The 121,896-nt window shown below is 46.1% G+C and overlaps 1 protein-coding gene across 1 annotated transcript; it reads right to left on the reverse strand.

Annotated features, from left to right (window-relative positions):
- Positions 1 to 65,152: 65,152 nt before the first annotated feature.
- Positions 65,153 to 116,112, reverse strand: LOC144798237 (uncharacterized). The gene is made up of 5 exons (XM_078668984.1): positions 115,910 to 116,112; positions 109,442 to 109,687; positions 76,123 to 76,250; positions 72,552 to 72,621; positions 65,153 to 65,470 (listed from the first exon to the last, which is right to left on the reverse strand). The coding sequence occupies exons 1-5, from the start codon at positions 116,030 to 116,032 to the stop codon at positions 65,315 to 65,317; spliced, it is 723 nt and encodes a 240-aa protein (XP_078525110.1). The 5' UTR covers positions 116,033 to 116,112; the 3' UTR covers positions 65,153 to 65,314.
- Between the last annotated feature and the right edge of the window lie 5,784 nt (positions 116,113 to 121,896).

Genomic DNA, 121,896 nt, shown 5'->3' on the forward strand with positions numbered 1-121,896 from the left:
TCAGCCGTCTGGGACTTGTAGTCCTATATTTCTAATAGTAGGGAAAGTGAACCCTGTGAGTAGCAGCATGCACATAATAACATCAGGGCTGCACTAACTCACCCCAACCAACCACGCCACCCCCGCACACCAGTGGATAAATGGCGCCACCTGCTGTCTGTGGCACGCAGACGCCGCAAGCACCAATCAGAAACCAGGCACCTCCACCTAACACCCCTCCACCAGACTCACAACTGCCACGAGCAATGGCTGTAGTCACCTGGGCAGTAAAACAATATAATAAACAGCCGAGCCTATCAAACCCTGAAATTCTGCCCGCGGAGCACGCCTTTGCACCTGGCATTCAACAGAGCGACTGGGTGAGGCAGAAGGGGGATGCAACAGAAGTCCAGTCTGTTTACTACTGCTCAGCTTTGAGAATGCAGGTTATGCGCTGTGTCTGTAAGCTGCTAGTGAATCTCTGTGGCCGCAGCGCCACCTACAGGCTCCGGGTGTCCTGACACTGAATGTCCTCCTATGTCCTTCAACTTGCGACCTGGCTGCGGTTTACGGAGCTGAACGTGAGTTTTTGTTGGTAGAAGATGCTTTTTGCAGAAACATGAAGATGTTATATTACTTCTGTACAAAGGCGAACTCCATTAGAAAGCGCACGTGCGACACGCCTGGAGCAGGCAGCTCTCTTGGTAGGAGAGGAGGCTTGTTTGACCATGGCAGGCTGTCTCTTATTTAATTAGAAAGGGTGAATAAAAGAGTCTCCTCTGATGTAACCTCAACTTTTTGAAGCAGAGACAAGTGCACTGTGCCCCTCACACTGGCTGGGGTGGTAGGAATGGTATGGCCCGGAGGGGGCGCAGCTCAGAGCACTGAATGCCCTGCTCATGACTTTTGAAAGAGGTAGATCGGCCCGAAAGTATTGGGTTACTTTACATGAGCACCAGTTACATTACACAAGGACACATTCATTTTTTTACAGGCACAGGGAGATTAAGTGATTTTAGCAACACAAAAAGATGAGGGACGGAATGCTGAACCTTGTCAAATAGTCACCCCCAGTACAGAGATCTGGGCCTAAATCCATCGAATTTTTGTTCCCCACGCCATTCCAGTTTGGACCCAGCCATATGCAAATCAGTCTTGACCCTGCTCCTCATTGGAACAGTCCAGCCCGAACTGCCAAGCTATGTCTTCCCTGGACCAGAAACAAGCATCCTGTGACCGGTTTCGGGGCATCACCCCTCATCAGCCAGGCTAGCTTGAATCCAGTAGCACTGTGAGCACAGGACCCACGCCTGGGCATACCCTTCCCACTTGGGGTGCCTGTAGCAACAAAAAAAGAAAGCTCAATGCGAATCTCCACAAATCCCATCTCAGGAGCTCCTGTTCTTTGGAGCACTTTTCAATATGAAGTTGGGAAATGTGTTTCTTCCACCGCTACGTCAACACCGTCTCAGGTCTCATCTTGGGACTCTCCTGGCAGCTCAGTCAGCTTCAGAAAAGGACTGGTTGAGAGTTCAGGGCAGCGTCGGATAGGCAATGCGGGCACTCGGGCAATGCCCGAGGGACCGGTGTCCGAGCTCCAGCTGTGGGCTGCTTTTCTGAGCAGCCTGGGGCTGATTTGGGCGGTTTCTGAGTTGTTCCATGCCGACAGCGGCCCAGTGGGTTCCCGAGTGGCCTTTCTGGAGGCAGATGGGCATCCATAACCTCCCTTTTATCAACGGCAGAGGTGTCACTCCCTTTCTCTCGCTTGGTCGGCCCATTAATGTATGCAGATTGAGCGAGGGGGCAGAGGGCCTGAGCAAAAGTGGTCCCTTGCCTTTCAGGTGAGTTTCACCGGTGTAAACGTATCCGTGCATTTTTTTAAAGCCCACCCCCTACCTTTTTTTATAAAATGTTGCAGAAGCAGTGTTTTGCAGAAAGGCAATATGCAAAGGTGGGCCACTTTTTTTTGCGTGCCCGCGCCCATTTTTAATCTCAATCCAACCCTGGTTCAGGGGGCATGCGCACCGCCCTGTTTATAGTTCCCTGGGCTCGCAGGCAGCTCTTCAAGGTAACTTACTATCTTGTAGCACACAGGAACCCGAGGTCCCAGGATTACAACGCAGTGGTTCCTGTGTCTGCCTTGCAGCGTCAGTGGTGGCTGCAGCTTAGCGAAAGGGGTGCCCTTGGGCCCACCGTTACACTGTTCCCTGACACCTGATGGAAGCCCTAGGAGTTGGGGGGCCATGTTCAAGGCTCTTTTTTCCCAGGGATTTTGGTCACCTGCAGAAAGCTGGATGACTTCGACTGGAAGGAACTAGCGGCACTATTCAAAGCTCTTCTGCACTTGGCCACTCTTCTCAAGGGGAAGTTTATTCAGATCACGAAGCACAATCAAGTGGCCCAAGTCTATCTAAATAATTTGAGGGCGACTCACTCTCCTCTTCTGGCACTCCTGGTGGATCATATAGGGACCTGGACAGTGGACAGTCTGTTGGGTTTGACTGCTGTTAATCTGCCAGAGAGGAAGAATGGGTGTACGGACCAGCTGAGTCGCCAGATCCCTTCCTCGGTGTCCATGTCCCTGACACCTCTGATTTTTCAGGAGATTTTGGAGAGGTTTGAGATTCCATGGCTTGACCTTTTTGCTTCTTCACAGGATGCCCTTCTTCTGAAATCTTGCTCCCTTATTCCTTGCCGGGAGGATGGATGCAATGAATTTCCCCTGGCCGCAGACTCTTCTTTCCCCCCTTTTCCCCTCTCAGCAGGGTTTTGGAAAAGTTCAGGGGGGAGAGGGTGATGGTAATATTGGTAGATCAATTTTGGAGTCCGCACCCATGGCTCCCCTTTCTGTACCGTCTGGCCGTTGCTCCCCCTTGGAGGTTTCCAGTGGCCCCTTCTCCACTCTGATGTCCCCATATGTCCCACAGTTCCATCAGGCAGCTGGCTTTGGGCATTTGGAAATTGAAAGGAGGATGCTAGTCACTTTGGATTGTTCCTCTGAGGTGGCTATCTCCATCTAGAATTTAAAAATCTCAGCACTCTTCATATCTATGAGAGGCACTGGAATAATTTCTCTGTCTGGTTTTCTTTGCGGGGGGCTCTCCCAGACTCTTGTGAGGTTGGTTTGATTCTAGAGTTCTTGCGTTGCGGGATGTGTTTCTGTTGGGGCTCTCTGTTTTGATCTGCATAGTCAGTGGGCTTATATCAAGGCTATCAGAACCCCTGCTCTCCTCCCGTAGCCTCAAACCTTCTTTGTAGTTTCTACCTCAAGGGACCAGTGGTATTTTCCCCTGTTCCTCCTTCGGATCTGCCACTTGCCCTTAATGCATTGCAGAGTTCTCCCTTTTAGCCACTTTCCATGGTGTCACTGGAATTTCTTACCCTTAAGGTTTGTTTTCTGGCTGTGATCTTCTCAGATCGGCATCTGGGGGAGATTGGGGCATTGCTTTCTCACTCTCCCTATTTGAGGTTTTCTCCTGATCAGGTGGCCCTTCGCCCTGTCCCGGCGTTCCTTCTCCTTTTCATTTGGCTCAGGATATTGTGCTCCCTGCCTTTTTTTCCTTCCCCGTCCTCAGAGGTTCTGCTTCATTCTCTAAATCTTACAAGGGCTCTTGCTATTTATCTGAAGAGAACTGCCTCTATTCATAAGGTGGATTTTTTAGGTTACGCTTGGGTAGGTAAGGAGGGGTCATCACTCTGCGACAGCAACTCGTTCTTGCTGGGTCAGGTCTGATTTTTCCTTTGCCTATCTGCACTCAGGGGTTTCCCTTCCTCCTGTTGTTCAGGGGCACTCAACCAGGGGAGTCGCTTCCTCATGGGCATCTTTTAAGGGTGCCTCATTGAGGGGCATTTGTGCAGCAGATACATGCTCTTCCCCTCATACCTTTATCTCACATTATAAATTGAGGATGGAATGGGAGAGCTTTTTTCTGGGGATTTTGGTTCATCTGTTCTTACTTCAGTTCACTGATTTGCATTTGAGCGAAATACATTTTTCTTGGCATCTTTGTGAGTTTTCATCCAGTGCTTTGGTAAAGGTCAGGACTGTGACGAGGAGGACGGAGAAGGAAGGTAATGACTCAATTACTTAACGCTAATCTTCACTACTCCGAGATATAGTCTTACTTGTCACAGTCCTGAATCCCTCCCTCCCTTGGGAGTTGGAGGACGAACAAATGAGAAAACGGTGTGACCCGTACATGTCTGTGGGCCTGGTTTGGGTCTCGTTTGGGTTTCTCAAGTGATATTGTTTCTTTTTTTGGTCTTAACAATTTGTTGGGGTTGCCACACCCTTATAGGTCACGTGACAGGTACTTCCTGTCGGATCACGATTGCGGGTAAGGATTTTTTAAAATGGGTTAATGCTGTGCCTCGAACACAGAGTGCTCCAAGGTCAGGATTGTGACGAGGAAGATTATGACTCGGAGTAATGAAGATTACCAGTTAGTAACCAAGTCAATAATTATAAACTGGAACTAGCTGGGGTGACGCTTACAATGTTGTCAACAGTGAGCATTCAGCTCACTGAGCCATCCTGAAGAATGGTGACGCCGGGCTTCACCATGTAGTGGTGGGAAACAATACTGTTTGTAAAAGTAGTTTCTACAAGTTGTGCTTCACCCTCACTCTTCCATTTCTTACTTTATGAATCTTTATGTATTACTTTTATTCCGAAGAGCAAATACGCATTGGAGCTGGAAGGGCGAGATTTTGATCGATACCTTATCACTATTGACCTAAACCTCGATCTGGTCGACTGAACCTTTGTTGCCTGTCTTTGAGGAAGAAAGTGCATCCATTACCAAGCTAGTTCACCCAATAAAGGACTTCGCTCCCAAAGATCACAAACAACTTCTAGCTTTCAAAAGTTTATTGTAAGGATAGGATAAGCTGCAAGTACAGGCATCTCAGAATGAGATTCACGAGATACACAGGTCCAACTACATACATGTGCTCTCTGAAAGCCCTCAGACGAGCAACGGAAATTACTAACACAAGTTCTAAGAATAATAAAGCTATCAGCATTGACGCATATCTCTCCTTCATTTAAGTTGGAGGAAAACGCACAGGTTAGGCTGTCCCTACCCTGCTCTAGATGGTATCCCTACTTAACCAAATCCCAACCTAACAAAGGTGTCAGCAGTGAATGACCCCCAAGGGAAGTCACTCACTCTAAGTCTCTTGGTGAAAACCTATAGTTCTCCAGTCATGACCCCTCTCTGCCTACCCATCCGCTCTCTAAAGGGTCCTCAGGTATCTGCTCTAACTCCACCCAAGGGTGCTGTCCCTAATACAAAACAGTCAACAACATTTGAGACGCCCCTTGTGAGACGCCCCTCACGTGGTGTAGCTTCTGGCTTTTTCCATGCTGCTTTGTATTGGGCCTCATACGTTGGAGTTGACCTTGCTTCTCAGACTCTTCTCCGGCCCGCTGATACCCCTTAAACATTCCGGAACCCTCCTCCATGTCTGGGCCGTCTACTGAACAGACCTCTATTCATTTTATTTATAATTGGATTCCCCCTTTTCTCTTGCAGACAGACATCTGCAGCCAAGATCCCAACTCTCATAGACTTCCAAAAAGGTTCGCAACATTTCTTGGCCCAGACATGTACGTGTAAATCAATGTTAAAACATTTCAGGCCTACAGCATTTCTCATAATAATTATAGCATTCAACTTCTTCATTAATTAAAGCATGTTAATACTCTTATTCTATTATTCAGTATACACATCTATAAATCATGGCCCATTAATGCAATGACCAAAACATTAGTACAATCTATGTCGTGAAAAGAAACACCTTCCCTTTTAGCTCTGGCCCTGAGGCCTACCACATTCTGCGTTTAACCACATGCCATCTTACATTTTAACAGCTACACGACATGGATTCAGGAATAATCACATCTAATAAAATCATATAGTGTCACACATTTCTGTATTAGTTCCACTTCTACTTAAATCTCTACATTAGCTATACATTCAGAATATAATTGCAGATATTACTAGCACTCATGGCATTTCTCCTCATGATTTGTGCTTACTACGAGTAAGTGTGATGCACTCATACATTTAGGTCAGTTTGCGCTCTCTCAGTTCCCCCCTTTGATGACCTCTCGGGGTCATCACTAACATTTAAACTGCAGTTATTGGTAGCATAACTTGTCTCTGCGCTTCCAGAGCCCTCAGACTCCTGTACTGATTATCTTGTATGGCAGCCAATCTCTGCAGCTGCTCTCTTTGGGCCCTTTCTGACCTTTTTGCTCTATACCATTTGAATACCCTCACCAATCCCCACACTATGATCCCACAGATCAATATTATGATGATAGGTTTCAGTATATACCACACAAAGCTTTTGCCTAAGGTGGAAATCCACCCTCCAACTTTACTCATTCCGTGGCCCACCGTTTCCCAGACATTTTCTCTACTCAAGTCTTCGATCTCCTTGTGAATATCAGTTATGTTCCTAATAACTTTCTCAAGGGGCTTTGAATTGTCTGGAATGTAAGTACAACATTCCTGGACCTTCAAAGCCTTACAGACTCCGCCCTCTTTTGCTAGTAGGACATCTAACGCAAGACGGTTCTGAAGAACCATAGCCCTTATCGATTGCATCTCTCCTTCTACCAGCATTAAGGACTGAGCAGTGCTGGCAGACAACCTGTCGACGACTGTTGCCAGTCGTCTAATTTTAACATCATTAAGGATTAGACCCAAAAGAGGGAACATAGCTCCAAAAACATCTCCAACCATTTCTGCATCTCCTATATCCCTCCTTCCCCTCGATGATGTCTTGCCCTCAATGATCTCTAAGTCTTGTGCATGATATATTTTGGGGAAGACAATTGCTAGGTAACATGATCCATACCAGTTGTCAGGTAGTCTCACGTAGGCATTTCTTCCACATACAAAATACACATTTGGAATCACTTGCATTCCCTTCAGGAAATCTTTAGTATAGTACTCTATATTGAAAGCATGTTCACAGTCGACTTCTCCCACGTATACATTTTCATAATACGTTTTGGCTCGGTGAAGACATAGCTTTCCTCTCTGCGTCTTATCTAAAGCTATTGGACCACTACTACCCTTTCTCTTGTGTGCCTTCTCTTCCTCGGTCCAATCTGTTTTCCATTGTCCTGATTTTTTCAAAATCTTTTGTCTCCTGTAACGATCATCCACCTGCCCTATGAACTTCTTCTCGACTTCTGACACTTTGCATGTCAGGTTATTTCTACGGGCATGTGAAGTATCTAAGGTAATCCAAGGAATGAAGAACTTGGCCAATCTGTCTTCACTCTTCCAGTAGTCCCATTTGTTCATCTGCTTATAATTTGGGACTTCTGGCAACACTGAATCATAGTTGGAGAAATAGTATTCAAAACTATCTCTCTCATAAAATATACTAAGCAATAAGCTACATGTAATGCCATATGTCAGCGGGAGGTGATGATATCTAATGCCTTCATCTACAGACGCCGGCAACTGCATGCAGACGTAACAGTCCTTAACCTCCATGGCATCCACGTATTCATATAAGAGTTTAGCATAAGCATTTGACCTAAAGTCTCCTTGGGACTCATCTACGTGTAACCTGCGGGCTTCTGCAGCTAATAACGCTTTCTCTTGAGTGTTTTCCCTTTTCTCACCAGCAACAGTAGGTGTAAGCGTTTCTACAGATTTCACATCAGTTACCTTTGCCTCTTCCTCATGTCCCTTTACATAAGAAATTGTTACCACTAAAGCTATCAATATTATCACTCCTACTATTAGTGTACCTATTATACATTTAGCTCTGCGGTTCTGGGTGCCGGCTTCCATTTCGTCAGACAATATGGCTCTCTCTTATCTTAGCAAAAAGTTCTTTTCTTCTCGTTCCTTTACAGTCTCTTTTTAATCCTTTTGTCTTTAGAATCCACACAACTGGAAGCTGACAACCTTCTTCGCAAAAGTCCTTTAACAGTTCAATAAAGACAACCCTAGCCCTTCTCCATCAACTCAAGGGAAGTTCCCTAAAATTCTCTGCTTCCTGGGCGCTAGGTAATCTTCTTTTTCTGCTCGCTTTATTTACAAAGTCCTTTAACAGTCTACTATCAGGTTTGTGCCTGCAGCTTCGATAGCAAAGTTCAGTATTTCCAAACGAAGATTGTGCTCTTCATGTGCTGTTATCGTTGTACCAAAGTCGGGGAATTGCAATTCTGAGAGAAACATGTGTTTTAACTTGCTGAGGCGGGGAGGTCTGGGGAGCATGAATGTTAGTGACCCTTCTTGTTCGACTCCGGGTACCAACAGTCGTATTTCCACGGTGACGATGGGCTCAGAACTGGACACCACCACCGCTCGGATCCTCCCTGTCTCCTGTTTCACAGACATTTGTCGCCAGATATGTCCACTCAGGTGTGGAGTATCTTCTGTTAGGCACACGCACTCTTCTTGACCTTCTTCGGTCCGGTGCTTCAGCGCCCTGAGCACCTTCTTCCGGGTCTGAGTCTTCTGATATCGGAGGAAGGGTTACCTCTGGAGTTGACCTCAGGCTAGAGCTCCTTCTTTGCGGCCAATTAGCTTCTCCACGTGCCCTTCTACTCCTTCTCCTTCTTGTCTGTTCTCGCTCTCTGTCAGACCTGTCAGTGTCTGACTCGTACTCCCAGCTACTTTCTCCTTCTGTAGCGTCGTCTGTTTCGCTGTTGTACTGACCGTCCTCAGCTTGGTCAGACTCGTTCCCTGCTTCCGCTGGCACCTCTACAGCTTGGCTAGCCCCCTCTATGGCTTCTCGGTCCTCTGCTGGACGTCTATCCGAGAGAGGAGCTGTTTCTTCCCGAGGTGCTGGAACCCTTCGCGTATGTGACGCGTGGATCCAATTGGGCAGGCCTCCCACCTTCACAGCCGTGTTCGTGATCAGGATGATCTGGAAGGGCCCACGCCAACGAATATCCAAGCAGCTTCTTCTCACATGTTTTTTCACCAGGACCCAGTCCCCAGGATACAGGTCATGACACGGGCCCTGGCACGATGGAACCTCGGCAGCCTGCACCTGAAGGGACACAGAACGAATGGCGTCAGACAGCCCCTTACAATAGTCCAGGATCATATCATCTGTGATATTTAACAGTGCAGTAGTTGGGACAGATGGCAGCCTCATTGCTCTCCCCATTAACACCTCATGCGGTGACAACCCCGTTCTTCTGTCTGGGGTACTACGAAGGCTCATGAGAACCAATGGCAGGGCGTCAGGCCAACTCAGGGTCGTTGAGGAACAAACTTTTGCTATTCTGGCCTTGATCGTGCCATTGATCTGCTCCACAATTCCTGAGGCTTCTGGTCGGTAACTGCAATGCAACTTCTGATCGATATTCAGAGCTGCACAAATCATTTTCACAAGCTCGCTGTTAAAATGCGTTCCCCTATCTGATTCCAAAAAGGCCGGCACCCCGAAGCGCGGAATGAGTTCCCTAAGCAGTAACTTGGCCACTGTGAGGGTGTCGCACCTACGTGTAGGGTATGCCTCAACCCATCTGGAGAATACACAAACAACCACCAGGACATAGCGGAGGCGGTTGCACCTCGGCATTTCAATGAAATCTATCTGCATTCGATTGAATGGACCTCCAGACCTTCCTATGTGACTCAGTGCAACTGGTGTTCTTTTCCCTACGTTCAGCTGCTGACAGGTCACACAACGCTGGCACACTGCTTCTGCTGCTATTCTAAACTTAGGATTGTACCAAGTCTGTCTAAACACTCTCAGCATAGCATCTCTCCCTAAGTGTACGGGACCATGTATGAGTCTGGCCATTGGACTCACCATCTCATTGGGCAACACTGCTCTGCCGTCTGCTGAGACCCAAAAATGGGACTCACCCATTACACATCCTGCCTTTTCCCATGTTTCTTTTTCAGAATCAGGAGCATTTTCTTGCATGTTTGACAGTTCATCCCAAGTATCAACAGTTTCCAGTATCATGGCTAATTCAGTCCTTACATTTATTCCACCCACTTCCACCTCTGTGAAAGAGTACCCTTGCTCCGCGCAATACCGCGCAACTTCATCAGCATATCTATTGCCCTTCGAAACGAAGTCCTCATTTCTGGTATGTGCGGTGCACTTTACAACTGCTATACCTGCTGGGCATTGCAACGCCTCTAACAACAGGCGCACAAACTCTCCATTGCGAATGGGAGAGCCTGAAGAGGTCATGAACCCTCTTTGAGACCATAACTGCCCGTAATCATGAACCACCCCATAACCATATTGGCTGTCGGTGTATATGGTGACTCGAATTTGATTGCTTGCCAAGCAAGCACGTGTCAAGGCAATAATCTCGGCTACCTGAGCGGAGTGTACTCCTTCCAGGCACCCAGCTTCCACAACTCCAGTAATTGTACAAACAGCATAAGCTGCTCTCAACTGCCCAACTTCGTCTCTTACACATGAGCCATCGACAAAGAAAATTTCGTCTGGGTCGGTCAGTGGCTCATCTACGATGTCGGGTCTGGGTTTGGTGCATAGTTCAGTCACATCGAGGCAGTCATGGTCTGTACATTCATCATCATCCTCGATATCATTTGGGAGTGGCATCAAGGTGGCAGGGTTCAAAACAGAGCATCTCTTGAGGGTCACATTCTCTGCAGCAAGAATAACTTGCTCATAGCGCGTGAGCCTGCTGTTGGTCAGATGCTGTGTTTTGGTCCTGGTCATCAACAGTTCAACAGAATGGGGCACGCACACCTCTAACGGGTGCCCCATGACGATATTTTCACATCTCTCAATGCTGACACCCGTTGCAGCAACGGATTTGAGACATCCGGGCAACGCTGCGGCTACTGGGTCTAAAGTAGCCGAGAAATAAGCAACTGGTCTACGGGCATTCCCATGGATTTGGACTAACACAGACAACGCGCAACCTTCTCTCTCACAACAGTAAAGCAAAAATGGTTTATTGTAATCAGGCATTCCCAATGCCGGAGCACGACACAGGTCCTCTCGCAGCTGTAGGAATGCCATCAAACAGTCTTTGTCCCATGGTACCGGGTCGCTCACCTCCTTGTGCGTCAGTTTTTGCAAGGGCTTTGCTTTCAGTGAAAAGTTCGCGATCCACTGTCGGCAATAACCCACCATCCCTAGGAACATCCTGACCTCTCTCTGTGTCTTAGGCGCATTCATTTTCATGATCGCCTCTATCCTGTCTGGTGACACCTTTCGTTTGCCTTTCTCTATTCTGTGTCCCAAGTACTGCACTTCTGTCAGGCAGTACTGCAATTTTCCCGGGGACACCTTGTGCCCATTGGCAGCTAGGTGATTTAACAAAGCAATAGAGTCCTCCCTGCAAGCTTCTTCTGTGTCTGACGCCACGAGGAGGTCGTCTATGTACTGGACCAGAACTGACTTCTGGGGCAGCACTAGACTTTCAAGATTTTTCTTCAAAAGCTGGTTAAAGATCGATGGGCTCTCTGTATACCCCTGAGGAATGCGACACCATGTTAGGACGCGATTTTCCAGCTTAAATGCGAAAAGAAAATGGCTTTCTTCGTCCAGAGGGATCGAAAAGAAAGCCTGACAAAGATCGATCACAGTGAACCACTCAGCTTGGAATGGAATCTGAAACAGTATCACTGATGGATTCGGTACCACTGGACAACACGAAACGACTATGTTATTAATCTTTCGAAGGTCCTGTACTATCCGGAATTTCCCATTTGGTTTCTGCAGACCCATAATCGGGGAGTTGCATGGACTACCCACGATTTCTTTCAGTATTCCCTGTTTAATCATGGACTCGATCACGGGTTTTATGCCTGCAATCGTTTCTGGAGTCAATTTATATTGGGGTGTTCTTGGGAACTCAGCATGCGGTTTCACTACAATTTTCACTGGGTCCACCCCTTTGACCAATCCTATCTCTTCCCCAGTGAAATCCCATACTTCTGGTGCCACTGTCTCTCTCAAGTCCCAGGGGAGCTCATCTACTGTCAAAGTAGGGTACAGCTCCACGCATATTCTTGAGTTTGCAACTTTGAAGTCTGCGTCATCATCATTGGTCAATACCTCCACTCCCTGAGGTGTACAGTATATTGTACAATTCAATTTACACAACAGGTCTCTGCCTAGCAGACACACAGGACTTGAATCACAAACCACAAACTGGTGCTCATCGCTGTACTTCCCTATTTTCACCTGTACCGGTTCTGTCAATTGGCTGGTTATTCTCCTGTTTGCGACCCCCACCACTTGTATGGTCTCTCCAGACATAGGCAGGTCTGGAACTGCAGCTGATCTGATCGTGGATCTAGTGGCTCCTGTGTCCACCAGAAATGTCGTGGGGCACCCTGCTACTTCTGCTTCAACATAGGGTCCCCTCTGGTCCACCTCCAAGGCTGCCCCGAGGGTGCAGTCTTCTCTTTCCACTCTCTGTCCGGTTAATGGGTCCACATAATAGCACTCTTCTCCTTCTACAAACAGGGGCATCTGTCTATAGGTCTTACCCATAGTCCCTACTCGAGGAGGTTGCGGGAACTGGGCTCGGGGAGGAGCCCCCCCCCCTTTGAGCACCTTTCCCTGGTATGGCGTCACCCCTCTTGTAGGCGCGCTCTGGACCTCTTCCTCCTCTATCTCTTGTTCTCCTATCTCTACATTGTAGGGACACTCGCGTTTCCAATGCCCCACCTCGTTACACTGGTGGCACCTAGTCGTTTTCTTCAAGGCAGCTATGTCTAATCTGGGTCTAAAGGTGGAACTCTCCTCATTGCCCTTGTTCTGACTGTACTGCTTCTTTCCTCCTGTACCTGTTCCTTGCTGCTGTTGCTGCTGTCCCCCCTTTCCTGCTGCCTGCATCTGTACCACCATCAACTTTTCTTTTAGTTTCTTAGCCTTGGAGTCTATCTCATCACAGCAGTACCTGGCATACCTCAGTATTTCGTCTAGGGGTTTACTTTGCCAACAAATCGAGTGTTGCTGAATCATTAAACTAATATCCGGTCTCAGTCCCAGGACGAACTTGGACACGAATTGCCCTATGTCTTTTGGATCCATTACATCCAAGCCGCTATACTGTTTAAACGCCTTCAGCAATCTCTCGTAATATTCGTGGACGGTCTCTTTGGGTTCCTGTCTGGTTCGGTCTATTCTGACCCAATCTATGTCTTGCATTGGCACTTTCTCTTTCAGCCAAGTCATCACTCTCTCGAATTTTGCCATCACAATCTCGGACGGCCCATTAGTCTTAACATCTCTCTCTGGCTCCGTTGTGGGCCACTCAGCACTAACCTTGCATGCTGTCCACAGATCTCCTGGTACTACAATGTCAAACAGCGTGTTCAGATCTATCCATAGGACCTTTGAGATTTTTACAAATCTCTCGACTTGCTTGTACCACTCCACTGGGTTTTCCCGCAATTTGGGGAAGGAGGTGGTAAAAGCAGCTAAATCTCCCCTACTCCAAGGGACATGCACATAGTTCCCATTTGCGACTTCACGCAAAGGGTAAGCTTCTATTCCCTGCAGTCCTGGTGTCATACCAAGCGTGCTTCTCCTGGCGGTCCCTTTCTTGGACCACCTCTCTTCCCACTTATCTAGAGCCCTCCATGTCCTTATTCCAGTGATCAGTTCCCTTATGTGCGTTTTCAGCCCAATCGTTCTCCTCTCATCTAGGTCTCGATCTGTGTAATGTAGCCTGTGGTTACCCTGTAATGCTTTGGTTCTTGACAGGTCCACCATATATTTGCCTGCTAGTTCGACTAACTTCTCATGGATTGCTCTCGCTTTTCGAGTGATGTCCTTTGCCATATACAGTATTTCATCCTGTTCATACATTTCCATTCTTTCTAAAGGCAGGGTACCATCTATCATGTCATCCAGGTCTGACCTTAAGCTGGCGACATCGAGTCTCTTGGCTTTTATCTCAGCTCGCAATATGTCTTTCGAAGGGGGCTCACTAGTCTCCCTACCATCCCAACTTCGAGCTCTACGTTTGGGCTCGGGAGAGTTAATGAGTGCCTTCCCTTGCTCCCATCTCTCCAGGTCCCATGCTCGACCATCCGATCTTGGAAGGTGATGGAACACGGGCCTGTTACCCCCACTCTTGCTCTGCCCACTCTCTTCTTCTCCTCTCCTTTCACCGTACGCCTCTCTGTTATTTTCCCTCTGGTCGCTACTCTCCCTTTGCCTAGTATCGCTCAGTATCCGATACGATCCTTCCTGGTTCCCCATATTCCCTGGGCTGCGCTCATTTCCGTCATCACAGGGACTATGATGCGACCTCTCACAACTCCCATTCAGTTCTCTGGTGCCGGGCACACAGTGTGGACACTTAAAGCTGTTTCTGTACTCTTGCGCTCTCCTCTCCCCTTCACTGAGTATTGGGCGCGCCACCCCTCCACTCCCGGGGCCCCCGTTTTCCAGGTCTGTTCTATCTCCACTCCGGGCCCAATGGGTGACTCCCCTACTATCTCTCTCTCTACAGTCCCACTCCGGGCTGCTCTCCCCAGCCCCGCAGTGAGTCCGAGCTCTGCTGTCCTGACTTTCCCTTTCAGCTTCTGCAGCTATGATGCTCTTGTGAGCCTCCACTGCCTCATCCCACTTCTTCATGTACTCATTTAGCTCTTGAAAGGATTTTCGTCCAGATCCCCTCAGATCCACTGGCCATCTAGGGCCCCCAGGGTCCCCTCCTGGATCCCCTGCTGGGTGCATCGGGGTGCTCCACTCTCTTGGTATCGGCATCTGACTTGGGGAATTAATCGTATCGTTCCTCCTTGCCGTCCCTGCTCTTTCTCTGTCCTTCCGTACCCGTTCTTCCCCTCTTGCTCTCTCTTGGTCATATATCGATATTATAGGACCTATGGTAACAGGTACCTGTAGTGCATCTGGTAATGCGTAGGATGTGGCGCTCTCCGTTTCCGGCGCTCTTTGTACCACAAACCTCCCGACTACCTGTTGCACCTGACTAGGCTGGGACAGCTCTTTCTTTGCCTCAGGATCCCACTCTGAACTGGGAAGCGGTCCATGCTCTCCTGCATTGCCCCCCTTTTCTCCTTCACTATGCTCGACCTCTCCCCCTGCTCTATTATACGGGGGTGGCCTGTCTGTCAATAATCTGTTTATCAGGCTATCCTCTGTTTCGCTCTCATCATCTTCTTCTAGGGGGCTTTTATTACCGGGCACCTCTAACACTGGGTACAGTTTATTGACTTCCATGTTATGCACTCTCCATCTTTTAGCATCCGCATCCCACCTGGCATCCTGCACTGCCCTTACCGATCGTTTCACCCTTTCTTGTCGTCTGTTCATATTCTTTTCATGCGCTGCCCTAATCCATGCATCAAGGGCTTCAAACTGGGTCGGTCTAGGCAAGGGTCTCATTGAGGTCATGACTGATTTTAATCGATGTAACACCTCTAATCTGAACGTCCCGTACTTCGGGAACGTCAGTTCCTCATTTCCTTCCGTAATCTTACTCCACTCTGATATCCAAAGGATCGTATGCAACCCAACATTCACTGCCATGTAACGAGCCGGCGTACCCTCCGGCGGGGCTTCTTCCCCTTCATACGATCCCCGCTTCTCTTTTTTAAACACCGCTCTCAGCCATTTAAAACACTTCATAATTATGCGCACAATATCCAGCCTCGCTACTCTGTTTACTTCCTGATGACAATCCACCAATCCTGTCGCGGCTTTGCTAACTTGGCCTATCGCAGCGCGGTCTTTCTCCGGTCGGCCAATCACGTCGCGACACTTTCTGACGTCTTTGCTAGCTGGCCTATCACGGCGCGGTCTTTCTCCGGTCAGCCAATCACTGCGCGACACTTCCTGACGTCACTTTTCTCCGCTTCGCAGCAGCACCCCTCCTTTCTCAACTCGTCTCCCGGTCATGCATGCGTCCCATTCATACACCGAAAAATGACTACTTCCGACCAAGCGGTCACTTCCCTCGACTGTACGTCCACAGTCTATATGTAATTGTCAACACAACTGACGAAATGTCTATCGTCTCTCTGATAGGTTGCTTACACACACAGTAACCTCCGACCAGCGTCCGTTACTCACGCACTCACTCTTACGTTCCCCCTATCTCGGTCTTTCGGGTGATCAATGGTACCTCATGACCCCCTTCACACTAGTTAACAATTACTCTGGGTGTCCGATACACCCGAACCACTTAAGCTCTCCTTGAACTTAAGATTTCCACCGGTTGCGCGCGCTCACAACCTGTTCCACAGTCACTCTACAGACATTCAACTCCGCCAGACATTACAACATAGATACAATACAAAAACACCGCAATCTAACACGCATGACCCTTTATACTCACTCTCGACCGATACTGCTGCTTTTTCTGTCTCACGTCATCCGGATCTTCTTCAGCGGGCGGTTCTTCCGATCATCGATCTCTAGGGGCCTTGGGGTAAGCTAACCTGGCCTAGGTCACCGTCCTCAAGAAGGCAACCATCCTCTATAGCTACCAACTGGAAGGGCGAGATTTTGATCGATACCTTATCACTATTGACCTAAACCTCGATCTGGTCGACTGAACCTTTGTTGCCTGTCTTTGAGGAAGAAAGTGCATCCATTACCAAGCTAGTTCACCCAATAAAGGACTTCGCTCCCAAAGATCACAAACAACTTCTAGCTTTCAAAAGTTTATTGTAAGGATAGGATAAGCTGCAAGTACAGGCATCTCAGAATGAGATTCACGAGATACACAGGTCCAACTACATACATGTGCTCTCTGAAAGCCCTCAGACGAGCAACGGAAATTACTAACACAAGTTCTAAGAATAATAAAGCTATCAGCATTGACGCATATCTCTCCTTCATTTAAGTTGGAGGAAAACGCACAGGTTAGGCTGTCCCTACCCTGCTCTAGATGGTATCCCTACTTAACCAAATCCCAACCTAACAAAGGTGTCAGCAGTGAATGACCCCCAAGGGAAGTCACTCACTCTAAGTCTCTTGGTGAAAACCTATAGTTCTCCAGTCATGACCCCTCTCTGCCTACCCATCCGCTCTCTAAAGGGTCCTCAGGTATCTGCTCTAACTCCACCCAAGGGTGCTGTCCCTAATACAAAACAGTCAACAACATTTGAGACGCCCCTTGTGAGACGCCCCTCACGTGGTGTAGCTTCTGGCTTTTTCCATGCTGCTTTGTATTGGGCCTCATACGTTGGAGTTGACCTTGCTTCTCAGACTCTTCTCCGGCCCGCTGATACCCCTTAAACATTCCGGAACCCTCCTCCATGTCTGGGCCGTCTACTGAACAGACCTCTATTCATTTTATTTATAATTGGATTCCCCCTTTTCTCTTGCAGACAGACATCTGCAGCCAAGATCCCAACTCTCATAGACTTCCAAAAAGGTTCGCAACATTTCTTGGCCCAGACATGTACGTGTAAATCAATGTTAAAACATTTCAGGCCTACAGCATTTCTCATAATAATTATAGCATTCAACTTCTTCATTAATTAAAGCATGTTAATACTCTTATTCTATTATTCAGTATACACATCTATAAATCATGGCCCATTAATGCAATGACCAAAACATTAGTACAATCTATGTCGTGAAAAGAAACACCTTCCCTTTTAGCTCTGGCCCTGAGGCCTACCACATTCTGCGTTTAACCACATGCCATCTTACATTTTAACAGCTACACGACATGGATTCAGGAATAATCACATCTAATAAAATCATATAGTGTCACACATTTCTGTATTAGTTCCACTTCTACTTAAATCTCTACATTAGCTATACATTCAGAATATAATTGCAGATATTACTAGCACTCATGGCATTTCTCCTCATGATTTGTGCTTACTACGAGTAAGTGTGATGCACTCATACATTTAGGTCAGTTTGCGCTCTCTCAGAGCCACGTTTAATATAGCCCTGTCTTCCATCCCACTTTGAGTGCAAGCGTCTTTACATCTCTTGTTTTTTATCAACTCTCAGTGTCCCTGGTTTGATTAAGTAATTCTTACTGCTGGGTAGTACAACAACCACCCCAAGTGGGCCTTCACCTTTCAAATTCGAGTCAGATATTTGTATTATTCTAAACAGGAAACAAATATTGTGACAGCTAAAAATACGTCACAATCAGGGCGTACGTCAAGACCTTAAAACCCTTCCACCCAATGGGTGTGTACATCCCATGTCTCTAGACTGGAACTGGCCAGGACCTTCTTGCAATGTCCACTGATCTGCAGAGGAGACGCGCAGAGACGCCCCTGGCCTTTAACTCAACTTCGACTCAAGTCTGAACTTTCTAGACCGTGACATGTCCACATTGTCCTTGTGATCCTACATTGGACAGAGACAACATTGTATGAGCAGGGGACGTGCGACTTCCCAGGGGTCAGCACTTATGTCAACAGGAATAAGACCCTTTCCATGGTACTTACCATCAAACTTCCAATCACAACTAGACACATAGGTTCCTGGGCCCATGCACTCGTATGTGGCATGTTTGTGTGACACGGCAGGGGTGCTGTAGGGCCCATGCACTTGTATGTGGGATGTTTGTGTGACGCGGCAGGGGTGCTCTAGGGCCCATGCACTTGTATGTGGGATGTTTGTGTGACGCGGCAGGGGTGCTCTAGGGCCCATGCACTTGTATGTGGGATGTTTGTGTGACACGGCAGGGGTGCTGTAGGGCCCAGGCACTCGTATATGGGATGTTTGTGTGACACGGCAGGGGTGCTGTAGGGCCCAGGCACTCGTATGTGGCATGTTTGTGTGACGCGGCAGGGGTGCTGTAGGGCCCATGCACTTGTATGTGGGATGTTTGTGTGACGCGGCAGGGGTGCTGTAGGGCCCAGGCACTCGTATATGGGATGTTTGTGTGACGCGGCAGGGGTGCTGTAGGGCCCATGCACTTGTATGTGGCATGATTGTGTGACACGGCAGGGGTGCTGTAGGGCCCATGCACTTGTATGTGGGATGTTTGTGTGACACGGCAGGGGTGCTGTAGGGCCCATGCACTTGTATGTGGGATGTTTGTGTGACACGGCAGGGGTGCTGTAGGGCCCATGCACTTGTATGTAGGATGTTTGTGTGACGCGGCAGGGGTGCTGTAGGGCCCATGCACTCGTATGTGGGATGTTTGTGTGACGCGGCAGGGGTGCTGTAGGGCCCATGCACTTGTATGTGGGATGTTTGTGTGACGCGGCAGGGGTGCTCTAGGGCCCATGCACTTGTATGTGGGATGTTTGTGTGACACGGCAGGGGTGCTGTAGGGCCCATGCACTTGTATGTGGGATGTTTGTGTGACACGGCAGGGGTGCTGTAGGGCCCATGCACTTGTATGTAGGATGTTTGTGTGACGCGGCAGGGGTGCTGTAGGGCCCAGGCACTCGTATATGGGATGTTTGTGTGACGCGGCAGGGGTGCTGTAGGGCCCATGCACTTGTATGTGGCATGATTGTGTGACACGGCAGGGGTGCTGTAGGGCCCATGCACTTGTATGTGGGATGTTTGTGTGACACGGCAGGGGTGCTGTAGGGCCCATGCACTTGTATGTGGGATGTTTGTGTGACACGGCAGGGGTGCTCTAGGGCCCATGCACTTGTATGTAGGATGTTTGTGTGACGCGGCAGGGGTGCTGTAGGGCCCAGGCACTCGTATATGGGATGTTTGTGTGACGCGGCAGGGGTGCTATAGGGCCCATGCACTTGTATGTGGCATGATTGTGTGACACGGCAGGGGTGCTGTAGGGCCCATGCACTTGTATGTGGGATGTTTGTGTGACACGGCAGGGGTGCTGTAGGGCCCATGCACTTGTATGTGGGATGTTTGTGTGACACGGCAGGGGTGCTGTAGGGCCCATGCACTTGTATGTGGGATGTTTGTGTGACACGGCAGGGGTGCTGTAGGGCCCATGCACTTGTATGTAGGATGTTTGTGTGACGCGGCAGGGGTGCTGTAGGGCCCAGGCACTCGTATATGGGATGTTTGTGTGACGCGGCAGGGGTGCTGTAGGGCCCATGCACTTGTATGTGGCATGATTGTGTGACACGGCAGGGGTGCTGTAGGGCCCATGCACTTGTATGTGGGATGTTTGTGTGACACGGCAGGGGTGCTGTAGGGCCCATGCACTTGTATGTGGGATGTTTGTGTGACACGGCAGGGGTGCTGTAGGGCCCATGCACTTGTATGTGGGATGTTTGTGTGACACGGCAGGGGTGCTGTAGGGCCCATGCACTTGTATGTAGGATGTTTGTGTGACGCGGCAGGGGTGCTGTAGGGCCCAGGCACTCGTATGTGGGATGTTTGTGTGACGCGGCAGGGGTGCTGTAGGGCCCAGGCACTTGTATGTGGCATGATTGTGTGACACGGCAGGGGTGCTGTAGGGCCCATGCACTTGTATGTGGGATGTTTGTGTGACACGGCAGGGGTGCTGTAGGGCCCATGCACTTGTATGTGGGATGTTTGTGTGACACGGCAGGGGTGCTGTAGGGCCCATGCACTTGTATGTGGGATGTTTGTGTGACACGGCAGGGGTGCTGTAGGGCCCATGCACTTGTATGTAGGATGTTTGTGTGACGCGGCAGGGGTGCTGTAGGGCCCAGGCACTCGTATATGGGATGTTTGTGTGACGCGGCAGGGGTGCTGTAGGGCCCAGGCACTCGTATGTGGCATGTTTGTGTGACGCGGCAGGGGTGCTGTAGGGCCCATGCACTTGTATGTGGGATGTTTGTGTGACACGGCAGGGGTGCTGTAGGGCCCAGGCACTCGTATGTGGCATGTTTATGTGACACGGCAGGGGTGCTGTAGGGCCCATGCACTTGTATGTGGGATGTTTGTGTGACACGGCAGGGGTGCTGTAGGGCCCATGCACTTGTATGTGGGATGTTTGTGTGACACGGCAGGGGTGCTGTAGGGCCCATGCACTTGTATGTGGGATGTTTGTGTGACACGGCAGGGGTGCTGTAGGGCCCAGGCACTCGTATGTGGCATGTTTATGTGACACGGCAGGGGTGCTGTAGGGCCCATGCACTCGTATGTGGGATGTTTGTGTGACACGGCAGGGGTGCTGTAGGGCCCATGCACTTGTATGTGGGATGTTTGTGTGACACGGCAGGGGTGCTGTAGGGCCCATGCACTTGTATGTGGGATGTTTGTGTGACGCGGCAGGGGTGCTGTAGGGCCCATGCACTTGTATGTGGGATGTTTGTGTGACGCGGCAGGGGTGCTGTAGGGCCCAGGCACTCGTATGTGGCATGTTTGTGTGACACGGCAGGGGTGCTGTAGGGCCCATGCACTTGTATGTGGGATGTTTGTGTGACACAGCAGGGGTGCTCTAGGGCCCATGCACTCGTATTTGGTAATGTTTGTGTGACACGGCAGGGGTGCTCTAGGGCCCATGCACTTGTATGTGGGATGTTTGTGTGACACGGCAGGGGTGCTCTAGGGCCCATGCACTCGTATGTGGTAATGTTTGTGTGACATGGCATGCCAGAAACATGCAGAATAAAAGGGGGTTCTGTTGATTTACCCTACTCAATATTTACCATCGTTTCCTCCTGTCACAATATTCCCCTTGCCTGCTCTCTCTGAATCCTTCTCTCTTTCTAAGCCTGGTCTCCTGCCCAGCCAGGCTTCTACTAGGCCTGAACTTGCTGCCCAGCCAGAGACTCCAAAATAAGCCACTTGCCCCTGCTCAACGCATATACCACCCATTACCCATCTCATTAGCCCCAACGCTCAACCTGTGCTTTAGACTTGAGTACACAATGGGGCATATTATCAAGGGATTTATCACCGCTTTTTTGGCTTTAAAAGCCAAGAAAGCGGAGATAAAATTATCTCCCTATCAGCAACAGGGTGCTAACACGCAAATTTGCATGTTAGCACCCTTTTTCTCTATGCTTACCCTTGCATCTCTAATGAGATGCAAAGTGGGCGTTCCAGAGAAAAATAATAGGAGAAATGTTGTTGAGCGACATTTCTCCTATTATCAAGGATTTCTCTAACCCTGTTAGTGATAGAAAAAGCTGCGCTAACCGTGGTTAGCGCTGCTTTTTTTACACCTGGTATTTTCCTGACTTAGCCATGATATCCCATGGAAGGTGGATATCATGGCTAAGTTTGTGAGCCCCTATCATCAAGCTAACGCCAGGCTTCGAGAGATTATCGTTGGTTTTCCAGCGATAATCTCTCATTTGGCAGTTAGGTCGAGGATTTTTATCACTTCTGAGATAAACCTTGCTAATAGCAAGTTATCTCTGCGATAATTTCCGGCGATGCTTAGCGTTAAAAAATTTGTTGCTAAGCCTCGTTAGTGATAAGTATCGCTAATCATTGGTAATATGCCCCTATGTCACTTGTTGAGAAATGTCGCACTCACACCTGCCTAACTTTATTGAGTAAGACACACTGCTTGTTGATCCAACAATAATCAACAATGTCTAAAGCAATGGCTGAAGTTTCCTAACCCAAAGCAGCCAATGGCTGAAGGGGGCTGACCCATATCCCCTTAGAGTGTGCATAGAAATCCACATTTGCTACCTATGGTGCAAGTGCCCTACACATCAAATATAACCATATATCGTTCCATAACACATTTTCAGAAACACAGCATCCATTACTTTGTAGACGTCTAAGGCAAATCTATTGTGTTTTTTTAAACAAAATTGACTATTCAGCAACAAGAGGCTGAATCCTGCATATACTTTTGCTTTGTTGAAACAGAGCATCGCCCACAGCCGTAAGAAGAGTGAATCCAAACTTCAGTGTGCAAATTCATAAGCCATTGGACGTTACATGAAGGATATGAACCAAAAAGAACTTCTAAATACATCCCACCTCTAGATAGAGGCGCACCTCTGCCTAGGCCTGAATGAGGCAGGAAAAGAGAACCTGCGGTAGGCGTGCACTCGGAATATTGACCCCAAAGTACCAATGGGATACAATTTCGAAGATAAAATATTGAAAAAAATATTGCCAGTTAAGTATATCTAGATTTTCTATTCCTAACTCCACATATATGTATCTAAACAGTGCATCTATCTTCAAGTTATGTACATGAGGACTTAGGAATTGTAAAATGACTTCCCTATATGCACTTACCTTTCGATATTTTGTCCCTCGATATTCTTGCAATGCGATATTCTGGGGGTTAATATTTAGTAGTGCAATTTCTGTGATAAGGGATTGCTGCTGATGATGATATACTCTCAGTGAAAGATAGCCTCTATTTGCAACCAATTCGTGTATCCGTACCCCACCTGGAAATATCTTTCCTAAAAAACCCCATCAAATTACATCACCACCCTGGGCAGGAGTGGCTTCTCCGCTTAGGCGGAGGAGCGTCGCCCTACTGCTTTTCAGCAGTGAAAAAAAGAAAAATAAACTGATAATAACACAATGTTATTATCAATTTATTTTTGATTGCTGAAGCCGGTGTCAGGGCAGGGCAGGGCTTGCCTGTCGTCAAAGCCAGCAGGGGGAGGAGTGGTGAGTGCACCTAAGTGCGCATGACAGTTTGGCCAGCTGTCTTGGGTTGGCCAAACAGTCATGCGTACTTAGCATGTTCTCCACCCGGCTGTATTGCATAGCCTGGGTTGAAAACATGCACAGGCTCCCACTCCCTGGAGTTCAGACCAATCATGATGCTGCTGTCATGCTGGTGACTTTTTTTAAAAGAAAAAACTGGTTCTGTCGGGGTCATGCTGGTGACAGCAGCGTCATGATTGGCTAGGGTATTCTGGGAGCCTGTGTGCTTCAAGTTCAAAGAAGGAGTGGACAGGGGAGAGGACGGGGAGAGGACGGGGGAGAGGACGGAGGAGAGGCGGCGGGCGTCTGACAGGTAAGTGATCGTTTTTATTTTTTTACTCTCACCCACGCCACCACTACTGCCCGAGAGCAGCCGCCACTGACGCTGAGCAGCGTCTATGGGTCTATCCACCATTTTGAGACCCCCGGACCATACTACGGTGACGAGCGCCTCCTCTTACAAGCCTCCCCCTTAGCTCCTGAGCATCAGAACTCGCAGACTGGACCCAAGCATCAACTTGTGCCCCTCTTCACAACAACCCTTTTAGATTTAAGTACTCCAGATTGGGAGCCCAGTCTATCTCTGTCAGGGCCGCTAGGGCTTGGAATGCTCTTCCTCTGTGTCTTAGAGCAGCCCAGTCCATCACCGCCTTCAAGAAAGGACTGAAAACCCATCTGTTTAATAAAATCATGTAACTATCTTCTCTATCTTGATAAACCCGCCATGTATGCCACTTCTTTCTCCGCGCCAGGATACTTTTTAGTAATAGAGCGTGTTATAAACGTTTTTATAACGTAACATAACATGTGCAGGAGTGTTTCTGCAGTCCACCTGGACATCACACTCATCCAAACCCCCCCCCCCCCTTAGGCTTACGTCACCGCCAATGGCATGCCGGGTGCCACCATCCTGCAGCTGTGCACACACTGCATAAGGGCACCACTTGCTGTCAGGACCAGAGAGCACATGTCCTTCACTCCCACTGAGCCTCAAATGAATGTGGATTTTGAACATTTATTCCATCATTGAACACCACCCCCCTACTGACTGCCAATTTATCTCCCACTGTCCACCCCCGCCCACTGACCATTCAATCCCTGGCGCCTCGACACACACCCACTGCTGCTGCTGTGGCTTTGATCCGTCATACTTTCTCAATCAGAAAATTCTCTTGTTGAATCCTGCAGGTGCTGTGAGACGGAAGGCTGTGGGTTCTGGAGATTCTGAAGGAAACTGAGGAAGAGGACAGATCAGTCTAGTCTAGAGATGTACTTCTGCAGGCAGGTGCCTAGGAAGGGCTGGCAAGGGCAGTACCATGCCAGATTATGAGTTTGTGGTAGCACAGGGGCTGAAGGGAGTCAGCATGCCATGCAACATGAACCTTACTGCCGACACCCTTCAGTCCCCGTGCTACCATAAACTCAATCTCTGGCTTGGTGCAGCCCCTGCAAGTGTTCCCTAGACACCTACCTGCAGAAGTACATCTCCAGACTAGACTGATCTGCCCTCGTCCGTCCGTCCGTTCCTCCCTCCCTCCCCCCTCCAGCCAGCAATCAATCAATCCATCCATCCATCCATCCATGCATCCATCCATCCATCCACCCACCCATCCATCCATCCACCCACCCATCCATCCACCCATCCATCCACCCACCCACCCATCCATCCACCCACCCACCCATCCATCCACCCACCCACCCACCCATCCATCCATCCACCCATCCATCCACCCACCCACCCATCCACCCACCCACCCATCCATCCATCCATCCATCCACCCACCCACCCATCCATCCATCCATCCACCCATCCATCCACCCACCCACCCATCCATCCATCCACCCACCCATCCATCCATCCATCCACCCATCCATCCATCCACCCACCCATCCATCCATCCATCCATCCATCCATATGTATGTTGTTATAACTGGGCTCTCTAACCTTCCTAAGTGTAGAATGTGTCTGTGTGTAGAAACATATGTCTCCCTTCCATGCCAGCCCCTTTGCACTGCTCTTCTCTCCCCCCTCCCTTCAGGAACCATTGTAATTCCAAGTTTCGATGTCCAGGATCGGACTGGAACAGAAAAAAGGCCCAGGCACCAAAAAAAGTAGCCCCCATTAGTGAATGAGATAGCTACAAAAGTGGCAAATGTTTGCAAATAAGGAACGTCTTGAACTTATAAAGATACGCTCTATAGGTGTTTTGCAAGGTATGGAAGACTGCATGGATAATAACTTTCTGCAGGCAAAGTTTGTTAAAATATCATGAAAATTAAAGGTAAACACTAGCGCAGCAGGCCTTTAAACAGACCCGCAAACAGCCAAAAAACCGGTCCATACACTCACCTGTCAGACTAGCCTTTCTGGCACTGCCTTTTTGCCCTACAGCCCAGTCTGGCCCTGTCCATGTCTCTTTTGAAAGCACAAAACTCTCAATAGAGCAGAAAGGAGTCTTTACGTTCACGCTCCCTGGACTAGGCCAGCTCCAGAGGGCAGCAGGTAGCAAAGCTCCCCAACAGAGACAGGCTGCCTGTAGCAAACCTCCCCTACAGAGACTAGCTGCCTGTGCAAAGATCCACAACAGAGACAGGCAGCCTGTAGCAAAGCTCCCCAACAGAGACAGGCTGCCTGTAGCAAAGCTCCCCAACAGAGACTGTAGCAAGCTCCCCAACAGAGACAGGCTGCCTGTAGCAAAGCTCCCCAACAGAGACTGTAGCAAGCTCCCCAGCAGAGACAGGCTGCCTTTAGCGAAGCTCCCCAACAAAGACTGTAGCAAAGCTCCCCTACAGAGACAGGCTGCCTGTAGCGAAGCTCCCCAACAGAGACTGTAGCAAACCTCCCCTACAGAGACAGGCTGCCTGTAGCAAACCTCCCCTACAGAGACAGGCTGACTGTAGCAAAGCTCCCCAGCAGAGACAGGCTGCCTGTAGCGAAGCTCCCCAGCAGAGACTGTAGCAAACCTCCCCTACAGAGACAGGCTGACTGTAGCAAACCTCCCCTACAGAGACAGGCTGACTGTAGCAAAGCTCCCCAGCAGAGACAGGCTGCCTGTAGCAAAGCTCCCCAGCAGAGACAGGCAGCCTGTAGCAAAGCTCCCCAGCAGAGACAGGCTGCCTGTGCAAAGCTCCACAACAGAGACAGGCTGTCTGTGTAAAGCTCCACAACAGAGACTAGCTGCCTGTGCAAAGATCCACAACAGAGACAGGCTGCCTGTGCAAAGATCTCCAACAGAGACAGGCTGCCTGTAGCAAAGCTCCCCAGCAGAGACAGGCTGCCTGTGCAAAGCACCCCAACAGAGACAGGCAGCCTGTAGCAAAGCTCCCCAACAGAGACAGGCTGCCTGTGTAAAGCTCCCCAACAGAGACAGGCTGCCTGTGCAAAACTACACAACAGAGACAGGCTGTCTGTGCAAAGCTCCCCAACAGAGACAGGCTGCCTGTAGCAAAGCTCCCCAGCAGAGACAGGCAGCCTGTAGCAAAGCTCCCCAACAGAGACAGGCAGCCTGTGCAAAGATCCACAACAGAGACGGGCTGCCTGTGCAAAGATCCACAACAGAGACGGGCTGCCTGTGCAAAGATCTCCAACAGAGACAGGCTGCCTGTAGCAAAGCTCCCCAGCAGAGACAGGCTGCCTGTGTAAAGCTCCCCAACAGAGACCTGTGCAAAGCTCCACAACAGAGACAGGCTGACTGTAGCAAAGCTCCCCAGCAGAGACAGGCTGACTGTAGCAAAGCTCCCCAACAGAGACAGGCTGCCTGTGCAAAGCTCCCCAACAGAGACAGGCTGCCTGTGTAAAGCTCCCCAGCAGAGACAGGCTGCCTGTAGCAAACCTCCCCTACAGAGACTAGCTGCCTGTGCAAAGATCCACAACAGAGACAGGCAGCCTGTAGCAAAGCTCCCCAACAGAGACAGGCTGCCTGTGTAAAGCTCCCCAACAGAGACAGGGTGCCTGTGTAAAACTCCCCAACAGAGACCTGTGCAAAGCTCCACAACAGAGACAGGCTGCCTATGCAAAACTACACAACAGAGACAGGCTGCCTGTGCAAAGCTCCACAACAGAGACGGGCTGCCTGTGCAAAGATCTCCAACAGAGACAGGCTGCCTGTAGCAAAGCTCCCCAGCAGAGACAGGCTGCCTGTGCAAAGATCTCCAACAGAGACAGGCTGCCTGTAGCAAAGCTCCCCAGCAGAGACAGGCTGCCTGTAGCAAAGCTCCCCAGCAGAGACAGGCTGCCTGTGCAAAGCTCCCCAGCAGAGACAGGCTGCCTGTGCAAAGCTCCACAACAGAGACGGGCTGACTGTAGCAAAGCTCCCCAACAGAGACAGGCTGCTTGTGTAAAGATCTCCAACAGAGATAGGCTGCCTGTAGCAAAGCTCCCCAGCAGAGACAGGCTGCCTGTGCAAAGCTCCCCAGCAGAGACAGGCTGCCTGTGCAAAGCTCCACAACAGAGACGGGCTGCCTGTGCAAAGATCTCCAACAGAGACAGGGTGCCTGTGCAAAGATCTCCAACAGAGACAGGCTGCCTGTAGCAAAGCTCCCCAGCAGAGACAGGCTGCCTGTGCAAAGCTCCCCAACAGAGACAGGCTGCCTGTGCAAAGCTCCCCAGCAGAGACAGGCTGCCTGTAGCAAAGCTCCCCAGCAGAGACAGGCTGCCTGTGCAAAGCTCCCCAGCAGAGACAGGCTGCCTGTGCAAAGCTCCACAACAGAGACGGGCTGACTGTAGCAAAGCTCCACAACAGAGACAGGCTGCCTGTGCAAAGCTCCACAACAGAGACAGGCTGCCTGTGCAAAGATCCCCAACAGAGACCTGTGCAAAGCTCCACAACAGAGACAGGAAGCCTGCACAAAGCTCCCCAACAGAGACAGGCTGCCTGTGCAAAGCTCCACAACAGAGACAGGCTGCCTGTGCAAAGCTCCACAACAGAGACAGGCTGCCTGTGCAAAGCTCCACAACAGAGACAGGGTGCCTGTGCAAAGCTCCCCAAAAGAGACAGGCTGCCTGTGCAAAGCTCCACAACAGAGACAGGCTGCCTGTGCAAAGCTCCACAACAGAGACAGGCTGCCTGTGCAAAGCTCCACAACAGAGACAGGCTGCCTATGCAAAACTACACAACAGAGACAGGCTGCCTGTGCAAAGCTCCACAACAGAGACAGGCTGCCTGTGCAAAGCTCCCCAACAGAGACAGGCTGCCTATGCAAAACTACACAACAGAGACAGGCTGCCTGTGCAAAGCTCCACAACAGAGACAGGCTGCCTGTGCAAAGCTCCACAACAGAGACAGGGTGCCTGTGCAAAGATCTCCAACAGAGATCTGTCCGCATAACATTTACAAATCTGTTCATAACCCCAGCCGAGAGTTAGAGGCGAGCGCACAGCAAATGTCTCTTCTTGGTCGGAGGGTGCTCTGGCCGCACCTGTTAAAACACAGGACATTATGGGATGTCTCCTTTCGCCAATGAAATCGCCTATGGTTGCCACGGAGCTCTGCATCTAAAGGAAGATGCACTTGTGACTAATTTGTTCCCTGCAAACCTTTATGAACGACTTTACAACTGAGCCTTGGACCCCCGGCCACTGCTTCTAAGTTGGCTTATTGCGTGTTCAGTGTGACTTGGAGGAGCGCTTTGCGCCTGTTTTGAAGCAGGAAACATTGTCTGTCTATCCTGATGGAGTGAGGGATATAGTCCTGGACTGAGGACAAGACTTTGCTGCATCCTGAAGAAAGAAGGCGAGAGATGCCTGACGTGTAGACAACCTTCTTTATCCCGCCCAGAGTCCATGTAGTCTGCTGCCATTGTCAAATTGTGTGTCAAAGTCTGCAGAGACCGGAAGAATGTGAACAAAGAGTGACACTGTCTGGGTTGATCATGATAGAAGTGTTGATTGTCCAAAGCGTTGTTACATCCTGCATTCGTTTGACCCGGAAGTGCCTGTTCAGTGGAGCCTCTCTTTGCCATGAGGACACATGAGAATCTGTGCTTGCAGCCTCCTCCACACTGCCTCCCTTTGTTGGTACCAACCCTATGCTTGGACGCCCATTAGCCTCTGTACACACATCCCACCTGCACACGCCCTGGGTCTCTGAGATGGAGAGCGTGGGACCCTCAAAGACATTCAGTGCCACCCTGGACCCTTATCTGTGCCCGCAGCTAGGAGAAAGAGAGAGAGCGCTGTATGGCAGCCGGTGCCAGGGTACCACAGTCCGGGCACAGTTTGCCAAACAAGTCATGTGCTTTCTCCATCCGCGAGAAATATGACTATGTGGGACTTGTGCCCATATCCTCAAGTTACTGCACCTTGGTGACAACTTTAATCCATCATTGATACTGCTTCCTGGCTAAGAAACTAAGCAGAGGCGGCATGGCTGGCCACGAAGAGAGAGGCCACTCTCTGCTGGGTTCCATGCACCACTTTTGTTCTTTGGCCTCCAGGCGGGCATTAATGATCTTTGTTGGACTGAGGACAAAGAAAGGAGTAGGTGCAGGTGGGGGTAACCCACCAGATCAGTGGGCGAGCCCAAGAAAGGGCAGATCCCAGGCACAGGAGGGACCCCCATGGAAGAAGGGGGAAACAATCTTTACAACGCAGTCATTACATCGCACTGCCTTTACATAGAAGTCATTACATCGCAACATCCTTCACATTGAATGTCATTACAACACAGCCATTACATTGCATGTCACTACAATGCATGTCATTACAAAGCATGTCACTACAACGCAGGCATTACATGACAGTCATTACAATGCATACCATTACAACGCATGGTACCCTTTCACTATCCAACACTTACCCTACTGTTGCACTCACTGGAGTTAGAATAGTACTTTTTACCCCTTCACTATCCGACACTTACCCTACTGATGCGATCACTGGAGTTAGAATAGTACTTTTTACCCCTTCACTATCCGACACTTACCCTACTGATGCGATCACTGGAGTTAGAATAGTACTTTTTACCCCTTCACTATCCGACACTTACCCTACTGATGCGATCACTGGAGTTAGAATAGTACTTTTTACCCCTTCACTATCCGACACTTACCCTACTGATGCGATCACTGGAGTTAGAATAGTACTTTTTACCCCTTCACTATCCGACACTTACCCTACTGATGCGATCACTGGAGTTAGAATAGTACTTTTTACCCCTAAACTATCCAACACTTACCTTAAATGCGATGTAAAGGTATGCATTGTAATGGCATGCGTTGTAAAGGTATAACGCGATGCAATGGAATGCATTGTAAAGGTAGTTTCTGAAAATGCACTGTATTGGCATGCTATGTAAAAGAATAAGTTGTAAAGGATGTTGCGATGTAAAAACTGAGTTGTAATGGCATGCATTGTAAATGTATGCATTGTAAGGTCATACATTCGGAAGAAGATGCCAGCGGGAATGAGAAGCCTCAGCGCCCTGATTCTGCCCGTGTGAGAGGCGAGCTGGGTTGACCCTGAGTGTGGATGCTCTGTTGAGTCGAGAGGAATGGCGAGTGCTCCTGGCAGCCCCTGGAGGGCATCAGCCAGCCCTGTTTCCAGGGCCAGACTGGCCGTAGCGGGCTCTAGCTGCAGTGACACCAGAACCAAAACCTCCAGGCACCCCACTATACACCTAAAGTTGCTATATTTTACTACCAAACAGGCAGTCATAAGTGCAGTTACGTTGCAGACAACAGGGTCATTATTTGAAAGGTGCAGCAGGTGCAGTGGCAGCGGGCCCAAAAGTTGTCAGGACTCCTCCAAACACCTAATATTGCTATTTTTTACAACTATACGGGCAGACACAATTGCAGTTACCCTGCAGTTAAAAGGGGCTTGATTTGAACCGTGCAGCAGGTGCAGTGGCACTGGGGCCAAAAGCTCTAGGGACCCCACTAAACGCAGAATATTGTTAAATTTGTATACTAAACAGGCAGTCACAAGTGCAGTTATGTAGCAGGCACTAGGGCCATGATTTCAATGGTGCTAATGGTGCAGTGGCACTGGGGCCAAAAGTTGTCATAACTTTAAACACCAAATGTTTGCCATATTTAACTACTGAATAAGCAGTCACAAGCGCAGTTAGCTTGCAGGCACTAGAGTTATGATTTCAATGGGTCAGCAGGGGCAGTGACTCCGATGCTCAAAGATCTAAGATCCCCTCTAAACCCCAAATTTTGCAACATTTTACTATTAAACAGGCAGTCACAAGTGCAGTAACCTTACAGGCAATAGGGTAATGATTTGAATGTTGCAGCAGGCGCAGTGGCAGCGGTGCCAAAATTTGTCATAACTTGTCTAAACACCAAACATTGCTATATTTTACTACTAAACAGGCAGTCACAAATGCAGTTATCTTGCAGGCACTAGGGGCATGATTTGAATGGTGCAGCAGGTGCAGCGGCACCAGGCCCAAAAGTTGTCAAAACTCCTCTAAACACATAATATTGCTTTTACATCAATTAATTCTACTTTGAATTGTGCAGCAAGTGCAGTGGCACTGGGCCCAAAAGTTGTCAAAACTCCTCTAAACACATAATATTGCTTGTACATCAATTCATTCTACTATTTCCCTCTTTCATTTCATTTTTCAAAATTTTGACTTATTGCATTCACCGGCTGCAAGGAGTGCGCCAAATTTCTTTCTGCCCAGGGCACTATCTGAGCACGGGCAGGCACTGTGTGTGTTCCTGTGCGCCGTGCCCTGCTGTTGTGTGTGCTGTATCGGCTTTGTAGGTGTGTCTTTGCACAGCCACTGCCTGCACTCTCCTGATCTGTTTAAAGGAAATTTGCTTTTTCCCCCCTTTTGTGTACCTGGGTGGGGAGGAGGGAGGGAGGGAGGGAGGGAGGGAGGGAGGAAGAGATGGAGAGAGAGAGAGAGAGAGAGGTAGAGATAGAGAGAGGAGAGAGAGAGAGAGAGAGGGAGAGAGAGAGGGAGAGGGAGAGAGAGAGAGAGGAGAGAGAGAGAGAGAGAGAGAGGGAGAGAGAGAGAGAGAGGGGAGAGAGAGAGAGAGAGAGAGAGAGAGAGAGAGAGAGGCGGGGGAGAGAGAAAGGGAGAGAGAGAGAGAGAGAGAGAGAGAGAGAGAGAGAGAGAGAGAGAGACTATGTTTTTACCCCGCATGTGTTCTTTGTGTTGAGGACGCTTGTACTGCAGCTGCACTTGTTGTCCCAGTGTTGTGCATTGGTGAAGCCTGATAAAACAAAAAATTCTTTGCAAACGACTAAGCAGTTGTACAGTTGTTCATGTTTGCACAGTGCTTCTGTTGTGTACCGGTGTTGCCAGATGGCTCCATGTCACCAGGGACCCCAAGCTGCAATCTTGGATATGTTTAACAACCGAATCCATTCCAGGAGCTGACATATTGCTTAACTTTAATTGAAGCAACTGGACTAGCAAGCACGAAACAATAACGTATAAAGGAAACCCAAGTACGGGAACACACGGTCCCTGGTGGCACGGAATCATCTGTACCTTTACTCCCACACACTTATCCCAGGTGTTGATTGGACCACGCCCGCCTCCCACACACATGCATTGCCTGGGCCCCGCCCACCTCCCCCTGGGGTGGACTCTGCAGCTCCATCGGGTCTGGCAAAGCTGCTGCAGGGTCCCAGGTGGAGCTGGGATTATAGCAACTCTGCCAGATGACTCCAAGCCACCAGGGACCCCTGCTCCAGTCCAGAGCTTCATGGAACAACCCAATGCACTCTGGGAGTTGTATGCTTGGCGCTCTTTAATTGAACAGACTGTCTGACACCTGCAAACAATGATTAGTGGAAGGAAGAAGTAGAAAGGGAATAGGAAGTGCTGATGACATAGGAATCCCCTGGCAATGTGGAAATAAAATTGACAATTGTGCCCCATCATTTCCCTGTTTCTGCCTGGTAGCCATTTTTCTCAGACAAACACCCATTTTGTGTGTGACATGCTCTCAGCAACTTGTCTGAAAACTGTCCTTCACATCCCCATTGAATCTTGCACAACCCCCTGCTCCTTGTGGTCGAGCCAATTCCAAGAAGCCTGCCTGTGTGCCTTCCCCCAGTTGTGCCAGAGACTCAGCCACATCCTGTTCATTGTTGGTAACTCAGCCTGTCACACCAACTGCCCTGTGACCACCCCCAACTGAAAGAGGAAGCACGAGGTTAGGCCCTGAAACCACACCAACTAATAGAGGAAGCACAAGGTTGTACACTGTGAACACACACATTTCTGTGGTTCTGCCAATTCTGGGAACCAGCAGCAGATAGTTCCTGTTCTTAACTGTAAGACACCCTGCACCTGGCATCTTAGTTCATTGACCACCCTTTCCTGTGCTTCAGCCAATTCCCAGAACCAGCAGATAGTTCCTGTTTTAAGAATTAGTTACTGCAAGTCAGAGAGCAGATGGTCTCTGTTTTACACAAGATAGTTCCTCTTTTTGACATGAAGCACGAGCACAAACCCCAAATGAGGAAGCCTTCCCCTTCCAACTGTCAGACTATTTCACATCGCAAGTCCCCTCACGAAGCCTAAGACACGCCCCCATTTCTTCACAATCTGCTCCTCTTGCTGATCTTTGTTCCTCTATCTGCCATGACCTGTTTGTTCCTCTATTTTGCCTCGTGACCAAGACTGTATAAATATCCTGCTGTTGAAAATAAAGACACCCCACTTCAAGAGAGGGACTTGAGAGATTGCTCCTGTGCCCGCTTGGTGCTGGAAGCGCTCCCCTTAACTCGAGTTAGTGGTCTCCTCCTCCTTCATTTGAGCACCACGGACTCCTCGCTTTGCATTGACAAGAAATTATGATTTATTAAGCATAGAAATTCAGAAATGAGGTAATAAGTAAATTTAATTTACCACATTAATTGGTGCCCGGAACAGGGACATTCCCTTTCCCCCACGCGCCGGCGATATTGGACCCGGTACTGTCCCCTCCTGACCGTTGACGGACTTCAAAAGTGCACAACGCGGGGAATTCCCGCTAACTCCCTCGAGGCGAAGAGGGGTACCGACTGCGACCCAGCATCCACACGAGGCGGTGAGGAAATAGCGGAACGTCCTGAACCAAAGCCCAACCTGCGAAGCAGACGAGTCCGAGGTTCTACAAATCCCACCTTGAAACTGCGCGCCGCGTTTTTCCAAAATCTTCAAGAGGCCTTCCAGTTATTTTTCGGTGAGTACTGCTGAAAAGTATAAAGACGAACCCACAGCTTTTGTGGGGGCGGTAAAGATACGCGTTTTGTTGTTTTCTCACCTATCTTTGGTGAGGACTACTAAAACTAGTATAAAAGACGGACTCACTACCTTGTGGGCACGGTAAAGATACATGTTTTTGTGGGTTTCTCACTTATTTTGTGAGGACTACTAAACTAGTATAAAAGACGGACTCACCTCTTTCGTGGGTACGGTAAAGATATTTGTTCTGTTTGTGTTTTTCTCACTTCTAAAATCTTTGAAAGTCTTGCCATCATGCCTATTTTCTCGAAAATACGTAAGATGGCAACCAAAAGGAGTATTCTTGAGAAGGAAACTCCCCTTCCTCCTCGGGATACTCCAGGACACTTCATGTATGCAAAACATGGTGTCGGTGCAATTATTTATTGTGATTTATGGGTGGATTATACTAAAGACCTAGAACACAGATATAGATGGCCTGAAAATGGTACTTTTGACATGGAATGTATTATAAAATTAGAGGAACAGTTATGGAAGAAAAAGAGAGTCCGCCAGTCACAGAGTGACTCAGTAGAGTTATGGAGAAAAGAAGCCCATAGGAGGCAACAGAAGGAATTGCATAAAGTTGAAAAGGGTAAGAGAATGTCAGAGCAGGCCAAGAAAGAACAGTTACAAGAAATAGGGAAAGAAGTAGTTAGTGAAAGGAATAAAAGGGAACAATCAGCCATTTCTACTGGTTTTTATCCTGTATTGCCATCTGCACCTGAAAACCTTAACATTGCATCAGCACAGCCTACAGCCCCACTACCAGAGGATACTTTCACCAATTTTCTCTTAGATACTCCACCTCCATATGAGGTTCCAGTAATTCAACACCCTCTGCCTTCTCTCAATATAAGATATATGACAATGATCTCATAGCCCAGCTTTTTCTAGCATTACCACGCTCACATCAAAGATTAGCAAGTCTCTACATGGTACAACATCTCATCACACTCAATGACACTCATTTTAAACATGATCCAAAACTCGAAGATTTTCTGTCTGACTGCGCTGATAACATGTTCCTCCACAATAGTTCAGTTTTTTTCAACACATTTATAGATTTTAGACAGAAATACCAGAAAAAGACTGAATATAAATCTTTCAATAATACTTGTGGACCAATTAATAGACTTCCTCAAACACGCCAGTTCCCCATGAGAGAGGTCCACCCCAGAACTGACACAAATGGAGCGCTACAACGCGTCTTCATTTATGTACCCTTGACAAAACTTGAGTTACTAAGGATGAAAGAGATGGTTCCCTCCCACTCAAAGGATCCTGCTGGATTCTTTAAGGAATTAGGAAATGTATTAATGATGGGAACATATACTCTTTCTGATATCACAGCAATTCTGAAATTATTGTTGCCATCAGGTATATATGACAAACTAAGAGAAAAGGATTGGGAAGTAGCAGGTGAACACATTAGATGGACTGAACTTCAGAATGACAAAAATACTAGAGTAGCAGGTCAAGGTATAGGAGACAGACTAAAAGCACTTCCTGGCACTATTTTAAAGGTGCTACCACAGTTACTAACAGTGAAAAAGGAGGACTGGGATGCCATTTCCTCCTGCAAACAGAAACATGGTGAAGACATAGGAGATTATTACACCAGACTTGAAAAATGTTTTGCGGTAAATAGCGGCCTTACGCCGACAAGTGAAGCTTACCCGCATCTGTTTGTTTCCAAATTAGTAGATAACGCTTTGCCAGCCATTAAGGACAGAGTACTAAAAGTAGAAAGTACCTGGCAAGCACATACACCTCCACAGGTGTTACAAATGCTACAATATCACCAGAATCGCATTAGGGATGAAGAAGAAAATGATAAGAAACGCATGAAAGACACAAATATGAAATCATTAGTAGCCCAAACTGCACCCCAGCGTCAACAGACACCAAGTAGCCAGACAAATATAAAAAGCACTTGTAATTATTGCAAGAAGATGGGACACTTCGTTAAAGATTGCCCAGTCTTAAAGCACAATTTGGCTACTGGTAAGACCCAGCCACGCCCATATCAGCCAAAACAGAATGGTTCCCTAGACAGTTCAACACCTTCAGTTCCACTGACAACACAAATGGCCCAAATGAATATTATAGACAGCGCCTACACTGAATATTACCCAGATTTCTCATGATGTTGCCCAGAGAGAGAAGATGACAAACTGCCCCTAATCCCCATTCCAGTAGATCAGACAGGTCCATTTATAGAGGTCCGACTTCTTGGGGAGGATAGGAAATTTCTACTAGACACTGGGGCCAGTAAAACAACAATAAGCCATCAAGAGGTCCCAGATGCTCCTCTCTCGGGTTCAAAAAGTATTTCTCTGGGTTTCTCGGGACAACCTGTGACAAACGCCACGTCAAAACCACTGACCTTGCAGGTTGGTCCCCTCATGACAACTACAGATCTTATATTGACAAAATCATGTCCAGAAAACTTGCTTGGTATAAAAACATTGAAAGAATTAGGAGCTGTCATTGTTTGCTCACCTACAGATGTCAGACTATTTCTGCGAGATTTCAAGGGCCACTACACAAGTAGAGAATTAGATGAGCGTTTGAAAGATTTGCCACACACCCTGTGGGCCACTGATTCCACCACAGTAGGATGTATGGAAATAACACCTCACAAGGTTACACTGAAAGAGGGAGCCCAACTACCACGCATAAGGCAATAAAAAATTCCACCTCAGGCTGAACAAGCATTAATGTTGATTATTCAGGGCCTAATACAGTCAGGTGTGATTAAGGAAACAACTTCTAACATTTGCAATTCCCCTGTTTTATCAGTTGGAGTTCTGGACTTTTTGGTTCCGTCCAGAGGTGTCAGGGATAACACCCGAAGACCCCGGAGTTCCACCTGTCTCGGTGCACAAACAAACAGAAACACGGGCTTCTCGATGGTGGCGTCAAAGACCAAAGGTTTATTACTGCAGGGACACAGAAGTCACAGAAACTACACATGGGCAGTGTCTAGGAGCCTGTTCGATTTGTACAAAGAGGGTTGCTCCTTATATACTAAATATTGGGCTTCAGGCGAATTCTTTACATGTTACCACAGTTCTAAACATTCGTGTCTTAAACAATAAATATTTGGCGTTGCACAGGAATCGTCAACAGTATCTGATGTCAAAACATTACAAATGAGGGGTTCCCACTAGTCCATCATAATCCCATGTCAATTCTTCATTCAAGACCCGGACCGCCTCATCGTAAATTTCGTTACCTCCCCCTAATAAAGGCCCAGAAGGAAAGGAGCAGAGCCAGGTGCAGAAGATAGAAAGACAGGATAACAAATGTTTGTGGGTCGTAAATGGGCACGGTTACCAGCTTCGGCCGCCTAATCATGATCAGGCCAACGAACACAAGAACCAGTATAGCAGGACTGGCCTCAGGCTGGGGAGGCAGTTCTTGCCGAGTCATGCTGCTACAGCGTTGCTGGCCTAAGGTGCACGTGTCACTCGCAAGGTGAATCGCCGGTTAAAGCCTACGTGTCCTTTAATGAAAAGAGGTCATTGCGTGTCCATTGACTATGTGAGGGCAAGGAATACAAAATGGCTTCCGTGTTCTAAGATGGATGCCACGGGTAGAACAGAAATGTGTTGGTAACCGGAGTGCTCTTGTTCGTAGCATAGCGAAAACACCAGGATATACTAAATGGATCATTTGCGGTTCACTGATACCAAAATTATGTATTTACGACAATGTTACAAACACGAGTAAAATCGTCACGGAACCTCAGACCCTCCTTTTGCCCTTACATAGGCAATTACTCAGTCTATATCAGAGTCAGAGTCTAATTCTATGCTCATTAGGTTAGTGACATGTTGTTGTATCATCATCCTGTCTCGTGCCTTTTCTCCTAATGCAGGTGGTTTTCTGAAACAGGTTGCAGCACAGAGGCTACACAGAGCGGGACCACATTGGATAATAAGACAGCACGAGAACAGAAATACTAGGATGACACCAATGACCATCAGAACCTTCCATCCCCACGCTGATACCAGAGTCCAAAACCACTCCATGAAGGACCAGTTTCCCTTATCTACGTGTATAGAGTCGGAAATCTTATGTAGCTTAGAGATTGCTTCATAGACTGTTGGAGCATTATTTGGAATAAAGACACAACAGCTTGATTGGATCATTCTGCATACCCCACCTCGATCTGCAAGTATTATGTCTAGAACCATACGGTTCTGCAACGTCATGAGACGATCCGCCTGAAGCTCAGCTGTTAAGTTACTAAGGGCACCAGCAGTTTCTGTAATTGTAGATTCAACTACCCGTGTTAGTTGACGAAGGTTTCTACTATTGGCCATAGGCCCCCAAAACGGAAGAAAACCTTTGAAGAAGTCTCCAGCTTCTTGACCAGCGGTATCTTCCTTGCTGAAGACACCTCTTGCTACTCTGGGTTTGTGATAATCTGAAGAAGCAGTGTATGTCGGGGGTAACAATCGAGCAATATAACATGAACCTGAAAAGTCAGCAGGCAGCCATGTATATGCTCTGTCCTGACAAATGAAGTAGGTACCCCTAGCAGTCAGAAAGGCAGGGGAGGAGTTAGACGGAAATACGTAAGTCTCAACGCACTCACTCCTCTCTAGCTGAGCTCTCGGATTTCTCCCATTTCCTTGCAAACAGACCTGACCTCGGTGAGGCACGACCCAAACTGAAGTGGAGCTTTTACGCTTGCTTTCTCCCAAACTAAGGCGATACTCTGTAGAGTTCCAACTCAAATACACCAGTAATTCATCTCTAGGATAAGATGGAGTATTATTGACGTCTTTAATCATATCAATAATTCCCTGGACTAAAGCTTTGTTGGCTGAGTTATATTTAGTGGACCGTGGTGGACGCGAAGGATAGGTCTCAAGGGCATATGAGAAAATGGTCTGAAAGGCCTGAAATGATCCATTATAGCTGAAAGGCAAGACTAGATAGGGAATGCCTTTATCCATAGTGTGAGGTATCAAGCCACACACCCAGCAGTCTGTAGTATTAACTATCAGTTGGTGTTGATGCAAGAGCTGTACAAATGTATTGTTAATAAATTCTGAGCGTCGAGCTTGTTCGTGTTCAGGAAATGAGTAAAAAGAATGCATAGAAGAAACCGTAGAAGTAGTAGGATCAAGGGAAGGTACTGTAGTTACTGGCATAAAAATCAAATGTACACCAAAGACGATTCCACCCACCAACGTTATCAAAACAATTAAAAATGTAACTGCACATTGCATTAGAAAGCATTTGCTGTGTAGTATTCTGTACAGTCTATTTCTGCGAACATAAATTACATTTTCTCGTTGTAGCTCAGGAAGCTCCATCTTCTACGACCGTTCGCGACCACTGATGATGTGTACGTAGATGAAAATGCCTCTATCAGCCCTGGGAGTTCCCAGAACTAACAGAAAGATCGACCTTGTGTCTGACCCCCGCAGATTCAACTAGGCACACAGCCACGACCCTACGGCTACCCAGACGGCAAGGCAATTTTAAAACAAAAAAACAATACAAAGTATTAGCAAACTTCCTGGCCGGAGGCAATGTATAGCAAATTCAAATCTGAAAATAGGCAGTTTCCTGCTTTATTTGTCCATATTGCGAGAACGTAAGTTGTATCTCAGTTTTGCAGGAGCTGTCTGATCTGGAAACAATGTATTTTCAGCTGACGTTGCAATGTTCACGTTCGCAGATGGCAAATGTTCTTTTGGTGCAGATGGCAAACGTTCATTGGGTGTGGATGACAAATGTTCAGGGTTCAAAAGAGCAGTTTCAGGAGGAGAGTCAGAATTTGGTGAATCCGTGATCAGTTCTGCATCGCTGAAAGGTATGAACCTGGGGACTTGTTCCGTTTCAGAGGCACCGATTCCTTTCTTTACCCAGTTGTCGTAAGGAAGTGGCAGAGGCACACGTTTAGCATGTGTCGTATGGATCCAATTTCTCCTTCCGGCCACACGAATAGCAGTTCTCGTTGCTAGCAGGACTTGGAATGGGCCAATGAATCTGGGCTGAAGATTTTTTGTTCTTGCAAAATTTCTGATGACCACCTGATCACCCGGTTTCAGCTGATGGCCTGGACTCTCCGGTGGCTTTGGTAATGCATCGAAAACCTGTTGGTGAATAAGACTCAATTTAGCAGTCAAGTCGAAAAGGTAATCAATTAACATTGGGTATTCCAGCTGCTTAAATTCTTTCGGTCTAGGTACCCCCCAAACATTTGCAGGACGGCCAAAAACTATTTCGTAAGGACTAAGCCCTACTCTAGAATGTACAGTTGCTCTTGTTGATAGCAAAGCCAGAGGCAATGCGTCTGGCCAGGACAAACCCGTGGATGCTTGTATCTTAGCGAGTTTCAGTTTAAGGGTGCCATTGTAACCCTCGACTAAACCCGCGGACTGGGGATGATTCGCACTATGAAATTTCTGTCTAATCCCTAGACCGGCACACACACTCTGCATAACTTTCCCTACGAACTCACTTCCGTTGTCTGACCATACAATCCGTGGCATTCCGTATCTGGGGAAGTATTCTTTAAGAAGAATTTTGGCGGTGGATAAGGCAGTATTGTCCTTTAGCGGGTATGCTTCGATCCATCTGGAGAAAGCACAAACTACCACTAGGACGTATTTCAGATTATTGCAACGATCCATGTGAATGAAGTCTAGCTGGATCACCTCAAAGGGGCAGGAAGGAGGAGCGAAGTGACCTGCAGGTGTGGGGATTCCCTTGCCAGGATTATGCATCAAGCATACCATACAATTTCTCACCACTCTCTCTGCACACTTACTAATCCCGTCATTCTTCCAGACCGGGGCCAACATCTTACAAATCCCTTTTGAACTGATGTGCGCTGTTCCATGTGCCATCGTTACTACTGCAAGCACATACGCATCAGGCAACATCCAACGCTGTTGTTCCGACAAGTCAATCCAACACCCACTCGAGTCCAATTTACCCGTGCTCTCTCTCCATGCAAGTTTTTCCTCCTCAGTCGCCTCTTTCTGAATTTCCTTCACGCTTTCCACTGTGTCCTCACACATTCCAGACTCAGAAATCCATCTTGCAGACGTTGCAACATACATTCTACTCATCATATTTCTAGCTGTCTGTTTTGCGATCTCATCAGCAAAAGCATTCCCACGACCAACATCATCCGTGATTGCTTTATGAGCACTGCATTTCACAATCGCAACTTCAGTCGGCAAGGTTAGAGATTCCAACAAGTCATTAACTAGCTGACCATGTTGAATCTTAGTCCCATGGGACGTAATGAAACCTCTTTCTTTCCACAAACGGCCAAAACTATGGGCCACGCCGAACGCGTACTGACTATCTGTGAACACATTCACTCTCTTTCCCTTAGCTAAAACGCACGCTCTTGTTAGCGCGATCAATTCTGCAGCCTGGGCAGAATTCTGACTCACTCTTGCAGTCTCCACAATCGTATTCAAAGTTGTTACTGCATAAGCAGCAGTCACATCACCATTCTCCAATTTGAAGCAAGACCCGTCAACATACAACGTGCCATCTGGTTCTGACAACGGAGTGTCTTTTAGGTCGATTCGTCCTTTTGTTTCTTCCTCAGTTTTGAAACAACAGTCGTGTGGTTCGGAATCACTCGACTCTTCGCTAGTCGGCAACAATGTTGCTGGATTCAATACATTGCATCTTTTGATCTGAATATGACTAGCTAACAGTGTCAGTTCATAACCTGATAATCTAGCACTGGTAAGGTGTTGCGTCTTGGTTCGGTTCATGAGTGTATCCACAGCATGAGGAACCATGACTACTAGCATGTTGTTCATTACTAAACCAGCAGATTGTCGAATGGAAACTGCAGCTGCGGCTGTAGCTCTCAAGCAACTAGGCAATGCTCTAGCTACTGGATCTAATGTTGATGAAAAATACGCACAAGGGCGTTGTTTATCACCAAATTTCTGCGTCAAAACACTCAATGCACAACCTTCTCTCTCGTGGACATAGAGTGTGAATGGTTTACTGTAGTCGGGTGTACCCAATACAGGTGCTGAACACAGTGCATTTCGTAACTCAGAAAAACTCTGCTGACATTCAGCAGACCATGGTACCGGACTCGGAACACCTTTCCCAGTCAAGGCTACCAATGGTTTTGCTAGAAGAGAAAAATTTGGGATCCATTGCCTACAGTATGAGGTAATACCCAAGAAGGCACGTACTTCTCTCTGCGTGCTAGGAACGTTCATCTGTGTAATTGCTTTTATTCTCTCTGGGGTCAACTTCCTTCCCTCCTTTGACAAGAGATGACCTAGGTAGGTCACTTCTTGGCAGCAGTATTGCATTTTTGAAGGTGACACCTTGTGATTCAAATCTGACAAGTGATGCAATAAAGAAATTGTAGCTGTTTTGCAAGTTTCCTTGTCATCGGCAGCCACTAGAAGATCATCGACAGACTGTACTAAAGCAGAACCACGAGGAAGTACGAAGGAATCTAACTGGCTTTTTAATGCTTGACTGTAAATGGATGGGCTTTCACAATAACCTTGTGGAGCGCGTTTAAATCTAAAACTTCGTCCTCCTAGAGAGAAACCGAAGATATCTCTGCTTTCCTCGGCTATCGGAATGCTGAAAAAGGCATTTTTCAAGTCGACAACTGAAAACCATGCTGCTGTAGCAGGAATCAACGTTAACAATGCAGTAATGTCTGGAACCACAGGAAACTGTGGGATCACAATTTTATTAACCTCTCTGAGATCAATTACGAACCTATATACTGGAGGCTTTGTAGGGTCAGTTCGTTTCAAAATAGGCAGTACAGGACTATTACAGACATTTCCTCTAGTCTCTTCTACAACATCTTTCTTGATCAGGTCTTGTACTATCAGTAGGAGCGCACGCTCGCCTTCATTAGAGATTCTGTATTGTGGAATTCGTGGAAGTTTGACATTTGCTTTCAAAGTTACTACATAGGGTGGAATTTCCAATAGACCTACATCATTAGGACCAGTCGCCCAAAGGGTATCAGGGAGTGAACGCAGCTCTGGTGGGAGCGCATCCATCGACAGGTACATCGGGGATATTATTCTTTTACCCAACGTAAGCTGTACTCCTGCTGGAGAACAGTACAATGTCGCGTACAGGCGTTTTAACAAGTCTAAACCAAGCAGATTTTCGTTACAACCTGTCGTCAAAATCAGGGGTGCTTTCAATTGACGGGGTCCAACAGAAATAGACAAAGGACCAGAAACAGGGTTGTGAACAGGGGCGCCCGAAAAACCTACTGAAACGTTTGTTGAGCCAGACAAAGGTGCGCCAGGGAGTTTCGCATGTATGATAGAACTTTTTGCTGCACCAGTATCCAACAGAAACGGTTCGACTATACCTGATGTTGCTACTGCGACATAAGGCCCACTCTGATCTACTGGAACTGATACTACTCCCTCTCTTTGTCCATGGCTGTCCTAGTACTCACTTTGCTGAATTTCCTCACTAGCTTCATAATAGTCTTCGACATGATACTGTGGAGACCTATTCTGTTGGGCAGATTGTCCATTTCGCTGGTCGAAATAATTAGAGGGGCGATCACTCGTCTGCGGAGGCATAGCACCTCGTCCTCGACCTCTAGAGTTTTGCATAGAACTACCATGACCTCTCTGAGCTGCCGCAGCATTATTTTGCGTTCGAACTGGACACTCACTTTTGTAATGACCTTCCTTTTTGCAATAAGCACATTGATTCCATTGGTATTGTGGCCTTTGAAAATTATAATCCGTTCTTTGATATGACCCTTGCTGCATATTCGTCTGATTCATGCGAGGCGGATAAGCTTGCTGTAAAAGTACTTTAGTTTTTAAATCTTTCGTCTTTTTATCTGATTTTTCCTTCTCTTCTTTATCCCTATTTTCATAGTACTGAGCAGTCGCAAGTATTTGCGCAGTCGTAGAGACAGCCCACGCACTTTCAGAATTCTTTAATTTACCACTAAGTTCTGGCAACAGATTGTGCACAAATTTATCAACAAATAATCTCTGGCCTCCTTCTGTGCTCATATCCTGACCACTATGATCCACGAAAGTCTCCTCGAATCTTGTGAAAAAGTCGGAGACGCTTTCGTCTTTCTTTTGTTTGCACGCGGACAATTTGTCCCAGTTAACGCGCAATGCTGGCATCAAGGTTTTCATTAAATCGATTATTCTACCAGGCAAATTAGCAATTAAAGGTTCAGGTTTGGAACCACCTATTTGTTGACCATCCGCTGCAATTATAGCTGCCCAGTCACCACCTAGGGCAACTGGATGATTCTCTTTACGAATTTTAGCCCAAATTGGTTGCGGTACTACATTACCAAATAGCAGATCTATGTCAGCAAGATTCAATACACAAGCGTCAACTGTTTGAGCCAACTCTTTGTAGTACCCTGCAGGATTTTTACGCGGATCTGGCAAGGCCTGTTTCACTGCTAATACTTCAGCTCGCTTCCATGGAATATGTATCCAGACTCTCTGGAATTGGGCCGGAGCGGCTGCAATACCAAGGTTTGCATTAGCTTGCACAGCTTCACGCCAAATTGGTGGAACCTCTCTCATTGGATATTGACGATTTCGTTTCGTACTACGTTTCTCTAATTCCCTCGGTGAACGAAGGGATGAGTCATTCCTATAACTTAAAATCAGTTCCATCGCTTCTTTTATATTCTGTCCAACTATCATACCTGCAGCAAACTCTTTCTGGACATTAATTAATTCTCCTAGATTTGATTCAGGGTCATCCTCTTCCAATTCCTCACGTAGAAGGAAACACATTTCATCGAACACATATCGTTGTGTCGGTACGTTCCATTGCATAAATGTATCTAATACATTATGTACATTATATCTTCCAACTTTCGAAACCCATCTAAGAGCAGTGGAATCTAATATTCCTTTTTCTTCAGTACTGGGAAGCTGACTACGTCTCTGCACAGAGTCAGAGGTAGGAGTCTTAATCAGAGTTTTATAGAAGGGAGATAGAATATTAGAGACAGAATCAGTGATTCTTCGACGAACAGAAAGCGGAGTCATAATATTAACAGAGGCAGTGAATAGAGTAGCAGTTGGAACAGATAGATCAGGAACAGTAGGAGTAGCAGGAAAAATAGCTTGCCCCGGAGTAGCAGGTGTGAGCGACACAGGCATAGGTAAAGAAGCCGGCAACCCTAGAAGAGGGGTTGTCGAAGGAACATTAATATTGACCACAGGAGGTACAGGAACTTGATTCAGGGGAGCGGGAACAGGGACACCAGGTTGTCCAGCAACCGGTAATTGAACATTCGGTATAGGTGGAGCCGTAGCACCCTGTGCATACGGTGGGGGTGATCGTAACAAGTAAGACAACAGGGGATCCTTTTCAGGGTCCTCTACTATCTTAGCCGTACTCGATGGCAAAACAGGATAGCATTTGTCTATCGCTAAATTACGCTCTCTATCGGCCACCTCCATCGCTTTCTCAGACTCGTTGAGTTGCAGCTGTCTAGCAGACTGTTCTAAAGTCAACTCTTGCTCTTTCTGTTCTTTCTTCAACTTTTTAATTTCTCTCTGTTTAGATTCTTTTCGCCAATAACGGAAAGAATCAAACATTGCCGGCCGGGCTTTCTTCTTAAACAACCTTCTTTCTAGATTATCGAGAACTTCAGGTTCAAAACTAACATGTAGTGGCCAACTAAGGACACCATCTTTCTCTGTGTAGCGGATCCATACCTCGTTATAAGAGATAGGGCCCACACCAAACTTGCAATATAGATCATAAAGGGGAGTTCCAATCGGAGGAACCAAACACGAGTCCTCCAACTGGGAATCACTGTTGCAACTAAAACAAGACAACATACAATTTTTCCGACTTACCATTTTATAATCCGGAACACAAAACAAACAAGACACAAACAGAAAAGATGCGCACTCGAACCAAGAACTTAGGCCTACCAGAACTGACAAATGTATCGATACCTGAACTGAACAGAATGATTATCGTAACCAGAATAACCAGTGATAACCTTACAGAACTGAACTGAACTGAGAACTAAAAGGATTACCCAAATAGGAGCAACCCTTACGAAATAACCAACTAGCAACCACTGAATACTTAACTGAGGCACTGAAGACGTCACCAAGGAGAAACCCGTCACGTTTCGCCGTACTGAGGACTGCACCTCGGGTCCAAGACAGGGCGACGGTCAAGGCAACGGACCACTGCAGCCGTCTGAACGGGAACCCTCGTGGAAGAGAACGTCGGGGCCACTTTTGCGATATGCCGGGATCGATGAAGTGGGGCGCCTCCCTCTGAAATCTTCACACGAAGCTCCTCGAACTCTTCAGGCTTTTGGACCGGTACCGAATGACGTCGCCCCACGTTGGGCGCCAATTGGAGTTCTGGACTTTTTGGTTCCGTCCAGAGGTGTCAGGGATAACACCCGAAGACCCCGGAGTTCCACCTGTCTCGGTGCACAAACAAACAGAAACACGGGCTTCTCGATGGTGGCGTCAAAGACCAAAGGTTTATTACTGCAGGGACACAGAAACTACACATGGGCAGTGTCTAGGAGCCTGTTCGATTTGTACAAAGAGGGTTGCTCCTTATATACTAAATATTGGGCTTCAGGCGAATTCTTTACATGTTACCACAGTTCTAAACATTCGTGTCTTAAACAATAAATATTTGGCGTTGCACAGGAATCGTCAACAGTATCTGATGTCAAAACATTACAAATGAGGGGTTCCCACTAGTCCATCATAATCCCATGTCAATTCTTCATTCAAGACCCGGACCGCCTCATCGTAAATTTCGTTACCTCCCCCTAATAAAGGCCCAGAAGGAAAGGAGCAGAGCCAGGTGCAGAAGATAGAAAGACAGGATAACAAATGTTTGTGGGTCGTAAATGGGCACGGTTACCAGCTTCGGCCGCCTAATCATGATCAGGCCAACGAACACAAGAACCAGTATAGCAGGACTGGCCTCAGGCTGGGGAGGCAGTTCTTGCCGAGTCATGCTGCTACAGCGTTGCTGGCCTAAGGTGCACGTGTCACTCGCAAGGTGAATCGCCGGTTAAAGCCTACGTGTCCTTTAATGAAAAGAGGTCATTGCGTGTCCATTGACTATGTGAGGGCAAGGAATACAAAATGGCTTCCGTGTTCTAAGATGGATGCCACGGGTAGAACAGAAATGTGTTGGTAACCGGAGTGCTCTTGTTCGTAGCATAGCGAAAACACCAGGATATACTAAATGGATCATTTGCGGTTCACTGATACCAAAATTATGTATTTACGACAATGTTACAAACACGAGTAAAATCGTCACGGAACCTCAGAGTCCATAAAAAAGTGGAACGAGGAACACCACCTGTCTACAGACTAGTGGTGGATTTGAGAGAGCTAAATAAATGTGTCATTCCACAACACCCTGTGGTTCCAGACATCTCCACCCTACTCACAGCCATAGAAGCGGAAGCAACGCATTTTTCAGTCATTGACTTGAAAAACGCATTCTTTAGCATACCTATTCACCCAGACAGTCAATACCTTTTTGGCTTCTCCTTACAAGGACGAAGTTTCCAATTCACAAGAGCTCCTCAAGGTTTCACAGAGAGTCCAAGCGTATATAGCCAAGCATTAAAAAGACAACTAGATACTGTTCAAATGCCCACGGATACAGCCATACTACAATATGTTGATGATATCCTCATTACGGCCAGATCTGACGCAGCATGTGCTGAAGCATCACTACTAGTACTAGAATTCCTAGCTGCAAATGGCCATAAAGTTTCCCCTGGTAAGCTCCAATTTTGTTTACAGCAAGTGGCATACTTAGGGCACTTGCTGTCAAAGGAGGGTAGGCAGCTTACACAGGAACTCATCCAGCTCATACTACAAATACCACAACCAACAACACAGAAACAAGTTCGAGCCTTTGTTGGTCTCACCACATATTGTAGACAGTGGATCCCACAATTTGCACTCATTTCTAAACCATTAGTGCAGCTGACAACACTCGAAGCTGGCGCTACTCCACAATTACCCTGGACAGATGAACACACGCAAGCCTTTCAGTCTCTTAAAAAAGCTATGTGTCAAGCCCCAGTGCTGGCAACACCTAATTACACCAAAGATTTTACATTATTTGTAACAGAAAACTCAGGTACAGCACTATCAGTTCTGACCCAACTTCAAGCAGACAAACATAAACCATGTGGTTATTTTTCAAACACATTAGATCCAGTAGCACACGCATTGCCTGCATGTCTAACATCAGTAGCAGCTACTGCACAAGCTATTAGACAAAGCGATTCTATTGTATTGGGACATCATCTGATAGTTCAGGTCCCACACGCTGTAGAACTTCTGTTAAACAGAACACAAACACAGCATCTGACAATAGCCAGACTCACCGGATATGAGATGACACTTTTTCAGCCACACATTGAGATTAGACGCTGCAACATTTTAAACCCAGCAACACTGTTGCCACTGACCTCTCCTACTGAAGAAATTCACGATTGTATTGACATAATTGATTTAGTGACCAAACCAAGACCAGATTTACAAGATACTCCCCTTGCTAAGGCAGAAATGACACTCTTTGTTGATGGTTCATGTATGAGACTCCCCACAGGAGAATTAGCAGCAGCCTATGCCGTCACAAATGGTACAGACACTTTAGAAGCACACAAGATAGAGATACTGTCGGCACAGGCAGCAGAACTCATAGCCCTAACACGAGCATGTCACTTAGCAAAAGGAAAGTCAGTTAACATCTACACAGATTCACAATATGCCTTTGGAGTTGTACACAACTTCGGTACATTGTGGAGAGAGAGAGGATTTCTCACATCACATGGGTCCAGAATACAGCATGCTACACTCATCACTGCCCTCTTAGAGGCCAGTCAGTTACCAGAGAAAATCGCAGTGCTAAAATGTAAAGCGCACACAAAAGGAACAGATGAAATATCAAAAGGAAATGATTCTGCAGACAGTGCAGCCAAGTTAGCAGCAAACACAGAATTAAGTATACCACACCGCCAATATACAATACGAGACCCCTTTTCTGACATCCAGGATGTCCAAAGTCACGCCACACCACAGGAACTGCTAGAATAGAAGGAAAAAGGAGGGGTCCTTACAGATCAAGGCTGGATGACACCTGAAAGAGCAGTATGGTTTCTACCGGATGCCATGGTACAGGTTATGGTAAACACCATACATGGACCAGCGCATCTGGGAGAAAAAGCAATGTTAGACAGCATACAGAATATATGGCACAACAAACATTTGAGAACTGCAGCCAAACAAAAAGTTAAAACGTGCATGATTTGTAATCAGTTCAACCCAGGAAAAGGCACAAAGGTGGAACAGGGAGGATTCCAACCCCCTGACCATCCATTTGAAGTTCTCCAGATGGACTATATCCAGATGGAGAGATGTAGAGGTCACAAGTATGTGCTAGTTGTAGTGTGTGCTCTGACCAGATGGACAGAAGCCTATCCCATCCCAGATTACACTGCAACGACAACTGCTAAACAATTAGTTAGAGAGTTTTTCCCAAGGTATGGGTTGCCCCGTGTCATCTACTCAGATAACGGCCAACCTTTTTCCTCTGAACTCATGAAGCAAGTGTCTCTTCTGTTAGGGTACACTTGGAAGTTTCACTGTGTAAGACATCCTCAGGCAGCAGGTCTAGTAGAAAGACACAACCAAACTTTGAAGACAAAATTGGCTAAGATATGCACTGACAAAGGCGTGGACTGGATGGTAGCCTTACCGGTTGCCCTCTTCTACATGCGTATGGTAGCCCATTCCAGAACTGGCTTATCTCCATATGAAGTGGTCTTTGGCAGACCACCAAATATATGGGGTACGCCAAGGCCTAAAAGAATAACTGATGTTGACAGTACTATGCTGACTGACTACCTGGCTTCCTAGTTATTTCTGCTGATTTCACTCTGTTTGCGCGTTTGCTGTGCTCCCCCCTCCGCCTCCATTTTGTTTGTTGTTGTCGTCGTCTGTAGCCCGCCCCGCCTCCCAGCTGAGCCGCCCTCCCACTTACTAGAAACAGCGCTCCCTTACCTGAAGTCACCGTGACTCGCTCCTCTCCCTCGAGCTGAGTGGTCGCTCCCCAGTGTCCCTCTGAAGACATTCGGTATCGTTGTGCCGCTTTGCATTCCATAACTGCATTACTATTTTTGCCTGCTGTTTGCCGGATCGCCGCCTAGCTTTACCTGCACTTTTAATAGTTAAATTTGCTGATTTCACCCTGTTTGCGCGTTGTGCCGCTTTGCATTCCAGTACTGCGTTATTATTTCTGCCTGCTGTCTGCCTGATCGCCGCTTAGCTTTACTTGCACTTTTAATAGTTGTTTCTGCTGATTTCACTCTGTTTGCGCGTTTGCTGTGCTCCCCCCTCCGCCTCCATTTTGTTTGTTGTTGTCGTCGTCTGTAGCCCGCCCCGCCTCCCAGCTGAGCCGCCCTCGCCCCTCCCCCTCCACTATCCATTCCATATATGACAGTAGTTACCGCGCGCAGCGTTCACGCGCAGCGATCGCGCCCCATCCGCGCCGAAGGTGCGCCTAAGGTAAGCCCGTCTACGCCCGTCCACGCCTGTACCGCGCCCAGCGCCAGACCCCCTGGTCCTCGCAGTTCCCAGCCTTCCCGCATTACCTACGATGCCACCACCCTCCTAGCCCTTAACCCCGGCCGTCCCCCCAACTGCGTCCAAGCCGCTCCTGGACACACCCATGGACCTTTCTCATGCTACTCCTGCAAATTCTTCTGCACCGTCACCCACTCCGCTACGTTCACACCTCAGATTCCCAACACCAACCACCTACAATGCATCTTGCTCAACACCCGATCGATCCACAAGCACGCCATTGACCTATGGAATCTACTAGACACCTTCTCTCCGGACGTCGCCTTCCTTACTGAAACATGGATGAACGCCTCCTCCGCCCCAGACATCACCATTGCCATCCCAGAAGATTATAAGATCATTCGCAAGGACCGTACCGGCCACACAGGAGGAGGAATCGCTATCGTCCATAAGAAATCCATCCAAATCTCTACCAGCTCTGACGTCAACCTCGCTATCTCTGAACACCTTCACTTCCAGATCCACATCGACCCCAAGACCACACTCAGAGGCACCCTCCTTTACAGGCCTCCAGGACCCCGCGCACAATTTAGTGAGGACATCACGGACTTCATCACTCCACACGCGCTCCCCTCCAAAGATTACATCCTTCTAGGAGACCTCAACTTTCACCTTGAAAAGAACAACGACCGCAACTCCACCACCCTGCTGGACAACCTCGCCAACCTCGGACTTAAACAACTGGTCACTTCCCCCACCCACATCGCAGGTCACACTCTCGACCCTATCTTCACCTCCAGCAATCATGTCTCCTTCAGCCACACCACGAATCTCCTTTGGACTGACCACAGCTGCGTTCACTTTACCTACAACAAGCCCAAACCCAACAACCACCCCCAACCAACTCTGCAAAGAAACTGGAACAAAATCACCATCGACCAGATCTCTTCATCGCTTCTTCAAAACCCCCCAGCCCACTCCTCAAACCCCGACCAAGCTGCCACCAACCTCACCCTATGGCTATCCAACAGCGCCGACATCCTAGCACCACTGAAAAAACGACAAAGCAAACTTGGCAGCAAGAAGGCCTCATGGTTCAACGATGATCTTAAGAAATCCAAGAAACTCTGCCGCTCCCTTGAGAAGGCCTGGAAAAAAGACCCAACCACCAGCACCAAGGACGCCTTCAAAAACGCCACCCGCATACACCATCAACTGATCCGAAAGGCCAAGAAAACTGCATTCAAGGAACGACTAGATAGCAACGCCCACAACAGCAAGGAACTTTTCAACATCGTCAAGGAATTTACCAATCCCTCGGCCAACTCTAACGACATCACCCCCTCTCAAGCCCTCTGCGACTCCCTAGCCTCATTCTTCCACAACAAAATTGCAGACATCCACAACAGCTTCGACAACCAACCCGGAGACCAACCCACCCAACCATCTGCTGGACCTTCACCCCCCTCAAACATCCTTAATGACTGGAACACAATCTCCACTGAGGACACCATCCGCCTGATGAACTCCATCCACTCAGGATCCCCCACAGACCCATGCCCTCACCACATCTTCAACAAAGCAGACTCCATCATAGCACCGCACCTCCGAGACGTCATCAACTGCTCCTTCAAATCCGCCATCTTCCCGGAAAGCTGGAAACACGCTGAACTCAGCGCCCTTCTGAAAAAACCCACAGCGGACCCCACCGAACTCAAAAATTACCGCCCCATCTCGCTCCTTCCATTCCCGGCCAAAGTCATCGAGAAAGCTGTCAACAACCAGCTAGCCGCCTTCCTCGAAGCCAACAAATCCCTCAACTCCTCACAGTCCGGCTTCCGAGCCAAACACAGCACCGAGACCGCCCTCATAGCAGCAACAGACGACATTCGAACACTACTGGACAATGGAGACACAGTCGCCCTCATCCTCCTCAACCTCTCCGCAGCCTTTGACACAGTCTGCCATAGCACCCTTCTACAGCGCCTCAGAAACATCGGAATCCAAGGAAAAGCACTGGAATGGATCACCTCGTTCCTCACCGGAAGAACCCAGAAAGTCCGCCTCCCACCATTCAAGTCAGAGGCCACTGAAGTCATCTGCGGCGTACCACAAGGATCTTCACTCAGCCCCACCCTTTTCAACGTATACATGAGCCCCCTCGCGACCATCGCCCGCCAACACAACCTCAACATCATCTCCTACGCGGATGACACTCAACTGATCCTATCACTCACCAATGACCCTAGCACCGCCAAAACTAACCTACACGAAGGAATGAAAGAAGTAGCCGAATGGATGAAACACAGCCGTCTGAAACTGAACTCTGATACAACAGAAGTCCTCATCTTAGGTACCTCCCCCTCCGCATGGGACGACTCTTGGTGGCCAGAAGCCCTTGGAAAAGCACCCACCCCAACAGACCACGCACGGAACCTGGGCGTCATCCTGGATTCCTCACTTTCAATGAACAGACAGGTCAACGCCGTCTCCTCGTCCTGCTTCAACATTCTTCGCATGCTCAAAAAAACATTTTGCTGGATCCCCACCGAAACTAGGAAAACGGTCACCCACGCTCTGGTCACGAGCCGACTGGACTATGGAAACACCCTCTATGCCGGGACTACCGCTAAACTCCAGAAAAAACTCCAACGAATCCAAAACGCCTCAGCCAGGCTCATATTAGACATCTCGCGTAAAGAACATATCTCTGGTCACCTGAAAAACCTCCACTGGCTTCCCGTCAATAAGAGGATCACTTTCCGGCTCCTAACCCACGCACACAAGGCACTCTACGAAATCGGACCAGAATGCCTCAACACACGACTGTCCTTCTACACCCCCCCCCGCCAGCTTCGATCTTCCAACCAAGCCCTTGCCACTGTACCCCGCATCAACAAGACCACCATGGGAGGTAGATCCTTCTCCTACCTGGCAGCTAAAACCTGGAACTCACTTCCCACTTACCTTCGCCTTACCCAGAACCACCTAGCATTCAGAAAGCAACTTAAAACGTGGATATTTGACATGTAATTCCCCACCCCTCCTTAAGCGCCTTGAGACCCTCTGGGTATGTAGTGCGCTATATAAATCCTTTGACTTGACTTGACTTGACTTGATGTCTGCACTCCAATCTTGTTGTTCTCAGGTTGCTGCCACCTTCCCTGACAAAACCAACCCGGAAGAACACGCCATCCGACCCGGGGACTGGGTCCTCGTGGGGAAGTTCGACCGGACCAGCCCCCTCCAGCCCAGGTGGAAGAAGCCAAGACTCGTACTACTAACAACACGGACAGCAGTGAAGGTCGAGGACAGGAAGGGCTGGCTCCACGCAAGCCACTGCCGGAAACATTTTGGACAAAAAGACACTGTTGCTGATGGCCCTGCCAATCCCACTGACATTGTGACTGAACAATCTTTATTGCCTTTGTAACTAACCCCACAACAGGACTACAAATCAAAGTTAAGGTCTGCCATTCGGACTCTGGCTAATTAAGTCCATTGGGCGTCGGTCCAGTGATGAAGCGGTTGGAGCATGAGAATGGATTTTAACACCTTGACTATGTGGGAGAAAAAAAAATGAACTCTAGAAAAAGACATAATGGTCCTACTATATGTTTGACAGTATTATTTTTCCTCATGGCAGTTATGACGTGTCTTGGTTGGATTCTCCACACTGTTTTTCCTCCAACACAACACACCTCTCATACACCCAACAGCACTCAGGAACACACCTATTACGACCTACCCCCTCATGAACAAGCCCATAGACTAGCCTTGCGAAACAATACCTTCATACAGATTCTACACCACACTCAGCAGGCCAGTAATAGCACCAATTTTTGGATATGTGGCCGCATCCCACCTCATCAGAAAAAGGGAGGGATGCCTCTTTTTCCTTTCCCATTCTCTTATAATGGAACTTGTGAAGCCTGGTTCGCCCTAATAACAGCTGACGATACTACCCCCACCTCCTGCCCTGACGGAAATAATTCATGCAAGAATGGGTGGCCTTGGGGGGATTTAAACAAGGTACTCAATACTGCCTGTTACCCTAATAAGGAGGGAAATCCTCAGGCGACAGGTACAGTCCTAGAAAGTGAAGAATACAAGCAAGGGAACATGACCATGTCCTACAAGATGTTAAATACCTAACCTAAAAAGAATGCTGCCCCTTCCATCTCGGTCTCACCAGTAAAAGGACACCTGTGCATCCAGAAAAATGGCTCTGTTCCATTAGGACACAGTGACTGTCATACCACTATAAGTTTTGAAGACAGAGGAAAGTCCTCATTTCTAGCATCTCGCCATACTTATTTCATCTGTGGCCAAATGGCCTATGTGCAGCTGCCCTTGAACTGGGGGGGAACTTGCTATATAGCATTCCTGTTACCCCCTGTCTTTGTGGCCCCATCCACTTACCACCAAGACCTCCTAGTGCCCCATGTCAGACATAAAAGAACGATCGATACCTCCTTGGTTGACCAAACGGAAACCTCATGAGAACAGTATACAGATTTTAACAAAGGGTTCTTCTTCTTTGTTGGCCCTGTACAGAACAGCAAGCTTATACGCAGGTTGACAAGGACCTTAGAGGCTGTTGTAAACCAGACGGCGTCTGCCCTGGGGAGCTTAACCCAGGAGCAGTCTGCCATACGATTGGTTACTCTCCAAAATCGCCTTGTCCTTGACATCATCTTGGCCGACAGAGGCGGAGCCTGTAAAATTATAGGCTCTAGCTGCTGTATATTTATTCCTGATAATTCCCCATCTGTATACACAGCCATAACAAAATTACACAAGATAGCCGTACGTTTACATCAAGAACCTGGCACTTGGATGTGGTCTGACTGGTTCTGGAAGATAATATCGTCCTTGGGATGGCAACTGCTGTCAGCAGCAGGTATAATATTCCTGATAATAACTGGATGCTGCCTTTGCATCCAATGTGGCCCTGCCCTGTGCGGTCTATGCGCTGCAAACTGCATTCCTAAACCTCTTCAGCCAATTCCCAGAACCAGCAGATAGTTCCTGTTTTAAGAATTAGTTACTGCAAGCCAGAGAGCAGATGGTCTCTGTTTTACACAAGATAGTTCCTCTTTTTGACATGAAGCACGAGCACAAACCCCAAATGAGGAAGCCTTCCCCTTCCAACTATCAGACTATTTCACATCGCAAGTCCCCTCACGAAGCCTAAGACACGCCCCCATTTCTTCACAATCTGCTCCTCTTGCTGATCTTTGTTCCTCTATCTGCCATGACCTGTTTGTTCCTCTATTTTGCCTCGTGACCAAGACTGTATAAATATCCTGCTGTTGAAAATAAAGACACCCCACTTCAAGAGAGGGACTTGAGAGATTGCTCCTGTGCCCGCTTGGTGCTGGAAGCGCTCCCCTTAACTCGAGTTATTGGTCTCCTCCTCCTTCATTTGAGCACCACGGACTCCTCGCTTTGCATTGACAAGAAATTATGATTTATTAAGCATAGAAATTCAGAAATGAGGTAATAAGTAAATTTAATTTACCACAGCAACCGTAGTTTGTTGTTTATGGAAACACCTTGGAAGTATCCAGCCACGGGCTCGCGAGTTAGAACAACCCCATAACAGCCTGGAGCTGTTCTTTCCCCCAGAATCAATGCAGCTCTGCAAATTTACTTAAGTAACTGAAATTACACCAGGAAAGTCAAAGTAAAGTGGGAAACCAGGGCTGGCTCAAAGGACCAGGAGTACCTGTGCTTCCTTAAGGTAAAGTAAAACTGCTGCCTTATGGCACCACCACTAGGTGGAGCCAAATAACAATAAAGGCAGAAGATGACATTTAAATTTTCTTCGATTTTAGGGAAACATATTAATAGTAAAATGTGAATTTGGCAGAATGCACCATTCCTGCAAATCAGGCAAACTGTGGGGCATATTACCAACGATTAGCGATATTTATCGCTAACGATGCTTAGCAATGAATTTTTTAACGCTAAGCATCGCCGGAAATTATCGCAGAGATAACTTACTATTAGCAAGGTTTATCTCAGAAGTGATAAAAATCCTCGCGCTAACTGCCAAATGAGAGATTATCGCTGGAAAACCAACGATAATCTCTCGAAATTTGGCGTTAGCTTGATGATAGGGGCTCACAAACTTAGCCATGATATCCACCTTCCATAGGATATCATGGCTAAGTCAGGAAAATACCAGGTGTAAAAAAAGCAGTGCTAACCGCGGTTAGCGCTGCTTTTTTTATCACTAACAGGGTTAGCGAAATCCTTGATAATAGGAGAAATGTCGCTTAACAACATTTCTCCTATTATTTTTCTCTGGAACGCCCCCTTTGCATCTCATTTGAGATGCAAAGGGAAGCGTAGAGAAAAAGGGAGCTACCATGCGAATTTGCATGTTAGCACCCTGTTGCTGATAGGGAGATAATTTTATCTCCGCTTTCTTGGCTTTTAAAACCAAAAAAGCGGAGATAAATCCTTTGATAATATGCCCCGAAATTCTCAGAACCAGATGTGTTCTTATACTTTCTTGAGAGTAGCAAAGTGTTTAATTTCTTCTAGGCTATTTTATGAATGTTGACAGTGCATGAGGGAGTAAAGTGGGGTCTCCTTTCATCGTAGTAGGTAACGCCTGAGGGGCGGTCTTCATTGTAAGTGTTGCGCTCTCCTTTCATCAGTGGCATTTTTTCTCTGGTGGGCCCTTATTTTCATTGAAGCCACATGGTTAATGGAGGGCACTCCTTTCATCAGAGGCAGGCTGTGATTGGTTGGCAGTCACTTAGAATGAGACTTCTGTCACTTTAGCGGCGGTCTGGATTTCACACGTTGAAAAGCTAGGCCTACCTTAGTGAGGCTGAAGGGCCGCCATGAAACAGCAACGGCTCACCACACAATGGATGCTGGGACATCAATGGATCAAAGTCACCATGCCCACACTCCTACACGGTGCAGCTTGGGCACGATGACAGGGTTTACAACGCAGTCATCGCATCACAGTTTCTTTACAACGCGGTCGTTACAACGAACGATTTGTTAGAACGCAATACCATTACAATGCAAGTCATTACATCGACTTGCTGTAGATGGCGCTCTAACATAAGGAATAGTATAATTTACTATTCCAACACCTTCCCTACTGTTGCGTAGGCTAGAGTTGGAATAGTAAATTATACTATTCCTAATGTTATAGCTCCATCTACAGGAAGTCGATGTAATGGCTTGCGTTGTAATGGCATCGTATTCTAACAACGCGGTTGTTGTAACGACTGCGTTGTAAAGGAACGCGATGTGATAGCATGCGTTGTAGCATGCTATATTCCTTGGGCATTACTAGCCACAACAATGATCCTTTTTAATGGGACAGTATTGACACTGCTATACCAGCACCTTTGAGTCAGGCTGGAATACTCAATGGAGCAGGGATGCATTTCTCAGCAGGGATGACTTCAATTTCATAAAGACGACCCAGTTCCTGACATGTGACTACGGCTGCGCTGTGCCCTGGCCCCGGCCCGTTGGTCTCGCTAACTTCAGTCTCAGACGAGGCGTCGATTCTTCAACCTTCTATGAAAAAAGTCCAGACCAAACAAGCCTCTGGTTCTTCTCCTGATTGGGTATGTCCAGAACCCATGTTCTGGGGCTGCACCAATCCGGTTTGGTCAGTGCTGGCTTGTTCGGTCAATACTCGCTTCCAGAACAATTAGGTTCAGTCAACGATTTCTTGTAAGACTGTCTAGTTCTATACTTGCTTCCAGTATCTGGTTTAGCCGACAGTTGTTATTCTTTTCAAGCTGGTTCAATCAACGCCTCAAACAGTCCTTTTAAACTGGTGCTGGCGTGCAGAGTCACTGAACGTTGAAAGTCCCAGCAAATAAAATCAATACTTTCTTGCAGTCAACTCAAATCATATCAAAACCACCTGTAAAGCCCTATGTATCCGAGAATAGCCTAGCTTTAGCTGCCTTCTGACAGTACAACTCATTTAAGTCAAGAGGTGATGTATGTAACATCCAGTTCTGTTGTCAACTGCTTTTGTAATAATGTAGGAAAGTCAATTAATGATTTCCGTCCAATCCAGTTTAGTAGGTGCTTGCTTGCTGTCTAATCCACTTACATTTACGGTTGTCAGTGTTTGGTAGCAGTTTTATCCAGCCAAGTCTACGGTTGCTTGCCGTCCAAACCAGTCAAGTTGACAGTTTGATCTAGTTAACTGTATAGTTGCTTGTATTCAAGTTTATTTAGGTGATGCTTGCTAGCAGTCCAATGCAGTTAAGTCAATAGTTGCCAGCAAGACAATCCAGTTAAGTCAATAGTTGGTTACGGTACAACCAGGTTTAGTCAACGCTTGCCTTCAGTCCAAGCCAGTTATGCGGATAGATGCTTACAATACAACTGGACTCACTCAACACGTGCTTACAGTCCAATCCAGTTAACTTCACAGACGCTTGTAGTACAATCCAGTTAACTTCAAAGATGCTCGCCGTCCAAACCAGTCAACTTCACAGATGCTTTCAGTACAATCCAGTTAACGTCACAAGATGCTTGCAATACAATCCAATTAACTTCACAAATGTTTAGTGTCCAGTCAACTTCAAAGATGTTTGCTGTCCAATCCAGTTAACTTCTCAGATGCTTGCAGTACAATTCAGTTAACTTCACAGATGCTTCCTGTACAATCCAGTTAACTTCAAAGAAGCTTGCTGTCCAAACCAGTTAACTTCACAGACAGATGCTTGCAGTACAATCCTGTTAACTTTACAGAGGCTTGCAGTACAATTCTGTTAACTTTACAGAGGCTTGCAATACAATCTAGTTAACTTCACAGATGCTTACTGTACAATACAGTTAACTTCACAAAGGCTTGTGGTCCAATCTAGTTAACTTCACAGATGCTTGAAGTCCAATCTAGTTAACTTAATGGAAGCTTACTGTCCAATCCAGCTAATATCACAGATGCTTGCAGTGTAATCCAGTTAACTTCAAATACACTTGCTGTCCAAACCAGTTAACTGCACAGACAGACGCTTGCAGTACAATCCAGTTAACTTCACAGATGCTTGCAGTAGGATCCAGTTAACTTCAAAGATGCTTGCTGTCCAAACCGGTTAACTTCACAGATGCTTGCAGTACACTCCAGTTAACTTCACAGACAGACGCTTGCAGTAGGATCCAGTTAACTTCAAAGATGCTTGCTGTCCAAACCGGTTAACTTTACAGATGCTTTCAGTACAATCTAGTTAACTTCAAAGATACTTGCTGTCCAAACCAGTTAACTTCACAGATGCTTGCAGTACAATCCTGTTAACTTCAGATGTGCTTACTGTCCAAACCAGTTAACTTAACAGATGCTTGCAGTACAATCTAGTTAACTTCACAGATGCTTGCAGTACAATCCGGTTATTTTCACAGATGCTTGCAATACAATCCATTTAACTTCCCAGACTATTGCAGTACAATCCAGTTAACTTCACAGGCGTTTGCAATCGAATCTAGTACACTTCACAGACGCTTGCAGTCCAATCTAGTTACATTTACAGTTGTCAGTGTTTGGTAACAGTTTTATCGGCCAAGTCATTGGTTGCTTGCTGTCCTAGCCAATCAGGTTGACAGCTCTTTCGAGTTCGATCTAGTTAAGTGTATTGTTGCTTGTATTCAAGTTTATTTAGGTGATGCTTGCTAGCAGTCCAATGCAGTTAAGTCAATAGTTGCCAGCAAGACTATCCAGCTAAGTCAATAGTTGCTAACGGTACAACCAGGTTTATCCAACGCTTGCCCTCAGTCCAAGTCAGTTATGCTGATAGATGCTTACAATACAACCTGGCTCAGTCAACACATGCTTACAGTCCAATCCAGTTAACTTCACAGACGCTCAGCGTCCAAACCAGTCAACTTCACAGATGCTTACAGTACAATGCAGTTAACTTCACAGACGCTTGCAGTGCAATCCAGTTAACTTTACAGACGCTTGCAATACAATCCAGTTAACTTCATAAATGTTTACTGTCCAGTCAACTTCACAGATGCTTCCAGTACAATCCAGTTAACTTCAAATAATCTTACTGTCCAAACCAGTTAACTTCACAGATGCTTGCTGTCCAAACCAGTTAACTTCAGACAGGCGCTTGCAGTACAATCCAGTTAACTTCAAAGATACTTGCTTTCCAATCCAGTTTACTTCACAGATGCTTGCAATACAATCCAGTTAACTTCATAAATGTTTACTGTCCAGTCAACTTCCCAGATGCTTGCAGTGCAATCCAGTCAACTTCACAGATGCTTGCAGTGCAATCCAGTTAACTTCACAGATGCTTCCAGTACAATCTAGTTAACTTCAAAGAATCTTGCTGTCCAAACCAGTTAACTTCAGACAGGCGCTTCCAGTACAATCTAGTTAACTTCACAGACGCTTGCAATCCAATCTAGCTAACTTCACAGATGCTTACTGCCCATCTCCCTGTACATCTCGGGCTGATCCCTCCACCGCCACGGGACTTACAAAGTCCCAATGGCGAGACCTATTGGCTATGCCAATGCTTGTTATTCATGGCATTCCTTTCCATGTACATTTTCCCGTTTGGGACCGCTAGGAAAAGGTCTGCCATTCCTGAACAGGAAACCACAGAAATGACTTCACCGAGTTTGTTTCTGAAAAACAAAATAGTTTGCAGATACGGTGCAACAAACATGGTACCCGTATGGCAAACGCTTCAGCCTTCAGAGCAGGGCCTGGCCCTTTATTCAGGAAGGTTTCGTGTTGCATATGCGGGTTGAAGTCCCACTAGGGTAAACAACTAGGGATCGTTAGTGAGAACATTAGGCCCTCCACAGCTTCCAGACAATGGTTCTGTGTCACAAACCACTCCCCCAGGGACACACAGACTCGCTGCTCAGATACTTCTTGTGACCTGGACAAACAAAATGTCCTGGATGGGAGGGTCAGGAATCAGGGGTGGGCGGGATTTGCTTAGTCGCGCTACGCAAACCTCCGCAAACGGTAAAAAATCCCAGCGACCACACGAAAGTTCCGCGAACATGAGGAATTGCTTGTTCTGCCCGTTCGTGAAGATTTTTTCCTGTTCAAGAACGCTGTTTGCGTGCTCGGGGAGAAACATCTTGCGAACACGCATTTTGAAAGCGCAAACAAGCCAACAATTCTGCAAAGCCGCGGATCACTGAATTTTTGGTAATTCTGCGTTCTCTGCGGAACGCGGAATCATCCAAATTCCGCAAGCGGAACAGAATTTACCGCCCAGGCCTAGTCAGGATGTCATCTGAACTGCATGCCAGTGTTTGTCTTTCCAGACTCCCAAACATGCCCATTCTGCTAGTCCATATGGCACCCATAATTCAGGGGATGGGCACCATGTAAAAAACACTAGAAGCCTGCCATGTATGACAGCTGTTGCATTACTATGGAAAAATGCTACCTCCAGGACCGTCCCATGGCATGCACCATAGCGCTTATGCCACCTTTGAAGCTTGACCAGAGGGCAGCTATGCCAGTGCATGAAAGTCCATCAGAAATAGGGAGAGCACCAACCCGGACAAGAAATATGTGACTGATGCAGTGACCCTATATGTGTGACTCAGTGAGTGATCTTCCTCCTCAGTTGTTAGTGGAATGCCACCTGCTAGATCCTATACCATTCTGTCAAGGAGTGGGGAAGGGGATCAGACCACACACGTGATCACCCACCAGAAGCACAGCCTGAACTTTCTTCCCACCTGTCTTACTCTTGTCCATTCAGTGGGTGACAAGTCTACCCAGACAGGACCCTCTGTAAAGATGAGTCCAAAACCAGTTGATGTGAGGAAGGTTTCTTTATTTAGGATATTCTGTACACCTCAGCTTGCTTCCCAGCTCCAGCCTCTCAACAGCTACTCCTTTTCAAACCCACACATTCCAGGCAAAGAGCTTTGGGGGAGCAGGGTCTAACATAGCAGAATACTCTCAGACTGAGGGGTTTTTATACACCTCTTACAATGACAATATGGGTTAGGACAGAATATCACACCCTCCAACAGGGTACACCCTGTGGTGTGCAGGGCACAGTTGTCTCTGCAGGTGACTACACACCAGAAGCGCCACTCCAACCGATTCATTCTACAAAAACTCCCGGCTGAGGCCGACTTCTAATGCACTGCTCCACTGGCCTGGTCATTCACTCTCTCACATTAGACACATTGGCAGCCAGGCCCTGCCCACGCAGATCATCGGAGCACACTGATGCTACTAAGACATATGCAAGCATTCCTCCCATCACCTTTTGTGTGATTGATGTAATACCCTAAGCAGCCATGGGTTGGCTAGACGTGGGCCCCTTGCTCACTGGCCCATAGGATCCAAGCTCAACCTCACTGATGAGGCCTAACAAGCTTGAAAATGCTCCGGGGATGCCTGTGTTCCCTTCTGGAGGGGGCCTTCCTCTGTGGTTTGGAATGGACTGTTCCCATGAGGAGCAGGGTCAGTGCTCATTTGCATAGCGGGCCTTTGTCTAGAGTGGCAAAGTGGGCAAAAAAAGAGGGGTTAGAATGCTGCCCGACCGATCGCCAGTGGTTATACTATGTGCAAGCATTCCTCCGATCACTTTTTGTGTGATTGCTCGGACATATGTATCAGCTGTCCCAAGCTTGTGCATAGCACTGCCATCTCAGGCGAACAACCAAAGCTTGCACCCTGGGCTCATCCTCCCTTCGAATCATGGCATAAATTCCAAACACCTGGTCAATATATACATAAAACTTTATTCGGTTATTACAACCATCAAAGTTTCAACCAACAGCCTAAACATTAAAATAACAATAAAAATACACAGATATATACAATAGTAGCAGCAATACGTCCATTTTTAAAATGCAGAATGCTTCAGAATCAGATACAATAATAGCAGCAATGTATATTATCTACTCTCATCAGTGAAAGACCCTGATGTAAAGTGCTGGGTGCTTTAAAACTGTATATAAAACTAGGCTGCAAACAGTACCATAAAATCACACCACATAGAACAGTACAAGAAGAAACAACAGTTCATTGATATAGGTAAACGGTAAAGTGCAACTCCTGATCTTTACACTGGTCTCATTTTTAAAATTGCATTGCACTTGTACCAAACTGCCGCTAAACATTTACCAATAGCTACAACATTTCTAGGGGAGAGGTCAGTTTTTAGAACCCTTAGTGCTATTTGATATTGTGCAATCCCCGGTCTATACACACCTAGTCTGAAGTGAGAGGGCCCAACACTGCTACTTCCCCATGGCCTGTGAATGGCCATCTGTAATCTAGGTTTATCTTCCAACTCCATTGCTATATATTTTTAGTGTTCTGTTTTTGTGAATATAATTGTGAGAGCGCTTATGAGGTCAGTGGCTCTCACACAGAGGACTACAACAGTGTTTATTGGCTGGTCAGGGATAGGGGGGGAGGATCCTGTTTGCAGCGGCGACACCGGCCTCTGGGGAACAGCCTCTAAGAAGCACGGGTCAGCAATAGTCACTAAGGAAGAGGGAAATATTACCCTAGGAAGTTGGGAAACATTATTCCTGTAGCCACTAGCTCACTCTTACACAAAGGCAAACCAGTTCTGGCATTTGCTGTGCCAGGTAAATCACATCATCAGGAGCTTGGCATATCAGCTGAGTTGTTAAAAACAGAATCCTGGAGAACCAGACCAGTTGTGGTGCAATATCCACTGCCCATTCACGCCTGTGGTCATTTGGAATTCTGACTGACCAATTGGGATTCCAAGAGCCAAAATTAGGAATCTGATTGGTCAGTTAGAATTCCAAATGCATGAAAATATCAGAATTTCTGCATGGATCTAAACACTCTGGGCCTCATTTATGAGGCTGTGCGTCACTTTTACGCCGCTGGTGCGTCACTTTTTGTGACGCACCAGTGGCGTAAAAAATGCACATGGAAAGTGGACAGGACAGCCGCCATCCTAGGGTGAAACATTTTGAACAGCTCACTCCACCCATCTTCTTCCTTCTAGGATGTGCTTCCACTCGATAGCATATTCACACTAGATTCTTCTTCAAGATGGCTGACCAGGAACGAGTTGCATCATCTCGTCAATGTTCGCTATGTTTGGCATTGACGCGGTCAGTCTGGACGCCCACGTCAGCGTGTCCTGGAGGTAGTCCAAGGCGTTGGAGGCGGAGCAGGTAGTCTGAGTGCAGGCTTGAGTCAGTTAGGTCAATGAAGCGCTTGTAGTTCAGCTGAACCTCCTGTCCAGAAAGGAAACAAAAGGAATTATGGTAAAAAGGTAAATGTAAATGTAGTAGTACTTGTATAACACATGAATCACCCATGAGGGTATCTCGGCGCTTGTACGCATACCGCTGTGGAACCCTTCCTAGCTTTTCCCTATGAGGTTCCCACTCCTGGGCACCTCCAAGGTGAAGCCAGGCATCCTAGCGTTGTTGGGGCTGTTGTGGAGATTAAGCAAGCTATTGCCCAGAGTTGCAGAGTGGGACCCATGATTAGAATAGGCACCGAGGCGAGAATTATCAGGTCTGAGGACATTGAGCCCAAGACCTGCCGAGGTGGGAATTGAACCCTGGTCCCGGGCTAGACCTCTGGATCAGGGTCTGCCGCTCTAACCATTGAGCCACACTTCTCCACTGGAGAAGGTGACAGGTGACAGCTTAGCATATAGGGAAGGTTCTCAGCTGCATCATTGCTACCAGACTACCCATGAGGGACGGGAGGGTCACTTGCCCAATTTCAGCACTTCTGGTGAGTCCCCCGTGCAATGATGCAATAAGGCTTAGGTTTCCTTTTCCAAACATTAGCACTTTAGGCCTCGGCCCTAAGTTAGTGGCACCGCAGAATGCGGAGCGAGCTGGCATGTTGATGCAGCCCGCTCAGCTTTCATTTTTGTTCGTCAGAATGATACCCCGCAACATAGGGGTTTCATTCAGCAGAGCTAAATAATAATATCTCTGATGAAGAGGAGGTTTTCTCCCTACAAGTCAGGGAGATTGTAGTATTGTCCTGTCCTGCATCACCTTGCATTGCAAACCGGGGGCCCTGATGGACGGGGAGCTCGGTCAGAGATTTCTGACAGCGGAGCCAACTGAGACTACACCTTCAGATACGCAGTGGTTCCCCTCTCTCTGCATGCGGTGGGCGAACCCCACATTGATCAGATCTGGAGTTTTACCAATTTATGAAAGAGCTTCAGCTCTGCCGAATATTAAACAACCACTAAAGTGTTTACAAGAACAAATTTACCAGACACCATGTATGCAACTACAATTGTCAGCACAGCCTTATTGTATATATAGCGGGATGAATTACACTATAAGGCGCTTGGACAGATGAGGTGACTCTCAACCTTGACAGGACATACCCCTCTATGGGATTTGGCTAATGGGCTAAATGCAACTCTTATCTGGGTTCGAGCATTGGGATCTCATAGGGATCAGTAAACTGGGAGATGTATGGGGGTGAAAACATACAGAAGTTTCGGGTACTCAAGGAAGAATACACAATGCCAGAAGGAGAGGTTTTTCATTACCGTCGACTCAAGCACGCTCTCTCTATAAAGATATGAAGAAGGTAGCACAAGTAGAGGACATTAACCCATTATAAGAGAGGTTGCTTGATGAACCCTTCAGGTGTAAGCCAATTTCCCCTATATACAGGACAATCACAAATAATCTGCCTAATGCTTTGGAGGCCCCGAAGGGATTCCTCAGGAAGCTGTTGGATGCGGAGTGGACAATCATGAATAATCTGCCTAATGCTTTGGAGGCCCCGAAGGGATTCCTCAGGAAGCTGTTGGATGAGGAGTTGACAATCACGAATAATCTGCCTAATGCTTTGGAGGCCCAGAAGGGATTCTTCAGGAAGCTGTTGGATGTGGAGTGGACAATCACAAATAATCTGCCTAATACTTTGGAGGCCCCGAAGGGATTCCTCAGGAAGCGGTTGGATGAGGAGTGGACAATCACAAATAATCTGCCTAATACTTTGGAGGCCCCGAAGGGATTCCTCAGGAAGCGGTTGGATGAGGAGTGGACAATCACAAATAATCTGCCTAATGCTTTGGAGGCCCTGAAGGGATTCCTCAGGAAGCTGTTGGATGCGTAGTGGACAATCACAATTAATCTGCCTAATGCTTTGGAGGCCCCGAAGGGATTCCTCAGGAAGCTGTTGAATGAGAAATGGACCAAAGCACTCCAAGGGCCCTGGGAGGTGGCCTTCAGAGCAGGGTTTCGCCTAAATCAATTAAATATCCTACACAGAGTGTATTGCATTAGGCTGATGATGATAAAGATTGGAAGTGCTGATACTGATGATTATATCACTGGATATGGTAAGAAGGGCACGTTTAGTCATATCCTGTGGGGATGCCTCTCAATGCAGCCGTACTGGCTGGGGGCAATGCAGGCCCAACAGTAGTGCAGGACGTGCACTGCTCCCGAGTAAGAAACTCTGTATCTAGGGTATATGGGGAATACAAACATTTATTGTATAATTTAGGTAGGATTGTAGTCCGTTGTAATACTGTGCAACTGTGGGGGGTCATTTGTACCACCATAGATTGAGTAATGGAGTAAAGATATGGATTGGTGGATGGGGCTGAGTGGTTTGTCTAGGAGGGGAGCGACTGCCTGTATAAATTTGAGAAAGTATGGGAGGCATTGGGGAAATATAGAGGGCTTCAGTGAGTTTAGTTACATATGTATATGCCCTGAGGTGCCTGACTAAAGCTATGAAGAAATTATTTTAATAGTTGTTTGCATGTATAAAATGTCTAATTTTCAAATAAGTAATATCTAGGATGCCTGGTGTTGCTCTGGGAAGATACCCACCTGCATACTGGGTTATGTTCCAAGCCATGTACTACGCTGACTTTATTTCAAATAAAAAGAGATTTTTTTTTTAAAAGCATTAATTTTCCTGTTAGAAGCTGCTAATTAATTTTGCACTGAAACATAGATCAACTAACTGCTTTCTGTGTTCAGTCGAACCGCTCCGAAAACCTGGATATGCAATAAATGTATTGACATTTGATGGGACAGATGCTGAAAAACCAGGACTATCCCAGAAAATCCATGCCATCTGGTCACCCTACTATACAGATACACCAATTCACTACATCACCCCTTTCTTAAAACACAAGCGAACATGGTCACAGTGAGCTATCATTCCCTATCGGTTCTCAACTGATACCCTGGGGCACTAGAATTATGCGGCAGCGGAGCACAAAATTATGTGGTAGGGTAGCACCAAATTATGCAGCAAATAATGAGGCATAATGCTGCAAATTTTTTGATAGTATTATTTCAATATTTTATAATTTTCATACATGAAAATACTGTTTGGGCAACTATTTCACCTCATTAGTAGCAGTTTAAGTTTAACAACCCAACAGAGAAATAAGCGACTGAAAGATAACCAGTTAACCTTTCCGAAGGGCCTTCAAATGCGTCGCAACATTTTTTGTAATATTGATCCATTTGATTTGATGAAGCTCCTCTTCTTGTTCCTCCCTGAACACAGACTTACCCAGAGCAAAGGCTCCATTCTTTACTTAAATATATTGAAGAGCAAATTGCTCGCTATTGAAGACACCATACTGGCGGAACCATCATCTCAACCCTTACTAGCTGCTCTTCTCACATTCCATTACCAAATGGAAACCTAAAACAACTGTCATGGGTTTGTGACATCTATTAGTCCGTGCTGTTGAAGCGTGGCCCACACACTCCTGCCCTGACCCCCATGCACTAAAACCACTCCTACGCCTCCTCCCGGTCCCTGACCGCTGAACCTCTTCTGAGGGAGCAACATCCCCTACCATCACACATGCAAACAGACGTCTGCACCCTTCAGCGCTCCTCCTCCTTGTAACCTTCCCTCGTTATAGTTCGTGTTCTTGTTCTATTACTGGCCATGTTATACGACCAGGACTTCTCTTTATGTTGACCTGACACTGTACACGATGCACGAGTGGCATTAATTCTCATACCACTATTGGCGTCTTGTGCCCCCTACGTTACCACACTCTACGCATTCCTATGCGCAAGAACAGAAGGGAGTAACCGAGCCATTCGCTGTCCAGGGACGGAAGGCCGGCTCTGGGTTGGGACTCATGGTCCCGACCTCCACACCGTCAACGCCACCATTGGGGAACAGCACACGTATAGGGTCGGCGGACACACCAGCCCCGGTTGTGGCGGTCTCTGCTTGATACCGTCGCTCACACGAGACCACTCTCTTGACATGGTGAGCTATACCATCACGCACCTGTTTGAGTTGCAGCAGCGTCTCACGAGACAGATCTTTTGCTCTACTAACTCCTGTCCTCACAGTCACCTCCTGTCATGGCCATTGGCTGTAATTCCTTATGGGCACGGAATGATGATAGTACGGTAGAGATGCCGGGATACAATTGTTACACTACAAAATTAATGAAAAATCCACAGACCTGCTGAATCATTGTGAAGTTTGATGTATAATGTATGTGTACTCCTGCCCCATCTTGCCGCCGGACCCCAGGGTTGCCGGCTAAATGGCTGTGTTCGCTTACTCACGATCCATGCGCCCTGCACATTACGCGGCCGGCCCATATGGGTTGTAGGCTAAAAGGTGTGTGAAATGCATACTGTGTAATAAAGGTCTTTAAATATAAAAAAAGAAATATGGGTTTGTGACATCTAATCTTGTCTCTAGAGCGAATACTCTACTTCCATCAATGAAACCTGACTCAGACATCAACCACGCGACCGCCCGCTATTTGGAGTGTCTCTCAGATCTATTAATGGCAAAGAGAAAAGACCTACACCATTGTCTTCCTGGTTCGATAAATCTCTTTATGAGAAGAAGCAATATTTGACACCGTTGGACAAGAAATACAAATAGTCCCCATTAACCACTAATCTCGCTTGCCTCAAAACTGCATGATCGATCTACAAGAGAAACATCTTCAGTGCAAAGGTGCTACTCTTTAGATCTCCCATCAATTCAGCCAATACTCATCACAAGCAGCTCACCAAACTGGTCAGAGAGACCAACAACTCTGCAACTTGCATCAAAATTGATGATCCAATGGTAAAATCTCAAGAATATACAGTTTTTCTAAACCGAAGTGAACAGCGCCTGCAATTATAAGAACACATGGCAACTGTTTGAAATAGTGGCAGAGGAGGGGTTACCAGCAACTATCAGGAAAACCAAACTCTCTGCAGGTCAGGAGGATCTCTTCATCTTTTGTCCAGAGTCCAGCCTTCCCTTTCTTTCTAAAATCATTGCAAGCTCTGTAGCACGGCAACTGACCCAGCATCTTCAAGACAACTACCTCTTAAATGAGGACCAGGGTCCAATCAAGGCTACAGAAACAGCTCTGTTGCTGGTCGTTGAAAATACATTTGCTTCCTGGATTTAGCGCTCCAGTCTCCTAGTTGACCTATCTCTGTCTTTCGATACAATACATCACCGACTCTTCGGAATACTCCAAAAAATCGGATGGGAATCTATGGAGTGATCCTCGGATGGTTTGAGTCATACCTAACGGAGAGATCACAGAAGTTAAAAATTGGCCCCAGCATTTTAAAACTGATTGCCTTGACAAGAGGGATCCCCAGGCTTCCATCCAAGCTCATACCCTCTTCAACGTCGGACCTCTTGGAAACTCACTAAAGAAATCAGGGATCCTCTATCGGCAACATGCCGATGATTCTGAACTGTATCTCAAGGTTGTCTAGCTAACACTCTTCACGCTATTCCAGACTGGATGTCTGCTTATCACTTAACCCCTTCAGTGCTCAGGACGGGTCCTGGCCGACATGCGTCACGGTGGGCGTGTGCTAACGATGGCCGCGGGCTGTCCGAAATCAGCCCACTCTCTATTTCACCCGCACAGTGCGAAAATTCGGCCAGCGCACAAGGCGTTAAAATGTAACTCTTCTAAGAATTAATTTTTTCCTCGGCTCATTGGGCCAATTATCACTGCCAATACACTCCTGGTTGGATTCAATCAGCGTCCTGAGCTGCAAACCTACCATGATCGACAGTGACGAATCTCCACGAGTATTCCTTGATAAAAAGTTACAAGTAAACACTGTGGTCAAAAATACACATTTTAGCTATGACTACCCTTGGGTATTTATCGCTTTCTTCCGGAACAAGGTCTCAAAACGCTTATGTAATCAATCATGCTATCAAGACACGAATACTACAATTCTCTACTGATTGGTCTTCCCAAAACATATCTCACTCCATTAAAAGCAGTTTTGCATGCCACAGCAACCTTCAGCTCAGGAGCCGAAAGGAATGACATATCTCTCCAAAGTTGCCGATGCCCCTTTGGCTTCCCACTGAAGCCAGAGCTATACACAAACATCCTGCATCATCCACAAGGCCCTTCACCCCTCCACTCCAGGACACCTGGCTGCTAAGCTTAGGAAATCTGGTGAGGGCAGACCCTGACAGAATGGCAAAGCTCTTCTCCTTCCACCCCAAATTTTAAAAAGGAAAGATTTATGACTCTATCCTTTTCCGGGTGTGCTACCAGAGCCTAGAGCTCTTTGCCCCCAACCTTAGGCACTACTATCGAACTTAGAATCTTCAAATCCGAACTGAGAGGCCTTCAGCTTGAAAGATATTTCCATGATTCTTTCTTCTCCAAACCAACCCCTCGCAGACCTATAGTCTGCACTGAGGCGTGCGGTGAGGGTTTCTTCTTTTCCTCTATTTCTATATTACACTTAATTTTGACTCATATCTGTTCACATCCTCTTTCTTGATACTTATAACTTGTGCAACTGATAATTGTCATGTAATGTTTTGGTTCTCTTCTCATGTCTGTTTACACATTGCTACTCAATATTTGTAACATATGTAAAGAATAACTCTCACCGTATAACCTCTTTCTATTGTTATCACACAACATGTAAAGCACTCCGACACCTTCGGGTCTAGCTAGCGCTATATAAAACTCAAAATAATAATAATAAAGCTCTCAACAACTTTTGAGTAAAGTTGGCACTACATAAGACTACATAATACCCTCAGTAAAATTATCTTTGGGGGTTGGGAGCATGGGAAAGCTAAGATCAACACTCACCTGAAATATAGGATTCAGTGGGGGGGGGGGGGGGTTTGAGAGTGAATAAGGTAGAGAAGGACAACACAACTTGAGTAGAGGAGCATCTTGAGTGGGGATATTAGATAGTAAAATATGATCCTTCCCTCCTAGACCAATACCTTCATCTTGTAGGGAATGAACACCCACACTCATCTGGACTAAAGAAACCCCTTTAGGGCTGGCGAGAGGAAGTGAAGGGCCACTCTCACCTGGAACTGATGCTCGTACGCCTTCTTCTCCTGGTGGAGCCTGGAGATCTCTTGGCGGAGAGCCGCTATCCTGAAATTATAACGAGAACAGACTGTTACAGCACAGGACACAAACAACTGGGAGTTGAAGAATAAATCTACCCATAACACAACTCTGTATAATACACATACATTTATGTTTCTCAACATTTAAAAATGTTTCTTTTCCTCACTTTTCATTCCTAATATTGAAGCCAGACCAAATTGGATGATATTTGCCATTCTAAAATGTATATTATCCAAACTCTAGAACTCAGTTATCCTACAATCATACATTGACATTCTTTACTGATACATTATTACTCTATATTGATACAGGTTCACTTTCTGAAACATTAAATTGATGGCCTGTGTCCAGTTTATGCAACAATAAAGGCAAAAGAAATTCAGGCCTTTTTTTCCGATCATCATAGAATTAGCAGGGGGAAGGTATTTAATGCGCAAGACGTGCGTAAATCTCAATTATATCCGTATTTCACAGAGTTGAACACTTTTCTTACATCTATGTGCTGTTTGAAGCTTGCAATATTTCCTAGGAGTGATAAGTGGTGCTGAAAATGTATGTGTCGTTTTCTCATAAGCCATTTTTATTACAACTTTGAAACTGGGATGGATTTTAGTGAACTTTTTGTCTTGCAAAAAGGGTCAAAGCTGTACAAAAGTCTCAATTTCCCCATGAAAACCCTGTTTTGGAGAACTCTGTGTATAACATTCATGTAGCAATTATATACCTGATACGTTGACACTGTACGACACTCTATGCCACTTTACTCCACTCTACAACACTTTACTCCACTCTCTGCCCCTCCACTCTATGCCACTCTACACCTCTCAACTCTATGCTTTTCTACTCTATGACACCCCACTCTACGTCACTCTATGCTGTTCCACTCTAAGCCGCTCCACTCTGCTTCACTGCACTCCACTCTATGACACTCCACTCTTCTAGGATACTCCACTCTTCTCTATGCCACTCCACTCTATGGCAATCTACTCACTCTAATTTATGACACTGTACTCTACTCTGAGCAATTCTTTCATCGCCACTCCATGCCACTTTACTCCACTCCACTCTACAACAATCTATGCCACTTCCCTCTACACCACTCCATGACACTCTATTCCATTCTACACCCCTCCACTCTATGCCCCTCCACTCTATGACACTCTACTCCCTTCACGATACTCCATGACACTCTCCTCCACTCTATGCCACTGCACTCTATAACGATCTACTCCTCTCTAAGCCACTCCACTCTATGGCAATCTACTCCATTCAACACCACTATATGCCCCTTTGCTCTATGCCCCTCCACTCTATGGCATTCTACTCCCTTCTCGATACTCTACCCCACTCTAGGCCACTCCACTCTATGCCAATCCACTCTACGACAATCCACTCCACTCTACTCCACTCTATGCCACTCCACTCTATGCCACTCCTCTCTACGGCAATCCACTCCACTCTACTCTACTCCACTCTATTCCACTATACACAACTCCCTCTATGTCACTCCACTCTACTCTACTTCAGTCTACTCCACTCTACTACATTCTACACCACTCCACTCTACTCCACTGCACTCTACACAACTCCACTCTACTTCACTCCACTCTACTCTAAGACACCCCACTCGAAGACACTCCACTCTAAGACACTCACTCTAAGGCACTTCACTCTATGCCACTCTATTCCACTGTACACAACTTCCTCTATGTCGCTCCACTCTACTCCACTTCAGTCTACTCCACTCTACTGCATTCTACACCACTCCACTCTACTCCACTGCACTCTACACCACTCCACTTCACTCCACTCCACTCTAAGAAACTCCACTCTAAGACATTCCACTCCACTCCATGGCACTATGCTCCATTCAACGCTGCTTCACTCTACGCCCTTCCACTCTAATCCCTCAACGACACTCCACAACAGTCTATGCTACTCCACTCTATGTCACTCCATGGCATTCTGCTGCACTTTACTCCACTCTGAGGGACTTTACACCACTCCACGTCACTCTACACCACTCCACACCACTCAACGCCACTCCACGACACTCTGCGCCATTCCATAACATCCCACTCTACTCTATGACACTCCACTCCATGCCAGTCTCCTCTACGCCACTAATGTTTAACCATGCTGAACAGCAGCCACACTGCTGTGCAACATGGCTAAGCACATTAGCAAAGCCTATATCTTTTGCATAGGTGAGACCTATTGGCTTTCCCAATGCTTGTTTGTTAGCTTAGCTGTCTGTTTATAAAGTAGTTATTTGGGTCATGTTGTCATGTCACCTATTCCAATCCACTCACGGAATGTTACCCACACCTCAGACTCCGTGGCTACCTTGAGCAAGTCCTCTTTCGCCTTTCTTTCCCTCAACACCTCTTGACGCGCCAGGACAGCGTATGTGAAAAAGCATTGGCAAAACCAATAGGTCTCACATTTGTGAACTATTGGTTTTCCTAGTGGTTCTAGCCATGCTACTGCACAGCATCCAGCATGCTGGGCAGCATGGCTTTAAAAGAAAAAAATGAAAGAAAAAAGTCTTCAACAAGGTCAGCCATCATTTTGTAGGCAGATGAACAAAGCATGCGCACGCCCACAAAATGATGCAATCACTTTTTGAAATATTTAGTTGGATGAGCCAAGTTGGATCAGTAAACAAAAAGAAAAAAAACGAGGGGCGGGTGGGGAGGAAGCAAAACAGTGAGGGTGGTAGGAAAAGTGAAAAAACATGGAGGACAGCATGGACATGGGGGCAGAAGCAACAGAGAGAGGTGGGGGGGCAAAGCAACCCAGAGGGTAATGCAACACAGATGACAGGTGGTTGTGGTACCCCAAAGCAACACAGGGGGCTCAGGTGGGTGAAGCAACACAGAGGATGGGGGAGGGGAGAAAGAAGACAGAGGGCTCAGATGGGTTGAGGAGCAAACGAATCACAGAGCGCAATTATGGAACGGGGAGTGGAGAACCACGTGGGTGAAAACACATAGCGGGGGCAGGGAAGAGGCACATGAGCAGAGCAACTGCAGCAGGAATGGGGCAGTGGAGAAAGAGTACACGAAGGAGACTGGAAAACACTTGCCGAGTGCTTGTACAAAAATAAAAAAGGAGTGCCCAAATAGGGAGCAGTGAAGGGACACAAGTACTTCGACCATGATCCAGGGGAGGGGAAAAGACAAGAAGTGGAAGTTAATGCTGCACACGATAATGAATGAGACGGAAACAAATGACAGTGACAATAAAGCCAACCAATGGTAAGCAATGATCGGTCTTTTGGCCAACTGTGTGCAAACAAAATGTCTCACAATCAACAGCACACACACTGTCTCAGGTGAGATCTAAAAACGACATAATTAAAATAAATACATTTATAATTATGTAAATTAATCTATAAAAGCATAAGAAGATCCAAAACATTCAGATGGATTGTAAAAACAAATAAACATTTTATAACCCAGAGTTTTTATGGTAGAACAAGAGAATGGCCTTTGGCCTGTTAGAAGCCCAGAACGTCCTTACTCGCCGTGTAACGCCTGGATTTCTAGCTTATGGTGATGAAGAAGCTTGGAGCGTTCGTCTGTCGCCTGTGTCCTGCACTCGTCGCGTGCGGCCATTATTGCGACCTCCAGCTCCTTCTGAAACTCTTCCTGAGAACAAAGTAGAAGGAAGTGACGTCAGGGAAATACTGCAGGACAATTATATCACTAACACAAGTGGGGTTGTCTCTTTTAGTGCTTGGATAGTATGTGTCATCATCACACAACTCAATTTATTGACAATGGCAGGATGAATGGTTGAACTGATCCTCTGGCTGTATATAAGAGATTGAGATTTTCTGTGGTCGCTCCACCTACTGAGCTATCTTAGCGGAAGGGGGTTCTCAGCAGACAAACTATCGCCATTTTTGCATTCAGATGTAGACTTGCACTAAGCACTGAACAATGTTTTGTTTTGTATTCAAATAAAGAATTCGTACAGACATTGACTAAATGTACAAGGATGTTTTTTAGGGTAGGACTGGTACCAGAATATTGAGTTTTAAGTATTGTGCTTCAAAACTATTGTAGAAAATATGTTGAGACCCAAAATATAAACCAGGTAATTACATATAGGGATGTATTGGTTTACTATAATTAACTCCACATATATGTACCTTGATGCTATATGCATATAGAGGTGGAGCTAAGAATGAATCTATGACATAATATCGACAGACAGAATATAGACATACAAAAATATTGACACAAAAATATCGACATAAAAAATATCGGAGTTCTATTTACATAAAGGTAAGTACAAAAATATTGAGAAAAAATATCGTAGTACAAAAATATCGTTTTTTTAAATTTGTTAATAATAATGTAAAAAAAATAAAAAAAATAATATAATATAACAAATTATAAATATAAACATTAAAACATATTTAAAAAATAATAACTAATACATATACATTAAAAAATAAATGAAAAACTCTACATATAAATTAATATATATACTTACTCCACATATTGCAACAGTAGGAAAAGCGTTGGATAGCGTAGGGGTAAAAATTACTATTCCCACTCCAGAGGGTGCAACAGTAGAGAAAGCTTTGGATAGCGTAGGGGTAAAAATTACCATTCCGACTCCAGAGAGCGCAACAGTAGGGAAAGCGTTGGATAGCGTAGAGGTAAAAATTACTATTCCCACTCCAAAGGGTGCAACAGTAGGGAAAGCGTTGGATAGTGTAGGGGTAAAAATTACTATTCCCACTCCAAAGGGTGCAACAGTAGGGAAAGCGCTGGATAGCGTAGGGGTAAAAATTACTATTCCTACTCCAAAGGGTGCAACAGTAGGGAAAGCATTGAATAGCATAGGGGTAAAAATTACTATTCCCACTCCAGAGGGTGCAACGGTAGGGAAAGCGTTGGATAGCTTAGGGGTAAAAATTACTATTCCCACTATAGAGGGTGCAACAGTAGGGAAAGCGTTGGATAGCTTAGGGGTAGAAATTACTATTCCCACTATAGAGGGTGCAACAGTAGGGAAAGCGTTGGATAGCATGGGGGTAAAAATTACTTCCCACACTACTCCCCCTTTAACACACAACACACTACACATACAAAAAAAACACAATTAATATAAATATCAATTAATCAATTAATAACAATTAATATTATTAAATTGATGTAATTATAAATTAGCTAATTAACACATATTCATTACCAATTAATTAACAATAAATACCAATAAATAAATACAATCTCTTTAATTAATTTAATTTAATTATGTCACACCCTATTCCCCTATAAACACACAACCCACTACACATAAATAAATCACATAAAAAATGTAATTGTCATTTAATCACTTAATAATAATTAATTACCAATTAATTATTAACAATAACAAAAAATTAAAAATATTAGCACATTAACTCTAATTAATTTGATTAACTAATTAATAATAATTAATTACCAATTCATTATTAATTAACAATAACAAAACATAATAAACATTACTACATTAACTCTAATTAATTTATTTAACTAATTAATAATAATTAATTAACAATTAATTAGTAATTAACAATAACAAAAAATAATAAATACTACTACATTAACTCTAATTCAATGAACTAATTAATAATAATTAATTACCTATTAATTATTAATTAATAATTATTTATTAATCAAAAATGTTTTAAAAAATATGAATTAATTAATTATAATTAAATTACTTCCCACCCTATTCCCCTATAACCCCACAACCCGCTCTGATACTAATACTCAAAATGTAAACAAAAGTACTAATTTCTAAACATACATTAAAAAACATGTTTAACAAACATATAAACAACATAATAAAATACATAACACTAAACAAAATTTCTATATTAGTAACATACATACCTTAATATCGATATTCTGTCTATTGATATTATTGCACATCGATATTCTATACCATCGAAATTAAAACATCGATATTATTGTATATCGATATTTTAATTTCGATATTTTGTCTCTCTACCGCTAAGAATAGTGCCTCCTACTAAGGGTAGGGCTAAATTCTCATCCACCAACAGGAAGTTGGAAAAGGAAGACAGTCGCGCCATCCACCTATCGCGAATGTGGGACTAGGAAGGAGGCGGTTTGAGGACTCCCACATTCCTATTTTAAGGCTCGCTCTTCAGTTTCTCTCTGGTCAAGCTGGGAACCAAATGAGTTCTGATGTTTCTCCGGCCTTTGTTTCAGGACTCCAGAACTGATCTCCCCTAACGTGTGTGGCGTTCTGTAGCCTGAGGTGAGGAGAGCCTTTATTGACCCACCAGAGGCTTTAGGGTACGGTAGATCTGGAACATGGACTATAATTGAAGGTAAACCAACCCTTTTGGGAAAAGAGGTTGCACCAGGGAAGAATACGGGATTCTTCTTTCGTTCTTTTATTTAAAATAATGGAACCTTTTTACTGTTGCTTCACTGAGAAAGACTAAGGAGTGCATATATATATGTATATATATATTTAGAATTTGGAAAGTGTATTCTAAATTTGTGAAGGAAATCTTGGAGAAAATATAATTCCCTGAACAAACTATCTGGTAGCGTGTTGTCACCTTACTGAATGACCTACACAAAATAATGGTGAAATAAAGACGTGTAGTGAAAAAAATGGTGGCAAAAGGTAAAAATGTTTAGGTAAAGATATGATTGAATCAGGGGTGTAACTTAGTCAGTGAGATTCAGGGGATGGGAATCTCAAATTTCCCAACTATTAAAGTAGTGGACTGTACGGGTGGAGGGCTAAGATGACCAAGGTTCAGGATGGACTGTTTCCATGAGGAGCAGTGTTAGTGCTGATGTGCATCAGGTGGGCCTCTGTCTAGAGAGGCACAGTGGGTGAAAAAACTGTGGGTTGGAATGCTACCCCGATTGATTGCCACTGGTCTGACTACTTTCAAGCATTCATCCCATCATCTTTTGGGTGTTTTAATTGTAGTACAAAGGCTGGAAAAGTCAGCAACCTTACAGTCCAATAAATCAAAAATAAGAGGTGCTTGTACAGCACGTATCCCGAACTCGAATATTTGAAAGTGCTCTCATGTGTGATAATAAAAGAAAGGGGAGGCTCTGTGAAATAAAATGTTTGCCAAGGATCACACAATTATGACATGCAAGAAAGCTAGTAATGATCCCAGGTCATATTTTGAAATTTAGCCACCGTGGGTCGTATTTTTGAAAGTGCCCTGGGGGGAAAACGGGCCTGGGCTCCCACTTTGTGTGTCCCCGTGCACTTTGGTATTTACAGAAGAGGCTGCAGATGCTTGTGCGACCCCTTCTTTAATACCGAAAGTGACTTGAATGTCTTCCATTCTTGGCTAATGATGAGAAAAAACTAGCATAGAGATAGTAGACCTGACACAGGGCCCCCAAAACTAGTGCAGGTGCCAATGCAATTTGAAATTGTTGTACTGACGTTAGTTCCCAGAATACACTTTCAGTCAATATCTAAAGGTCCATACGACAAGTGGCGCAATCTGGCTACACCAGAGTCGGACACATGGAAAATTGTGCTGCACCAAACCCAACTACCAAGCCAAGAATGCATTTATTTGGGGGGTGTCACACCCCAACACCCGTATAAAGCTACACCTCTGGATTCAATGTTAGCTTAATTTCAAGTCAAACAAAAAGCTATACACACCCTGGATTCGAAGTTAGCTTCTTTCAAGTCAAACTAAAAACTTAACACACAAGTCTAGTAACTGAGATGATGTGGGCAGACTGCCCCTTCGATGGAGCCAACCAGTAGAGAGAAAAGCATATTTCTCTGTGCCCAGTCCCGCATGTCTGAAAATCACCGAATGGTATTCCAAAATGTTCCTTTGTATGATAAGGCCTGCTTGAGTTTTGAGACCCACAGTGACATCATTCATCAGATGGACCCTTTAAAAGAGGCATGAGAATATTCAGTGCTGTGGATATGATATAGGACCCAGCACACAGCAGTCATATACTATTTATAGGACATAATGCAAAAGTGGCGGATGAAAATACTTGAATCAATCTGAACCTCTGATGATTACTCTAGCTAGCTGCATTCCATTCTATCATTTTTAGCATGTCTTTGAGATGCAGACAGGGTCCAAAAATACACAAATCAATGTTGGCCTGTCCCAAAAAGCTCAGTTGAACCACAGCTAGTAGTTCAAGAACCCTCTACAAATAGGAACATGAAACCCAGGCATGTTTGCCCTTTTTAAACCCCTTTGATGTACTGCAGTTTGAGGTCCTGTGGCACCTCAAGTTGGCACCCATGTCTTGGCAGGCTCATGCCACTTAAGATGCCTTGCTTAGCCCTGTAGGTTTTAGATTAAATTGTTTGAATCAGTCAGAAATTCTGACGGGCCATCTCTCTATGCGTTAATGTTAGCTTGACTTGACCATTTCAGAGCAGCCTAAAAGTATTTTGATATTATGTGAGTAACAAAAAAATTGTTGCTTTTTATTAGGGAAAATTCAAAGTCCCAGTGCATTATGGTTACCAATGTTATCCATATAGAAAAGATTTCTTCAGTTTGGCCCAGTGCAGTTCCTAATGTTTATTTTTCTTTCTTTGCAAGCAGTTGAATAGTCTTATCGGATGATGCGGTGGGTGGAAATGTTTGAATCAATAACACGACTCATAAATACGCTGAATACATTCTAGTTCAGTGTTTTAGGTCGTCTGTGCCAGTCTGGTCTGGGACCAAACATTTGCACATCAATCTTGGCCCACCTCAAAAGGGAACAGTCGAACCCAAACTGCTAGGCCAAGGTCTCCGTGAATAGGACCATAAGCAACCCCAGGCATCGACCTCATCTGTGAGATCCAGCTTGAAACCCAATGGAACATCAAGCTTGGTACCTACTTCTCAGCATATCCTTTCCACTTTGGGTGGCAACTGTGGACGGGAACACCCTGGACATAGAAACAGAGGCCAGGAAATGACAAAGGAGAACTTATTCCCAGCAAAGGTTGGCTCCAGTACAAGGATCTCACCAACAGACAGCGCTGCCCCCCAGGCTTTCGTCTCTCACCAAGTGGTTTTGACAATCTTTTTTGTTGTGCACAGCCACTAACTTGGCGTTTTGGGGTTGGAGCACCTGCAACAACTTCCCAGTAAGACAGCCCAGAAAAAGTAATCAAGTTACGGAATCCATCTCGATCTGGTGGATCTGTTTCTATAGAATTAGAGCGAGTTTTGTTCCAAACTCAACAGGTCTTGTATTCCTAAAGCGGTTTAGTCTATCCCTTGGCTCTGAATTCTAAATTCAAGTGATCTAGTGAATGTCTCTTTATTGGAGGTACTTGAGGGTTTGTACAATATGCCAACATTATGTGACAATTTCTATCTAGTAAAGCATGTAGTGCGCCAATGGCAAACAGTGTACATCTGGATCATGAGCATTGATGACTTACCAAACTTTCGTGTCAGCTAGTGACTTCTGATGCAAGTCTACCTGTGGAAGGCTCATATTCCTGCCCTACGGCAGGCTACACTCTCTCCTTAAACATCTTGCTTGCGGCAAAACAGATCCTACTCACTGGGCCATAAAGTAGAAAGAAGCTACGTGTTGCAGAGATCAGCCAACTTGAGAAATGCAGATGTTTCTTGGGCTTCGTTCCCAGCTGTGCGGAATGACTCCAAATCGATTATAATCAGTAAGAGGCCAATTTAACCAAAAGTTGAATTTGGCTACCTGGATTTTGGCGGGTGTGATACCATATGAAGAAGAGTGGCTATGGGGTTAGAGGCAGCAGACCCGGAAGCTGAGATTGGTCCTGGACCAGGGTTCAATTCCCCGCCTCGGCGGGTCTTGGGCTAAAAATTCCACGGACTTGATAATTCTCGCCCCGGTGCCTCCTCGACTCACAGGTTCACACTCTGTGACTCTGGGCAATAGCTTGCTTAATCTCCACAACGGCCCCTCGCGGCGGGATGCCTGACTTTCACCTTGTGGATACCCTGCTATCTCACAGGGGAATACCAGGAAGGGTTCCCTAAGCAAGTGCCGGGAAACCCACTGCGGGTAGCTGTGCGCTATATAAGCTCAACTACATTTACACACATTTACATATGGAACAAAGAAATTTCTTAGTGTCTAGGAATTTAAACACCAGCTTCTATAGGACCGCGATAATTTACTAGTTTGAAGTAATAAATGTAATTTGTCCTTACTTAATGTGTCTAGGTGGTTTCAATGAGAAAACTCCAAATTCAGTCCCAATATTTAATTTCTATATCCCACCATGTGTACACATAACTCACTTTCAGCCGGCTAGGTCAAACGGATGAAAACAAATTGAAAGGAATAGGGAAAAATATTACAGTGGGCCCTAGACAACTTTAAGCGCAGCAAAAGGAGAACTGAGTAGACAGTCAAACAGGCTACTTTGTTTACAATATTTGCCTCCATCGACTATTGTTGATTCGCTCCCTAAGTAAAGGAAATCTGCCACATTACTGTCAAATGAAAGAAAAAAGGGAGGACCAAATGTGATCCTTTCTGTCAGAGGCTGTTACGGAAAGCAGTACAAACTTTTTCTGGAATAAAGCAGCTCGGGTAACTGGCCTGACACCTCTAAGGACATTTGACTTGATATCTGGAAAGTTAGGAGAAAATTATCCATTCAGCGCACCAAATATACAGAGTCCTGCATTGCGGGAAACCTGGGGTAATGATGAGCATTTCCGGAGCCGAACAGAATTTCCACCCGGCCCAGAATTTGGAGCCCTAAATAAAGCACATGAGCTATTCCTGTCCACAAAGTACACATGGGCTGTCAGTCTGAGTTCTCAAGAAGGATACAACCAGTGGCGGCTGGTATGTACCGAGGGTGGTGAAGCAGGGGGGGCACAAAAAAAAGAAAGAAAGTAGACTTACCTTCCACGTGCCGCGCAACGTCCTCCTCTATAGCATGTTTTCTGGATGCCAGGTGCAGGAAACTGCACTACCCAATCCTGGCGCTGCTCTCACAGCATGAGAGCAGTGCCTGGATTGGATAGAGCAGGCTCTCCCAGCACTCCTAAGAGCATGGGAGGTCTGCGCTTTCTCTAACCTAGCTGTCGAAGACAGCTGGGTTAAAGAACTTTAAAATGCACATGTCGGCTGGCCGTCGTAAGACGGCCAGCCGAAGGGACATGCGCATTTTAAAGCGCACTGCACAGCTTCCTGCTGGTGCCATTCTGCAGCACTGGCCCCACCCCGTCACAACAATTAGTCCCTGATTACGATGTTGGGTGGAGTTTTCTCCGCCCAAAATAGTCACGGACAAGGGACTGACCGAGACCCTGTCAGCGGTCCGACCTACTAATTAGGATGCGACCGAACACTCTTCGGTCACCTTCCTATACTTTTCAATGGGAGCATGTATTCTGGCTGGAATGCATGCTCACATTGTAAAATAGGAGGTGCAGTTCATATCTGCACCCAGTGCCGGGCACCTCGAGGTGCAGGGGTCAACAGGGGAGCACCATAGGTGCCTCCTCTGCCTCCAACTGGAGTCCATGCACCCAAGGGAGCCCCATAGGCGAGTTCCAACAGCCTTTCAGTGTCGGAAAGGCCGGCACAGAAAGACTGCTGAAACTGACATCGTAATCCCACGGGCAGAAAGAGCCATCCTTGGGATTACTGGCCGCATTCTGACTGGCAGACGGGCTCGGAACCCAGTCGGAATGACCATTCGGATTCCTTTCCGACCACCTCCATCGTAATGAGGCGGTCGGAAAGGCATATTACGAGCGGTCAAAGAGGCTCCGACTGCATCGTATTCAGGCCCTTAGTTCGGGTTGGGTTGCTGAAAAATAAAATGGTAATAAGTAACCTTTATTACCAATTTATTTTTCTGCTCTGGAGCTTGTTTGGCGACGTTCCTATACTCAAAAGGAAGAGCTGTCCCTGGATACAGACCAATGGAGAAAGATGCTTACCCTCTTTCCAGGAATGTCTTCGGCTGAGGCATCCATCCCTCCTGGAAGAGGAGCCTTCTTCTCACATTGCCCAACCGGGCACTAGGATAACCCTCAAAATTATAGTTAAAATGCCCTGCTAGACCATAAGGGGACACTGTTCTCTGAGTGTTTCTTTAGGCATTTCTCATCTTGGGTTGTTGAATGGGAAATGTTCCCAAAATAACAAGCCGTCTTCGATCCAGAATCCCATGGTCTTGATAATATCACATCTCTTCGGGTTATCCTGGACAAGTATATGGGAGGTAACGGTCAGCCAGTTTGTGCAGCTTTTCTGGATTGTTGGTTGGCGTTTACAAAACTGATGAACTAACCTCAGGATAATCACCAGCAATGCTCGACTGATCGCCTTGCGCTCTGATAACCGGTGTCAGATCCACTTGAGAGCTTACGGAGACCTTTGTAAAAGAATAGCAACTTCAAAGAGCGTTAAGCAGGGGCGTATGGTAGCAACCCTGTTAAATCTCTTTATACGACCTCCAATCAATCTTCACCAGGATGAGAAAGCTTCCTCCGTTCTTAGGTTGCTGCTTGCTACAACCTCTGCTCCATCCAGATAGCATAAATGACATAATTTTTTTATAGACTTGATGCTCAGCAGCTTCCAGAGTGCAGTCAATGCCTTAAAACCCTAGTGATCTGTTTATCAAAATAAACATCAGAAAAAGTGTCTAATGGACTTTAGGAGGCACATAGGGACAGAGAACTTCACTTGGGGGATTGGGTCTATCGGACTTAGAAGAGCCAATAGATACTTACGTCTGGATACTGGAGTTTCCCATAACTTGACCAGTGGTCACCGTAGAGAACAGCACATAGTGTGAGCGCTGATGCATATGTGGTGGGGCTGCACGGCCTTTACAGGACAATGGGAAAAATACACGTATCCGCCAGGTCGATGAAACCAGGGTTTCGTTGACTTTTCTATATGGGGTGCGGTATATTCCTAAGGGCAGGCATGCACCATTGACAGCAAGGGGAACACGCATTACAAAGCCAAGATGTTTGCTTGTATTTTTTAGCCCTGACTAAAACTTTAAAAACATTTGCTGCAGTGCAAAGATTATTTTCTGTGTACTGTGCATTTATAAGATAAATAATACAATGTGGGCACTTTGGGGAGTTACTATACCCCCTCATTGCATTGTAATACAAGCACCCCATTGGAGGTTTAATAATAAGCCAATAAGAAGAGGTGAAGGAGGGACATATCTCATAGTAAACTGAACAGCCAATAGGAAGAGGCGAAGGAGGGATATGTCTCATAATAAACTGAACAGCCAATAAGAAGAGGTGAAGTCTCATAATAAACTGAACAGCCAATAAGAAGAGGTGAAGGAGGGATATGTCTCATAATAAACTGAACAGCCAATAAGAAGAGGTGAAGGAGCGATGTGTCTCATAAAAAACTGAACAGCCAATAAAAAGAGGTGAAAGAGGGATGTATCTCATAATAAACTGAACAGCCAATAAGAAGAGGTGAAGGAGGGATATGTCTCATAATAAACTGAACAGCCAATAAGAAGAGGTGAAGGAGCGATGTGTCTCATAATAAACTGAACAGCCAATAAAAAGAGGTGAAAGAGGGATGTGTCTCATAATAAACTGAACAGCCAATAAGAAGAGGTGAAGGAGGGATATGTCTCATAATAAACTGAACAGCCAATAAGAAGAGGTGAAGGAGGGACATATCTCATAGTAAACTGAACAGCCAATAAGAAGAGGTGAAGGTGGGATATGTCTCATAATAAACTGAACAGCCAATAAGAAGAGGTGAAGGGGGTATATGTCTCATAATAAACTGAACAGCCAATAAGAAGAGGTGAAGGAGGGATATGTCTCATAATAAACTGAACAGCCAATAAGAAGAGGTGAAGGAGGGACATATCTCATAGTAAACTGAACAGCCAATAAGAAGAGGTGAAGGAGGGATATGTCTCATAATAAACTGAACAGCCAATAGGAAGAGGTGAAGGGGGTATATGTCTCATAATAAACTGAACAGCCAATAAGAAGTGGTGAAGGAGGGATATGTCTCATAATAAACTGAACAGCCAATAAGAAGAGGTGAAGGAGGGACATATCTCATAGTAAACTGAACAGCCAATAAGAAGAGGTGAAGGAGCGATGTGTCTCATAATAAACTGAACAGCCAATAAAAAGAGCTGAAATAGGGATGTGTCTCATAATAAACTGAACAGCCAATAAGAAGAGGTGAAGGAGGGATATGTCTCATAATAAACTGAACAGCCAATAAGAAGAGGTGAAGGAGCGATGTATCTCATAATAAACTGAACAGCCAATAAAAAGAGGTGAAAGAGGGGTGTGTCTCATAATAAACTGAACAGCCAATAAGAAGAGGTGAAGGAGGGATATGTCTCATAATAAACTGAACAGCCAATAAGAGGAGGTGAAGGAGGGACATATCTCATAGTAAACTGAACAGCCAATAAGAAGAGATGAAGGAGGGATATGTCTCATAATAAACTGAACAGCCAATAAGAAGAGGTGAAGGGGGTATGTGTCTCATAATAAACTGAACAGCCAATAAGAAGAGGTGAAGGAGGGACATATCTCATAGTAAACTGAACAGCCAATAAGAAGAGATGAAGGAGGGATATGTCTCATAATAAACTGAACAGCCAATAAGAAGAGGTGAAGGGGGTATGTGTCTCATAATAAACTGAACAGCCAATAAGAAGAGGTGAAGGAGGCATATGTCTCATAATAAACTGAACAACCAATAAGAAGAGGTGAAGGAGCGATGTGTCTCATAATAAACTGAACAGCCAATAAGAAGAGGTGAAGGAGCGATGTGTCTCATAATAAACTGAACAGCCAATAAAAAGAGGTGAAAAAGGGATGTCTCTCATAATAAACTGAACAGCCAATAAGAAGAGGTGAAGGGGGTATATGTCTCATAATAAACTGAACAGCCAATAAGAAGAGGTGAAGGAGGAATATGTCTCATAATAAACTGAACAGCCAATAAGAAGAGGGGAAGGAGGGATATGTCTCATAATAAACTGAACAGACAATAAGAAGAGGGGAAGGAGGTATATGGCTCATAATAAACTGAACAGCCAATAAGAAGAGGTAAAGGAGGGATATGGCTCATAATAAACTGAACAGCCAATAAGAAGAGGTGAAGGAGGGATATGGCTCATAATAAACTGAACAGCCAATAAGAAGAGGTAAAGGAGGGATATGGCTCATAATAAACTGAACAGCCAATAAGAAGAGGTAAAGGAGGGATATGGCTCATAATAAACTGAACAGCCAATAAGAAGAGGTGAAGGAGGGATATGCCTCTTGTTGCACGCTAAAACATACCCTACATATATTTTAAAGTATTAGTACCAATAGGTATTGCAGGAAGATATGCTGTCAAGCCAGACCTAAAAATATTAAATTCCCTACTCCGACATAAAAAGAGCCCCTCAATTGAAACCTTACATGTTAAGCTAAGGATTGTTGGAAGTTAATACAAAGAGTAAGGTGAAAAAATGCACTCTGGCTATCACTCTGTGAGCTCCCAACACCCTGAAAGATATTGTTAGGAGGAAGATGGGAAGTAATTTTGATTCACCACTTACTTTTCACAAAGATTAATAGAGTTTCTTTGGAACCTTGTTCTCACATAATGAAGTATTGAATATGGTGTTACACGGGTAGGATGGGTGGGCGGGAGAAGGGAGAAGGAGGCGACACTGCAGCAGTGAGCAGCCACACATAGGTCAAGATTGACCTATTTGTCTGTGACAGGGGGGGGGACAGCAAGGGAAGGGGGGTCAAGGGGGGGGAGGGGGAGGTGGGGGGGCGGGACGGTGAAGAATTAAGGGAATGTACAGCACATGTTATGAAGGTGTTTAGGAACAATCAGGTGACAGTAAATATTTTGAGGAAAATGATTGCGGGCTCATTTTCAAGGGGCAGATGGCGATAAGACTTGCTACCATAAATATTTGCGGTTTGAATGATGGTGGGAAAAGGCAGAAAGTTGCTGCTTTGTGCAGACTATTAAAACTGGATATTATTTGTCTTCAGGAGACACATGTGAGAGGGAAAGATAAATATCTTATGGATCAGTTAGGGTACGAAGTCTTAGCACATACGCAGCAAGATGTTAAAACGAAAGGGGTGGCCATACTTGCAAAAAAAGGATTTGTGACAGTAAAGAGAAAGAGGGAAGACAACGAAGGGAGATGGGTGGTGGTGGAAGGGGAAATGGCTGGAGGTCAATATACAATTGTCTCTGTATATGGCTCTAATGAAGACGAGCCCGATCTTTTTGAGTTTCTAGATACCGAGTTGGCGCTATGGCCAGAACAAGTAATTTTATGTGGGGACTTTAATATCAATGGGTTATCAGGGTTGGGTATGTCGGGAGGGAGGATGAAGGGAGATCGTAAGAGGAAAACACGAAGGGCTATTTCTAATTTAATGGCTAACAACGCGCTGGTAGATGCTTGGTCAGCATATAATCCCATAGGAACAGGTAGCACCTTTTACTCTGCCCCCCATAAAGCTATAGCCAGGTTGGATTACTTCTTAGTCTCTAGCCCTTTAGTACCAGATTTGAAAATAGAAAAGCTACCGCGGGTGTTTTCAGACCACAATCCACTGGTATTGACTATTCCTCAGAACTGCAACTCTATTTATAAAGAATATAATTGGACATTTGAAAGAGGGCTACTTAAAGAAGATGACTATGTCAACAGAATGAAGGCTTGGATTAGACAATTCTGGGAGGTAAATAGAGGGACGGCATCTACAGGAGTGGTCTGGGATGCATTCAAGGCAGGGATAAGGGGGGAAACACTGGCTTATACTCTACATAGGAGCAAGAAAGAAAAAGTGGAACTAACCAATAGGCTAAAGGATCTAGTGAAGCTAGAACAACAGCTCATACAGTCAGTCACAGATCAAGAACCCCTCGAGGAGATCCTATTAGAGATAGAATTGAAAAGGGCAGAGACCAGTGAAAGATTGGCAAATAAAGCGGCGAGCAATTACTTAACAAAAAAGGAAAAATTTTATGAATTTAATGAGCGGGTAGGTCATATGCTAGCAGTTCGCATTAGACAAGACTTGGCAGCAGGAGAAATTAAAGAGATTAAGAATAAGAGGGGGGATGTTGTGACAAAGGTAGAAGATGTGAGGGAGGTGTTCAGGGAATTCTACTCAGAGCTATATGATCAAGATCTGATAGCGGGGGAGGACGAGATAGAGGACTACTTAGCAGGCATTCCTCACAGGGAATTGAATGTGGAGGATAAAGAAGCTCTGGAACTACCACTAACATTGGGAGAAGTACACAATGCAGTAAGGAAACTCCCCTCGGGGAAGGCCGCAGGGCCTGATCAAATTCCGGCGGAATTTTATAGGACTTTTTGGGACACCTTGGGGATCGATATGCTGGAAATCTTAAGTCATGCACAGAGGGGGGAAAACATACCACAATCTTGGGCCGGAGCTAATATTATTGTTATCCTGAAGAAGAATAAACCGCATTTAGACCCCGGCTCATACAGGCCCATTACGCTCATGAATGCAGACGCTAAAATCTACTCCAAAGCTCTCTCACAAAGATTAAGCAGGGTAATAGAGGGGCTGTTATATACAACACAGCATGGATTTATACCGGGTAAGGGGACCACTCAGCATACAAGGAGGATGGTTACCATACTGGACGCTGCAGGCGCTGCAGGAGACCCTGCCTCGGCCATCTTCTTAGATGCGGAGAAGGCGTTTGACAGGGTCTCCTGGGGCTACCTGTGGAAGGTTTTGGAGTGGTTTGGGATAGGCACAGGCTATATAAATGCTATAAAGGCATTATATCTAAAACCCGTAGCTAAGGTGAAGATAAACAGAGGGTATACTGAGGGAATATGTATAAAACGCGGTACAAGGCAGGGCTGCCCGGCTTCACCATTGTTATTTGCTTTATATCTTGACCCTCTCTTGAGAAGATTAGAGGGGAATCTAAATATTCTCCCGATCAGTCTACACGCACATGAGTATAAGACACTTGCATACGCGGACGACGTGGCGGTGGTCACCCCAGAACCAGGGTCAGCCATTTTAGAAATAGAACATGAGGCTGTACTCTTTGGTGCAATCGCAGGCTACTCACTGAATAAAGGAAAAACACAAATAATACTAAATAACTGGGTGAACTATCAGGATATAAGAGTAGCACCTGAAGTGACATATTTAGGGGTAAAAATCACAGCTGATTTAGACAGGCTAGTTGAAATCAATATGAGCCCCCTATTGGCAAAAATAAAAACGAATACAGAAAGAATGAATAATTTACACCTGACCTTGATGGGTCGAATTAATGTAATTAAAATGATAACATTCCCAAAAGTGTTATATTTATTTAGATCTATCCCTTTATTTTTTGAAAACTTATGGTTTAACAGACTAGAAGCTATTTTGAATAAATTTATTTGGGTCAAAGGGAAGACAAGGAGAGCCTACAGACACCTAACGGTAGATAGAGAAAAAGGGGGCTGGGGGGCACCGGATTTTAGGCTTTATTATTGGGCTGCTGCGTTGCAATACAGTAGGGAGTTAATAGGTGGGGGAGGTAAAGATCATGTAATGGGAACCGAGATAGGATTACCTAACGTCTATACTACACTACTGGGTGAGGAGGCGGAGAATGGGTTTTTAAATTCAACTGAATTCACCTACTTTAAACATACAAGATTCAAGACCTTAAAGGCAGCATATAGGGTATGGAAAGTAGTGGCAAAAAAATTTGGTTTGGGGAGATTTAACAACTATACGAGGCTGTACACAAATTGCTCACTACCAAGGGAGATTTTTAAGGATGGCATCATGAGAGATTGGTATAATAAGGGTATAGTGAAAATAGGGAATTTACTGGATAGTCAGGGCAACATATTACAGTATGAAACGCTAAAAACGAAATTTGGGCTAGAGCACAATACCTTCTATAAATATCTTCAAATTAGGAGTTTCCTAGCACAAAAACGAGGCGGCCCAGCAGGGATGGGACAGTGTAAAATTATGGAATATATAGAAATTTCTGATAAATGCACTATAAGACAGCTATATGCGGAATTGAAAGTCAACAAAGTAGATGAGAGGGCGAAATATTCACAAAAATGGATAGAAAAACTGGGGTCAGGGTCGGAAACCTTTCAGTTATCCCTGGATTTGGGCAGAACAGTGCTATGCTCTGCAACCCTCCAATCACAGCATTTTAAGACAGTGTTCTCACTTTACCATACCCCGGCCAGAATCGCCCAGTGGGGCGGTACGACGGGTATAACATGCCCACGTTGCAACTGAAACGCGGCAGATATTGTACATATGTTCTCGCAGTGCCCACAATTGTTTACTTTGAAAATTGCCATTGAACAGTTTTTGGATAAATCGCTCAGGATCAAGATTAAACTTAGAGATGAATTAATTATTTTGGGGGTGGCAGACACGGCAGAAGATATACCAGTAGAGTTTATTTTTGTCTCAATCGCAGTGTACCGCATCTGCATAGCAAGAAATTGGCTGAATAAGGCTCCTCCCCTATTTCAAGACTGGATCGCAAGCCTTCTCTCTATTTATAATCTTGAAAAGGCAATATATGAGAGAAAAGGTAGGAGGGCTAAAGTATTAGGTAAAAGAATATGGCAACCCATTACAAGATGGAAAAATAGTAGGATAAACCCGGAATAGCGTAAGAAAGATTGCTTTAAAACCAAAACCATTGCAACTACATGTTTCTTTTGGTATAGTTATTTTCTGGTTATTGTGTTAAAATGTGTAGCATGTATTACACATATGTCTGTTTGTTGAATTCTTCACGTCATACTGTACTGTAATGTATATAATCACCTGTTAAATTGGAATGTGCTGAAAACATATGCTGGAATATGTGGAATTTTTTTGGGAAAAACCTAATAAATACTTTAAAAAAAAAAAAAATGAAGAGGTGAAGGAGGGATATGTCTCATAATAAACTGAACTGCCAATAAGAAGAGGTGAAGGAGGGATATGTCTCATAATAAACTGAACAGCCAATAAGAAGAGGTGAAGGAGCGATGTGTCTCATAATAAACTGAACAGCCAATAAAAAGAGGTGAAAGAGGGATGTGTCTCATAATAAACTGAACAGCCAATAAGAAGAGGTGAAGGAGGGATATGTCTCATAATAAACTGAACAGCCAATAAGAAGAGGTGAAGGAGGGACATATCTCATAGTAAACTGAACAGCCAATAAGAAGAGGTGAAGGAGGGATATGTCTCATAATAAACTGAACAGCCAATAAGAAGAGGTGAAGGGGGTATATGTCTCATAATAAACTGAACAGCCAATAAGAAGTGGTGAAGGAGGGATATGTCTCATAATAAACTGAACAGCCAATAAGAAGAGGTGAAGGAGGGACATATCTCATAGTAAACTGAACAGCCAATAAGAAGAGGTGAAGGAGCGATGTGTCTCATAATAAACTGAACAGCCAATAAAAAGAGCTGAAATAGGGATGTGTCTCATAATAAACTGAACAGCCAATAAGAAGAGGTGAAGGAGGGATATGTCTCATAATAAACTGAACAGCCAATAAGAAGAGGTGAAGGAGGGACATATCTCATAGTAAACTGAACAGCCAATAAGAAGAGATGAAGGAGGGATATGTCTCATAATAAACTGAACAGCCAATAAGAAGAGGTGAAGGAGCGATGTGTCTCATAATAAACTGAACAGCCAATAAAAAGAGGTGAAAGAGGGGTGTGTCTCATAATAAACTGAACAGCCAATAAGAAGAGGTGAAGGAGGGATATGTCTCATAATAAACTGAACAGCCAATAAGAGGAGGTAAAGGAGGGACATATCTCATAGTAAACTGAACAGCCAATAAGAAGAGATGAAGGAGGGATATGTCTCATAATAAACTGAACAGCCAATAAGAAGAGGTGAAGGGGGTATGTGTCTCATAATAAACTGAACAGCCAATAAGAAGAGGTGAAGGAGGCATATGTCTCATAATAAACTGAACAACCAATAAGAAGAGGTGAAGGAGCGATGTGTCTCATAATAAACTGAACAGCCAATAAAAAGAGGTGAAAAAGGGATGTCTCTCATAATAAACTGAACAGCCAATAAGAAGAGGTGAAGGGGGTATATGTCTCATAATAAACTGAACAGCCAATAAGAAGAGGTGAAGGAGGAATATGTCTCATAATAAACTGAACAGCCAATAAGAAGAGGGGAAGGAGGGATATGTCTCATAATAAACTGAACAGACAATAAGAAGAGGGGAAGGAGGTATATGTCTCATAATAAACTGAACAGCCAATAAGAAGAGGTAAAGGAGGGATATGGCTCATAATAAACTGAACAGCCAATAAGAAGAGGTGAAGGAGGGATATGCCTCTTGTTGCACGCTAAAACATACCCTACATATATTTTAAAGTATTAGTACCAATAGGTATTGCAGGAAGATATGCTGTCAAGCCAGACCTAAAAATATTAAATTCCCTACTCCGACATAAAAAGAGCCCCTCAATTGAAACCTTACATGTTAAGCTAAGGATTGTTGGAAGTTAATACAAAGAGTAAGGTGAAAAAATGCACTCTGGCTATCACTCTGTGAGCTCCCAACACCCTGAAAGATATTGTTAGGAGGAAGATGGGAAGTAATTTTGATTCACCACTTACTTTTCACAAAGATTAATAGAGTTTCTTTGGAACCTTGTTCTCACATTCAATGATCTATCCCCATAGGCATAGAACAATGCATTACAAATGAAACAAAAGTATCAAGAAGGCAGCATCACTGCCGACATGTAACATTGCTCAACAATGGCCGGCTCTGTCCCCTTTGTGAGCTCACACAGTATTAAACAAGCTTGAGACTATATTCCACAGCTAATTGGTCACCCTAAGATCACACATTGATAGCTGGACATGGGTGTTTTATCAGGACAGTGTGTGCCCCTGTGTAATGATGAGGCTCAGGACATAGAGATGAGAAAAGGTTTTATAAGGATATTAATGGATAAGAAACTGACCATGACAAAATCCTTGAATTTTATCCATGTAACACTGACAGACTGCTGTAGAAGTTTTTTCAATGTTTTAATGCTTTATGGACTCTTTTTAAAATACATGTACATCCATTCGTAAAATGTTTTATGGGTCTTCCTTAAAATACATAGGGCCATATGTATCAAGCAAAATTGCATTCGCAAACGCCGAAATTCGCAGAATTTCCTCGTTTGCGAATGCAATTTTGCCAAATGGTATGTTGTGTGCACTGTATTTTACTTGTGCCTCTTACCTGCTTTAACTGTTTTCACTCTTGCCCTGCAAGCGCCCCGGTCCACCACGGGATTTCCCGTTTGTTGTGGAGGGCGCCAGCAAACATTTCCTCCCCCTGCCCTGATTGGCGGAAACAGTGTCATGCGGGGCTCTACACCGAGGCTCCTTTCCCTATTTAGGCTGGAAGGCTTTCTCCGCGTACAGCGGACGCGCGCCGAAGTCGCACCTAAGTCCAGCCCGTCTGCGCCCGTCCGCGATGAGGACGGGCCAGGGGCCAGGGAGGCTGTTCTAATCTTCCATGCCCGTCAAGCAACATCCTTTCTTTCCCTCCAGGATCTATTGGCACTTAAGCCCCATAGCCTATTCTGCCATCATAAGGTCCCCCCTGAGGCTTTTCTTGGGACTCCTTGTTGTAGTTGTTACATCACAAACACCTGTCCTAAGATCCCTGTCTTCTGTAATAAGCGGCCCCGTTCGGAGAGGCAAAAGCTGCCCTCAGTAACCTCCGAGGTTGGCTTTCTTATTAACGCAAGATCCTTAGTAAAGAATAATATTGCTTTTAGAGACTTTGTCTCCGCTAGGAAGCCTGCATGGGTCTTCATTACAGAAACGTGGGCTCAGATTCTGCTGGCCCTGAGCTTGTGAATGCCATTCCAGAGGGCTATGCGTTAGCCAGGATGGATAGAGTTGGTCGTAGGGGAGGAGGACTGGGTATCCATCTGCCATATTAAACCACTCTCCTCCCCGTATGACCCCTTCCAGGCCACCTATTTCTCTCTTAACCCCTCTCCCTCAGTTTCCTTTCTGGTCTCTTGCTTTACAGGCCTCCAGGTCCAAGGTCTGCTTTCTGCCATAATCTGCTGAAAATTTTAGAGCCGTTTTTTGGCAGACCTCATCTGACTGTTCTGGGAGATCTGAATTTCCACTTGGAAAACTTAGGTTCCAGTGACACCTCTTCCTTGGTGGATTCCCTGGCCTCATGTGGCCTGTTACAACTGGTGGACAGCCCTACCCACCTAGTTGGCCACACACTGGATGGGGTTTTCTCTAATGACCCCAGACTAACGACAGGTCCCCCCATTCCCCTTGCATGATTTGACCATATGGCTGTCCCTCTCGAATTAAAATCTCACCTTTCTTCCATTCCATCTTTTGCCCCCCGGAAAAAGGAACTCAAACGGAACTACATGAGGATTAAGAATGACACACTGCCCCCTTCATGATTAATTCTAGGCTACCCCCTTCAGGGGATGTCAGCGCCGCTGCCCTCGATCTCTCGAACTCTATTGCGAGAGCAGTGGACTTCTGGCCCCCGCCTTACAGTGCTACTCTGCCGGAAAGAGACCCTCGGCTCCCTGGTTCTCAGAAACACTTAGGTTACTAAGGCAGGGATGTAGGAAACAGGAGAGGCTCTGGCGAACTCTTTTTGATCCTAAGGAGAAGGAAAAACATAAACTCCTCCTTAGAGAGTATAAAGCAAAGGTAATTGAGGAAAAGAAGGCCTATTTTTTTAACTGAACGGCCTCTCTTAATTCCCCAAGGGAACTGTTTAAGATTGTAGACTCCCTCTGCACCTTGCAAACACCAGATCCTATAGTGGGCTCCCAAGAGCTGTGTGATAAGATCTCTACGTTCTTTCACACAAAAATAGCTGATATTCACTCCACCTTTGAAGCTCTGAAGGGCCAGCTGGGTCCCCCATCCCTTCCGGTCCCGCCCCCCATAGAATGCCGGGTAAATGAACCCCATAGTAGCCTGCTTAATTTCCCCCTTCTCACCTCTCAGCAGCTGGACCTGCTTTTGGACAAAATTAAATCCGGATCCCATTTGGACCCCTGTTCCCTTAAGATCCTTAAGGACTGTAGGGAAGTCTTGTTGCCTCACCTTTTAGAGGTGATGAACTGTGCAATCATTGAAGGCGTTTTTCCATCCTCTTGGAAAATGGCTGTGGTTAAGCCCCTGCTGAAAAAGTCTACTTTAGATCCTGAGATACTAAAGAATTTTCGCCCAATATCTCTGTTGCCGGCCCCAGCAAAGATGCCTGAGGTACATCTTAACCAACATCTGACTGCTTTTCTAGATACCTCTGGCATGTTGGTCCCTTCCCAACATGGTTTTCGAAGGTTCCATAGCACCGAGTCTGCGCTTACGGTGGTCGTAAATAACATCCGCTGGCATCTCGCCTTAGGGAGATGGGGGTGGAGGGCCCAGCGCTGAGCCTCCTGACCTCCTTTCTTAATCAGAGGGAACAGAAGGCTAAGTTGGGAGAGTACCTGTCCTGTAGTACTGAAAATCCAAACTCGTGTAACCATTCAGACGCAAGAATAAAACTTCATCGTATCACGACAAATTTAGTATCAAAAGACCGAGAATGGCGAGTACATTATGTACAAACATTTTCGTCGCATTCAAAGGTTGCTTTCACCTCGAAATCCTCACTTATACCTTGAACCCTTGGCTTCCATTTTTGTATACGGCAGCCATTTTGTATGTTGCCCTTCACATAGGCTTAATCCAATATCATAAGGACAAGCACTCCTCGATTGACTTTTTCGTGACCTGGGCAGGTTGAAACCATCGCCCCAGGCCAACCCATTTGGTCAGTTCCTCTCCCAGTGGCCGGTCAAGATAGCATCTAGGCGCACCCGGCCATAAAACCCTTTCATCACATCCTCACCCTGCCGAATCTTGCCCACACCTGTCCCCGCTCCTTCTTTCCTACTTGTTTTATGATGAGAACGTGCTCATTTTATTGGGGAACACCGATATCTGATTGAAATACCGGACCATGCCGAGTAATTTATTATGTATCAGACAAACGAAATGTGAGCTTGTCATCATAACTCTGTTACTTATTTGTGGTCGAAATATGTGAATAGTATCTTGAAAATCTAGGAATGTTTGCATGAAGCTTATTATTTTGTATAAGAAGAGAAGCCTGACTTCGTGATTTGAAGCAGTCTCCTGAGAACATACTTCCATGTGTTGTACTTCTAGGACACTTGTTACCTTGGTTGCAGCCAATAAAACCGATCTTTGACTTCACCTAGAAGACTCTGAGTTTCTGGGGTCTGAATCAGGAAAAGGACTCGAGGTCTTTGGGTGTGTATTCCCTGACACCGCTGGGTTACCGGTTAAGCACCCGTTCTGAAAAACCCAGTACCTCAGTTGGCGCCCAACGTTTGGGGCGATTCCAGCGGTACCGGTCCAGCCAGAGGTTCGTGAGGAGCTTCGTGTGAAAATTCCGGAGGAAGGCCGCCACTTCAGCGACCCCTGCATGTCGACGTGGTCCGAAGGTCTTTGCTGCGAGGTTCCCCGCTTCCCGACGGCTACAAAGGACTGCTGCCCTGGCTATCGCCCTGATTTGGACCCTTGAAGTTTGGTAGAGCGAAACACTAAGACGAGTCTTCTAGTGACGTCATCGACATTTCAGTTAAGTATAAGTGGAGCGTCTCCCAGTCCTTAGTTGGTTCTTAGTTTTGGGTATCCTTTGCGAAAGTTTTGTGTTGGTACTTGCAAGCACCAAAACCGAAGGACTCGTGTTTTCACGAGAAAATATCGTAATCGATAAACCTTCGACGTTTGGAACTAGACTAGAGAGCAGAGATGCCTAGTCTTAGACTTGGAAATTTGTTTTGTCTCGGTGGTAATAATAGGGACTCCCGATTGGAGGACTCATGTCCGGTTCCTCCGGTTGGAACTCCAACTTATGAGTTATATGTGAAACATGGGGTAGGCCCCATCACATATAACGAAGTATGGATTAAATACACCAGAAAAGATGGTGTTTTAAAATGGCCCCAACATGGTAGCTTTGATACCGAAATTTTAGATAATCTTGAGGTCACACTTTTCAAAAAGAAAGCCCGGCCGGCGATGTTTGACTCTTTCCGCCTATGGCGTAAAGAGGCCAGACAAAAAGAAATTAAATTAGAGAAGAAAAATAAGAGAGAAGGGAATATTTCAGTAATACAAGCTGCTATGCGGTTTAAAGACAAAGAAGAGGTACAGATGAGTGAGCAGTTGCACAGGCAACGTAAAATGGCAACAGATAAATGCTATCCAGTTTTGCCGTCTCTTCAGCAAGAGACAGCTAAAGAACGTGAAAAAGACCCATTAATGTCGCATTTATTAAGTTCACCACCCCCCTATGCACAAACAGCCACGGCGCCTCCGCAACCCTTAGTTGCGCCGCCCATGACTGTTATGCCTGCCCTCCTACAGCACCCACCAGCTGTTCTTCAGCTGGCTTCCGCTCCTCCGGTGCAGCCTCCTCAAGGCACACCGACTACATCTACTTCGCTTATGCCTTCTACAACTTTGCCTAGTGCACCTTCGATTTCTCATAATGCTTCCTCTGCTATTGCCTCTACTTCAGCCTTATCTCACACTGTTTTTCCACCCGTTCCTCCCTCACTTTCACCTTACGTTTGGCATAAAATGGCCAGCATTATCACTAACATTCCTTCACCTCTTTTTTGGTCGCCTAAAACGACCCCTAACACGGAACGAAGACAGTTGCGAAGTCAACTGCCTGACTACCAAGAGAGAGATGTATTGAATCGTTTAGCTCGTAAATGGATCATAGATACTGCAAAGTATGACGTTGAATCTATCATGAAAGTCTTCCTTCAGTGGGAAGCACCGACACAGAGATATGTTTTTGAACAAATGTGTGTTTTTCTCGGTGAGGATTTGGAAGATAATGATTTAGAAAGTAACCCGCAGGAGTTGTGTCATGTACGGTTCAAGTTTGGAGAAGGAATGATCGTAGGTCCCGATGTCCAAAAAGCGGTTGAGATGTTGTTGTCTTATCGGAGTAAAGGGAACACTTCTGGTTCACAGTCTGAGCGCGATACACCTAGGAAAAAGGCACGACAGTATCCCATGAGAGAAGTTCCCCCGCAATGGAGGGAGGGTGACACATCTGTTGAACCTCCTATTCCGCCACACTTTCAGCGTGTATGGGTACATGTCCCATGGAAGAGAGCTGAAGTTTTAGCACTTAAACAGACATTACCAGACCCGCGTAAGAATCCTGCAGGGTATTACAAGGAATTGTCGCAGACTGCTGGGTCATATATAATGAACTTAGCCGATATCGATATGTTATTTGGGAACGTTGTTCCACAGCCTTTATGGAGTAAGATTCGTCATTCAGATCATGATCAGGAATTAGGCGATTCATGGGCCAATATCGCTGCTGTAGATGCCCGACAAGTTGGTGGTGCTAAACCTGAGCCATTAATAGCAGAACTTCCTGGTAAAATAGTTGATTACATGAAAACGATAATGCCTGAAATATGTGTGAATTGGGATAAGTTATCTGCATGTAAACAGAAGAAAGACGAGACAGTCTCAGATTTCTTCACCAGGTTCGAAGAAACGTTTGTCGATCATAGTGGCCAAGACATGACCACAGAAGGTGGTCAGCGATTATTTGTCGATAAGTTCGTGCACAATCTGCTTCCAGAATTGTGTAAAAAGTTAAAAGATTCGGAGAGTTCTTGGGCTGTTTCCTCTTCAGCACAGATATTAGCAACTGTGCAATATTACGAGAATAGAGACAAAGGCGAGAAAGATAGAGTAGAAAAGAAAACGAAAGAATTAAAGACTAAGGTTTTACTGCAGCAGGCCTATCCGCCATGTGGTGGTGGTAATGGCCAGAATAACGGTGGTCAGAACACCTATCAGAATAACTATCGGCAGCCACAACAGTATCAAGGGAACTCACAAAGAGTCGAGTATAATCAGCCACGTGTCAATATAGGTCCCAACCAGTGTTCATATTGCAAGGAGGAAGGTCATTTCAAGTATAGTTTCCCTATCTTGTTACAACGTGCGAACGGTGTTTCGAACGCAAGAGGTAGAGGCGTTCAGCAAGCACCTAGAGGTAGAGGACGTGGAAACGTCCCCCAGAATGCGCAGTCTCTTCCACCACAGAATTCTATGAATAAATTCGATCTGCAGAACAACGCATCTAGTAGGACAGCTCAGTACTATACAGATGATTACTATACAGAAGGCGAGCAATGGAGCAGTAATGATTGCTAGGACAGCCATAGACAAAGAGAGGGAGTTGTTTCAGTTCCAGTAGATCAGAGTGGACCATACGTTGAGGTGATCACATCAGGTGTGTCAGAGCCTTTTCTCTTGGATACTGGTGCTACAAAGAGTTCTATTATGCACTCCAAACTCCCTGGCACACCTTTGTCTGGAGAAACGAACGTTTCTGTAGGTTTTTCTGGCGCCCCGGTTAGGAACCCGATTTCTGACCCGTTGCCTCTTTCTGTTGGTCCTTGCGAATTCAAAGCACCCCTTATTCTGACAACAGGTTGTGGCGAAAATTTGCTAGGATTAGATTTGCTAAAAAGATTTATGCAACTTTGTACTGTTCTCCATCAGGAGTACAACTTACCCTGGGTGAGAAAGTGGTTTCTCCAATGTACTTATCGAGAGATAAACTTCCAACAGAATTGTCGCTTCTTCCAGACATACTTTGGGCAGTTGGTCCCAATGATGTGGGACTCTTAGAAATACCACCATATGTTGTAACATTGCAAGCCAATGTTAAAATGCCACGAATTCCGCAATACCAAATATCTACTGAGGGTGAAAAAGCTTTGCTAGCGATCGTTCACGAGTCAATTGAAAAAGATGTGATTGAAGAGACAAGAGGTAACGTTTGCAATAGTCCCGTTCTACCTATTTTAAAACGAACTGACCCATCTTAGCCACCGGTGTACAGATTTGTGATCGATCTCAGAGAGGTGAATAAAATAGTTGTGCCACAATTTCCAGTTGTCCCCAACATCACTACATTATTGACTATGATTCCAGCTTCTGCCACTTGGTTTTCGGTGACTGACCTGAAGAATGCTTTCTTCAGCATCCCGATCGCCGAGGAGAGCAGGGATATTTTTTCCTTCAGTTTAGGAGGACGAAGCTTCCGCTTTAAACGCGCTCCTCAGGGCTACTGTGAAAGTCCGTCAATATACAGTAAAGCTCTAAAAACGCAGCTTGATACCATTGTTTTGCCGAAAGGTGCTACTCTTGTACAGTACGTCGACGATTTGCTTATAGCTGCGGATACTGAGGGAATTTGCAAGAAAGCAACAATATCATTGTTACACCATCTGTGCGATTTGCATCACAAGGTGTCATTTTCCAAGCTTCAATACTGCCGACAAGAGGTGACCTACTTAGGTCATCTCTTATCGAAGGAGGGAAGGAAACTGACCCCAGAAAGAATTCAGGCAATAGCAAAATTGAATGTGCCAAGAATACAGAGAGAAGTGCGTGCTTTCTTGGGCATTACATCGTACTGTAGACAGTGGATTCCAAATTTTTCGTTACTGGCCAAACCCTTGGTGGCATTAACGTGTAAAAATACACCCAATCCCGTTCCTTGGTCTGATGAGTGTCAGAACAGTTTTTCTGAATTACGCACAGCATTATGTTCGGCTCCTGTGTTAGGTGCCCCCAACTACAGTAAGCCTTTCACATTGTATGTCCACGAGAAGGAGGGCTGTGCATTGTCTGTGTTGACTCAGCTATTTGGAGATAGGCAGCGCCCATGCGCCTATTTCTCGTCAACTTTGGACCCGGTAGTTAGAGCATTGCCAAGTTGTTTAAGAACCACAGCAGCAGCAGCCGTTTCTATTCGACAGTCTGCTGGTCTAGTAATGAATAATACACTAATCGTGATAGTCCCACATGCAGTAGACACATTGTTAAATAGAACCAAGACACAGCACTTAACCAGTGCTCGATTGTCAGGGTACGAACTGACTTTGCTAGCAAGTCATGTGCACATTCAAAAGTGCAGCACCCTTAACCCAGCCACGTTGTTACCATTCATAGAAGAATCAGATGCTTCAGAACAGCATGATTGTCTTTATAGAACAGAGGAAGAGACGAAAGGAAGAGTAGACCTCTTCGACACTCCTCTTGCTGAATGTGATGGTACATTGTGGGTGGATGGTTCATGTTTCAAGCTTCCGAATGGCGATACGACTGCAACATATGCTGTCACGACTTTGCACACGATTGTTGAAGCTATACGCATCCCACACAATTCAGCTCAGGCAGCGGAGCTAATTGCACTCACGAGAGCATGTGTGTTGTCGAAAGGAATGAAAGTAACTGTCTACACCGACAGCCAGTACGCGTTCGGCGTGGCCCATAGTTTTGGACGATTGTGGAAAGAACGTGGATTTCTGACTTCGCATGGAACTAAAATTAAGCATGGTCAGTTGATAAATGAGCTTCTAGAATCACTGACTTTGCCCTTACAAGTAGCGATTGTGAAATGTAGCGCTCACAAGAAAGTGACTGATGATGTTGGTCGTGGAAATGCGTTCGCTGATGAAACGGTTAAAGAAACTGCGAAGAATGTGATGAGCCGAATGTATGTTGCAGGACCTGCAAGATGGGTTGATGACATAGGAATGTGTGAAGACACGATAGACAGTGTGAAGTCCATTCAAGCCGAAGCCACAGAGAAAGAGTTGAGTACGTGGAGAGAAAGTTCGGGTAGAATGGATGCGAGTGGTTGCTGGATTGAATTGTAAGAGCATCAGAGGTGGTTGTTACCCGATGCGTACGTGCTTGCAGTAGTCACAATGGCTCATGGTATGGCTCATATCAGCGTGAAAGGGATTTGCAAGTTGCTGGCTCCAGTATGGGAGAATTCAGGGATTCCCAAGTGTGCAGAAAACGTGGTCAAGAATTGCATGGTGTGTCTGCAACACAATCCTGGTAGGGGAACCCCAACTCCAGCTGGTCATTTTGCACCTCCTATGTATCCGTTCGAGGTTTTGCAGCTAGATTTCATCCATATGGAAAGGTGCAACAGTTTAAAATATGTGCTCGTTGTTGTTTGTGCCTTCTCGAGATGGATAGAAGCATACCCCCTGAAAGACAATACTGCCCTGTCCACAGCGAAAGCCCTTGTGAAAAAGTACTTCCCTAGATTCGGAATGCCTAGAATGGTCTGGTCTGATAATGGGAGTGAATTTGTGGGTCGTGTGATGAAGAGAGTGTGTGAAGGACTAGGTATCCGGCAGAAGTTCCACGCTGCAAATCACCCCCAACCAGCTGGATTAGTAGAATGCTACAACGGCACTCTTAAGTTAAAATTGGCCACAATACAAGCGAGCACAGGTCTTAAATGGCCTGACGCTCTACCCTTAGCACTCCTATCCACCAGAATGACTGTGCATTCGCGAGTGAAACTCAGTCCCTACGAAATTATTTTCGGCCGCCCGGCCAACGTATGGGGAGTGCCTAGGCCCAAAAAGTTTAGCGAGCTCGAGCACCCCGTTCTACTTGACTATCTGTATGAATTGACGGCTAAATTGAGTGTTTTACATCAACAGGTCAACGACACCCTGCCTCCGGTCTCTGAGACTCCGGGACACAGCATTGACCCTGGATCCTGGGTACTGGTGCGAAACTTCCAGAGGACCAGAAACGACCAGCCGGCCACACCTTGTCCTTCTCTCTACAAGATCGGCAGTGCGAGTGGAAGGGGAAAAGGCCTGGATCCACGGGGTCCACTGCAAGAAGGTCCCTCTTCCTCTGCCATATGACCAGTGGGTCCAGGAAGGTGTCGGGACTCAGAAACAGACACAGTACCTCGGTTCATACCTTTCAGTGATGCACAAGTAAAAGGAACTAACTCTGAGCGTGAAAACGAGAACATTCTTCAAGAAGGTGTGCCACCGTCAAAACGATTGAACACTTCAGAGCCTGAACTGTTGTTCCAGGACAACACAGTACCGGGAAGACAAAGATACGATTTGAGACCAAGAAATACGAACTAATAAATTCAACTTCTTTTTCCACTTTAAAGCAAAAACCTATGGACTAATAAAGAATTATTTTTTTCCCTCCAAGTACTATTTTTGAAAAGGCAGCTCCTCCATCAGAAGAAAACTTGCTCATTTTTGTTTTTTGAACCGCCATCCGGGTTCCGCTGCTAGGGCCGCAGTTGCCTAAAAAGTCTTTTGGGTGCAGCTAACGACGTTAGGTCGGGAGTTCTGGTTGGTCTAAGGGAGTTGCCCTCGACTGACAGAAGCATCTTTTAGCAGAATCAACCTACCACCGCGGGCAGCACTCTAGAAAGGATGGAGTTTTCTGAAATGGAAAGGCCTGCCAAACAAATGAACTCTAGACGCCAGTTGTGTACAGTGGCGACAAGGAAAAGTTTTTTAATAGTATGCATTTTTTTTATATCCAGTGTGATGATATTTCTGATAGGATTCTCTTTTCATGTAACACTCGCACCACCTGCATCCCCTACACCTCCTCCTACTACTGTTTCCCCTCATTCTTTCCACTCCCTTCCTGGCCATGAATCCCATAGGAGATTAGAATTCATTAATAATTCCTTCATTCAGCTCCTGCACCAGCACCAGTTAGTAATGAACACAACTAATTGTTGGGTATGTGGACTTATGCCTCACACGACGGATAACGGTATCCCTTATCTAGTTCTACCTTTCAGTCATAATGGTTCTGCGTGGGCATACAGAGCGATGTTCATATATGCACGAGAAATCCAACCCCTACGTTCGGTAAAAGACAACCTCAAGACTAGCGCCCTAGTAAAAGGCATAGTTGACATGATTAAGGAAGTAACTTCTTATGAAAATACCCCTAATGACGAGATACTTGCATATGTAGGTTGGAACGTGACCGGATATGGAGCTACCTTAAGTGAGAAACAGCAAGCGAAGAAATCTTCCCCGATCTGGATTGTACCCCATCAAGGTAACTTGTGTCTGCAAGGCATTGGCAGGAATCCCAGAGCTCAGTTAGGGAGAAGTATCTGTACAGAAACATATATTTTTGGGTCTCAGACTTCCCCTGCGTTTTTAGCAGCTAAGGGTACTTATTTCATCTGTCATGATAGAGCCTATACATGGTTGCCCCCTGACTTCTCGGGCTCATGTTTCGTTTCGTTCCTGTTACCTCCCACCTACACAGCAGCGGCGGATTACCACAGGACAAGGGTAGTTAGAGGTGTCTTGAGTGAAGAGGACACTGCAGGTCAAGAATTTGGTGACTTTGCAAAGGGTTTTCTGCCGTTCTGGGTATCCATGGCTAACAGCAGGAACATAAGACAATTGACAAGGGTAGTTGAGTCCACCGTGATTGAAACTGCTGGTGCCCTTAGTAACTTGACTGCTGAGCTCCAGTCGGATCGTCTTATGACCCTTCAGAACAGGGTCGCCTTAGATGTCATCCTTGCAGACCGAGGTGGGGGTATGCAGATTGATCCAATCTAGTTGCTGCATTTTTATCCCAGATAACGCTCCAACAGTGTACCAAGCCATCTCCAAACTGCATAAGATTTCCGAATCTATTCATGTAGATAAAGGAGATTGGTTGTTAATGGGGTAGTTCTGGGAACTAATATCCAGCTGGGGATGGAAAATCCTGATGGTCATTGGGCTGGTCTTAGCCATCCTTTTCCTGTTCTGTCTGTTTGTGCAGTGTGCTCCTGCAATATGTGGCCTTTGTGTCACATCATGTATAAGGAAACCTGTATCAAGAGACGAGCTAAGTACTAGGATAATGTTACAGCAACATCTCAATGACTTCAGGAATATCGACCTAAACTCAGATTAACATGAGAGTAGGTTAAATTGCCTATGTAAGGGCAAAAGGAGGGTTTGTAGTACTGAAAATCCAAACTCGTGTAACCATTCAGACGCAAGAATAAAACTTCATCGTATCACGACAAATTTAGTATCAAAAGACCGTGAATGGCGAGTACATTATGTACAAACATTTTCGTCGCATTCGAAGGTTGCTTTCACCTCGAAATCATCACTTATACCCTGAACCCTTGGCTTCCATTTTTGTATACGGCAGCCATTTTGTATGTTGCCCTTCACATAGGCTTAATCCAATATCATAAGGACAAGCACTCCTCGATTGACTTTTTCGTGACCTGGGCAGGTTGAAACCATCGCCCCAGGCCAACCCATTTGGTCAGTTCCTCTCCCAGTGGCCGGTCAAGATAGCATCTAGGCGCACCCGGCCATAAAACCCTTTCATCACATCCTCACCCTGCCGAATCTTGCCCACACCTGACCCCGCTCCTTCTTTCCTACTTGTTTTATGATGAGAACGTGCTCATTTTATTGGGGAACACCGATATCTGATTGAAATACCGGACCTTGCCGAGTAATTTATTATGTATCAGACAAACGAAATGTGAGCTTGTCATCATAACTCTGTTACTTATTTGTGGTCGAAATATGTGAATAGTATCCTGAAAATCTAGGAATGTTTGCCTGAAGCTTATTATTTTGTATAAGAAGAGAAGCCTGACTTCGTGATTTGAAGCAGTCTCCTGAGAACATACTTCCATGTGTTGTACTTCTAGGACACTTGTTACCTTGGTTGCAGCCAATAAAACCGATCTTTGACTTCACCTAGAAGACTCTGAGTTTCTGTGGTCTGAATCAGGAAAAGGACTCGAGGTCTTTGGGTGTGTATTCCCTGACACCGCTGGGTTACCGGTTAAGCACCGGTTCTGAAAAACCCAGTACCTCAGTCCCCCACCAAACCTGTGCAGTGTGGGGTCCCGCAGGGGTCGGCCTTGAGCCCCACACTTTTTAACATCTATGTGGCCCCACTTGCCAGGCTGGTAAGATCTTTCGGGTTGGAGGTGTTGTCTTATGCTGACGACACCCAAATTGGTTTCCCTCTCCCACTCGGTGAGTACCTCCGCCCTAAACTTCAGGAACTGCATGGAGGCAGTCTCACAGTGGATGATCTTGAATTCACTGAAGTTAAACGGAGAGAAAACCGAGGTCCTGTCCTTTGGAGGAAATCAGGATATTTGGTCAAGCGACTGGTGGCCTCCATCCCTGGGAGGTTGCCCGCTGCCCTCAAAATTCGCTGGGAATCTGGGCGTGCTGATTGACACCTCGCTTTCTATGGACCGGCAGGTAAACAGAACCGTTTCCACCTGCTGTGGTGTTATCAGAATCTTGAGAAAGATAACTCACTACCTTTCCCCAGAAGCTCGAAAGCAGAATGTGGTGGCCCTGGTCTCATCGAGACTAGACTACTGCAATACGCTCTATTTAGGCATTAATAAGTGCCTGATTCAGCGCTTGCAGATTGTCCAAAATGCGGCTGCTAGATTTGTCCTTGGTGCCCCCAGTCTTTCCTCTGCCACATTAGCTAGGAAGAGCTTGCACTGGCTTCCGATTCAGGCTAGGATCTCTTTTAAGATCCTGTGCCTTGTCCATGGGGCCTGGAGCAAGCTCAGAAGGCATAAGATCACTGCTGATCCCTTACGCTCCCAGCAGAATCCTTCGCTCCTCCAACAAGAATCTCTTGACTGTCCCCCGGGTATGTAGAGACAGGTGGGGAGGGAGGGCTTTTTCTTCTCTTGCTCCGAAGTTGTGGAACACCCTCCCCCCGGACCTAATAGTACAACCATCTGTTATGCTCTTCCGGAAAGCATTAAAAACATGGTTTTTCGCAGAGGCCTATCTGTAATCAGGTATTTGGCTCATATTACATTTTACATCATTTGTTCGGCGCCTTGATGCCTTTGAGGTAAGCTGCGCAATATAAGATTGCCCTCATTCATTCATTCATTAAGGCAAAATAAGGAATTGCAAAAATTCCTTATGTTGCTATTGCATTTAAGGAATCGCAAATTTTGCGATTCCTTAAAGGCAATGTAAGAAGCACCAAAAAAAGTGCAATTTGGCCTTAAGGAATCGCAAATTACCACCAACTTGAAGTTGGTGGTAATTTGCGATTTCTTTGAAAAATTCACTTTTTTGCATTTTTCAAAGTGAAATGTGAAGCACATATATGCCCTTAGGGCATGTATGTGAGCCACATGTGCACCCATGCTTATTTCAGGGGTGCAACAGGGTGTCCTTTTGACACCCCTGCACCCTTGAAATTGCATTCTCAATTTGCGATTCGCTAATTGCCAATCGCAAATTGAGAATGTCTTCCCAGTCATTCCTATGGGCCTCTAGGCCCATAGGAATGAATGGGGAGGTATTTCTTAATTGTGAATCGCAATTTGCGATTCGCAATTAAGGAATATGTAGGATTCGCAAAATGTATTGGAAATCCTACGTACATAGCATTTTGCGATTCTCAAATAGCGATTCGCAAAAAATTGCTATTTCAGAATCGCAAAATGACTTTTTGATACATATGGCCCAAAGTCAATGAATTTGTACCTGCTGCATTGATTTTATTGTTTTTTACTTTTATTGTAGGCCATTCTCAAAACGAACAAAATGTACACTATATTGTGTTGGTTGGGAATTCCTGAATCCATCACAACAAAGGACAATTACACTGGGTACGATTCCTTTCTGTTGTTTTGGCACACTTGGCAAACCCCAAAAGGGGCAGCACAGCCCAATCACAACAAGTATCCCACATCTTACTGGACAGCACATTAACAATGCCTTGCTACAATACTCTACTTCTTCATTGTCCAGTGATAACCACTCATCTCTTGCAACGCCCCCTACAAGACCTAAGCAAGACCTCACCGCTGCTGCAGCCAGGGCCCTCTCGACGTCCCGGCAGCGTTCCTGCTCCACCTCGCGGCGCACTTGTAGGCGGAGCTCTGCGCAGGCCGCCCTCACTGCGTTCTGTTTCTCCAGCTCGAAGCCCATCTGCTGGGCCTGTAGGACCTCTGAGCGTTCCCGCTCCAGCCTCCTCCGGAACTGTTCCAGCCGCTCAGCCTCCAGGTGGTCCCGATTCCTTGCCACCTCCTCCAGCAGCTTGGTGAAGGACTGGAGGGGAAGAAAAGGAGGGAAGCAAAGCTGAGCTGGGTCATCAGATAGGGGAACTTTTGAGAAAGTTGCTGAATATAGTACAACTAAAACTGACCATGAGTCTAACAGGGCTGCAGCAAGACTGCAGGAGTAGAACAAGACACAACTTTAAGGTTTGTGCAAATATAAAAAGAATGTAAGCCCCTCAGGGCAATTGTTTGCTCTCACATGCCACACCCCATTCGTGGGCCACATGGTTGTAGGGGACTACTGAGCCACAAAGATTGTGGTTTGGGTAATTTTCCTCTGGTGTCTTGGGGTTCATCTTATTATGGCTCTGTGAACAGGACAAAACACACCTTTTCCCAATTTGATGTCCAGGGTGGCGAGGACGAGGAGTCAAAGGCCTTTTGGGATGGGAGTGAAGGGCAGAAACTCAGACAGAGAGTTGTGGCATTAGCCCTGCCTTCCAGATCTCACCCTCGACCACAGGTAAACAATCTTTACAAAGTAGTCATTACATCGCACTATCTTTACATAGCAGTCATTACATCGCAACATCCTTTACATTGCATGTTATTACAACGCGGCCATTACAACGCGTATCACTAAAACGCATGTCATTCCAATGTATGTCACCACAATGCAGCCATTATATCGCAAGTTATTACAATGCATACCATTACAACGCATAGTACTCTTACACTATCCAACACTTACCCTACTGTTGCACTCACTGGAGTTAGAATAGGAATTTTTACCCCTACACTATCCAACACTTACCCTACTGTTGCACTCACTGGAGTTAGAATGGTAATTGTTACCCCTACTCTATCCAACACTTACCCTACTGTTGCACTCACTGGAGTTAGAATAGTAAGTATTACCCCTATACTATCCAACACTTACCTTAAATGTGATGCAATGGTCTGCATTGTAATGGTATGCGTTGTAGAGGTATAATGCGATGTAATGGAATGCGCTGTAAAGGTAGTTTCTAATAATGCGATGTAAAAGAATGCGTTGTAAAGGATGTTGCGATGTAAAAACTGTGTTGTAAAGGCATGCATTGTAAATGTCTGCGTTGTAACATCATACATTCCTGACCACAAGCAGCACGGCTGGGCTTGGTGGTGGTCGCACGTCATCAGCAGTGGCCGCCTCTAGACTGCTGAGGGTTCCATGGATGCAAACTGAACTGACATGCGGGTTACTATTTCGTTCTGCTGTGATATTGAAGTACTTCTCTTTTTATTAAAACAAACACTTGGCTAGACAGCAAGTTAATATGTCTGTTGTTTGACTGTTTGAGTTCTGAGTTTCTGCCTCCTCACTATCATTCCAAAAACGTTTGACTCCTCGTCCTCGCCACCGGAGCATCATAGTCGGAAATTATGTGTTTTGTCCTGTTCACAGAGCCATGGTTTTGGTTGCTCCACACACCGAAGGCCCGATTCATAGAACTAACTTACGACAAAATCCCAAACTTACTACTCATAATGCACTTACCACTGCCCTACGTTTACGTCCGCACTCGGGCCAGAATTTCTGCACCCGGAGTGAAAGCTTCACACCCGAAGTGGAAGCTTCACACCCGGAGCGGAATTTCCACCATCGGGCAGAATCTCTGCTTCCCAGCCGGAATACCCACAATGCATCAGATATAGTCAATTAGCACCAGATTGTGGGTATTCCGGCCCGGGAGCGGATATTCTGGCCAATGGGGGAAATTCCGCTCCGGGTGTGGAGCTTCTGCTCCCGGTGTGGAGTTTACACTCCGGGTGCAGAAATTCCAGCCAGAGTGTGGACGTAAACTTAGGACAGTCGTAAGTGCATTCTGTGAATACCATGAGTAGTAAATTTAGGATTTTGTCGTAAGTTAGTTCTTTGAATCGGGCCCCGGTAACGTTGCTGAGCTACTGTAAGTGGACAATCTAGATTCCCCTCAGAGGCGGGAGCTTGTCCCAGAACTATACAGCATCCTATACGAGGGAGAGAACACTCTCGCTAAATACAGTTTTCTCCAGAATTGAAGACAGTATTGGTTCCTCTAGAGCAGTGATACTCAAAGTACGGCCCGGGGGCCGCATGTGGCCCTCCTGACCTTTACATGCGGCCCCCTGAGCAGCAGCAGCACTGGGCTGCCGTTTACTCGACTCAGCACTCACATGAAAACAAAGTTAAATAAACAGCAAACACTTATTTAAAGGTTAATTGCAGTTAGGGAAAGGAAGTAACTAGGCCCTTAACTTTAGGAACATCTTCATGTTTAAAGACAGGCACTAGATATACCTGCTTTGCTTCCCCTTCACCCACTTTACACCCCCCTGATGGCGTCAGTGCAGCCCTCGGTAACACTATAGACCAAACTTTGCGTCCCCCAGGAAAATGTTTGTGAGTATCCATGCTCTAGAGGGTACTTATCCTTCGTCTCAGGCAGACTTTCCTCCAGACGTGAACACAATGCCAGACCAGGTAAAAAATAGTCAGCCAGTGGCAACTTCAAACCAGAAATGCATCAAAAGCTCATGAGAACTGAAATAATACAATATTTATAGAAATAGGCAGGATGGAGTAACCTATCACCCTAACCCACGTGTTCTTGGATGTATTTAAATGGCAACTAAATGTCATCTATTTACTTTCTGTTTTATCGCATTCTTCTACGGGTCCCATATCAAGTCCACTCAGCCCTTTTCTTGCATATACCTTTGGAACAGTTTTCCACTGTTTAGGATTATTTTATCTGGAGCCAGGAGTCTGTTTTTAACTACCCACAGTGAATTTAATCTTTAAATTAATGAAGGCGGGGCATGGTACAAAAATAAAATAATGTCCTTTACCAAAAAAGAGGCATTTCAAAGTGAGATAAGGGACAGAATTGCGTCTGTAAAACTGGCCCTGGTATCAAAAACATACTTTGAAACAACAGAGACTTGCAGAGCCAGGCAGTGGGGCCCCTGTTCCTGCTAAGGGTTAGAAGGATGCCATAATAGTCCTGTTGCCTCATATGCCAGTGGATGGAAGGCGATGCTTACGAATCCATATTAAACATTCATGAAGAGACCATCGCGGGTGAGTAGTCGCGCTTAACAAACCCCCGATTGATTGAATGCCCTTTGTGAGATTTTCAGATATTAATAGACCTTCATTTGTATATCACAATATATTCAGCAAAAGTATTGTCTGACATATATATTGTGTCTTAAATAGCATTTACATTTTCTATAAGTAACCCCAATGTTGCAATATTTTTGTAAACAATATTTAAGACACAATATTGTTGTCAGGCAATATATTACTTATGCTATCCTAGCACCTTACTAGGTTGTATGTCAGAAATTCGGTAGCATAAATACGGTCTTGCACAGTTCAACAATATTTTAGTTGCGATACTCGGGTACGATACCTCTCGTATTCTGTGATCGTGCCTCCCAACCATCTGTCATGGCCTAAGTCAAATTATGTAACTGGCACAGCTCGAAGGAACTTCTGTGAAGTTATTGATTGGAGCAGATGTTCATGTGTTGAGTGGAAGAATTTAAGGCACTGCTGAGATCCAACCTTGATTTTAACCCTGCAACCTCTCTGGTAATAGAAACATCCAAACCCATCTTGATAAATGTTGTGCTTCCTAAAGTGAACCACCAAGGACTCTACAAGGACCTCTTGACCTTCTTCCTCCCCTCCTGAAGGGCCCGGCTTCTCACCTGTGGCAGACTTTAAGATGGTTTGAATCCTGCTGGCTCTTTTAAGAAGGCAGCATACAAATCCAATTTCCCTTTGTGGTTATTTCTAGTGGAGCACGCTGCTTCAGGGCCTTCCTAGCTAAGTTCTAGGCTCAAAGAGCCGCTGGAGTTGGATCGAAAGGATATTCCTTCCCGAGATTTGCTATTGAAGGACTCTCTGCTGGACCCCTTTGGCCAGGCTTTGAAAGGGACGACTGAATTTCCATCATTCTGAGCCTTATGAGAAAGGAAATCCCCACCCAGCTGCCCGTAGTCAATATTGGCAGGCGAGCACCTTGCTCCGATACCTGCGTGATAGATCGGAGCAAAACCAAAGAGGATGATGGACGGAGTGCTGAGAACTGCAAGCACTCACCCCCAGTGAACTGATCTGGGTTTAATCCATCATCATTCCTTAGCTCACTCTGCCACCCCAGTTTGGACATGGCCATATGCAAATCAGTCTGACCCTGTGCCTCATGGGAACAGTCCAGCCCGAACTGCCAAGCCATGCCTTCCCTGGACCGGAAACAAGCATCCTGGGACCGGTTTCTGGCTCACAGCCCTCATCAGCCAGGCTAGCTTGAATCCAGTGGCAAAGTGAGAAAGGGAACCACATCTGGGCATACCCGGCCACACTTAGGGCAAACAAACCAAAACCAAAGAGGATGATGGACGGAGTATTGAACATTGCAAGCATTCGACCCCAGGCAACAGATCTGGGTTTAATCCATCATCATTCTTTAGCTCACTCCACCACCCCAGTTCAGACATGGCTATATGTAGGCTGTGGGGTTTTAGGTTTAAACCTATAATAACTGATAAAACCCCACTGAAAGCAAAATAGCCCTCACCGGTGAAAACATATAAACACTGAAAAAACACCTGCACAACCACAAACTAAATGCCATTCAAAGAAAGGAAAAAGAAAGTGAAAGAGTCATTTTGTTCTTACTGAAGGGGTCAATAAAATGTAACTTTGTCATACAAGCTAGCAGTAAGAAAGACTGGCTAACATTATTCTGCTTGAGTTTTGTTCTTTAGGGATGCCACTAAAATATTGTTTCTTCATCCTTTTACTTTTTTCAGTTTTATGGCCTTTGGTCTAAAGATGCAGGGTTTAGATTCACGTTTTAGGATTAGTTTAATTATTTTATAAACTGTAGAGAATCAGGACATATCAAACTCACATTTGATATTTTGGCTGCATTTGATTATTTCACTGATAGGTAAAATGGCTAGTTTCATAAAAAAAATTCCTAATATGTGTCATCACATTTACCCACAGAGAATAGGTAAAAACCCTTAATACATCAGACCATAGTTTTTAGTGGGTCAGTATTGATAGTAGGTGAATTGCCAACACCTCAGGCTTTAAACATTAAATGCAAGTAATAGTGACAAGTATATATATCACCAAGCATCTGGGATAGTGGTGAAAACGTGACACCAGACTTTTGGAAAGCATGGAACGCAGTGTCACTTGTTATGCTCTGCAAAAAAGGTTCTTTCCAAGTTCAACAAAGATTGGAGTGATATTGTTTGTATTTGTAGTAATTCAGCTATGTATATAAAAAATTTGTGTGATGACCTGTCAAAATTGATACCCGAGCTGAAGTGATTCCCTGTAGGAGATCCTTGCCACTTGTTAGATGGTATGCTGAAAGCATCTTTACAATCTTCAGAGTTAATGAGGGATGCTATTGACTTTTTAATCCATTCTGGAGCACTGTTTTCTTATGCCCAGGAACTAAAACGCAAATATTTATCATTCCGTGCTTTATGTGGCATCAAAGAAAGAGTCATCCTTAGCTGACGGTTCTCAGCCCAAGGGGCTATGAATGCTGAGAGGGCCTTTTCACAGAAGTTTACTTGGGAAGGAAAGCACAAGCTCACATGACCAAAGACTCACTGAAGAAGTATTGTATGGTGTACTGCAATAAGATTAATTTGCAAAAATCTCTTTGGACCTCATGTACACTATACGTACACTGTCTATATACCATGTTCTTTCAGTGCAGAAAACAAGCAATGATAAAAGCAAAACGTTCCATAAACACCGGAAAAACACTTTTTCTGTTGTTTTTAGTGGCGTGAAAATGTGTAACCACTGATAACAACTGTTTTTTAAGATATTGAAAACACTGAAAAAACCCCACCAGAATTTACCAAAAATAGAAACTGAAAACAGGACAGCCTAGCTATATGCAAATCAATCTGCGTGATAGATTGGATCACTTGGGCTCAACATTCTACTAGGGGTGACTTGAGAAGCCTCAATGCACTCTACTGGAAGACCTCTGCGTGCCCTACTCTGCCAGGGTTTGAGAGGTTATATGAGTTTACAACTCTTATGAGATTGGACTTTGAGAGACTTTGATTCAAAGTCTATCTGACTCTCTATGGATTGCAGAGTCTACGTATGATGGCCACCATTAAATGTCTGCGGCCGAGCATCTTGGCCCAGCCCTTTCGATGTCCAACTCAAAGAGGGCGCCTCGACGTTCCTCACCTCCTCCTGCTCCTTCAGGGCTCTCCGCTTGTCCTCCTCAGCCAAGGTTTGGTAGACAGACAGCTGCTCCTCCAGCCTGTCGGTGGAGTCGTCATCACTGTCATCCGCTAGGCTCGCCGCCATGGTCGCTGCGGCCACGTCGCCGGCTGGGGTGGCTGGCTCCTTCTTCCGGCGCCGCCTCTTCTTGCTGGCCAGGAGTTCATCTCCCAGAGCTGCTCATGTGAGACACAAAAAACAACTGAGCATGGCATGGAATTCAATAACCCAGGCAGGGTTCAAGCCACCCTTCCCACCACCCTGTCCCTAAAGGCTGATAGGGTACTATAGGCTTCTTATTTCAGTAGGATTGTTCAACTTCTAGGAGCTATTCAGCAGAGTTACTACCAAAAATAAGTTTTTCGTCTTCGGTGATATGTTTTGTTATTTTTCCATTAGCTCTAAATAAACAAATACTCATTTAAGATGTTATGAAACATTTTGGTTCACAAACGTGTATTTTACAGATTGGAATACATTTGTTGCCAGGCAACAATCTGTTTTCGTGTTTCAATCAATGTTTCAGTTAAACAAGTTGTACAGCTGGAAAAAACAAGAGGGAGAAAAAACACGTGGGAGCGTACATCTGTAAGAGGTTTGATTGCTTTTATGAAGTGTTTTCATCAGGTTCTGAACATTAGCTGAAAAAAATCTATTCAACCACAAGCACTTTCAGAGTTATAATCTAGTGCTCTGCTCCGTTCTTCAAAGCCATTAGGCGCCTTCCCTACTTTCTGGCTTCTTCTATTGTGGTTCATTTAAAAAAGCCTCCGGACGCTGGAGTGTGGGAATGGGGGGTGGGGGGGACTATGGTACGAAAAGTAAACTCACCCAGTATGTCCAAGTGCGTGACCTTCTGGGTGCAGAGCAGGGTCTTGTTGACGAGGCGCTCTAGCGCCTCGATGGAGTCGCCCCTCTCTCCCGCACGGTGGCCCCCGCGCCTCGCTGGGGAGCCCTCCCTGCTGCGCACAGGTGAGCCCAGGCTGGGCCCCGTGACGAGCCCGGGACGGGTCTGGCTGGTGCAGGGGGTGCCCGGTGGGTCCTGGATGGACCTGGCAGACCCAAGACCTGCCCGGCGCGTCCGTGATTGGCTGAACGGTTCCACAGTGGACCCGGTGGGGGCTCCAGCACGTGCCTCATGGATTGAGGATGAGATGAATGAATCCAGGATCAACAGCGCAGGTCCAGGAGGCGTCCCCGGGTCCTGGGCGGCGCTGTAAGTTCCTGGAGGGGCCCCGGGTCCTGGGCGGCGCTGTAAGTTCCTGGAGGGGCCCCGGGTCCTGGGCGGCGCTGTAAGTTCCTGGAGGGGCCCCGGGTCCTGGGCGGCGCTGTAAGTTCCTGGAGGGGCCCCGGGTCCTGGGTGGAGCTGTAAGTTCCTGGAGGGGCCCCGGGTCCTGGGCGGCGCTGTAAGTTCCTGGAGGGGCCCCGGGTCCTGGGTGGAGCTGTAAGTTCCTGGAGGGGCCCCGGGTCCTGGGCGGCGCTGTAAGTTCCTGGAGGGGCCCCGGGTCCTGGGCGGCGCTGTAAGTTCCTGGAGGGGCCCCGGGTCCTGGGTGGAGCTGTAAGTTCCTGGAGGGGCCCCGGGTCCTGGGTGGAGCTGTAAGTTCCAGGAGGGCCCCCCTGGTGCAGGATGGAGCTGTAAGTTCCTGGAGGGGCCCCGGGTCCTGGGCGGAGCTGTAAGTTCCTGGAGGGGCCCCGGGTCCTGGGCGGCGCTGTAAGTTCCTGGAGGGGCCCCGGGTCCTGGGCGGAGCTGTAAGTTCCTGGAGGGGCCCCGGGTCCTGGGCGGAGCTGTAAGTTCCTGGAGGGGCCCCGGGTCCTGGGTGGAGCTGTAAGTTCCTGGAGGGGCCCCGGGTCCTGGGTGGAGCTGTAAGTTCCTGGAGGGGCCCCGGGTCCTGGGTGGAGCTGTAAGTTCCAGGAGGGCCCCCCTGGTGCAGGATGGAGCTGTAAGTTCCTGGAGGGGCCCCGGGTCCTGGGTGGAGCTGTAAGTTCCTGGAGGGGCCCCGGGTCCTGGGTGGAGCTGTAAGTTCCTGGAGGGGCCCCGGGTCCTGGGTGGAGCTGTAAGTTCCTGGAGGGGCCCCGGGTCCTGGGCGGAGCTGTAAGTTCCTGGAGGGGCCCCGGGTCCTGGGCGGAGCTGTAAGTTCCTGGAGGGGCCCCGGGTCCTGGGTGGAGCTGTAAGTTCCTGGAGGGGCCCCGGGTCCTGGGTGGAGCTGTAAGTTCCAGGAGGGCCCCCCTGGTGCAGGATGGAGCTGTAAGTTCCTGGAGGGGCCCCGGGTCCTGGGTGGAGCTGTAAGTTCCTGGAGGGGCCCCGGGTCCTGGGTGGAGCTGTAAGTTCCTGGAGGGGCCCCGGGTCCTGGGTGGAGCTGTAAGTTCCTGGAGGGGCCCCGGGTCCTGGGTGGAGCTGTAAGTTCCAGGAGGGCCCCCCTGGTGCAGGATGGAGCTGTAAGTTCCTGGAGGGGCCCCGGGTCCTGGGTGGAGCTGTAAGTTCCTGGAGGGGCCCCGGGTCCTGGGTGGAGCTGTAAGTTCCTGGAGGGGCCCCGGGTCCTGGGTGGAGCTGTAAGTTCCTGGAGGGGCCCCGGGTCCTGGGTGGAGCTGTAAGTTCCAGGAGGGCCCCCCTGGTGCAGGATGGAGCTGTAAGTTCCTGGAGGGGCCCCGGGTCCTGAGTGGAGCTGTAAGTTCCTGGAGGGGCCCCGGGTCCTGGGCGGCGCTGTAAGTTCCAGGAGGGCCCCCCTGGTGCAGGATGGAGCTGTAAGTTCCAGGAGGGGGCCCAGGACCTCGGTGGAGCTGTAAGTTCCTGGAGGGGGCCAGCAGATCCAGGTGAGACAAGGCGGATTCCACACACCCTGGCTGGTTCCAGTAACGCCCCAGTGGATCCGGGAGTGGGCCTGGTGGTTCCCGGATGGGTCTGGACGGGGGACGCGGCTCTGTCACGCAGGGCAGCAGGGAGCGCAGACACACAGGCAGGGCCAGGGGCCCGGGCGCGGAGAGTTGCCAGGCAATGGCCGGCTTTGTGTTCACCACAGACTCTAACACAGGCCCCGGGGGCGGGCGGCGCCGTCCCTTTAACATTGCACTGAACTCTTTACCTGGTCCGACAGGGCTTTAAGTGGGATGAAAAAACGGGGGTGGTGGGGGGGTCTCTCAAGGGGACGTGGCCAATGTAATTAAGGGTGTGGCTTAAAAACAGGTAAGCTATAAATGTGTGGTTAGCATAGTGTGCCGCCCCACTGGTAATTTGCTGTTTCTGTCATTGCATCCAGATATATGATACAATTAACATCATACCTACAACAAGTCAGGACTATTGGCTTTGTCAACTGTTGTTAGGTGCTAAAGATAAATGAGCAGCAACTATGGCTTGTATATAATATTGAAAAAAAGCTTCCACTTAAAGCCCTGGTGACACCACTACAATGTTGCTGCTCCTGAGTTTCAAAAAGAGAAGGGAAATCCAGAGAGAAAATGACTCTCTTTAAAGGATTTCCCTTCCCTATAACGCTGGAAATAAACGGACCGCCTCTGCCAGGGCACAAAACAGAGCCCGATAGAGACCCGTTTCGAGGCTTCCATAGAAAAACTGCCGGTGCTCAGACCCGGTGAGACCCGGCCCACTTAAAGCCCTGCCTGGTCGAAGGCACGTGAGGCAGGTAGAGACGCAATATGCACCAAAACAAACTCCTAGTGAAGAACCCCAGGCTCCCGCGTGAGGAAGTCTTCTTAGCGCACAAGCTGCGAAATGAATCGCCTAGGCGCTTGGTCGAGTGTGTCTGTGTATCCGTGGGCGCGCGTTTGCATTTCCCTTAACCTCACGATTTTGTAAATATGCCTGCGTGCCGTCACGTGTGTGTTTTGTGCACAAACAAATGTGTTTCCACGGGCCAGAGTTAAAAAGAAGAAAAAAAGCACAAAGCCCCGCATCAACCTAACTGGTTCTATTGTGCAGCGCTCTGACACCTTCGGGTAAAGTCCGCGCTTTATAAAAATGCATAAAATAAATCAATCAATCAATCAAAGATGCTCCCCACGTTGCGCCGGGGCGCTGTTGCAGGCTTCCTCTGTGCTGGCGCTCTTTCGGGCTGTCTGGGGCAGCGCACGAATCTTTGCACCATAGGGGTAATTTCTGTGATGCCTCCGCGTAGATACACCTCTAAAGAGGCAGATCCTAGCTGTAATACGGCGCTAACAAGAGGCTGGAAGGCGACATGCCAGCGCTGTCGCGACACCTGTCACCCTTACCCTTTACCTGTGAACCTCCTCACACCGGTGCTGCTGGTGGAAAGCAGCTACTGGCGCATTTTTCTGAGTTCAGAAAAACATAAAAGTTAAGGAATATATAGAAATATGCAGAGGAGAATGGCATTTTGCTGCTTGTCTATTCCACACAGTTCAGGCCTTTTCTGGCTATTTGGTGCCATCTAGTGGTAAACTGTTGAGATTGCTACGTTACCTTGTATTATGGATTCATAATCCTGGGTCACATCTAAACCCACTCATTGTGCACTTCTACTTAAACTTCTAAGGGTCCCAGTGAAAACCTCCTACATCTAGCATTATTGATTACAGTACATCGGGGTCAGGTACACTAGACAAAAAAAAAATACAAGAAGTTTAACATAGAATTTGATGGATTTTTAGTTGTTCAGGTCTCAGCTACTGCCTGTTGGCCAGATCTACTGTTTCCAATATACACAGTGGGCTTTGGGTCAGCCCTTTGCTCATGATTGGATGGGTTTGTTATCTCTCTCAGTTGTCACCTCTTGATTCGATGGCTTTCCTACCTATTCTTGTCACACTCAGGAGCATATCAATCTGAGGGGGCGTGGCTTGGCGCCCGACGAGCATGGCGGCACTGAGGTGAGCGCTCCACCGGCATTGGTGAGGACCTGCGGTTCGAGTTACTCTTCAGCTACAGAGGAGACAGGTTCTGGTCTCGGAAGGTGGCGGGCATGTTTTGAGACCCTTTCCGACGCCCGCTGAGGCTGCTATCACTCCATTTTGGTCGGAGTAATTTCGGTCGCCACTCTTTGCCGGTTGCCGCCGCCATTTTTTTGTTTTGGTCTTTTTTTGCGCGATGCGCATGAATTTACTTTTTGGCTCTCGACTTGCTTATGCTTTGGCTTGCCGCTCTACAATGCCCCACACAATGATTTTTTCTTTCATGCTGGGTCTATTCTGGCAATTGGATACCTCCTTTTAACTGCTGCTCCTCTTCGTTGCTTTATGAGTCATTACCTCCTTTTATATGAGGCAGCCATTTTGCAATTCTCCTCAGCCTTTCTCCTTTTCTTCAAGTTGCTGCCTATATATATCACAGTCTGGGATGTGATTGTGATGCCTTTTTCTCTTCAATGGTTGATGCTTCATACTTCCTGCTTGCAGTTACTTTTTGACTCACTGCATATTACCTGGCTCCTTGCTACGCATGCCTGACGTCTTCTGCCATAGCGTTGACCATAACGCTCCTGTCGCTTGATTTTAATATAACGCAGGTTTAATTTTTTCCTCATACCTTCCTATTGACTCTCACATTCACCAGTATTTGTGGTTTTCGATAACATACTTACCTGTCTTGCCTGCATTAAGACATTCTCTTCAGTGTTTGTATCTTATGGGCAGGAACACGGCGCACTCTGTCTCTAACAACTCGAAGCATAGACTTCTTAAAAACTCTAAGCATTTCTCAGAATTTGCCAAGTTTGAAGCTTCTCAACTGTTTCCCACTCAGGATACACAGCTTACGATGGAATCGTCTGTGACAGTCTCAGGGAAAGCCACCTCCAAAAGACTGAAAAAGGACCCTCCCTCTCCGCCTAAGTCAGTATCGTCAGTCTCTATGGAGCTTTTATTGGAGGAAATAAGGGCTCTCTGCCCTTTCATGGAGGAAACTAACGCCAAACTGCAAGTGTTGACAGATAATTGGTCGCAAATGGATGCAAGAGTCACATCAGTGGAACAGA

Source organism: Lissotriton helveticus, chromosome 12 (genome assembly GCF_964261635.1).
Source record: "Lissotriton helveticus chromosome 12, aLisHel1.1, whole genome shotgun sequence".
Lineage (NCBI taxonomy): Eukaryota > Metazoa > Chordata > Amphibia > Caudata > Salamandridae > Lissotriton > Lissotriton helveticus.

Coding starts and splice junctions, on each gene's coding strand:
- LOC144798237 (XM_078668984.1), bottom strand. CDS start 116,032: ATGGCGGCGAGCCTAGCGGATGACAGTGATGACGACTCCACCGACAGG. Junction 76,251..109,441: donor GGGCCCTGGCTGCAGCAGCG/GTGAGGTCTTGC, acceptor CTTTGTTCTCAG/GAAGAGTTTCAGAAGGAGCT. Junction 72,622..76,122: donor ATCCAGGCGTTACACGGCGA/GTAAGGACGTTC, acceptor TTATAATTTCAG/GATAGCGGCTCTCCGCCAAG.